The following is a 142,711-nucleotide window of genomic DNA, read 5'->3' on the forward strand; positions in this document are numbered from 1 at the left end:
ACACCAGTGCCCAGTCCAGAGAGACTGAGGTATGTGAACTCTCAGACAGATGATCCAAAATAGCTGTTTGTTTGGGCGCAGTGGCTCATGTCTGTAATCCCAGCACTTTGCGAGGCTGAGGCGAGAGGACTACTTGAGCCCAGAAGTTTCAAACCGGTCTGGGCAACATAGTGGGACCCCATCTCTACAAAAAAAATTTTATTAATTAGCTGGGTATGGTGATATCATATGTCTGTGATCTCAATTACTTCGGAGGATCAGGCAGGAGGACTACTTGAGCCTGGGAGGTAGAGGCTGCATTGAGCCATGATCACACCATTGCACTTCAGCCTGGAGGACTGAGTGAGCCCCTGTCTCAAAAAAATAAAATAGAAAAAAACAACAAAATAGCTGTTTTGAGGAAGCACAACAAAATTCAGGATGACACAGAGAAGGAATTTGGAATCCTATCAGATAAACAAATTAATTAAAATAATTAAAAAGAATCAAGCAGAAATTCTAGAACTGAAAATGCAATCGACATACTGAAGAGCACATCAGACTTTTAACAGCAGAATTAATCAAGCTGAAGAAAGTATTAGTGAGCTTGAAGATAGGTTATTTAAAATACATAGTCAGAAGAGACAAAAGAAAAAAGAATAAAAAAGAATAAAGCATGCCTACAAGATCTAGAAGATTGCCTCAAAAGGGCAAATTTAAGAGTTATTGGCCTTAAAGAGAAGATAGAAAGAGAGATAGGGGTAGAAAGTTTATTCAAAAGGATAATAACAGAGAACTGAAATCTAGAGAAAAATACCAATAATCAAGTACAAGAAGGCTATAGAACACCTTAATCAAAATAAGACTACCTCAAAACATTTAATAATCAAACTCCTAAAGGTCTAGGATAAAGATGGATCTTAAAAACAGCAAGGGAAAAGAAATAACATACAAAGGAGCTTCAATATTCCCGGCAGAGAAGTTTCTCATTGGAAACTTCACAGGCTAGGAGAAAGTGGCATGACATATTCACAGTGATGAAGAAAAAAACTTTTGTCCTGGAATAGTACATCCAGTGAAAATATCCTTCAAACATGAAGGAGAAATACTTTGCTAGACCAACAAAAGCTGAGGGACTTCATCACCAGACCTGTCTTAAAAGGAATGCTAAAAGGAGTTCTTCAATCTCAAATAAAAAGGAGGTTAATGAGCAGTAAGAAATCATCTGAAGGTACAAAACTCACTGTTAATAGTAAGTACACACCAGGCATGGTGTAATCTCAGCATTGTGGGAGGCCAAGAAAGGAGGATCACTTGAGCTCAGGAGTTTGAGACAAGCCTGGGAGACACGAGGAAACCCATTTCTACAAAAAATATCTCTACATAAAACACAAAATCCATCTTACTAAAAATACAAAACCCATCTCTAAAGAAATACAAAAATTAGCCAGGTGTGGTGGTCCGTGCTACTTGGGACACTGAGGTGGGAGGATTGCTTGTGCCTGGGAGGCAGAGGTTGTAGTGAGCCAAAATTGAGCCACTGCACTCCAGCCTGGGAGAGTGAGACCCTATCTCAAAAAAAAAAAAGAAGGGCAAGGACACAGTGAGACAAAATATCATCAATATCATCACACTGTAATTGTGGAGTGCAAACTACACAGCCGTTGAGTAGAAAGACCAAAAGACGAACCTATCAAAAATAAGATGTACAATGTTTCAAGACATAGACATTACGGTAAGATCTAAACAGAAAAAACAAAAAGTTAAAAAGGAGGGATAAAGCTAAAATGTAGAGTTTTTATTAAGTTTTATTTTTGCTTGTTTGTTCATTTGTTTATATAATCAGTGGTAAGTTATCATCAGTTTAAAATAACAGGTTATGAGATATTCCTTGCAAGCCTCATGATAATGTCAAATAAAAAAACCTACAACGGTTACACAAAAAATAAAAATCAAGACATTAAAACATACCACCAGAGAAATGCACCTTCACTAAAGAAAGATAGGAAGGAAGGAATAAAGGAATAGAAGACCACAAAGCAATCAGAAAACAACAAAACAGCAAGAGTAAATCCTTACTTATCAAGAGTAACATTGAATGCAAATGTACTAAACTCTCCATTCAAAAGACATACAGTGACTAACCGGATTAAAAAGCAAGACCCAATAATCTGTTGCCTACAAAAAGATACTTTAACTACAAAGATACATATAGACTGAAAATAAAGGGATGGAAAAAGATATTCCATGCCAATGCAAACAAAACAAGAGAAGGGCTAGCTATACTTATACATAATAAAATAGATTTCAAGACAAAAATCTATGAAGAGAGACAAAAAAGCTCATTAAGTAATGATAAAGAGGTCAATTAAGCAAGAAGATATAACAATTGTAAATATATATGCACCCAACAGTGGAGCAATTAGATATTTAAAGCAAATATTATTAGAGCTAAAAAGAGAGACAGACCCCAATACAATAATAGCTGGAGACTTCAACAGCCCACTTTCAGCATTAGATGAGCATGTGGACGGAAAATAAAGTAAGAAACATTGGACTTAGTCTGCAGTATAGACCAAATGGAGCTAATATTAACAGGTACTTACAGAACAATTTTTCCAGCTGCAGAATACACATTTGTTTTCTTAGCACATGGATCATTCTTAAGAATGGAACTGGCTGGGCGCGGTGGCTCACGCTTGTAATCCCAGCACTTTGGGAGGCCGAGGCTGGCGGATCACGAGGTCAGGAGATCGAGACCATGGTGAAACCCCATCTCTACTAAAAATACAAAATATTAGCCTGGCATGGTGGTGGGCGCCTGTAGTCCCAGCTACTCGGAGAGGCTGAGGCAGGAGAATGGCATGAACCCCGGAGGTGGAGCTTGCAGTGAGCCGAGATTGTGCCACCGCACTCCAGCCTGGGCGACAGAGAGAGACTCCGTCTCAAAAAAAAAAAGAATGGACCGTGTGTTAGGCCACAAAACAAGTCTTAAAAGATTTTTTAAAAATGGGAATAATATCAAGCACCTTCTCTGACCATAATAGAATAAAATAGGGATCAATAACAAGAGGAGTTTTGGAACCCATACAAACACATGGAAATTCAAAAATATGCTCTTGAATGACCAATGGGTCAATGAAGAAATAAAGAAGGAAATTAAAACCTTTTTTGAAATAAATCACAATGGAAACACAACATACCAAAAAGCACACTAGAAGCAGTACTAAGGAAATATATAGTTATAAGTGTCTACATCAAAGAAGTAGAAAAACTTCAAACAGCCTAACGATACATCTTTAATAACTAGAAAAGTAAGAGAAAATCAAACCCAAAATTACTAGAAAAAAGAAATAATAAAGCTCAGATATAAATAAAATTGAAACAAAAAATACAAAAGTTCAATGAAATTAAAAGTTGCTTTTTGAAAAGATAAACAAAATCAACAAACCATTAGCTAGACTAAGTAAAAAGAGAAAAGAGTCAAATAAATAAAATCAAAGATGAAAAAGGAGACATTAAAACTAATACTGCAGAAATTAAAAGGATCATTAGAGGCTACTATGAGCAGCTATATGCCAATAAATTGGAAAATCTAGAAGAAATGGATAAATTCCTAGACACATAAAGCCTACCAAGATTGAATCATGAGGAAATCCAAAATCTGAACAAATCAGCCACAAGTAATGAGATCAAAGCTGTAATAAAAAGTCTCCCAGCAAAGAAATGCCCAAGACCCAATGGCTTCACTGCTGAATTTTAGCAATCATTTAAAGGAAAACTAATATCAATCTGATTCAAGCTATTTCAAAAAGTAGAGGAGGAGGGAATACTTCCAAACTAAATCTACAAGGACAGTGTTACACTAAAATCAAAACAAGACAAAGATACATCAACAGCAAAAAAATGTATAGGCCAATATCCCTGATGAACATTGACGCAAAAATCCTCAACAAAATACTAGCAAATTGAACTCAACAACATATTAATAAAAATCATTTATCATGACCAAGTGGGATTTATCCCAGGGATATAAGGATGTTGATACACAAATCAACCTATGTGATACATCATATCAGCAGAATAAAGAACAAAAACCATCTGATCGTTTTAATTGTTACTGAAAAGTCATTTGATTGAATTCAATATCTGTTCATGATATAAATTCCCAAAAAGCTGGATATAGCAGGAACATACCTCAACACAATAAAAGCCATATACAACTGACCCACAGCTAGTCTTCTCCCAAGTGAGGAACAACCAAAAGGCTTTCCTCTAAGATCTGGAACGAAACAAAGATGCCCACTTTCACCACTGTTATTCAGCATGGTACTGGAAGCACTAGCTAGAGAAATTTAACAAATGAAATAAAGGGCATCTGGATTGAAAAGGAAGAAGTAAAGTTATCCTTGTTTGCAGATAACATGATTTTATTTTTGGAAAAACCTAAAGACTCCATAAAAACTATTAGAATTGATAAACAAATTTAGTAAAGTTGCAGGATACGAAATCGACATACAAAAATCAGTAGCATTTCTATTTGACAGCAATGAATAATCTGAAAAAGAAATCAAGAAAGTAATCCCTTTAACAATAGCTACAAATAAGACAAAAAGAAAACTAGGAATGGCTGGGTGCGGTGGCTGACGCCTGTAATCCCAGCACTTTGGGAGGCCTAGGCGGGCAGATCACGAGGTCAGGGGATGGAGACCATTGTGGCTAACATGGTGAAACCCCATCTGTACTAAAAATACAAAAAAGTAGCCAGATGTGGTGGCGGGCACCTGTAGTCCCAGCTGCTTGGGAGGCTGAGGCAGGAGAATGGCATGAACCCCAGAGGTGGAGCTTGCAGTGAGCTGAGATGGTGCCACTGCACTCCAGCCTGAGTGACAGAGCAAGACTCCATCTCAAAAACAAAACAAAACAAAACAACAACAAAAACCTAGGAATAAACTTAAGCAAAGAAGTGGAACATCTCCACAATGTAAACTATAAAACATTGATGCAAAACATTGAAGAGGACACACTAAAATGGAAAGATTGTCTATGTTCATGGAATAGAAGAATCAATATTATTAAAATGTCCATACTACCCAGAACACTCTACAGATTCAGTGTAATCTCTATCAATATACCAACGATTTTTTTTACAGAAATAGAAAAAATAATTCTAAACTTTATATGGAAACACAAAAGACCCAGAATAGCCAAAGCTATCCTAAGCAAAAAGAACAAAAATAAAAGACTGACATTACCTTACTTCAAATTATACTGCAGAACTGTAGTAACCAAACCAGCAAGACACTGGCATAAAAATAGACACATAGACCAATGGAACAGAAGATAAAACTCAGAAATAAATCCATATATCTACAGTGAACTCATTTTTGACAAAGATGCCAAAAGCATACATTGGGGAAAGGACAGCCTCTTCAATAAATGGCATTGGGAAAACAAAATATTCATATGAAGAAGAATGAAACTAGATCCCTATCTATCACCATGGAAAAATCAAATCAAAATGGATCAAAGGCTTAATTCTAAGGTCTCAAACTCTAAATCTACTAAAAGAAAATATTTGGTAAACTATCTGGTACATTGGTATAGGCAAAGATTTCTTGAGTAATACCCCACAACCACAGGCAACAAAAGCAAGAATGGACAAATGGGATCACATCAAGTTAAAAAGATTCTGCACAACAAAAGTAACAACCAACAAAGTGAAGAGACAACCCACAGAAGGGAAGAAAATATTTGCGAACTACCCATCTGACAAGGGCTTAATGACCAGAACATATAAAGAGTTCAAACAACTCAATAGGAATAAATGTAATAATCTGATTTTAAAATATGCAAAGGATCAGAAGAGACATTTTCTAAAGAAGAAACACAAATGGCAAACAGGAATATGAAAAGATGCTTAATTAACATCATTGATCATCAGAAAAATAAAAGTCAAAACTACAGTGAGATACCATCTCACTCCAGTTGAGATGACTTTTATCCAGAAGACAGGCAATAATGAATGCTGATGAGAATGCGTAGAAAAGGGATCCCTTGTACTCCTTTGGTTGGAATGTAAATTGGAACAACCACTATGGAGAATAGTTTGGAGTTTCCTCAGAAAAACTAATAATAGAGCTACCATAGGATCCAGCAATCCCTCTGCTCTGTATATACCCAAAGAGAGGAAATGAGTGTATCAAAGAGCTATCTGCACTCCTATGTTTTTGCAGCACTATTCACAATAGCCAAGATTTGGAAATAATCTAAGTGTCCATCAACAGACAAATGGACAAAGAAAATGTAGTGCATATACACAGTGGAGTAATATTCAGCCATAAAATATGAGATCCTGTCATTTGCAATGCCACAGATAGAACTGGGAGACATTATGTAAAGTGAAATAAGCCAGGCACACAAAGATAAAATTTGCATGTTCTCACTTATTTGTGGGAGATAAAAATGAAAACAACGGAAATCATGGAAATAGTATAATGATGGCTATCAGAGGCTGGGAAGGGTGGTAGGGTAGAGAGGTCAGGGTGGGGTCGAGGGAAGGAAATGGGGATGGGTAATGGGTACAAAAATATAGTTATATAGAATGAATAAGATCTAGTGTTTGATAGCACAACAAAGTACCTGTAGTCACCAATAATTTATTGTACATTTGAAAATAACTAGAAGAGTATAACTGGATTGTCTGTGACACAAAGAAAGGGTAAATGCTTAGGTGATGGATACTCTATTTACCCTGATGTGATTATTATGCACTGTATGCCTATATCAAAATATCTCACATACCCCATAAATATATACACCTAGTATGTACCCACAAAAAATAATAAAAAAAAAGAACAGAGAAAACATTCCTCTTTGCTGTGACAATTGAAGATTTACGGAGCACACAAATTGTCTTCTAAATTAATTTTCTCTTTCTGTCAATGGAGTCATCATTTTTCAATAGATATTCTTCCTTTTCTTTTCCTTTATCACTGTTGTGACCTTCATTCAAGCATCTACTTTCCTGTCTTCTGTCTCAGCTCCCACTTTGCCAGTCTTCAAGTGGGTCACTCCTTGGCCTGAGTTGCTCCCGAGTCATCTCACTATTTTGCAGTGCATCCAGGATCATGAGCCAACTCATTTCTATTGAAAACCTCACTTTTTCCACTTTCAAATTTCTTGCACTCTATATGCCATGTATAATACCAGATGATGTAAAATTACGCTAGTAAAATAGATTACATTTTCTTATAAACCACTTTAGCCCATCTCTTTAATATATAAAACCTACCAGTTCTCTTAGCAGAGTTCACAACTGGTGTTTATTCTATCGTTTTCCTCTCTTATTTCTATCCAAGCCCATTCCATCTGCTTGACAAGATGGAAAATCTTTCTGTTTTCCATTATTTCCTGTGAACAATATCACATGTCATTTTACCTAGCCAGCACAAAGTTTTACTCCTAGTTCAGTACATTTTTATTCAATTTCTTTGGCAAGCTAGGAAGAACTGTGACATTCTTCTTACTGAAAAATACAAAAGCCTAAGGTGTAAAGGTTACTCTGTATCTCATCTTTATTAACTATTGTAATCTCATGTTCCAACAGAGCAAATGTAGATATAGACTGTGATCTCCGCTTAGCCTAAACTGAGAACAGCTTTATGGATTCGGCAATTCTCCCAGGCATATATTTGCATGCTTGATTTACATTTGGAAAAGGAAGAAGACAGAAGAAAGGGAACATTTTATATCTGAAGGCCCGATAGGGCTCTGAGAGATGAGAATGTAGGAAATGCAGAGGATAATATGGTATTGACTTCCTGGAAGGGGTGAATGAATAGTTCCGAGTCCTGTGAATTCAGGAGCTAGACATATTTTTTCTGATTTCTGGATGGAATCCAGCATGTGCACAGCAAGGAATATTGAAGGAAAGACAGTGCCATGATGGTGCCACATTGCTGTGTAGCACTGGGGGCACCAGGAGCTGTCCTGGATGAGGTAATACTTTTTTTTTTTTTTTTTTGAGACAGCATCTTGCTCTGTCCCCAGGCTGGCATGCAGTGGCATGATCTCGGCTCACTGCAAGCTCCGCCTCCCAAGCTCGAGTGATTCTCCAGCCTCAGCCTCCTGAGTCGCTGGGATTACAGGTATGCACCACCATGCCCGGCTAATTTTTTAATTTTTAGTAGAGACGGGGTTTCACCATGTTGGCCAGGATGGCCTCGATCTTCTGACCTCGTGATCCACCCCTCTCGGCCTCCAAAAGTGCTGGGATTACAGGCGTGAGCCACCACATCCGGCCGGTAATATTCTTCATGATCAGTGGACTTAGACCCCTTATGTCCCATGAACCATGGCAAAAAACCAGACGTATTCATACCAGCACAACCAGCTGTCTCTTCACCGGTAAAGTCATTCTCTGGAAAGTGCCAGAATTTCTTGGGTGGTGGGAGAAACTCTTCCAATCCTAAGGTTTTCTAGAAGCAGGGAGCAGAAAGAAGTCTGTAACTTTGTGGGCATATATTAATGTGCCTTCATTCCAGTCACAAACTGAGGCTTGATGACATTGGAGTTTCATGAATAAAGAAGGAAAAAGATAGTGTTTCATCCATTACCTGGAAAGAAATAACTAGAAAGAGAAATCATGTCAATCTGCAAATATTTACGACAGGGAACATAATTTTAAAAACCTCCTTTCTTTGTTTTCAGTGACACATGAAGCCAGAAACACGTGGTACATCCAGTATTCTCAGTGTGGAATTAGATTTGGTTTTCCAGATCCAATAATTTTAGTAGTTCTAAAACTTTACAAATTTCTTTTGTAACTTTCATAAGTTGACATCTTTATTTATGGGCCAAATTTGATTTGTTGTATGGAAAATTATAGATGTAATTTGGGATCTGTCTATGCATATATTAAGCAAGGCATAAGCAACCTTTTTGACTGTAGCATAAATACCTCAACACATCTGACCTTAGGAGAGTTTCTTTGCAGTCTTATGGCTTGAGAAACAGCAGGAAACCTTAACAATCTATTGGTCAAACTGTTTTGCTAAATCTTAACAGAATAAGTATTCCAAGAACAGAACTACTAGAATTTTCTTTCTTATAGGTGATGAGGTCACTGAAAGGCCACTTCAAATTTCACTTCTTCTTACCCTGTGGCTCTCTTATGCATGACTTTCGATAGGTTCCACTCAGAGGTCTTTGGTTCTTACCCAGATACTCTGGTTGTAAGGAAGGACTCAAGAATCTATCTCCTCATCAAGCATGTAACTTGGCACCTTTGCTTAATGAGGCCTTCCAGAAGCAAAGTACAGTAAGGCCCTGGCAGCACGGTTAGTGTGGCTTCACCACAAGTGACTCATCTTGTTTGGTCTCATTCCAAGTATTCCTGGGATGAAGGTTTGGGTGTCCTATAGCAAACCATTATGTGAGATTACCTAGATCATTCACATTACTGTGGTGTGGAAATTAAACACGGTACTCAAGTACCGTGAGTTTTGGTGAGTAAAACAAAAAACACTCAGCAGCCAGTGCATACTGGGGGTTAACTTTCAGTCAGTGGAGCCCTTAAGCCATTTCAACAAAGCACCAAAAAAGAAAAAAGAAAGAAAGAAAATCACTGGGCAGTTTGAGCGACTATATGGAGAAAAGTTCTGTTCAACCTTGCCCTTGCATTGTGGATACGAAATAACTACATAACTAATTCTTTTTAGAACTTTTCCAATGGTACTTGTGCCTTATATACATGCTAAATTTGCTAAATTCACACAAAAGCCCTATAAGACCGATAAAAATTTCTTTTCAATAAATGTTTCAGTCGTTAGCCCAAAACATTCTCTTCAGAATTATAGATAGCATTCTTATAATTCTTAGTTTGGTTGATAACAATGTAAAATTTTTGAATTATAAAATTTGAATTGAATAGAAACTCACAGAAACAATACATTAATCCTTTGTCTTGGAATTTCTGTGAAACCCTATAAAAATATGTGGACTCTCTTAGGGTCACCAAATGGCTAAAATGATTTTTAAAAATGACTTTTAAGCCAATGTTTATGTTATCCAAAGCTCGGGAAAGACAATACTAACAAATTCTAGTGGAAAAAAAGAATGTATTACTGAAAGAGAAGTGTTTGAATTGGGCTTTTTAAGTCACAAGGAAGATAGGCCAGCTCAAAGTAGTTTAATTTAAGTGAGAGAACGAGGTCTCACAGGAATCCAGATCAAACTGAACACCAAACCTACAGAACTGAATCAGCCCTTCTCTCAAAACTGACTCATCTCTCAAGATGTCTCTTTCAAGGGCTATGTTTTTCTAATTTTTGCTTTGTTTTGTTTTGTTTTAAGACACGCTCTTGATCTTTTGCTCAGGCTGGAATACAGTTGGGATCACAGCTCACTGCAGCCTCAACTTCCCAGGCTCAGGTGATCCTTCTACTTTAGCCTCCTGAGTAGCTGGGACTACAGGCCCTGGCTACCATGCCCAGCTAATTTTTTGGTATTTTTAGTAGAGATTGGGTTTTGCCATGTTGCCCAGGCTGGTCTCCACCTCCTGGGCTCAAATGGTCTGCCTGCTTTGGCCTCCCAAAGGTTTGGGATTACAGGTGTGAGCCACTGTGTCTGGTCTTGGATGTTTCCCCTTAATCTGCTTTTTTTCTAGTACTCTGTCTATCCCAACTGGCTGCTTCTGCTTATTCATTCATTATTCACAGAGCCCAGATGGCTGCACCTATCCTGATTTTTTCATGGCTTCAGCCTCAAACTTTCCTTTCATGAAAGGAAAACAGTTCATCGGACATAGCCCTTTGAATCTCTTAGAACTGATTCCTAAGAGGGAGAATCTGATTGGCTAGGCCACAGGAGTCACAGATTGCTGTCTTATCTGTGGATGAGCCATTTGGTGGGTCATTGTTTTCTCCACATCCAGTCAGCTGTGGCCAGGAAATGGGATGGATCACCTTTCACACAACATGGTTGTTTAGACAGAAGTGGCTACAAGCACAGTCACCTTAAATTTCTTACTATTACCAAGAATGTCGTAGAAATGATTTTCTTAACAAAGGCTTTTCTGCATTTTGAGAAAGAAGGTAATCACATCTCACCCTTTAAATGCTTGATGCATGCTGGATAACAGTCAATACTGAGAAACAATTTGAAATGTAGGATCCAGGGTTTTTACATCCTGGAATTTAATAAGTTCCATCTTATTAAACTAGCCCTGTGTCTCCCTCATAAAACTATCTGTGTTGCTCTGGGATGCTCAATTTTTTCTTAATTTTTATTATCATCACTGAAGCCCTAGAACCTTGGCAGCATGTGTTACTGGTACAGGGACACTGGTTACCAGAGGGCCCCAGTTGTTGGTTAAATAGTGCTGTCTGCTTGGTGACTTGGGTATTAGTGAAGCATGGCCAGAAGTGGACAAGCATTTTGGAAAATGTAAATAGCCCCATTAAAATGCTGACTTGAATGGATTACCAAAACCAGGTTTTGTAGATCAAATTCTTCTTTTGCTTGCTCCTGATGTTACATGTTGAGGCTATTTTCAAGATATAGATGTTGCTGAGACCTAATTCTTTTTCTCCCCTACTTTCAGAAGTATGAAGAACAATTTAAATTTTCTGCCAACACTTCAGACAGGTTTTTGTTTTTGTTTTTGTTTTTGAGACAGAGTCTCACTCTGTCACCCAGGGTGGAGTGCAGTGGCATGATTTCGGCTCACTGCAACCTCTGCCTCCCAGGTTCAAGCAAATCTTGTGCCTCAGCCTCCCGAGTAGTTAGGATTACAGGTGTGCACCACCATGCCTAGATAATTTTTATTTGTATTTTTAGTGGAGATGGGGTTTCACCATGTTGGTCAGGCTGGTCTCGAACTCCTGACCTCAGGTGATCTGCCCACCTCGGCCTCCCAAAGTGCTGGGATTACAGGCATAAGCCACCGCACCTAGCCCAAACAGGTTTGAATTTTTAGCCCATTATGGGTTTTGGAACTCAAATGCTGGGGATTTATAACCATAAAGGGATATGGACTTTGAAACCTGGGATCCCTTCAAAAGAATTAAAGGCAAAAAAGAGTTTGCACCAGGGATTTATAATAAGAATTCTAGCAAGTATTTAACTCTGATGAGCTCGTTACTGGTTGCATTATGATGTAGTATTCCTATTGTAAATAGATTTAATTATAAACTATAGACCTATGGACAATCAGCCCTATTGAATAATTTTTTTGGGTCAAGTCTCCAAGACTACCAATATTATTAAGAAAACAGTTGGGTTTTCTCGGAGCTTGCAGTGAGCTGAGATCGCGCCACTGCACTCCAGCCTGGGCTACAGAGCGAGACTCAGACTCAAAAAAAAAAAAAAAAAAAGAAAACAATTGGATTTTCTTGCTTCTCTTTTGTTTTCTGCACAAGGTTGATAGACAGTTTTTATCATGTGGGAGAAGACAGAGAGGTAGGAAACACTGAAATGTCATTTGTGGAAGATATAAGTCAAGTGCTTAGCATCGTTCTCCAGGATTCTAAACAAGATTCACCTCTTCTAAAAGCACTTATTTATTCATGCTCTCATTCAAGCTTTCATTTACTTATCAAGTATTTATTGCATGTCTAATATGTGCTGGACACTGTGCTAGATGCTGGAATTACCTCTCATCTCCAGGCTGTGTAACATTTAGGAATTGTTCCACACAATTTAGTACCTGAGTGAATATAAGGCAGTATATAGTTATGTGTCTTGTTTGCTAGCCTTGTGCCTCTAACTGGAGGCAGTATATAGTTACGTTTGTTTGCTAGCCTTGTACCTCTAACTAGAGGCAGTATATAGTTATGTTTCTTGTTTGCTAGCCTTGTACCTCTAACTGGATTATTTGTTTCCATGAGCAGGGGCTATGGTAATTTGTATTCCAGCACAAGCTGGGTGTAGATCTAATAAATAAGAAATGTTCTAGTCCTGGTTATGTTCCAATATTTCCTTTGCTATCCTGCTGTCAAGATTAAAACTTTGGGAGTGATAAGGTTTAAACATTGCTGAAAACAAAGTCTGACTATAGCTACTTAGAGTGGTAGAACTCTACTTTCCCTTCTTTCTCATTATGCTGCTTTCTTCTTTCTAGAAAAAAAAATTCTCTTTTCCTTGTCTTGAAGTTTGAAATGAGTATGTTATTTAAGTAAAAATAATATAGTCATATCTAGAATCTGACTCTATAAATTATGTTAAATTTTGTCTTTAGAAGAATTTATTCTAGTATCGGAAAGATGATGGTAACTTTTTGTGCCGTACTTTAGATAATGGAATTTGGGAAATTCTTTGCACATAATATTCATCCCAATCATCTATAATCTTTCATGGAGATTTTCTTTCTCTTCATTATAAGCAGACATCTCTGAGGAAGTCATGCTGAGTACAGGGAAGGTGTGAGGGGGCATGGATAAGGGGCCAACTGCAAGAAAAAGTCCTGAGGCCAATTGTTAAAACTACAATCACAACAGATATATCCAGGTTATAATTTCAGCCACTGTTGAAATTACTTATTCATTAAATACATATGGAGTATCTATTATGTCCTAAGCACTGTTCTGAGGATATAGTAGTGGTCAAGATGGGAAAAAGTTCCTTTCCTCATGAAGCTTACCTTCTAGAAGATGAAATTATGAAGCCTTTCAGAATATGAGACATATTTTGACGACTATTCCAAAACCGGCTTTAATCTTTAAAAACTGCAGTCATCCTCCTATGGGCATTTAATGTCTGATCTGTTTTTAAAAATTACGTGTGTGATTTTTATGCACATCTCACATCTATTATTTTATTTACTAGGCACTATATATACTCCTTTAAGAAATGTAGCTTTAGTGTGATCCAAAGAATATCCAATCTAGTATCATCTAATGATTATACTAGAATTTTCTTCAAAGCTATTTGTGTTGGTTTTTAACTTCTAGTCACATACTTAACTAACACTTGGGAAGTGGGAGTTGGGGGGAGGAAAATAAGTTTCTTTAAAATTAGATGCCTATTTCTTTTAGATATATCTTTATTTTTTATTTTTTAGATCTTGGGTTTAGACGTATTTGCATGCCTGAAATAAATGAAATGAACTCAGAATCTATAGATGGAAATAGTGTCAGTGCTACTGGTACCCAATGTTCTCTGTAATCTAGATTTTTAAAAATTTACCTTTGCATCATTGGGTGATGCTGGGTTTTCTGTTCAGTTCACTGTCTCCAGTGACCTTCTGTGGAATCTGTTCCTCCAAAGCTTTTGTGATGGGAACACACAGCATGCTGTGTTCCATGTCATGTCAGTTATTACTCTCTTTGACTTTACTTGTGTTCTCAAGTCAATATGTTCCAGATTAATGAGGCATTTGTTCTTAATCAAGAAACTATTTAAGAATACACTTTTAATTTTAATGACTTGTTTATGATTAATTGTTTCGACATGCCCTTCTTATTCTTGAGGATACTTCAAAGCTGCTGCCTTTTCCCTGAACAATTCCCCAATGTCTGAGTACTGGTAGTTGCTATGACCCAGTATCCCCAAGACTGATCAAACTGGTATCGATTTTTTTGAGAAAATCATTCGTAAGTCCCCTTAACCTAAAAATCACTTTGAATAATAATAATATAAAGGCAGCTGTTAAGTGAAAATTGAAAGGTTACACATTATATATTTTTAATGTTTCCCTTAACTATATATCTAATGTGGTCATATTGTTTTATGAGGAACACTCCTAGAAATAATTTCTGAAGTAAACTCATTTCCCAACTGATCCGTATGCCATTAACTGATTTAATTAAAATTTACTCTGTTGATTTATGTTTCGTTTCTTATTTAAATAACCAGCAAGTTTGTGTCTGTGTGAGTGCTTTATTTGAAGCTAAAAAATTAAGGGATTCATGGCCTCTTAATAATAAGAGCCAACATTATCGAGTGCCCATTATCTGTCAGGTTTTGTTCCAATTCCTTTAAATCCATCAACTCATTTACTATTCTCAGCTACCACTTGTGGGGGCCCCGTTTTCATATTATTTTACAGACCTAGAAACCGAGGCACAGAGATGCTAAGTAATTCACTCATGGTCCCATAGATAGTAAGTGGCAGACTGGAGATTAGAAACCCAGCAGTCTGGCTCCACAAGCCAAAGTCAAAAGTCTACAAAGAGAGTGTAGAAAGCTCAGGAGAGAAATGGAAACTAGGATTGATAGAAGTCACTTTGGAGTGTCTTCTATGTCCCTATGATGGCTATGAGCATCTGAAATGATACTACTGGCCCAGTCATGTTGGGCTTGCTTAAGTAACTCACCTCTTTTTGGGTTTCAGAACATATTTGCTCCATTTTAAAAGAATAAATATGGCTCACGTAGCTTTTAAAATGAAGATTCAATATAATTCTGTTCTTGACTCCACTCAGATTTCATGTTTTAGAATCATTTAAGTTTCATTATTGCTCCTAGTGTAAACTCTAATGGGAATGATGGGTTTAAACCTTCCTGCCACTGAAGACAACATCCTAGAAATGGAAAATTAGCCAGTCAGATTCATTGACAAGAAATTAATGTGTGATTTTTTTCTTTTCATAAGTTCATTTTTCTTTCATAAGTTACTTTCTACATGTTTCTGACAAGCGCACTGAACTTTTTGAGGCTTAACCTTGCATTTGATAAGTTTAGATGGTAGGAATTTTATTCATAAGAACCCATTGGCTTATATATAACAGAATCCAATTCAAACTAATTTGAGCAAAGTGGAAGATTTAGAAGACTCAAAGGTAGAAATGTAGCTGGACTTGAGATACCATTAGGAACACAGACTCCAGCACCATTAGGAATCTACATGGCTCCCACTTCTTCTGTTACTTGCACACACACGCACATACATACACATACACACACACTGACTTTTTTTTCTTTCTCTTATTTTTCCCCCTTTTCTGTTCTACATGACTGGAAATTCAGTTACTGATAGTTGACCTTTTAGTTTTGTACATCACAGTTCAGAGACCCAAAGTATGCTTGTCACTTCTAGATGCAATATTCCCAAAGATGAATTCCAGTTTTTTTCATTTGAATCAGGTGCCCAGCCTGGACTTATATGCTTTAGCTAGGAAATGAAGTCTGGGGAAGGGATTGTGATGAGGTCATCTTAGGTCTAATGTCTACTGCTGAGCCAATTAACTGTGGTCATAGGACACCTTCTGTGATAACTGCACAAATGGAGTGAGGAACACAGGCACTTCCCAGATGAAGGTCCTGGACAGATAACTCCATATATGTCTGCTATAGTTAACTCCTTTCTAAGCAGAATAACACGTCCTTTTCTCTCTTTGATCATAATAAATAGGACAGTGATAAGTCTACTGTTTTGTATCTTAAAAAGATGAAAATTTACAAGGAAAAGAAAGCTACTGAACACATTTTATGTACATCGAATTACAATGAATACAATCTGATAGGTATAAAAGAGAATAATATTTAGCCCCAAACCTATTGAACATATGTAGATTCTTTTATAACACATATTTGTCCATATTTTGTATGTAAATGGATGTATGTGTCGCTATTAATTGATTAAAATTGAGCTTGGGGGTACATGATTGATAAAAGTGATAGAGAATAAAGGGAGCACAACTAAATTCTGGGTGATTGCCAGTGTAACTAAATAATACGTAAGAAAGACTTGGGGCCGGGGAAAATAATATTAGATAAGACATAATTTGGTATTAATTGGATATAGTGAATTAGTAGATAAGAAGTGAAATCAAACAGAGGCTTTTATGAAAGTTGAAAACCAGTATGAATATGTAGCTTGAGTCTTGGGAGAACCACGCTACGCTAGATATATATATATATATATATATTTTTTTTTTTCTGAGACAGGGTCTCTGTCACTCAGGCTGGAGTGCAGTGATGTAGTCACAGCTCACTGCACCTCGACCTTCCACAGACTCCAGCGATCCTCCCGCCTCAGCCTCCCGAGTAGCTGGGACTACAGGTGTGTGGGCATGGGCATGCCACCATGCCCAGCTAATTTCATAAAATATTTGTGTAGAGATGGGGTTTTGCCATGTTGCTCAGGCTGGTCCAACTTCTTAGCTTAAGCGATCCTCCCATCTCAGCTTCCCAAAGTGGCTCCCCTCCCCACACCCCGCTCCCTGGAAGACCCATTCTTTCCTCTACTCTGCCTTGCCAGGCTCTCTTCCTAGCCGACTTCTGTTTGGGTTCTACCAATTGAAGCCTGACTTACTGGACAAGAAATTGGAGAGCAGGAGGAGAGGGAGATCAGAGTCTTTCTTGCCCCCTCACTGCTTCAGTGCCACCTGTCTGGAGATAGCTGTGTCCCTCTCTGACCACAGGTCCTGTGAGGAGGCTCTGCCCAAGGTCCAGCTTTCAGCAAAGTTCTTTCTTCCCCTTACCCCTTCAGCTCTAGAGGGGTAATGACTTCCCTCTGTTGCTAGTCTCTGGTGCCTAACCTGCCCTTTTTTGTTTCCTTAATCCTGCCAAATCTTCTATCCATGGTTCTGTCATTAAAGTCTATTCATTTGAAATCTGGAGGGTAAATTATTTTTGCTGCTGGAATCCTGATAATTTACAAGTGAGAAAATTGAAATATATATATAAATATATATAATATATATTTATTTTATTTATAAAAATATAAATACATAACATATTTACTTTATAAAAATCTAAATATATATTTATTTTATTTATAAAAATATAAATACATAACATATATTTATTTTATTTATAAAAATATAAATATATAACATGTATTTAATTTATAAAAATATAAATATATAACATATATTTAATTTATAAAAATATAAATATATAACGTATATTTAATTTATAAAAATATAAATATATAACGTATATTTAATTTATAAAAATATAAATATATATAACATATATTTAATTTATAAAAATATAAATATATATAACATATTTAATTTATAAAAATATAAATATATAACATATATTTAATTTATGAAAATATAAATATATAACATATATTTAATTTATGAAAATATAAATATATAACATATATTTAATTTATGAAAATATAAATATATAACATATATTTAATTTATGAAAATATAAATATATAACATATATTTAATTTATGAAAATATAAATATATAACATATATTTAATTTATGAAAATATAAATATATATAACATATATTTAATTTATAAAAATATAAATATATAACATATATTTTATTTATAAAAATATAAATATATATAACATATATTTATTTTATTTATGAAAATATAAATATATAACATATATTTATTTTATTTATAAAAATATAAATATATATAACATATATTTATTTTATTTATAAAAATATAAATATATATAACATATATTTATTTTATTTATAAAAATATAAATATATATAACATATATTTATTTTATTTATAAAAATATAAATATATATAACATATATTTATTTTATTTATAAAAATATAAATATATAACATATTTATTTTATTTATAAAAATATAAATATATAATATGTATGTATTTTATTTATAAAAATATAAATATATAATATGTATTTATTTTATTTATAAACATATGAATATATATGTATTTATTTTATTTATAAAAATATAAATATATATGATATAATGATAAAAGTATAATTATTATATATTTTATGTATAAAATATATAAAAATATATTTGTATTTCTCCAAGTTCCCTCGCTTGAAAATTTTCAGGGTTCCAGCAGCGACATTAATTTACCCCCAAGATAGCAAATGAATAGACTTTAATGTGCTGTATGAACATGTTTTTGGTCAGTGATGGCCCGCTTATATGACAGTAGTCGCATAAGTTAAAATGCAGCTGAAAAATTCCTGTTGTCTAGTGACACCTTGATAATCCTGACTCTGTGTAGACCTAGGCTAATGTGTATGTTTGTGTCTTAGTTTTTAACAAAAACGTTTAAAAAATAAAGAAAAAAATTAAAAATAGAAAATGGCTCCTAGAATAAGGATATAAAGAAAGTATTTTTGTACAGCTGCACAATGTGTTTATGTTTTAAGCTAAGTGTTCCTACAAAATAGCCAAAAAGTTAAAAACAAAGCTTATAAATAAAAAGATTACAGTAAGCGAAGATTAATTTATTGTTGAAGAAAGAATTAAAAAAATAAATTGAGTGTAGCTTGGTGTACAGTGTTGATAAAGTCTACAGTAGTATAGACTAACATCCTCGGCCTTCACATTCAGTCACTACTCACTCACTGAATCACCCAAAGTAACTTCTCATTCTGTAAGCTCCATTCATGGTAGATGCCCTTTACAGGCGTGCAATTTTTTTTTGTCTTTTAATACCACATTTTTACTGTAGCTCTTCTAGGCTTAGATACACAGATTCTTACCATCGTGTTACAATTGCCTACAGTATTCCATACAGTAACATGCTCTACGGGTCTGTAGCCTGGAAGCAATAAACTATACCATATAGCCCAGGGGTGTAGCAGGCTATACCATTTATGTTTGTGTAAGTATACTGTATGATGTCCACACAATGATGAAGTTGCCTTAGGATGCATTTCTCAGAATGTGTCTCTGTTAAGCAAGGCATGCATCTGTATGGAGAGAGACTTCTTCCAGTATGCAATTCTGGAAGCTGGTAAGTCCAAAATCTATAGGATCGGGGCAGGCCAGCAGGCTGAAAATTCTTAGGCAGGAGCTGATGTTGCAATCTTCAGGCAGAATTTCTTCCTCAGGGAAACTTATTTTTGCCCTTAAGCCTTTCAACTGATTGAATGAGGTTCATCTACATTGTTGAGGATAATGTCCTTTACCTAAAGTCAACTGATTATAGATTTTTTAAAAGGTTAGTCCATGATTATAGATATTAAACTCACCTACGAAATATCTCTATGGCCGTACCTAGATTCGTGTTTGAGTAACTAGTTGCTACAGGCTAGCCAGACACATTAAATTAACCATCACACCACATAGTAAGGAGAACTATTGCTTAAAGAAACCGAGAGGAAAAGTAGGCTCTTTGAGGAGCAAGAGGCAGATGTAGACTGGGAAGGAACCAGACTGGGGTGATGAGAAAGAGATATCCTGTATAGCCAACGTTATAATACATAAAATGCAGAATGATTCTTTGCTAAATAACTATCTGTCCAGATATAATGTGGGTAGGACAAAACTTCATACTTTTCCCAATGTGGCTTTGTGGCATTCAAGGCTGTGGTCAGTGCTTTGCTGGGAGGAAAGCTAACAGGAAAGCTCCCTTCCTGCAAGTTCCCTGGTGGCAGGAGGAGTGACGGGGACTGTAGGCACCCTGCCGTTGAAGCTGTATTGTACCCTACTCTCAAAAGGCTTATAATTTTGCAAAGGTGACCCGTCACAGTTCACAAAAGATGAGAGAACAAGGTTATGGTGTGTGCACTCCATTTCTGTTCAGTACCTTTTGTTTCCTCTCTGGAGTTTTTCATGGGTCCAGCATCATCTGGCATCCCTCCAAGGCTGTGGTTTTATTTTTTTAGTCGTTCTTGTCATAGGGGTTATATGTTGTAATTTGGACTTTGGTATGCAGTTCATAGTACAGCATGTGTTGTAAATACAGTCAACAAGCCTTTATTGAACAGAAAGTACTTTGAGCGTTGTGCGAAGAGCCCTGAACTAAGTATTTCGGTTGGGAAAGATCATTGATTAATAGCATAGCTCTAATCTTTATGGGCTACAGATTGTCCTCCCTGTCAGCACCATGTTGGGTGGCAGGAGGTTGTGGACCAAAGCCTAGGAGAGTTTCAGACTAAACTTAAGCCAAAGCTTTAGACCCACATGAGTCTAAAATCCCAGGTGGGTACCACAGATGACGGCCCTGGGAACACAGATCGAGCCACAGGAATCAGGAAACAAACAAACAAAAAGCAGTTATAATTAGCAAGGCACAGAAGCAAGGTAAGGAAGTGGGTTTAAGGACCAGGAAATAGGAAAGAGTGAGAAGAACTCTGTAGTCTCAGAGCTGGTGATTCTGACAGAGTCTGAAACCAATGTTAGCACGACTATTTTTAGGTTTAGTAGAAAATAAGTGTCCCTGACTGGCTCAGGGATTGAGGGGCAGAGAATAGATTGTATCCTCAAGTTTCCTTTACAACTCTCTTGGCCCCCATTAGGTTTTAAATGGAAGCCACATTTTCATCAGAATATTTTAGATAAGCTTTCTTTGGAACTCATCTCAACTGTGACCCTGGCTGATAATCTGCCCTACACCTTAGAGCATTTTCTTTCTGAAATAGCAGATGTTTCTGAAGTAGTTTATACCATCACTCACAGACTGAGAATAATTGAGATAATGGATGTCAAACACTAAGCAGTGTGCCTGCCACGTAGTAAGCATTCAATAAATGCTAGTGATGATTATCATAGGATTATCATTTCTTTTTCACTGCTTGCTCCCACAGAGTGTCAATCATGTGAGAGTCAATTGCTTGTGACTCACATATACTCCCTAATTATTTAAAAAATGCAGGTGAAATTACATTTCATTCCAACACCAGATTCCAGGCATGCTATAGCTAATCTCTTCTCTTTGGCCTAAGCATGCACTATACATGATTCTAATTTCTCTACCTAGTTTCAGATCCAAGAAAGCATTTGTTTCTTCATTTTCAAACTTTTTAAAAGGGCAAGTGCATGGTGTATCTCTGTATTACTTATTATCAATTTTAAGCTTGGAGAGGTAAAAATTTCCATTCCTGCAGAGTTGATGGGGGCCTGTCAAGTTTCAATTCCCAGATTCTACTTGGCACCATCATCAGACATTTTTCCCCCAACCAGTATCCGAGCACCAAGACAAAGTTCATTTGTCTGAATTCTTGGGATTTCTCTTGGTTTCCTTAAAAAAAAAAAAAAAAAAAATAGTTACTGTGTTAAAAATTGGACAATCTTCAGGAACAGCTGTTATTTTAGTGGTCATAGTATATGTCCTCATCAGTCTCTGCTGTTTCACACCTTATTTTCTCCAGAATACTTAGATAAATTCCATCTGGCCTGAGGGCTTTATTGCACTTTGCTTTCTTTGATTGCAGCAATATTTTCTTCACTGGAAGCTCTAATCTCTGTCATCCTTGTGAAAAACATTCTCAGAAATTAGAATTTCCCCATCACTTCCTAGAGTTAAGTGCTGCCAAAGAACCAAACAAAAACCCTCTCTGGGCTTCGGATCCCCTAACCTTATCATTCCTTCCTGACCTCCTATACTAGCTTCCAGCAGTTTACATGCTAGTGAGTCTATTATCTGGCCAAGCTGGACTTCTACTTTAGAAGTCTGTCTTTTGTGGTCAGGCGCGTGCTCACGCCTGTAATCCCAGCACTTTGGGAGGCCGAGGGAGGCGGATCACGAGGTCAGGAGTTTGAGACCAGCCTGACCAACATGGTGAAACCCCGTCTCTACTAAAAATACAAAAAGTAGCCGGTCGTAGTGGCGCGTTCCTGTGATCCCAGCAGGAGAATCGGTTGAACCCGGGAGGCACAGTTGTAGTGAGCCAGTATGGCGACTCCTTCTAAAGAAGTCTGCTTTTTATTCATAAATGCCTTAAGGTTCTCTCTCCTCCTTCTAAAAATGGCTCTGTTCAGAGTTTGTTTGTTCATTTGGACTATTTGTTTTGAGATATTCAGTTCTCCTTTTTCCTGGCTGTCTACTTTTAATAAGTAACCAGTTAATTTCTGGGATTGATATTTTGGGCGAGAAAAACTAGAGGATATTGAAGTTCCTTTTGGCCTTAGGAGTCTGTGATTCTGTAACTGTGTTCAGTTTATATCCTTTTATTACTTCTTTCCAAATAGTCTCTGTTAAGTGAGAATAGCACCACTGGTATATTTTGCATCATAATGCTGGATCATCTCTGGATTTGGATGTTGGACCTGCCACTTATTAGTGGCATGCCGCTGGCGGAGTTGTTTAATTTCAGTTTCCTTGTTCGTAGAATGGAAATGAAGAAGTTATCTATTCCTTGATGTTATGAAAATTAACATATATTATACACTGAATTATAAAACAAAATAGGCTTAGAAGGTGCCTGGCACATTATAAGTGTATAATAACTGTTAGTATTGTATTATTACCCTTCGCACAGTAGACTTCAGGTTAGTCACAATATCAAATGCCACCTATCACAGAGCTGATGTCTTCAAAGAGGGTAGCACAATGTCATGGAGAGATAGGAAAGGCACTTTATACAAATGTTAATAGGAGATTAGATGTATCTCACAATATTACCAAACATAAGCCATGATCTAAGGAATTGTGGGAGAAGCTTTTAGATTTAGAAAACATGAGAGCAAAAATAATGCATGGGAAGGCCATTAATAGGCAGCAAATTTTTCTGAGACAGCTCACCTCATACAACGTCTTAATAATTTCATCATTAAAATCCTCAGTGAAAATGTATAGACTTAAATAATTATTTGGATAATGTGAGAACAGTTCTGTCCTCCTGGGGTATATCACCTTACTGAGTAATTTTTTCTAATAAGACAAATAGAACAATTTGGCACCAAATCAAGAATTTTGTCCCTTGGAGGCCTGGAAGCTCATGGAAAGAAGTCATACATATCCACCTGTGTCTATTTTTGCCTACTCTCCCTTGGCATGGGATCTGTGGTTACATGGAGCCATGTGTCCTGAATCTTGAAGTTGGTCTTATTCCAGCATGGGTAGAGTGAAAGAATAGGGTGTTGAGAGTTTTTAGCTGCCCCAAATGGATTAATCTGAATCTTAAAACTTATTCCCTGGAGGGACAATCATTATGGGGACAATCCGTGGATTCTGATTTCATAAAATGTACATAGTCAAATATACATAATTAAGTTATATAATATAATATAAAAATATAGTTAATTATGTATATTTGACTGTCTATATCATCAAAAATATAAAATCGAGGCTATCAGTCTGGACTACAGGTCTAGGCTAATCCTAAAATTGGCTTGGATGTGTGACTAGGTTCTTAGCATACTGTGAGCTTTCTTAGGAAATCAGATTGGAAGTGACCTGAACTGAGCTGGGGCTGTCTAATCTTGCCCCAAAGCTGAGCTAATAAATTCTCTTCCCTGTGGTTGGGACTACGAGGCCAATAAGTTTTGGGGCACTTTCTCTACCTCTTTCCAAATAGAGCTTCTTTATCTGATATGAAGACCCATAATTTGCTCAGAGAGTGAATTAGAATATATCCATTTGCAAATGAAATGTAACTTAAACAACTGCTTTTTAAAGTTGCCATCTATATAAGGCATAAAGTTTCTCTGCCTTGAGTTCGTTTTTCTTTCTTCAGTTAATAGAAGGTTTAAATGCTAAGGATGACTATATTAGTCAGCTCATGCTGCTATAACAAAATACATAGACTGTTTGGCTTAAACAACAGACATTAATTTCTCATAGTTCTGGAGGCTATGAAGTGCTAGGTCAAGGTGCCAACAGATTTGGTTCTTAATGAGAGCCCTCTTCCTGGTTTGCAGAAGGCTGTCTTCTTGTTGCATTTTTACATGGCAGAGAGAGGAAACTGATGTCTCCTTCTCTTCTTATAAGGGCATTACTCCCATCATAGTAGCTCTGCCCTCACCTCCTAATGCCATCAAATTGAGAGTTAGGGTTTCAACATATGAATTTTGGAGGGATACAAGCATTCAGTTCATAACAGTGACCATGAATGTTTAATATTTGTCTGTGTTAGAAACTTTGAAATCTTTTCCAATACCAACTTTGAGGCTTCTATGTTGGGAATGAAAGGATGTTTGCTTTCTCAGCTGCTTTGCGGGCATATGACCAGTATTAATATTTTAATTTAATATTGTCTTTGGGGTTGCATTGATGTCTAAACAAAACTTTCTCTTTGCAGTGTTTAGAAACGACACCACCTGGTATTTAGGCTATAGGGTGAACACAGATGTCTAAATATAGTTGCTGAAACAGTCCAGACCTATCAGAGTTACTGGGTGGATAATTGAAGTTATTTTGGCTTGGGGTTCTTTTCATCATCTTGCTCCGCTCAGTTCTGGGGTAGTGCTCTCATCTGCATGGTTGAAGGTGGGAAGGATTGTCTTTGGCCAACCATGTGTCTAGCTAGAACTCTATTACTGGAAAAGCAAGAGCTCCTTTGGGGGAAATCAAGCTACCAAGATGTGTATTTGTTTTTTTCCTGTAATGAGAAGTGGCAATTACATCTGCCATTATTTCAGAAGGACAGATGGACTTTGCTAGTAAAGCAGCTGGGATGTCCTAGCTGACCCTCTAATGGAATTAAAGATGACTTTGTAAGGAACTCTTTGTACCAGTTGGTACCCAAACTGTCTTGTGAAGAAATGGAGAAAAAAAGAAGTTTTATGTACAGGTATCTGGAAATGGTGGTAGGAAACAAAGAGGTTGGGGAGGCATTGGTTTCTTCCAGCTGGCCTGAGTTACTCCCATTGAGAACAATTGAGAGCAGGGGTTAGGAGCAGAAGCTGAAGGAGCTATGTCAACGAACAATTAAACTGGTAGTGATGAGAACAATGGAGATGAAAATAATAATATCCATATCATTTGTTGAGTGCTTACTAACTTCTGGCACTCTGCTCAGCCACTGGTATAACAATACAGTATTCCATTTAATTCTAACAATAATTTTATGAGGACAGAATTATCATTTCCATTTTATTAAAGAAGGGAAAAAGTAAAAATTCAAGTTCAGAAAGGTTTTCTAGATTGCTAAAAATCAAAAAGATGCTAAGTAGCAGGGACAAATTTGAAATCTGGACCTAATTTTAGAGCCAAATTCGAAAACACCAAGTTATGTCTGACCCACCAATAAAAAAGTGCTGCTTGAAAGCTGGAGGAAGGTTGTTTTCTTGCTATGCTTTTCAATACCTTTCCTTCTCCACCTCCCTTCCCTTCCTCCCACTCCTTATCTCTTCCACCCCCTGTAGGAGGACTAGTGTCCTCAGCCTTGGAGCTCTAGAGCTGACCACAGAGGATAGTGGTACTCAGGGTGGACTATTCTCAGAGAGGGACCCAGACCAGGGACTTGGTGAGGGGTTCTTTGAGGAAGAGGCCAGGGACAAAGAGGCCAGGGCTTATTTCTGAGCACACATGAGGTTTCCTCTTTAGACTTCCTGGAAGTACAGAAGACCTTAAGAAGGGCCCAATTCCTGGAATATTTGGGTGCTAAGGTTGATGTGATTTCATTGACCTTCCCATGCTGATGTGGCCCAGAACCATCTAGTTACACTGGTAACTGCTATAGACTATGCATTTGCCAAACTTTTCCCAAGTGCTTCTAGATCTGTAAGACGTAGGGATGGGATGAGATGGTGCCTAAAATTCATTTTAGCACGAACAAACCTATGAACCCATAAGTTTTTTTCAAATTCCAGCTGGAACTCAAATCGAGAGAGGAGGAGCAAATTGCAAATTCTTCTTCTTCTTTTTTCTTTTCTTTTTTTGAGATGGAGTTTTGATCTTGTTGCCAGTCTGGAGTGTAATGGTCCGGTCTTGGCTCACTGCAACCTCCACCTCCCAGGTTCAAGTGATTCTCCTGCCTCAGCCTCTCTAGTAGCTGGGATTACAGGTGCCCACCACCACACCCAGCTAATTTTTGTACTTTTTCTAGAGAGACGAGGTTTCACCCTGTCAGTCAGGCTGGTCTTGAACTCCTGACCTCAGGCAATCCACCCGCCTTGGACTCCCAAAGTGCTGGGATTACAGGCGTGAGCCCAGCCGGAGCAAATTCTTTTCTGCTGATTATGATTCTCTGAAGAAGACATCAAGGCCAATATGACGGAGGGGAGGGAAGAGCAAAAGGAGATTTGGCTCAGGGCTAAGCAATCACCTAGAAAGTTAGCATTTTGAGATACAACTTGACTAGAATGTTTTGCTTCTATTTATTTATCTAGAAAATCTTAACATGACCAAGGAAATCATGATTGTCACTGTTTTTCCTGGGCACCCTCCCTCCCCTGGCCTGGAGTCCCTAATTATGTGTAATTGGCTCAGGCTTCTGGGCCTCATAACTTCTTAAAGATGCATAAGAGGAAGTCATTCTTTTTCCTCAGTGATGAGTATAGTGAGAATCCCCTTAAGTGATAAATAGAAGAAGGAATTAATTTACATAATCCTCTTTCTATCTGTCCCTCTATCCATCCTTCCATCCATTTATTCAATAGTAGTTCATTTAGCAACTCCCATGTATCAAATACAGTATGCATACTGGAATTAGCATGTCCAGAAAAAGACATTTTCTGCCCTTGGGAATTTCAAAAAATTCAACGGAAGTGCTATGGCTTGAATATTTGTGTTTTCTTAAAATTCACTCATATGTTGAAATCCTAATACCCAAGGTGATGGTACTAGGAGGTAGGGCCTTTGGGATGTGATTAAGTCATGAGGGTGGAGTCTTCATGAATGGAACTAGTGCCTTTATAAAAGAGCCATGAGAGAGACCCCTTGGCCCTTCCACCATGTGAGTATACAGAGAGAAGATACGATCCATGGATCAGGAAACCAGCCTTCCCTAGACATGGAATCTGCTGGCACCTTGATTTTGAACTTCCCAGACTCCAGAACTGTGAGAAATAAATTTCTGTTGTTTATAAGCTACACAATTTATGGTATTTTGTTACAGCAGCCTAAACAGAACAAGACAGTAAGTGGCAAAGAGATAGCAATGTGTTAACTGCTTTGATTGAAATTGAGTGGTAAACCAAGTTGTATGCATCACAGAACAGGAGTAAAAAGACAAGCCTAAGTTGGGTCTTTGCTTTCTTCCTTTTTTTTTAGAGTCAGAGTCTTACTCTGTTGCCCAGGTTGGAGTGCAGTAATACCGTCATGGCTGACTTACACCTCAAACTTCTGAGCTCAAGTGATCCTCCTGCCTCAGCTTCCCAAGTAGCTGGAACTACAACTGCAAGCCACTATGCTCAGGTGTTTTTTTTTTATTTTTTTATTTTTATTTATTTATTTGTTTTTGAGACGGAGTTTTGTTCTGTTACCCAGGCTGGAGTGCAGTGGCGTGATCTCGGCTCACTGCAAGCTCCGCCTCCCCGGTTCATGCCATTCTCCTGCCTCAGCCTCCTGAGTAGCTGGGACTACAGGCGCCCGCCACCATGCCCAGCTAATGTTTTTGTATTTTTAGTAGAGTCGGGGTGGTTTTTATTTTTTTAGAGACAGGATCTTGCTATGTTTATCAGGCTGGTCTCAAACTCCAAGCCTCAAGTGATCTTCCTGAGTCAATGCCATTATAGGCATGAGCTACTATGTCTGGCTCCAGGTCTTAAAGTGTGAGTATGATTTCCTGGAGGATTAAGAGGAAAGGCATTCGTGGAAGCAGATATATAGGATGGTATGGGGAAAGGTTTGCATGACACACTTAGGCAATAGGAAGCAGTTTTACATGATTCAGCACACAAGATATTAATGAGGATAAAGAAAAAGATGGGTTGATTTTACAGACACGTTGGTGTAATATGCTAAGAAATCTGATATTATCATGAGGATAAAAGAATTGCTGAAACAGTTCAGGTGGAAGAAAACTTATTCCTCAAGAGAATGGTGAAAAATAAGGTGTTCTTAAATTGGCAATCCATTTGTGACCCCTAGTGCCAATGGTGACTTCTAACATTTATTCCCATTTCACAGTGTCTTGCTGTGCATTGATTCTCATCCTTAAGTTCTCATCATCCCCAGTATCACCTGGGAACAGTTAAAAACCTTAATGACCCAACTCTACTCCATTCCAGTGAATTCAAAATTTCTAGAACTGAGACCTAGACATCAAAAATATCTTAAAGCTTCCAGGTTATACCAAGTACAGCCAAAGTTGAGAAATGCTAACCTAGTGGTGTGCTGGCAAGAAGAGGGTGAGACCACTCTAGTGTATACCCTGCTAAGTCTCAGCTCTCCTATGCCATCCTTTAGGATATACACTGAATCCCTTTTCTGTCAGGTTTCAGTCTATATTTCTAAAGAAGGACTTCCTTGAGAATGGTATGGGAGTTCACTTCCTCAAATAGATCAGAATTTATTGTTGGAGGCAGAAAAATTAGCTAAGCATTACAATACTGTAAGATAGTTACTCTGGTGTTAGTCTTTGCACAGATTGCTGTGGAAGAGACACTTACATTCAGAGAGGCAAGGGGAGGTGAAGTGTGTAGGAAGAGAAGCACTGAGGCAGAGTACAGGGTCCCAGGGATGAAGGATAAGAGGATTATTTTAGGTGGTGGGATAGGAATGTGTAAGGCACAAAGGCATCAAAGAACATGGCAAAGACTCAGAGTTCTCCCGGCGCTTCGTTCATGGTATTTGCAGTATAGTCCCCACATTGTTGTGTACAGTTCATTGTATACAGATTTAGTACTACTCTATCCTATGAGGACTTTGACGGTACATATGCCCAGAACACAGCATGGTCCTTGTTATAAAATAGCCTCTCATAAATTAACGTGTTTTGCAGGGGGGAATGAAAGAAAGATTTAATAGAGAATTCAGTCAGACAGAAGGTTGGAAATAACTAACTTGAATATCATGAAGTGACTTAAAGATTAAAAAAAAAGGAACATAAATATTCATGGAGAAAAGATGAATTGAAACCAGAAGTTTCTCATGAATGTCATACCAGCTTAAATGTCTGAGTAGTGTCCAAATGAAATGCAGTGACTTCCTTTTAGTCAACATTCTAATCAATATGATCAGGTCTCTCAAATTGTATCCCATACTTTGAAGTCACTTTGATTCATAGGGAATTTCCATTCTTCCTTACAGCTGTTGAGAGGGGAGTTCTAACAAGAGGAAGTAGCTCTGTGCACCTTCCTCACTTCCTTCCTGGCTGTGTCATTCCTGAGTCTGGGTCACCAGCTGCATCCAGGAGTCCCAGAGGGTATCGTGAATGTTACTCACAGTGTAAATGGATCTAGAACACAACTTACTTACAGCCGTATCTTCTAGTTTTGATCTGTGTTAGAAGTGATCACAAAGTCATTTAAACTTAAATGACACTGTCAAAACTGACACGAGTGAAAAGTATTTATTATAAACATGTTCATTGTATATCTTAATTTCAAGGCTCTTCCCGTTTTCTGTGCTTAAGTATTCTCTAATGAGAATCTTTACAAAAATTATTAAGGTGGGAAGCAAGTGGTATTATTCTCATTTGGATAGATAAATGGTGACAAAGATGCTTTCTTAAAAAGTTTTTAAACAAATATTGAGTCACAGGTAGGACTTGTTTAAACAAATGAAAGCATTTCCAATAAGTACACATTGAAAAAAATGGACACATATGCCATTTGTTTTTTTTAGAAGAGGACATTTTGGGGTTGCATGAAATAACAGCTTCATGTAATCATCTCAGGGAGTTTTCCTAAGCATGCTAATTGGATTGGGTTAGTATTTGGTCAATGGCTCTTCCATACTTTTAAAGTTTGCCATCATTACTTCAAGAAAGTGAGTCTTATCACTGTTATTAAATACTTATTTGGAGCTCTGTAGCTATTTATTTCACTTCTTGTTTGAGCTTTAACACTATGAAGATCTCAGCTATTTTCCATTCATTATTCATATGAGGTTCATTGGATACATTCATCCGTTTCTTTATTTTCTCTGCATCTGATATGGTTTGGTTGTGTCCCCACCCAAATCTCATCTTAAATTCCCACGTGTTGTGGTGGGTCGGGGGGACCTGGTGGGAGGTAACTGAATCATGGGGGTAGGTCTTTCCCGTGCTGTTCTCATGATAGTAAATAAGTCTCACGAGATCTGATGGTTTTATAAGAGGAAGTTTCCCTGCCAAAGCATTTTTTTTTTTTTTGCCTGTGCCATCCATATGAGACATGCCTATCACCTTCCGCCATGATTGTGAGGCTTCCCTAGCCAAGTGAAACTGTAAGTCCACTAAACCTCTTTCTTTTGTAAATTGCCCAGTCTCAGATATGTCTTTATCAGCAGCAAAACGGACTAATACAGCATCCTCTACCATTTTCAGCAAACTCCTCTTAATTCTGTAGTACTTTATATCTCTGATTTAAATTGTGTTTGCTGTTCTTGAATTCCTGTTTGAGCAAAACAAATAAACAAACATAAATGGTGTAGAATTAGTTGAAGAAATTGCCTTAAGGTAAGGCTCCAAATCTGACTATTTTAAAATATCTTAGATTTATCTATTTTAGATATGCCAATCTCAGGGCAGAGGTAGGTGAGGAAAGAGCTTATATGACTGCCCCTTCTCTGAGATTCAAAAAACGAGAAAATAAATTCTGTTGTTTAATTCTAAGACAAGTGGAAAAGATCAAAGACTTTATTACAGTTTTTTTTATTTTTATTGAGCAGATTCACTTGGAACTTTGGCTTGCATGTGGAATGTTTACCTTTTAATAAGTGATCTGTTTAAATGTGGATCAGAGAACAAGGGTTTCTGTTTTACAGTTCAACTTTTGACCTTGGGGGATGAATGGGTGGAGGCTGAGAGGAAAAGTCCACTGTGTTTCTGCTGAACTTTTTACCCTTAAGAAAAAAATGAGCAAGTTTAAAGTTCACACAGTGCACAAGAGGTCTCCGTTGGGGATTTCTGGTATTATTAACTTCCTGACCTCAGATAATTAAAAAGGAAGAGCAGAGCCACCTCAGACTGTGACTCAACTTTGAACTTTTAACCTCCCAAGGAAAGTATTTAAATTGTAAATGGTAGACCCTGGAAGCTTTCTTATTGCTATTAACTTCCTTCATCCTTGGTCACAAAGTTATAATCTAGGCCAAAAGCATAGCCTGATCTTTCCTTTTTATTTACTTAACCTCTTTTAACAGAAAGGACTGAGAACACTGTTTACCTAGAAATGACAGGTATTCTGGTGAAAGAAGTTAAGCTTAAAGGGTCATTGAATTTTGGAGCTAGAAGCAACCATAGATTATCTGTCCAGTTCCCTCAGTGTGGAAAGAGAATACTGAGAACCAATTGGTTGAGTGACTTCCTTAAGGTCAGATAGTTAACAGGAGAACAAAAGAGCGTCTCTAATTCATTAGCTGTATTTGTTTCAGTAGAAGAAGGATTAAAGCATGATTGGGGTTAAGGAATATTTCCCTATATTGCGTAAGGGTCTAGAGGATCTGTGGCTTCTTTTTTTGTTTTTTACATTAAAATTCATGAAGTAAAAAAAATCACTAGATAGGGATCAGGAGATCTGGGTCCTAAGTGGCCCCTTCACCCTTATTTATCGTGGAACCTTAGGAACTCCTGTAACTTTTCCAAGCTGTGATTTGCTTTGTTGTAAAATGAAATACAGTTGGGAGGAGGTAATAAGCATCTGAGACCCCTTTCTGTTATAATGTGTTTTGGTTCAATGGTATTCTTGCCTTAAGAATTCTGACTGCAATTTATGTTTAAACCTGAGCAGATATACAATTATAGGCAACATCTGTTTTTTTTTTTTTCTTTTCTTTTTTTAAATACAAGATAAGGCTAGATGGCTGTGGTTTTAGGGTAATTGGTTATGTCATGCTGAGCTTGACATCGATGGTAAGGTTCTCCTTATGTTAAAACAAAAATCCCAAAGGAAGCTGGGAATATAATGTAAGGAGGAGTGAGGGACAGCAAAAGGAAGAACAAAAGAAGCCAGACAAAGAAGAAGGAAGAAGAAGGGATGATCAGGAGAAAAGGCATCAGAAAGGAGGGTGACGGGGATGGTGGCCCCCTCAGTTGGATAGGGACTCAGTCAAAGCTTGTCATACTGACAAAGCCAATGAGGACATTGTGAATCTGCCAGAGTCACATGCTGTTAATACCAAGGCTTGGATAGGCAGCTCCCACTGGCACAACACAACAGTGGTACAACACACAGCACGCAGGACAGCCAGGGATCGGTGCGGCCCACTCTTCCCTCCTGCTATTTGCTAACACCTTTATTGCCTCCAGTTAGTTACTCACACCACTCTCATTCCCATCTGTCGAGGAGCGTTCCCTTCCAACATTCTGTCCTCCTTCTCATGTACGAGAAAAAGACCCTCTCAGTGTGACTGCAAACTGCATAATGACACTGAGCTCTGAAATCAGGCAAGTTTGGAGTAGGGTTAGCAGTGATTTTCTTGTTTCCTAGTCCTAAGGAGTAAGCAGGTTGGAACTACAGGATGCTACTCGGGACCCTTCTGCAGACACAGCTAGAGAGAAGGACAACGAGATGGCTGTCTGGCTGGAGGCCTGTTTGCACTGCCCTGGAGGCAGGACATCCCATTCATGGTCACTGCCTGTTGAAAGTGCCAAACAGCTGTATTCAGCTCCCATCACATCACAGATGTGAACCCACCCATGTCCTCAACCACTCTCAGTGGCTTTCAACTACTTTGCTTCTGCTTTACAGTCTCCTCTGCCTGCTTTCCTTGTCTGAGAGTCAGTCAAGACAAGGGATTACTATTTGAGCAAGGGACTGCACTGATATGAATGTCTGATTAGGCAACCGAAGTTGCAGACCAGTGGGCTGTAAATAACTGGCAATTGGGGTTTTTGGTGGACAAAATTACCTAGTTATTTTCTCTGCCCTCTAAGTTCTATTCATTCACTAAATTCCTCCCACATTTTCTACTCTTGAGTACATTCTTTCCGGTGTAGATGTACAAAAATGTTAACCTCCAGAGCCCCTGAAGAGGGAGGTCAGAGGTCATCAAGCAGAGCGTGACTGTCAGCATGAAACAAGTCATACTGCCCCAATGCCACTTACCTGAATCAACATCTACAAAGGAAATGAAGCGCTGAGTTTTGTCTGCCAGTGAGCCCTGCAATGAAAAACATCACAATGCAAATATGTTGCACTTATGAAATTAAAAAAAATCATAAGGTTTATGTTGCTCTTCTCAGTGATGAACTAAAACAAATTCCAGGTGGCTCAATTCAGGGCAATGATGATGAATCTATTTTTTTTTTATTTACTTATTTTTCTTTTTAAAAATAATTTGTACCTCAAGGCAATGAAAGAACAGAAAGTTAAGCACAACTCAGAGAGCCAGTGCCAAATAATTCAGTATGTGAATTGTCTGCAGTGAGGACTTTCATTAAGTCAGGGCCAATAATCCCCCATGAAGGTGGGAGGATCAGAGTGCTGGGAAGGGACAGCCTAGTACCTCTCCCTGTTTCTGAGCTGGCCCAGCCCAGCCCAAGATAAGTGGAGGAGCAGTGTGCAGTAAGTAGCCTTTGCTGACTCTAACTAACTATACCCCCAAACTGGGATAAGGCCATAACCCCAACTCCACTGTGAAGCCAAGACCTCGCCTCCAGAAGCAGCCAACGCTGATGAATTCTCTGCAGTTGCCTGTTTTCCCTGGCAATATTACCTCTTTTGGCATGAACATTTGAATTGATGGTAAAACTGAAAAAAAAATTAGCAAAAACTACACCAGCAAAAAGCCCGTTTTCTCTGTTTCCATCTTCTGTATATTTATAAAGTAGATCTCTCTATATTTGTCTGGTATTGTTCCTTTGGTTTGATGCACCCAGCTGGCAAGAATAAGTCATCTTTGGGGCTTAAATTTAGTAGAGTATCCCTGCAAATGCCAGGAGCTCCAGAGCTCTTAATGGAGCTTTGGTAGCCAAAACAGCAATAATTGTACAGCAGGTACAATGGAAGTGGGAGGCCAGTTGTGCAAGGAGCTGTAGTCTTCTCCCTTCCTTGTCCCCAGCAGTCCTGAAAGTGAACTAGTGTCTCAGTGAGGTGTTATTTGAGGTTACAACTTGTCACACCTAATGGAAATGACACTAACAACCAGGCAGATGCCAGTTGGAAATTTGTTGGTATCTAGGGATGGCAATTGTTGGCTCATTTATTCATGCAATCGGTCATTCAGATAACACGTATCATGCCCATCAAAAAGATGTGCCAGTCTCTGGACACAGGAAACGCTTGGTGATCCCTGAGATATAAAAAGATGAGTTAGGAATTATTGCTGCTAAATACCTGTTTATCCAGTACTGCTAGGCAGAGGGCGTGCCCTTAAAAAGCTCTAATAATTTGTGAAACATTGCTTCATACTCTGAAGCTTTCATCTGAAAACCAGACTTGATTCTCCTTTGGGAGTCCAAAGAGACCGGCCCACCTTATTCCTAAGGGGAAAACTTGTATACCCTATAAATTTATAGTAGCTGTATGTATGGGCCTCCCTTTTATTTCCCCTTGACCACATCAAGTTGAAGGAAGTGCAGCTGGGCCCAAATTTTACTAACTTGTGTATGAATGTCTACCAAATGCAAGATATCATATAGAATAAAAGATAAACACAGTCTTCCTTGACCTAAAGAGAGAAAAACCTTTTCATCTATAATTGTAATATCAGGGTAATTCTGGTAAGGACTATAGGAGAAAACAGACAGTTTATGGTAAATTATAAGACTCTGAGAAAGAAAGTTTATTCATGTACAAAAAAGATAGATATAAACCTACACTGAAAATTACATAGATTAAAAAAAACACACGTGCATTATAAATGCTGAAATCCAGCTGAAACAAGAATATTAAAAATTGAGCAAGGGAAATGGATTAAGCTAATGTGGTGAATAATAATTCATTAGGCTCTTGGAAATGGTAGTGTTTGTATTTTTTTTTTTTCATTAAAGATTCCAGGAAGCCAAAGACTTCTGGGTAATGTTCAGATCATTGGGAATTGATCTGACATTTAATGGCAAAAAGTTGAATGTCTAATGCCAGAACAAGGTCAATGGGTCAAGAGACCTCCATTACCTAACCTAGCTGACCTCTCATATCAGAGTATCGATCAGGGTCGTGAGGCAGGATTGGGCAGAGAGTTCTATACCCCTCTTTTACTGTTCTTAAAAAATCGGGTCTAGACAGCTTATTATAGCCTGCTATGATCTGTATTTCTGTCTGATCTCAGTGAAAGGGTCTTGCTCTGTCTCTTGTCTTCCTACTTTTATTTGGCTGCACTCCTTAGACAAAAGTCTTCTTTAGCATTCTGTATCAAGAGTTTAGTCATTGCAGGTCTAAACATACTCCAGGCTTTCCTCCTAGGTTTTGCCTTCAAACTTCACTGATCTTCAAACTTCAGTGATGCTACCAGAATGGTAGTCAGTTTTGATGTTTCTGAGCCATGGCTCTGAATGGTCAAATGAAATTTTCTGTCTATATTGCTAAATCTGCCTTTATTTTAGAGACCCATTATTAACAAAGGGGTGCCAGCTTAACTAGGACATATGTTCTATTCTTACTTATGAATATTGTCTGTTTGCACTCTGTCTGAGGGCTGATTGCCTTCTCAGTTTCCCTGTTAGTCATTGTCTTTTATTTGATTATGGAAATGTTGGGCACTGGCTTCATAGGCCTAAACTAAACCCTTCTTAGATTTAGCATTGAAGGACTCCTTCAATTTGGTTTCTAACACTATGCAACTACATAATGATTTTAGCCTTTCCAAATGGTGTGTGTGTGTATAATATATATTTAATATATTTCTATATATAATATATAGCTCTATATAAAAACAAAAATTATATTTAATATCTATTTCTTTTTTCTTTTTTTTTTTGAGATGGAGTCAATTTCTGTCACCAGGCTGGAGTGCAGTGGCACAATCTTGGCTCACTGCAACCTCTGCCTCCCGGGTTCAAGTGATTCTCTTGCCTCAGCCTCCCAAGTAGCTGGGATTACAGGCGCCCATGATCACATACAGCTAATTTTTGTATTTTTAGTAGAGACAGGGTTTTACCATTTTGGCCAAGATGGTCTTGATCCCCTGACCTCGTGATCCTCCCACCTCGGCATCCCAAAGTGCTGGGATTACAGGCGTGAGCCACCGTGCCTGGCCTATTTAATATATATTTCTATATCTATTATATATATCTACATCACAGATATATAATGTATGAAATTTCTATATCATCAACATAAAACATATTAAATTATAGATATATTAAATGTATTCTGATATATTATAGATATATATTATGAAGAAATATATATTATGTTTATACATAAGAAATGTATATTTAATATATTTTAATATATATAGAAATATAATTTATATAATATATAAATATATATCTAAATATATAATAATTAGATATACTTAATATCTATTTCTAGGTACATTATAGATATATAATATCAAGAAATATATATTAAATATATATAATATATTTCTGATATATTTATATAATATATATAGTATATATTTCTTATCCTACCTCTGTGAAATAGAAATATATAATAGGTCATAGGAGTACCCTAATATTTCATTAGGCTTTTATAATGCATTCCCATTGGAAATGACTAATGTAAGCTCTTGGAATAGTTTGTTCTGCAAAGAACCTAGGACAACTGATTATTGGACCTATATTTTATCTCTATGTTCTTACTAAGACGATAACAATGCTTAGAGGGTGTGGTAGTGATCTGTGCCCTACTTCTTCCACAGTAAGGCAGAATCACAGCTGGGACACAGCTGCCTAGCCACAGACTGTTTTCCTGCTCCCTCCGCAGTTAGGTGTGGCCATGAGACTAAACAAGCTCCAGTGAAATGTGAGCAAAAGTGATGGCCGTCATTCACACCTTGCTTTGAAAGTTCACATGCTCTCTCCTATAGCTCTTTTTTCCTTCCCATGGACTGAAATAGTGATGACAAGAGAGACCTGAGAAGCCACGTATTGAAGATGGCAGCACTAGCCTCATTCAAGGTTGGGTTCCTGAGTAGAGCAGAGCCTCCCCCAAATCCCAACTCCCCAGCATCCCAAAACACACACACACACACACACACACACACACACACACTGACCTGAACCTCCAGCTTAGACTGTTACTTTAGAGACAAATCCGCTTCTATTTTATCTGAGCCATTACATTTTGGGGAATATTTACTTTAGTAGTTTAGCCTACCTAGTTAATATAAATGGCTACTTGATTTTACTAGAAAAAACTGCAAGAACATTCAAGCCTGGGTTGGTGATGAGACTGAAAATTAGCCTTGTTCATCAGATATTTGAAGGGGAGAGGAATTGTTAGAATGGGAAAATAATTAAAGAGGAGTAGGTCAAGGGTGGTGAAAACAGTATGGAGACAGGATCTACTACAGAGATGTTCACACTTCTTATACATAGAAGTGAAATGAAAGCATTAAAAAATAGAACCAGACATTTGCACCCACCTTTTTTTCAAATGTAGAGACTTTATGGAGTATTCTGAACTGATAGGATATCGCCAGGTAATGAATTCTACATTCTTTGTGTTTGATTCAAGGTAAAGAACAGTTTTGTTCATTGTAGTGAATCAAACACTAAATTAATAAGAGTTCAAAGACAAGCACTGGAGAACAGTTACCCTCTACACATATTGCAGAAAGTAACCTCCTTATTTTCTTAAGCCTTTTCCAATCAAATTGTGTGTTTTCTCTTTAATGCTTGTCACTTAGATCTCTATCTCAGTAGGTCATCTCAAAAGTCTTGCATCCTAGAATCCAGAGAAATATAGAGATAAGCATCACCAACATTTATTGATGAAACAACTACTTAATAACCTCCAGAGGTGCTCACACATACACAGCACATGAAAATAGTCCAGATAGAAAGTTTAAAGGGATTTCACAGTAGAAACCATGGAGGCAGTGTATGCAGTAACCCATAGTCATTGCTGCCCTCATAGTATCTGATCTGAACCTGGCATAGCTTCAGAAAAAGCCAGGTGTTCAGGCTAAAATGAGAATGAGAAAAAAGGAGAAAGTTGCTTTCTTCTTATGTGAAAAATAGGGCATGAACATTTTATAGTTTGGTAGTAGAACCAGTTGTACGAGTTCTGCACTCGCCCATAGGGCTTAGCCTGAAAGGAGAAAAATATTTGTATTCAAAAATTACTTAAGACTTATGGGAAGATGTATAAATTTGGTGTATAGAATAAAGAACTGAGATTACAGTTGTATATCTGATTTGTTGGGACCATGTTTGAAACTTGAACTACTATATTTTAAAAGTTTGTTTTTCGAGTGACAATTTCCAGTTCTGTTTTTGGCATGAGGAAGTGATACAAGAAAGCTTCCTACTTTTGCACTTCTTTGTGTGTTCCCTTATTATTAAGTTTTGCTATTAAGTATTCATTTACAGTGTTCTGCCAGATTATTTATTTTAGATGTCGAGACAAGATGATTTGTTTATTGGATCCAGGTATTCTGCTATTCTTGGTTTGAAGAGGAAGTAGCTTTAAGTAAGATTAATATGTGTGCCCCTCTAGGTGAGTATGTGTGTGAGAGAGACAGATCCACAGCTAGAGGCAGAGAATGGGACACAGAAAAAGAAGACAAAGAAACCATGGTGTCTCAGGTAATAAAATTATTTGCAAAGTTATTGAATAATGATATTGCATTTGCACATTGTACATTCCTTTTTGTTCAAGTTTCAGTATCTCTCAACAGTCTAGGTGCTGTATGGCTGCTATTGCAGACAGAACTGGGGGAAACAGAGCAAGAGACAGATGAGGAAAAAAGAAATCATATGTATGTTTGCATGTAGAGTTCATCTCCTTTATTCCTCTCTCCTAGTTCAATTAGTTGGAAGGATTCTGGTACTGTTTCTTTCATTTAACAACTTACCTGCTTTGACAAAGACAAATCAACTTAGACTTTTTGTGGCCCTTAGGGAAATATTCTATATCTAGTGGTGAAATGGATTGATTTGATTAAAGCCACTGTGCAATCTCTGCTGAAGAAAGAAAATTATATTTTCCTTCACTGAAGATTGAAGAAGAGAAAACATCTGAATAAATATTTTATGTTATATTTGATTTTAAAGAATGCATATGGAGAGGGTATAGAGATTGCCTTTAAACTTCAAGTTTGGAAATAAATACGTATACATATACGTACATGTTACATATTCATAGTGGGAAATATGAGTAAAGTTAAAATGACTTAATAACTGAGTGCTTTTATCAACAAATTAAAGTTTTCATTACACTTAATCAAATTTTTGTGAACTGCAGCAAAGTGTTTTTTTCTCACCCCTACCCTCCCTCCCTCTCTGTCCCTCCCTCCCTTCCTTCATTTCTTCCTTTCTTTTCCTTCCTTCTTTTGAGGAGCTAAAATGTTTTTTTTTCTTAGCATTTTGTCTTGAAAGTCTGGCTATGTAGTGACAGCTGGCTTAAAAAGATACCCTCACATCCTCTTCCACAAGAACCTCTCTGATATTTCAAGTCAATCCTGTGCAGAAGTTTTGAAGTTCTAAAACAATCACAAAGTTTTATTGTTTCTCAAGATTCTCCAGGACTATGAGAACTTAAGTATTCAAGAAAGGCATTTGAAAGGAACAAGAAGTACAAGTATTAGCTTTGTTCCATTCAAGTTAGGGTAGCTGCATTGCTACTATTTTTTTCCCAGTAAAACCTGCTTCTCTACGTTTTTTCCTACCCCCTAGTCCCCAGCATTCTGAACTGCAAACGTGTGTGACCATCCTATCCACAAGCAGTGCAGATTTTTGTTAAGAAAACAGAGGAACATGTCATTGACTTCTTATTAACGAAAAGAAGCCGTTGTCAAAATAAGAGACAATCTGAGAAAGAAGGGGAAATTCAGCCTGTTGCCACACCACTCAAGGCACAGCTGTATTTGGCATAAAAATTAAAGGGAAATGAGCTGAAAATGAAGACTTGTTACATTCTCTTTTGTAGTCAATTCTTCTTTCGGCCTCTCCCAGGAAGGAGAATGTGTTTTTTCCAAATAGGGAGCAGCAGGGGTTATCTTTTTTTGGACAAGCTGAAATCTGTCTCCTTGTCAAAGGAGACAGATCAGGTCAGAGGACTCTGCCTCCCAGGAACCGAGTGCAGAAGCTTAGATTCTGGTTCATGACAAGAACAAAGGGTTCTTGAGGAGGAAGCAAAATGCCGTCTCACTTGCTGGGCCACAAATTGCAGCCCTGATTTAAAAATTATACATATGGCTTTTTTCAGCCATGCCAAAATCCTTTTCTCATTTTAGTGTCACTACTGGTTAGTTTGTTTGTTATGTGTGACATCTTCTTTTTCCCTCTAAGAACCATGAAACTATGCAAAGAATAGAAAGATCACAATATGGTCTTATGGATGTCACTGCTTGAAAAGCAAAAATGCTAGTGAATTAACCATGGTTAGCTGGGATTAAGAAGAGTAAACAGTCTGAAGCAGAATGAATGTGATTGCAAGTGTTTTCAAAGGCCTTTCCTCTCCCAACTTTTTTTTTTTTTTTTTTTTTTTTTTTTGAGAAGGAGTCTCGGTTTTGTCACCCGGGCTGGAGTGCAATGGCGTGATCTCAGCTCACTGCAACCTGTGCCTCCCGGATTCAAGTGATTCTCCTGCCTCAGCCTCCCGAGTAGCTGGGATTACAGGCACCTGCCACCAGGCCTGGCTAATTTTTTTGTATTTTTAGTAGAGACAGGGTTTCACCATGTTGGCCAGGCTGGTCTCGAACTCCTGATCTCAGGTAATCAGCCCACCTCGGCCTCCAAAAGTGCTCGGATTACAGGCATAAGCCACCGCGCCTGGCCAACATTTTATTTTAAAAAAATTCAAACCTACGGAAATTGCAAGTATAGTAAAATAGGCAGTCATACGCCCTTTGTGTAGCTCTATGCTGATAGGATAGCCACTATCCACATGTGGTTACCGGCCACTTGAAAAGTGGCTAGTCCAAATTGAAATGTGCTATTCTCCATGTCTTTCTAAAATACAACTAATTCCTAATGTTTTCTGAAAAGTGAACATTTTATATGCTTCTAAACCAAGCATACAAAAATTGAATAAATATAAACCACATAAAATGATATCTAAAAAATATACATATATAAAACATATGCATTTGCATATAAAGACTAGACTCAGAGATATGGATCTGTGTGTAAAAGTTTAAAGGTTTAAAAGCCAACAGTCAGTGACTTTGAGCCTTTACGGTTATGGATCTGTGGGTGTAGTCCTTATATGCAAATATGTGCTTTGTATATGTATCCATATATAAATCTTTGGTGCAGGTCTGATTATTTTCTTGGGATAATTCCTAAGGAGTAAAATTACTAGGTCAAAAGGAATTAACAGTTCTCAAATACTTGATTCACATTGCTAAATAACTCTCCAGTAAAACTGTATCAAACCAAAGTCTCACATGATATTTGAGAGGGACAAGTTCATTTGCCAACACGTCATTATGCTTAAAAACATCTTTCTCAATTTGTAAAGAAAGCTGCATCTGGTTTTATTTTGCAAGTGAGTATCAACTGTTTCGTTTTCTTTTTCATGTGCCTTTTTGTCTTTTCATTCTTCTATTTGTGAATTGGCTGTCCTCATTCTTTGCCCACTTTTCTCTGAGGAAAGTCATATTTTTTCTTACTGATTTGTTTTTTTATTATTATTAAATATTTTATTTTATTATACAGTAATGCTTCTAAACAGGTTTTCTTTTTACTTTTGATTTTGTGTATTTATTTATTTTTTGAGACAAGGTCTTGCTTCATCACCCAAACTGGAGTGCAGTGGGGCCATCCCGGCACACTGCAACCTTCACCTCCTGGGTTCAAGTGATTCTCGTATCTCAGCCTCCCACGAAGCTGGAACTACAGGCAACTGCCACCACGCTCGGCTAAGTTTTGTATTTTTTTAGTAGGGTTTCACCATGTTAGCCAGGCTGGTCTCTAACTCCTGGTGTCATCCGCCTGCCTCGGCCTCCCAAAGTGCTGGGATTACAGGCTTGAGCTACCGTGCCCAGCCCGATTTTGTGCATTTATTATATAGAAATTTTCACAAACTGTGTAGTAAATCTATCAGCCTTATTCTGCTTGGTAGTGGTTCTCAAATGTAATGTGCATCAGAATTTTTTGGTGTGCTCATTAAGACAGATTCTCAGGACCTACCCTCAGGGTATAATAATCCTGGGTCAATATCCTTTAATAATCAGAGTACCAATCCTTTGGTGTGGCCCTGGCAACTGTTTACTAGCAAGTACCTAGTTACTTCTAGATGAAATAGTTAACAAACCACACGTGAAAACACTGTTTTGGATCAATACTTAAAAAGAGCTTCTCATAGTAATATCACATAAATAGCTATCTATATTTTCATGTATTAAATTCTCCCCTATGTAATGTAAAAAATTCAGTTTGTCAAATTAAAATAATTTGTAAAAATTTTTTTACTGGAGTTGTATTTAATCTATAAAACAATTAGAGAAGACTTCACATGTGTGCAATATTGTGGCTTCCTGTACTAAAACATTATATATTTAGACTTCTATTTATTTATAGATTCTTATGTTGGTTTTCTTTAGACTTTGTCAGTTGTCTTTATGTAGGACGTACGTATTTCCCAAGCTTATTTTGGTACTATATATTTTTTAAATTTCTATTATAAATCATAAATGGAATATTTCCCTATACTCTGTAAATGACAATCGCTAGTGTATTTGAAGGCTAGCTATGTCTTAATCAGGTAGAACTCAGACAACTCTATTCAACTCTTCTAGTCTCAGAGTTTCTAAGTTGGTTCTCAGCATCTGCTGAAAGACAGTCACGTATCATCTGTACATAACCTTAAATTATTTCCTCCTTTCCAAAGTTGTATTTTTCTTTTCTTGCCTTATTGGCAAAAACTTCCATAGTAACAAAATACATGATATTAGCAGGCATATTTATCTTGTTTCTTGTTTTAATTTTACTGCCTAAAACATTTTAACATTTAACAATCATAGTTAATTATGATTCTAGCTATTGATTTAAGATAAATAGTCTGCACGTTAAGGAAGAATCCTACTTCTCGGTTTTTACAAGTTTTACTAGATAAAAATGTTAAATCATTTTTAACAATAAGCCTTACCTTGTCATGACATTTTCTTCACTTATTATTTTGGAATTTATCAAAGTGGTCATATGGTTTTCCTTCTCTAATCCACTGATGTGATAAAAAATTCTAGTGACCAATTTCAAAATTGCTTTTAAAAAATGAAATCAAAAGTCTTGCTATGGTTTGTTATTTATTAATACAGTAGTCCACCCACTTGTCAGGATATATTGTGAATAATTTTTAAATACTATTTAAATCATTTATCTTTTCCAATTGTTTACTATTTTTAAAAAATAGCTCAGACTCAAAGTCACCATTTGCTGTTCTGATTTGCTTTTTGAGTGGAAGAGAAAGGAATGGTGCTACAGCCAGATTCTAGGAGTCCTGGATAATCTTATGTGAGTCAAGTGAAAGTTCTCAGTCACATGTAGAAAAACAGTTGAGATATTCCCTGGGTTATAATTTTCTAGTATTGTATCATAAATTAAATAAGTCTAGGGGCTGGGTGCAGTGGCTCATGCCTGTAATCCCAGCACTTTGAGAGGCCGAGGTGGGAAGATCACCTGAGGTCAGGAGTTCGAGACCAGCCTGGCCAACATGGTGAAACCTCATCTCTACTAAAAAATTTGCCGGGTATGGTGGTGCATGCCTGTAATCCCAGCTACTCAGGAGGCTGAGGCAGGAGAATCACTTGAACCCAGGAAGCAGAGGTTGCAGTGAGCCAAGATCATGCCATTGCACTCCAGCCTGGGCAACAAGAGCAAAACTCTGTCTCAAAAAAATAATAAAAATAAATAAATAAATAAATAAATAAATAAATAAATCTAGGGTTTTCTTTTGTGGACTTTATCAGGTTTTAGGATCATAGTTACATATATATATAGTTCTGAAATACATGTTAAATTATAGCTTTCACCATAGTATATACAGGTGATATGCAGATACTTATGAGATGGATAAAGATGGTCCTGACTACTTTAATGTGGTACCATTTTGATACTTTAGCAGTGAGAAATATCTGTAAGTAAAAAGAGTTTCAATAGTAGTCTGGGAGTCTGCTTTTTCAGTTTGTAAAGTTTGTATTTAGTCTTTTTTTTAAACTGCGTTTTATATTAGACCCTCAACTTACCAATTCCCCCGAATTGCATGGCTCAAATACAGCTTTTCCGTTTTTATATAAAATGCCATTTTCCTGGATGCCAAAATGCAGAAAAAAAATTTTTCTTTTTGAAGTTATAGTTGGTTTTTGGATGCCTTTACAATAGCAGTCTGGATTCCATCCCAATGTTGTAGTTTTTAAACATTGTCAAGATTGTCACTTTCAAATCAAAATTTATCATTGCTTTTTCTCTATCCATTTGTGAAACAAGTTTCATATGAAAAATTATAAGTAAATAAACAAATATTTTTTCCTGATAATTCAGGACTTTATTATACTGTTAAATTTTTCCAAAGCAGGATAAAATTTAGTTTAAACCTGCAAAAGAAAGATCTTTTAATGGTGAGCAGAGGTGGATCCCTTCCTGGTTGCCCCAAAGGAAGACACTCCCTACTTTGCTATGGTCTCCTCATCTTACTCTGATCCGTAGCTTCCTATAGACGTCTCTGTCCAGCTGGTTTCCTTCTCTTCACCGGGGGTGAAAGAGGGAGAGCGAAAGGCTTGTTCCCATACTGTTTCCATTTGGAAGCAGTCCTGGGATGTAGAAGATATCAGATTTCACTGCCAGCCAATGAGAAAGGAAAGGGAAAACATGCCAATTTTGTCAGAGTTTTCAAGACTTTTCCAACTCACTTTAAGATAGGAATTCACAAAGATGTATTTCTTGCTTTTAAGAATATTATAAAGCTACAGGAGGTGACAAGTCTCACTGCAGAACTCCTACAGGAAGATTAGCCTTAGGGATATAGAAAAAAGAATGTTTACTGATATGGTTTGGCTCTGTGTCCCCACCAAATCTCGTCTTGAATTGTAATCACCATAATTCCCACATGTTGAGGGTGGGACGTGGTGGGAGGTGATTGGATCATGGGGGTGATTTTCCTCATGCTGTTCTCATGATGGTGAGTAAATTCTCACGAGATCTGATGGCTTTATAAGGGATGTTTTTGCTTCACTCATTTACTATTCTCTCTCCTGCCGCCATGTGAAGAAGGTCCTTGCCGCCTGCTTCCCTTTCTTCCATGATTGTTAAATTTCCTGAGCCCTCCCCAGCAATGCTAAACTGTGAGTCAATTAAAACTCTTTTCTTTATAAATTACCCAGTCTCAGGTATTTCTTTATGTCAGTGTGAAAATGAGCTAACACAGTTACTAACTTTGAAAGAGTGAATGAGCCTTTTGAATATTATTCACTTTGGTGTGCTGCAGGAAAATATAGGAGGTTGACCCATGAAGACTTAGAGAGGTTCAAGATGTAGATGTGAACTGGAGCAGCCCTAACATATTTGCAGTAGTTGATACTGTAGGATTGTTTGAGGTCTTTCAAGGAATATCAGGCTGGGCATGCTGGTTCATGCCTGTAACTCCAATGCTTTGGTAGGCTGAGGCAGGAGGACCCCTTGAGGCCAGGAGTTAGAGACCAGCCTGGGCAACAAAGCGAGACCTTATCTGTACAAAAAAATAAAAATTAGCTGAGTGCGGTGATGCACGCCTGTAGTTCTAGCTTCTTGGGCACCTGAGGGAAAATGATCACTTGAGCCCAGGAGATGGAGAGGCTGCAGTGAACCTATAACTGTGCCACTGCACTCCAGCCTGGGCAACACAAGAGTTAAATCCTGTTGAAAAAAAAAAAAGGAAATTAAGAGATGAGAGGCAGTAAAGAATCCTGTGGTCCTATGAAATCTGTAGCCAGGCTTCTGGAAAAATATGGTGCATGGAATCCTGTGGACAAGAGCATTTAAAAAATTGTGGTAAGTGCAGAATAAAGCTTTGGTCAGTAGCAACTATCAGTTTCCTAGGGCTGCCTTAATGAAGCATCATAAACTGCCTAAAATCAAAGAAACTGATCACATCACAATTCTGGAGGCTAGAAGTCTGAAATCAAGGCATCGACAGGGCCACAGTCTCTCTTATGTTTGTAAGAGATTCTTCCTCGCCCCCTTTTTAACCTCTGGTGGTTTCCTGGCAATCTTCGGTGTTCCTTGGCTTGCACCTGCCTAATTCCAATCTCTGCCTTCGTTGTCACAGTGTGTCCTCTCTGTATATGTTTTCAGTTGGCCATCTTCTTAGAAGGAAGCCAGTAATATTGGATCAGGGGCTAACTCTGCTCCAATATGACCTCATTTCATCACTAATTACATCTGCCACAACTCTGTATCCAAATAAGGTCACATTCTGAGATACTGAAAGTTAGGATTTCAACTTGTCTTTTTTGAGAGGGACTCAATTCAACTCATTACAATATCAAATGTTATACAAAGTATGATGGACACAGAGAAAAGGTCATTATATTTTGCATTTAGGAAATGATTGGTGAGTTTTGGAAGAGCTGAGATCAAGGTAAAAGCCAAGTTCACAGCAGTTGATTAGTGGTGTGAAGTGGAGAAGTGGACAGTTAGAAGGCAGAGGGAAATAACTGAGGGTGGCACAAGAGTGAGAATATAAGACTTTCTGCGAATCAATAGGTGGTCATCAGTACATAACGAAAGGGTCTCGAGTCAACAAGGATGCCAATCTAATAAAGCAATATTGGAGTAAATGCCCTTATCACGCAAAATGACATTTTAGTCAATAGACTGCATATATGATGACGGTTCCATAAGACTATAATACCATATTTTTACTGTATCTTTTCTATGTTGAGCTGCATAAATACTTTCCACTGTGTTACAATCATCTACATACAGTAACATGCTGTACAGGTATGTAGTTTAGAAGCAGTAGGCTATACCATCTAGGTTTGTGTAAGTACACCGTGATATTGATGTTCACATGACGAAATTGCCTACTGATGCATTTATCAGGACATATTCCCATCGTTAAGCAATACATGATTGTAGTTATTAAAATCCTGCTAAATCAGGATATATTTCCTATTAATATAAATTTATAAGCAATTTTAATCAATATTAAACAATAATACAGATATAGGTTTATTAGAGTCAATATATATGTAAATATAAAATTTTTCGATGCTTTGCACTGTTTCCCAAGGTTCATAATATTATACAATTACTAAGGCTAGCAAGGTTCTCATAAGACAAAAGGCATTTACAGTTTATAATTTATTTGTTTTTCTTTCAGAATCTAGAAAACAATTTTATTTGATTTTTCTGTGATTAAGTCAAATGCTGTTTTATTAAAATTTAATTCCCCCCCCAAAACTTTCTAAAATCTGCAGATCTCTGAAAAGTTAATAATTTCTCCTCCAAGCATACCTCCTGTATTTAAGTATTTATGAGCATGTGATAAATGTGTACTCTAAAACACATATAGAATGTGTTTTCTTATGTATTAATGAATATTTGGATTAGTTAAGCAGATGCTAGAATTGCACATTACTTCAGCGTTGTTTGATTCAGAATAGCATCTGGTTTCAGTGATAACATGAATCATGAAAACTACTTATAAATGTGCTCTTGTGTTCTTCTCATAATCTCCCATGGAAAGTAAACAGGAACTGTTAAAAATGTACCTAGCACTTCTCAGGGGCTCCTGTTCTGGCTTGGTCCAACTCTGGTCATGCAGGCATTTTTCCGTTTAAGGACAATGAAGTCCTATCTGTGCAGGCCATAGTGTTACTCATGCTCCGGGAGGCCACAGAGCCGGGAAGAGGAGCCCTGAGCCCTGAGCAGGTTCAATGTCGCCCCCGTCAGGAGCACCGCTGCAATGGAAAGCTTCAGTTACCATCAAAGGGATGCAGTCAGGCCAGAGAGAGAACTGCTATTTTCAAATACGAATGAACAAAACTACAAAAATGACAGAGAAGTCATTGTTCTCTGTCTAAATGTGAGCCCCAAACAAATCCTCCCTGATTTAATGTGAAGTTTCTGGCGTGACCCCGACACTCTCCCTGATGTGCCTTCTACACGTCTGTGAGGCAGCACTGTCTGTAACAGTGTGTGTCAGGTGCAGGGACTTTTCCAGCTGTCTCATGACTGTTAGGCAACATTGCCTTTTCCTGGGACTTTTAGCTGGGCTGGCTATGGTCTTTTTAGATTTAGCTTTGGGAAGCTGCCCCCTGCTGGACTTCCGTTGGTGGGAATGGCCTGGACTTAGGAAGGGGCACTGCTGTAGTTGGCCCTGAATGGACCCTGGACCTTGGAGCCTCCCGGATGACACAGTTGCTTACCCTCGTGTTATCAATCTGAAAAACCTCATCAAGTGATACATTTCCAATCTCCTGACTGTCCTGTGACCTACTTGATGGTATTAAGCAAAGCTCAGGTCAGAAGGATTGTCATAAAATTGCTGACTGGACTCTTTCTCAGGAAAAGTTTAGCACGTCCTGGCAACTTTTAGGCTCACACCACTAACTCTGGGAGGTCAAGGGTTTTATGTAGAATGGTAACCTTCTTAAAATTGAGGTTTTAATAAACAGAGCTACACATAGCAGACTCATCCCTGGTCTTACAGAGAGGATGTCAAATGGCTGAACCATGTGTTTTCTCAAAGTCAGTGACAGCAGGGATGAGGAAGGGGTCGATGACGTAAGACAGAGCTGGGACAAAGGCCAAGTCAATACCAAATGAGTTGTCATTCTCCCGACGCTTTTCATACACACCCAAGTGTTTCACTCGGGAGATACCAGAGCAAAAGGAAGATAAATGTTACATGTAGTTCGTTCTGATATAACTGTCACTAGCACATGGTGCACACGCTCCATGAGAACACTTCTGTTTCATTAATCATGCTCTTTTGAAAATGTGACTAAATGTAAGTGATGTCAATTTCCAGTGCTGCTTTTGCTTTATAAATAGGCTTTGAGGATTTAGCCATATTTGGTAGATGCTAATATTTCTGTGTTGGCCGTGAGAAAGATTATTATAGTATGCAATGTAGTAAAATATTTGTCTTATGTAAAGAGCGAAATACTCAATCATTTTTATTTACATTCCTGTGCAACTCGGGTCAGTCTGCCCTAAGGAGTTTTATTTTCTAAAGAATAAGCCTATGAAATGACTTCATCATAGATTCAAGTAACAGCGTGAAACAAACACAGCCTTGGAATTTTTTGCTGTGTAGTCCCCTTAATTTTCTAGAATAAGACAAAAGACTGTTGTTGTAAATAATTTTGAATAAAACTCTGATTTGTTATTTAATTTTAAAGACCTCCCAGAGTTTGAGATAATCAAAACCAACTTATTTTGTGCTCAGATTAAGAGCAAAATAACAAAACTAATCTACTAGTGATAGACTTTTAAATGCAAATTTAAAATAAGATACATATATCTTTCAAAGACTGATTTTCTTCTTGTCATAAAAGACAAATTACTGAAATGCTTTTAGGGATTTATATTTGTATATTGCATTTATAACAATGATAAATCTCAATTAACAATAGAAGGTTAAATTATATCTTAAATGTAGGAAAATATAAGAAAGGTAAGGACATTTTTATTTTTTATTTTTTTTAAGGAACAAATAGGGCAGAAATTAGACTGGCCAGTAGGGGGCTTCTTTTAGGTTTCTTTCCTTTTCCCATAAATTAAAAGCTAACCTAAAAATATAGTTTTTAGTTTTATAACAAGGAATAAAGAGAAAAACAATGGCTGCTAAATTTTCATCGCTTCCACTAGTTTAAATAAGACATGTTTTACTTCTGTTTAGTTAATTCCTCTCTCCTACTTACTTCCCTGCCTACCACTATTTTTTCTCAAGACCTATAAAGTGATCCCTGCAGTCTGGATTTGCCAGTGCTGCCTCTGCCTCCATCCTCAACCAAAGTTCTATCTTTGCAAACCTTCCAGAGAGGATTTTAACGATGAACTCCTCCACCGCATAGAAATGAAAAGTAAATTAAAAGCAAAGAAGCATATTCTATTTTGATGATTTAAATGGTAGTTATAAAAATCTAGTTGCACTCTGAACCTCCTTTTGAGAGGGACTTTCTGAAATCATAGGCTTGAGTGTAGTAGTATAATAGGCAGTGAATGGTCATGTAATATGACATTTTAAAAGAGTGCTGTGTTTTCCCAAGAATTTGAGAGTTTGTGAAAGACCTCCAGCACTAGTAAGCAGATTCTGACTCATTTTGTAATATAGCTCCAAATCATCTTTCCATCCTTTCTTACATGCATGAGAAGTGAATGCAAGACCCATAATTTTTACTTCCTTTTTGTGCTCATTTTATAAAGGTGGGCTCCAAACCTTAATGACAGAGCACAGCAGTTCACCAGAGAGTGAATTAAAGGCAAAATTGTGATAGTCTGTGTTACCTAAGTGAAATCTCAAGAGAAATTGAAACTGACACCATGTAACTTTTTAAAATAAGAATTAGGTCCTGACAGAAAAAAAGTGATATATCTATAACAATTTTTGAAGTTCCAAGTAAACAAAAAGTCAGGAATTCCAAGTTGAATATGTAAGACAAAAAATTACGTTAGAATTTTGTTTTAACATTGATATGGTTTGCCTGTGTCCCCATTCAAATCTCAACTTGAATTGTATCTCCCAGAATTCCCACATGTTGTAGGAGGAACCCAGGAGAAGGTAACTGAATCATGGGGGCTGTTCTTTCCCATGCTATCCATGATAGTGAATAAGTCTCACGAGATCTGATGGGTTTATCAGGGGTTTCCACTTTTGCTTCTTCCTCATTTTCTCTTGCAGCTGCCATGTAAGAAGTGCATTTCACCTCCTGCCATGATTCTGAGGCCTCCCCAGCCACATGGAGTTGTAAGTTCAATTAAACCTCCTTTTCCTCCCAGTCTTGGGTATGTCTTTATCAGCAGTGTGAAAATGGACTAATACAGTAAGTTGGTACTGAGAGTGAGGTACTGCTGAAAAGATACCCAAAAATGTGGAAGCAACTTTGGAACTGTTAACAGGCAGACGTTGGAACAGTTTGGAGGGCTCAGAAGAAGACAGGAAAATGTGGGAAAGTTTGGAACTTCCTAGAGACTTGTTGAATGGCTTTGACCAAAAGCTTGATAGAGATATGGACAATAAGGTCCAGGCTGAGGCTGTCTCAGAGGAGGAGATGAGGAAGTTGTTGGGAACTGAAGCAAAGGTGTGACTCTTGTTATGTTTTAGCAAAGAGACTGGTGGCATTTTGCCCCTTCCCTAGGGATTTGTGGAACTTTAAACTCAAGAGCAATGATTTAGGGTATCTGATGGAAGAAATCTCTAAGCAGCAAAGCATTCAAGAGGTGACTTGGGTACTGTTAAAGGGATTCAGTTTTATAAGGGAAGTAGAGCATAAATGTTTGGAAAATTTTTAGCCTGACAATGTGATAGAAAAGAAAAACCCACTTTCTTGGGAGAAATTCAATCTAGCTGCAGAAATAGCCAGGAGCTAAAGTAGCCAGTGCATAAGTAAGCCAGTGCATAAGTAGCCAGGAGCCTAATGTTAATCCCCAAGATAATGAGGAAAATGTCTCCAGGTCATGTCAGAGACCTTCATGGCAGCCCCTCTCATCACAGGCCCAGAGGCCCAGGAGGAAAAAGTGATTTTTGTGGGCCAGGCCTGGCCTAGGGTGCCCATGAGGTGTGCAACCTAGGGACTTGGTGTCCTGTTTTCCTGCTGCTCCAGCCATGGTTGAAAAGGGACCGATGTAAAGCTTGGGCTGTGGCTTCAGAGGGTGGAAACACCAAGCCTTGGCAGCTTCCGTGTGGTGTTGAGCCTGCGCGTGCACAGAAGTTAAGAATTGAGGTTTAGGAACCCTCACCTAGATTTCAGAAGGTGTATGGAGATGCCTGGATGCCCAGGCAAAAGTTTGCTGTAGGAGTGGAGCCCTCATGGAGAACCTCTGCTAGAGCAGCACAGAAGGGAAATGTGGGGTCGGAGCCCCCACACCAAGTCCCTACGAGGGCACAGCCCAGTGGAGCTGTGGGTAAAGGACCACCATCCTTCAGACCCCAGAATGGTAGATCTACTGATGGCTTGCACCATGTGCCTGGAAGAGCAACAAACTCTCAACACCAGCCCATGAAAGCAGCTGGGAGGGGGTGCTGTACCATGCAAAGACACAGGAGCAGAGCTGCCCAACACCATGGGAATCCACCCCTTGCATCAGCATGACCTAGATATGAGATCAGGAGTCAAAAAAAGTCATTTTTAAGCTTTAAAATTTGACTACCCTGCTGGATTTTGGACTAGCAGGGGCCCTGTAACCCCTTTGTTCTGGCCAATTTCTCTCACTTGGAATTGCTGTATTTACCCAATACCTGTACCCTCATTGTATCTAGGAAGTAACTAGCTTGCTTTTGATTTTACAGGCTCATAGGTGGAAGGGATTTGCTTGTCTCAGATGAGACTTTGGACTGTGGACTTCTGGGTTAATGCTGAAATGAGTTAAGACTTTGGGGGACTGTTGGGAAGGCATGATTGGTTTTGAGATGTGAGGACATGAGATTTGGAGGGGCCAGGGGCAGAATGATATGGTCTGGCTGTGTCCCCACCCAAATCTCAACTTGAATTATATCTCCCAGAATTCCCACATGTTGTGGGAGGGACCCAGGGGGAGGTAATTGAATCATGGGGGCTGGTCTTTCCTGTGCTATTCTTGTGATAGCGAGTAAGTTTCACGAGATCTGACAGGTTTATCAGAGGTTTCCACTTTTGCTTCCTCCACATTTTCTCTTGCCACCACTGTGTAAGAGGTGCCTTTCACCTTCCACCATGATTCTGAGGCCTTCCCAGCCATGTGGAACTGTAAGTCCAATTAAACCTCTTTTTCTTCCCAGTCTCTGGTATGTCCTTATCAGCAGTGTGAAAACAGACTGACACAAATATAGAAAAAATGAAACTTTGATTGTTGGAATAATACAAACAGTGCAGCACAGACTGGCTTAGGGTCATGTTTCCCGAACTTGAACAAATGGCAGTGGGATATGGGTTATTGAAACCACAGTATGAGCCTACAGCTTATTCCTCTTGTCCCAGTTTACATGTGGACTGGGAATAAAAGAAGATTAGAAATTCCAAATGCCTTTATGCTATCTTAACAGGGTCACGTTATGACATAGAATATAAAATGATTTTTGTTATGGTCTGACATTTATGTCCAAATATGTTGAAATCCTCACCCCCAAGGTGATTGTATTAGAAGGTGGGGCCTTTGGGAAATGATTAGGTCTCAGGGGAGGAACCCTCACAAATGGGATTAGAGTTCTTCCAGAAGATGCCAGAGAGAGACTTCTTACCTCATCCACCGTGTGAGTGCATAGCAAGATGTCATTGATGAGCCAGAAAGTGGGCCTACACTAGACAACAAATCTGTCAGTGCCTTGATCTTGGATTTCCCAGCCTTCAGAACTATAAGAAATAAATTTCTGTTGCTTATAAGCTACCCCATTTAAGACATTTTGTTATAGCAGCCCATACAGACTAAGACAACTTTTAAAAGATGAGCCTTCAAGACATTTTGAATATGTAAAGGTCTGCTATAGCTTGACTCCTCTAGGGATATTAGTTAAATAAATGCTTCAACAGAGATTTCTCGTCTTGGCAGAGTGGTTGATTGATGTGACCTCTGATAAGTCAGTTAATTTTTCATACATTAGTCAAATTGGTCATAGCTTTTAACTCAATTGAGGAATTATTAGAAAATTAGAATTATAGAGTTGAATACTGTATTACTTTAAATGATTTGTAAAGTATAAAGGTATAAACATCACTGTAAGTGTGTTCATTCAAAGTTTTAGAATCTACCTCAGAGGAAAAGAAGAGAGGAGTTGGAGGCAGAAATATCATGACCTACTGCAATAACATAACTGTGATTTATATGTGCTTACATAGCTTTGTCCTTTACCATACCTTAGTTCTCAGGGTTATCCTTCAAAACAGGGAAGAAATGCATTTTTATTACTGGGTGATTTAACCAGTGGCCAAGATTATGACTTATAACCTTGAATTTGAAGACTGTCTATGGGCATAATTTGAAGATGAAATTTAATAGGGTTCCTCTAGAGTCCTAAAAGAAGAAGTCAATAAGGGAAGAGTTCTTTTATCTAGTAGTGGTTTATAAAACAGTTCCTGGATGACATCACAGTGCAATGTACTTGGTTCAGATTACTCCTCACTATCTATCAGTACAACTACACCAAACAAAAGATGCCCTTCGATATTATAATGGGTCTCTGATGGGCATTAAAGGAAATGGGTAAAAATAAAACCCCCAATATTCTTTCTTTTTAAAAATACTATATTACTCCCCTTTTCTCCCCATTCATGTTTCTTTTGCTCTTACTTGAATGAGAATGAGAAGTGAAAATGAATGTACGTAATCAGGCATTCATCAAACATAGTTATCTGTTGTATTTTCCTTGCTTGGTTATTATATTTTGAAAAACTTTGACAGAAAAATGTTAAGAGAAAAATGCATGAAAGGTAGATCAGTCAGTTGTAAGGTACTCACTTTAAATTAAAATATATCTGATCTTTTTTCAAGTGCGGGCCTTTCATATCTAATTACACAAAGACTTACTGGCAGAGAAGAGGTAGTTGATTTTCTTTCTCATATATTCCCTCCTCACTTACAGTATATTTTCCAGTATTTTGTGTTGGATGCCTCTTTTAAAAAACCTATACTCAAACAATTATAAGCTGCAAAGCAACTTTAAGATTATTGTAAGGTGATTATACTAATGGATCTAATTTTCCATGCCTCATGCCTTTCTATTTCATGCCCTTTGGTAGTGACCTCCCCATTCTTATTCTAAGTTGGCTACGTGATGAGAACAATGGGATTTTAGTGGAACTGATGTGAGCAGAAGCCTGAAATGTGTTTCTGCATTTCTGCTTTCTTTTGTAGACTCCTGCCCCTGCCATGAGAACACACCCTTTCCAGTTTGCTGGAGAAGTATAAGAGAAGTCCAGTGAAAGGGAGCTGAGTTTCCCCAATGATGCCATCAAGCTGAACTAACTACAGTTAACCAGCCAGCTGATAGCAGATGCATGAGTGAGCCCAGCTGAGAGCAGGTGAGCATGGCCCAGAGCAGCAGAGCTGCTGAGCCAGTCCCTGAGTTGAAACAAAATAATAAGTGGTTGTCTTCAGCCATTAAGCTTAATTTGTTGTACAGCAATAGTGTATTGATACAGGATCATTTGTTCCAGAATTCCCATATTAGAGATGAGAATACTGAGGCTGGGGATCTACATTTTCCCCAACTTAACAGAGCTACCAAACTCCCCAAATTTTAGAGTTGACAACTCTACTTATAAGTTATATAAAAGTCAGAGCACCTAATTATTGACAAACTTCTCAGTCCTTACCAGCTAGTTCCAGATGATAATGTGTAAACAATATTTCCTGGAATTATTTTGATTAGTATTACACTTAAAGATTTTGTCAAGCCTAAGCATTACAGAAATTGTCATTCATGTGAAGTTATTCTCTTGTGCAATAGAAAAGCTTCATTTAGTGTGCTGAGTTTGTAGTTGCATTTGATGCTTAATGGGGTTAGCCCTGTGAAGCATACTGCAAGTGTCCTCTAGAGACTGGACTGGTTTCCAATTGATTTCAAGTTGCAGTTCAAATTGTTGTCTTTCACAAATAGCAACTACATCGTGTCAATTGATGACCTCGCAAAAACTACTGTAAATAAAATCTTAAACTTTGAAACTACAGTAAAGGTTACTCTGTAATATATGTGAGACCAGCAATCATGAATTAGGAGGGTTTCCTTTCAATTATGAGTCAAGCTTCAGGATCCAAAATATAGAGCTTTTTACTGAGTTATAGCTTATGGAATTGTATTTGGATTGAGAAGTGCAGAGATTCAGAATGATTTTCTCTTCTAATAGTTTGCTGTTTAATGGGAATTTTTTTTGTTAAGCATAAATCTCATTTTCTTTAAAATACTTTAATATCCTAGTATAGTAGATTTTTAACAGTCTAAAAGTTTTAAGCTTTTTTTATTTTGGTCTTGGAGATAGACAATAATTAACACTCCTTAAATGCATTTTTCTTTCTTCTGATGATGACTTTCCTTTGAGGACCTGGTTCAAAACATACAGCACTGGAACTGATTCACTCTGATTTTCATTTATTTATTAAGTGTGCCAGTTTTGCGCCAGTTTTGCAGTGTCATCAATTGGCTACAGTAAATCTATATGTGCTCTGAAGAAAGTTGATTTCTTTAGTCTTCCTCTCCCAGACTGTTATTTTTTTCTGTGTGATAAGCTTTAAAAGACTTAAAAGGGATAAAATGTAAAGAAATAGTTTTGAGCAGAAAAGATATGCCTAATGGTTTAAAGACCTATGTTCTTCTGTTACCCAAATTCAAAACAACCAATATGGCTATCGTTGTGATTATTATAGTATTCTTAGGCATAAGCTATTGAGTCTTTCCATGAGACAGCGATTCATCTTAACATAGTCTAAATCTAATAACAATCTTCAAGTCTTTATTTCAGATCACTTTGCCCTCCTGCTTAGATATCTTTCTTCTCAAATGTTGATATTCATTAGGAAGAAGAGACCAAAGACACAGAGTTCTTTAATAAGAAATTGATAAACTTCCTTTAGATATAACTCACCTTACACAAAGGGTGGATTTCTGTAAACTAAGGTAGAAATTAGATTTTGTGTGCATGAATGGAGAAATCTGTAAACACATTCTGGGGACATATTAATGTCTAGATTCTAGAGCAACTCCTTTTAAAAATAAATATCTCTTACAAAATTTTATACTTAAAAATTAGAAAAATTGAATCTACATTTTATTATTGCTAAAACCATTTACTCCAACATTTTAATTGTCTTTTTTCTCATTATTCTTGAACCTATTAAAAGAGGAAGAAGCAAACATGTTGGAACAACATAAAAAATAAAGAAAAACAAAAACAAAAATCCTGAAGAAACAAAATGTCTAGTGTCTTAATTATATGCTGCTATGTAATAAATTACCCCAAACTAAATGACTTAAAACAGCATACTTAGTATCTCACAGTTTCTGTGGGCTGGTAATGTAGGTCAAACTTAATTGGATTTTCTGCTTAGGATCTTCCACAGGCTACAATCATAGTGACATCTGGGGCTGAGGTCTAATTTCAAGGATCAACTGTGGAAAGATCCACTTCCAAGCTCACTCACTTGGTTGTTGGCATAATTCAATTCCTTGCAGGCTCTTGGTCAGAGGGCCTCAGTTTCCTGCTGACTGTAGGCCAGAGGCTAATCTCAGTTTCTTGCCACCTGGCCACTTCACATAGCAGCCTGCTTATCAAAAACAGCAAGAGAGAGAGAATCTGCAAGCTAGAGGAAAGTCAGTCTTTTGCAACTTAAGGACTGAAATGACATCCCATCACTTTTGTTATATTCAGTTCATTAGAAACAAGTCATTAAGTCCATGGCATACTCAAGGGAAAGATATCACACAAGGATATGAGATTATATAGGAGGCAGGGATCAATGGGGCCTGTCTTAGGAGTCCATGTATCATAGTTAGAGTGGTCCGTTGTTATTATTTTAATATTGTCTCCCTTTTATGGAAATATTTAAAAATATTTTGCTTATCTATCACATTTAATTATATATACTATACCATTACAGCCAAATGTGAATATTGTAAGGTACGTATGTAAAAAAATTACAAAAAATTTGCATGACATGGTTAAGCATCCTCTCTAGAGTACGCTAGCAGGATTGGTGTCCAGCTGTGTTGGGAGCTGTTTTCAGGTTTTGCCCTACCTGTGCTTTGCTGTCATCTATGAAAATAAAAAGTGGGTTATATCTTTCTGCTGTTCTCAAGTGTGGATCAAATATGATACAGAAAGCAATAAAACTGAGAAAGAGATGCAAGGCTCAGCATGATTTGTACTTGCAACTTTGGAGAAACAAATTTTTTAAGCTCATTGATTGTATATAGCATTGAAATAGCTAGAGTTGTAGAAAGAGTTAATATTCTTTGCATGACATCTACATGTGAAGAATTTCAGACATTGAGAATTCTCTGTACTTAACAATATAGGCTCTGGTAACATAAGGAGCAGGTCATTTCAACACACACTGGCACAGAAGAGCAGATCTGGAACTATGAAAGAGAGGAATCTAGACCCATCAGGTAAGAAACATTTCTTTCCACCTTTTCTCAAGATTTTCATGGACTCCCTAGTATGAGGCTAAGGTAGACATTAAAATGTCAAATTCAGTGCGGATTAAAATCCAGTTCTTCTTTCCCTTCAGGCTCATAGGAGGTTACACTTGTCAACTCTCTGTAGTTTACAAGATTATATGACTTCCTGGCCAATGGATAATGAACAGAAGTGACATGTGTTACCATCTAGACCAAAGTATAGAATAATGGGTCTGAGCCCTCCATATACTTTCTTCTTCCTGCTGTGGTGACCAGTGATTTTTCAAATAGTAGAATCTATGTCTACCTGAGTTCTTAAGTGACTATATAAGGAAAAGCCCCTGCCACTGACCAGTGATGGACATGTGGCATGTCTAAAGTGGTAACTCTTTTTTATGTTAAGGACTTTTATCTTAGTTTCCTATTGTTACTATAACAAATTACCATGAACTAAGTGGCTTAAAACAAAGCAAATTTATTATCTTATAGTTGTGGGATTGAGAAGTTCTAAAATCAAGATGTTATCAAAGTTGTATAGTGCTACTAGATGCTCTTGGGGAGAATCTATTTCCTTGCTTTTTGCAACTTCTACAGGATACCTATATTCCTTGGCTTGTGGCCCCTTCCTTCATCTTCAAAGCTAACAGCATAACATCTTCAAATCTGTGTTTTCCTCTCCTTGTCTCCCTAATTGCTGCTTCTAATTTCACATTTTCTTCTCTCGCTCTGACCTTCTTGCCTCCATCTTATGAGGACCCGTGTGATTACTTGGACCCACCCAAATAATCCAGCGTAGTTCCCCATTCCAACATCCTTAACTTAATCTGCAAAGAAAGTCCCTCTTGCTAAATAAGATAACATAGTTACAGGTTCTTGAGATTAGGATATGGACACCATTGGAGAATACATTAGGCCATTCTGCATTGCTATAAAGGAATACTTGAGACTTGGTAATTTATAAAGAAAAGGGGTTTATTTGGTTCATGGTTCTGTAAGTTGTGCAAGCATGGCCCCTGCATCTGTTTGTCTTCTGGTGAGGCCTCAGGAAGCTTACAGTCATGGTTGAAGGCAAAGAGGGAGCCAGCACATCACCTGAACTCATAGAGTGAGAACTCATTCACTACCGTGAAGACAACACCAAGCCATTCTTGAGGTATCAGCTCCCATGACCTGAACGTCTCCCACTGGGCCCACCTGCAACATTGGGGGTCAAACTTCAACATGAAATTTGGAGGGGACAAACATCCACATCATATCAGATATCATTATTTAACCTACCATATCGTTGGAATTAGGGGTTTATGTGTTACTGCAACATAGTTTAATGTATGCTGAGGAATATGGAAGCCATAGGAAGTTAATACTAAAATCTCACTGGACATTAACTATAGAAGTATGCCCAAGGTAACTATTTAGTAGACATAATCAGCCTCAACTTTTCTTTGTCTTCATGAGGTTGCAAATTATAGAACTTGCTTATGAAAGTTATATACAAAATGCACAAAACTGAGAATTGTCTGTCACTCTCTGGTTTCTGGTATCTAGGATTTCCAAGCAAGATAAACACCAAATGACACCAAAATATCATCTATTCCTATTTGGGTATTTATATATCACACATTACGTGTGATGAAGTTACAACATAACTTAGGATATTAGGTATAAGATCTGAAACAAGTGAAAATATCTTTCGGAAGTATATTTAATGACAGCAATAATCACATTTTGTTTACCAGATTGTTTTCTATCTGGACAAAAAAACTTAATCTATTGATAATACCTTATGTGGCATTACATGGCATAATTACATAATGTAATTACACATGTTCAGCTGTATTATTTTATGTTCTACTAGGTGGACTGTCATGGATGTTTTCATTTAAAAAAGCAATTATTTTTGTGTATATGTCTATATAAGACATAAGCAGATCAAGACAGATGATTAGGATATATGCAGCAAGACTACAATAAAATTTTGTGAGTTTGAGTATTATCTCACATATGAGAAGAAGCTAATGGGTATGGAGCTTGTGCTAATATTTTATCATTTCAACTCTAGAAGACCATGTACTCAACCACTGATTTATTCAGGAATCCATCTATTTATCCTTTCAACATTCCTTCACTATCGACTAGGATGATATTGTAGTTCATCAATAAGAATATATAGGTTTTGGAGAGAGATTGACACCTAAATTTCAAACTCAGCTTCACCACTTACTAACTGTATTGAGCTAGGTAAACACAGCCTCTCTGCCCCTTCATCAGATATAAGCATGATAATAATGTTTACAGTTAAGGATTATTGTGAAAATTAGAGAGAATGTACATCAAACACTTGGTGTGCTGTAACCATTCAACAGATGATAATGGAAACTCTGGTTGTTATTTGCCAGAAATCAGGATGCGAAGATGGAAAACACATAACTCCGCCCTCTAAATAACCGAAGTGGAAGCAAATGACTACAGTGTAGAATAGAGTTACCAATAAGCTACAGATCAGAGAGAAGAAAACGATTTAGTTTTTGGGAGAGTCATTAAAGGTCTGCATGATAGATGACTTTTGAGATGGCTTAGAAGGAGTGAATTAGGTGTCTAAAATAGGAGACATTTTAACTAGGAGCAATATGTGTAGTTATAGGACATACGAAAGGAGAGAGAGAATAAAAGAAATCTGAAGTAATTTGGTTTATCTAGAGCACAAGACTTTTCAAAACTCACTTTTCAGGTTTCTCAAAGAACTTAACACAGATCTACCATCTACCTGGCAATCCGATTTCTGGTATATACCCAAAGGAATATAACTCGTTCTAACAGAAAGACACATGCACCCTTATGTTCATGCCAGCACTATTCACAATTGCAAAGACGTGGGATTAACCTAGATGCCCATCAATAGTGGATTATGAAGAAAATGTGGTACATAAACACAATGGAATACTATGCAGCCACAAAAGAAAATGAAATAATGTCCTTTGCTGCAACGTGGATGAAGCTGGAGGCCATTATCCTAAGCAAATTAATGCAGAACAGCAGACCACATACCCCATGTTCTCACTTATAAGTGGGAACTAAACATCGAGCACACATGGATACAAAGATGAGAACAACAGACACTAGGGCTTACTTGAGGGTGGGAGGGTGGGAGGATGGTGAGGGTAAAAAAACTACCTATCAGGTACTATGCTAACTACCTGGGTGATGAAATCATTTGTATACCAAACTCCAATGACACACATTATACCCATGTAACAAACCTGCACATGTACCCCCTGAGCCTAAAATAAAAGAGGAGAAAAAAAAAACTCTTCCCTTCCTCATCATTCTGTTCTTTCAAGAGTCCAGTGTGGCATCAGTGGGCCTAAGAATCAGAAAAGTCATCCACTCATTCTCTAATGCCTCTGCTGTACTGAATATATATATCCTAAATACATAACATCTACCACTTTTGTAACCTTTTTTGTTTGCTTTTCCTCTCTACTAGGTTGTAAATTTCACAAGTTTAGTGACCATCATTTATTCATCATTATATCTCTGCCATTTACAATAACAGATATTAAGTAATTATAATAAGGATTTCTCGAATGAATGAATAAATCGTGTGGCCATGGTAGAAGACTAGAAGAAGTCTGAGTGAATTAGCTAAGCAAAAGACTTTATTTTGTTCTTATGTTAGTAACAGAGAGACATATTCAAGGAGAAGATTAACTGAGGAACACAATTTGCAGTATCATAACTGTCCAAGACATGAGCTCAGGGAGAGTGGTGGGGATTGAGGGGAAGAGACAGATTCCAGACATATTTATGACTTAGAATGAACAAACCTTGGGAATTGTTTGGTAATGAGCATAATTTAAATTGCTGCTGGATGACAATATTTAGAGGAACATTCCGTTTTGAACATGTGGAGTTTGAAGTTCCTGTGGAGTACCTATCAAGGAATAGCTGCAAATATTTTATAGGAAGACTGAATGAAGAGTAGCTAGTGTTAGAGAGAAATTTAGGGACATAGGTGAGATTAAAACTGGGAGGATGGTTGAGATAACTAAAGGAAAGTATATGCAGACTGAGAAAAGCAATGAATCAAGGAAAGAATTATGAAGAACATCAACATTCAAAAGGTGACAGGAGAAAAATGAACTAGAAGGACAGATTAAGAAAGAAAAATCAGAAAGAGGAAAACTTGGAGGATTTTGTGTAATTGAAGCTAAGTGAGTTCCAGGAAGACAAGTATCACTAAACAAAAATAAAAATAAACTTATATGAATTTTGAACCACATTTATTGAAAGGAGCAGCTAAGAGGCTTGTGGTAGCCTTAGTTGCCACATTTTTTGTAGTTGTTAAGGAGAAGCCGGTTTAAAATGAGTTCACTGGCTGGGTGCGGTGGCTCATGCCTGTAATCTCAGTACTTTAGGAGGCCAAGGTATGTGGATCACCTGAAGTTGGGAGTTCGAGACCAGCCCGACCAACATGGAGAAACCCTGTCTCTACTGAAAATACAAAATTAGCTGGGCATGGTGGTGCATGCCTGTAATTCCAGCTACTCTGGAGGCTGAGGCAGGAGAATCGCTTGAACTGGGGAGGCAGAGGTTGCAGTGAGCCAAGATCGCGCCACTGGACTCCAGCCTGGGCAACAAGAGTGAAACTCCATCTCAAAAAAAAAAAAAAAAAAGAAAGAAAAGAAAAAAAAAGAGTTCATAGACAGTTGTTCAGAAAGGGAGTGAATACAGAATATTCTTTCTAGAATATTCTGACCTGAAAGATGAAGATAGGACAGTTATCAGAAGGTCAGGCAGGGTAAATGGGGATCACTTAAGTATGTGAGAGCCCCAACCATAATTATGGCCTGAGAGAGAAAGACACTGGAGAATAAGTGATTGAAAATACCAAACTAATATAGGATTATTAATGGAGCAAGGTTTATGAGGCAATTAGGCAAGATAAGTGGAGAGAATGGTGACAAAGCTCTGTACTTCTCCATATGCTTGAAGGAATAGAAAAGATAATTGTACGATCAACAGTGGTTATCAAGTGGTCATAATATGGTAGCTCTGTCTGTAATTGTTTAGGGCATGTATTTGGAGGCATGGCTCACTTTTTCAGCAAATATTTATTGAAGTTGTTGCTAGCACTGAGACGGGTTCTTTCACATTTACAGACTCATTCAATCTGAGGATAGGTATTTTTTTTATTATACTTTAAGTTCTGGGGCACATGTGCAGAACATGTAGGTTTGTTACATAGGTATACATGAGCCACAGTGGTTCGCTGCATCCCAACCCGTCATCTACATTACGTATTTCTCCTAATGCTACCCCTCCCCTAGGCCCGCACGCCCTGACAGGCCCCCGGTGTGTGATATTCCCCTCCCTGTGTCCATGTGTTCTCATTGTTCAAATCCCACTTATGAGTGAGAACATGCAGTGTTTGGCTTTCTGTTCCTGTGTTAGTTTGCTGAGGATGATGGTTTCCGGTTTCATCCATGTCTCTGCAAAGGACATGAACTCATCCTTTTCTATGGCTGCATGGTATTCCATGGTATATATGTGCCACATTTTCTTTATCCAGTGTATCATTGATTGGCATTTTGGTTGGTTCCAAGTCTTTGCTATTGTGAATAGTGCTGCAATAAACATACGTGTGCATATGTCTTTATAGTAGAATGATTTATAATCCTTTGGGTAAATACAGTTTGCTGGGTCAAATTGTATTTCTGGCTCTAGGTCCTTGAGGAATTGCCATACTGTCTTCCACAATGGTTGAACTAATTTATGCTTCCACCAACAGTATAAAAACATTCCTATTTCTCCACATCCTCTCCAGCATCTGTTGTTTCCTGACTTTTTAATGATTGCCATTCTAACTGGTGTGAGATGGTATCTCATTGTGGTTTTGATTTGCATTTCTTTAATGACCAGTGAAAATGAGCTTGTTTTCATATGTTTGCTGGCTGCACAAATGTCTTCTTTTGAGAAGTGTCTGTTCATATCCTTCACCCACTTTTTGATGGTTTTTTTTCCTTGTAAATTTGTATAAGTTCTTTGTAGATTCTGGATATTAGCCCTTTTTCAGATGCATAGATTGCAAAAAATTTCTCTCATTCTGTAGGTTGCCTGTTCACTCTGATGATAGTTCCTTTTGCTGTGCAGAAGCTCTTTAGTTTAATTAGATCCCATTTGTCAATTTTGGCTTTTGTTGCCATTGCTTTTGGTGTTTTAGTTATGAAGGCTTTGCCCATGCCTTATTTTATCCCAAAGAGAGGTTTAACTGTGAGTCAGGAAGGCCAATGTGGGCATAAACTTTGGGAGGAACACACCTCAGAATTTATTCAAATTAATTAATCTCGGGGTGCTTCTTGTCCTGTGGGTAGGCTGGCCCATAATTCAACCTTAGGAAATGACATATCCATGGTAATTTGTGCATTTGTAGGTGTTGTGGTGGTGGAGGGTTATGTGGAATGTTTATGTTTGTAGCCATAGGTCACAATAATTGCCTCTGCATTCCATATTTGATCTATCAGCTTTGGAAGGCTGAGGTGTCAGTTTTATCAGCCTAGTACTAGAAATCCGATTCATACTGGCAAGGTCTATTATAAAACATAGATATCTATAATGAATGATGTATGTACCACAAAGATGAAGGCCAAGCCTTCTCATTGTTGTATCATAATTCTTCCCAAGGGGTCACAGTCATCTTCATGTCAGATTTAGTTCAAGCATGAAATTTGAAAGTTCCAGTTTATACAGAAAATTTTGTAATGATCATGTTGTAACAGTAAGAAACATTAATAAGTTTTATCATTCTATCCTTTTGAAAGGAATTAGATACAGCCATTAGATAAGTATTCTATTTCCTAAATAGTTTTGGGTAACACAAGTTCTTCTGATTCCAACTCTTACTTTTTCAGTGATCTATGTAGACAAAGAGTTGACTTTAGTTTACTGAGCTTTATTGTGCCATATTTATTTATGTAATGTCTAGTCTATAGGCTTGTTTTAATACCAACTAAAGAATGCCAGGTTTCTCTTGACCTTCTGCTCTTTCTGCATTTTTCCTTTGTTCCACTTCTTTTTTGTCTTCAGCAGGCATCATTATCTATTTGCTCTCTTTAATTCCGCTGGTCCCCTGCCTTTTCTTGAGAACTAAATGCTCAACCATTGTCTGGGAAGAAAAATTTTTCTCTCCCTATTTAAGTTCAGTGGTTGGGACCCCCAGATCAACCTGACGAAAGACAGACTAGCAAGAGAAAACAAAATCAGAAAGCTGATTCATATGCATGTAGGAGCACACAAAAGAAATGGCTCACTAAATGGCTAAAGGTAGAGGTTTATGTACCTCATTTAAAAAGAGAAGGAAGAGAAAAGACTTCTATGAGAAGAAAACATGAATTTCTTTAGGAAAGACAAATGGATTTTGGAGGAACATATGGGAAATACAGTTTATGATAATGTGTATGCAAGTGTGTAATGGTAGTTCATTTTCACACTGCTATAAAGAAATGTCCTAGACTAGGTAATTTATACAGGAAACAATTTTAATTGACTCACAGTTCCACATGTCTGGGGAGGCCTTAGAAAACTTAAAATCATGGTGGGAGGCAAAGGGGAAGCAAGAACCTTCTTCAATTCTTCACATGGTGGCAGGAGAGAGAATGAAGAAGGAACTTCAAACACTTATGAAATCATCAGATCTTGTGAGAACTCACTCATTATTATGAGAATAGCATATCTCATGCCCCCATGATCCAGTCACCCATGATCGAATCACCTCCCTTCCTTGTTTAAAAGAGGAGCAGAGCATAAAAGATTGAAACATTTGCAGTCTGATGATATGACAAAAAAGAAAAACTCATTTTCTGGGGAGAAAATCAAGCCAGCTACAGAAATTTGCATAAATAACAAAGGGCCAAATGTGAATTGCCAAGGCAATGGGGAAAATGTCTCTTGGGCATGTCAGAAGATTTCATGGCAGCCCCTCCCATCACAGGCCCAGAGGCCTAGGAAGAATAAATGGTTTCCTGGGCAAGGCCCAGGGCGTTGCTTCTTTGTGCAGTCTTAGAACTTGGTGCTCTGTGTCCTAGCCCTGGCTAAAAGGGACCAACATAGAGCTCAGGTCATTGCTTCAGAGGGTGCAAGCCCCAAGCCTTGGTGGCTTCCATACAGAGTTGGGCCTGGGGGTGCACAGAAGTCAACTCTGCATGGAAGCCACCATTTGGAGGTTTGGGAACCCCCACCTGTATTTTTCAGAGGATGCATGGAAACGTCTGGATGTCCAGGCAGAGGTAGGTGTGCTGCAGGGGTGGAGCCCTTGTGGAGAACATCTGCTAGGGCAGTGCAGAAGGGAAATGTGGGATGGCAGCTCCCACACAGAGTCCCCATGGGGGCACTGCCTAGTGGAACTGTGAGAAATGAGCCACCATCCTCCAGACCCCAGAATGGTAGATCCACTGACAGCTTGCATCATGCACCTGGAGAAGCTGCAGACACTCAGTGTCAGCCTGTACTAGCAGCTGGGAGGGGGGCTGTAACCTGTAAAGCCACAGGGACAGAGTTGCCCAAGATCATGGGAGCCCACCTCTTGCATCAGCATGACTTGGATGTGAGACATGGAGTCAAAGGAGATCATTTGAGAGCTTTAAGCTTTAATTACTGTGCTGCTGTATTTTGGAGTTGCATGGGGCCTGTAGCCCTTTCATTTTGGCCAATTTCTCCCATTTGGAATGGGTATATTTACCCAATGCCTTTACTCCCATTGTATCTAGGAAGCAACTAACTTGCTTTGATTTTACAGTCTCATAGGTGGAAGAGACTTGCCTTTTCTCAGATGAGACTTTTAACTTGGACTTTTGGGTTAATGCTGGAATGAATTAAGACTTTGGGGTACTGTTGGGAAGGCATAATTTGTTTTGAAATGTGAAAGAAACATGAGATTTGGGAAGGGTCAGGAGCGGAATGATATGGTTAGGCTTTGGGTCCCCACTCAAATCTCATCTTGAATTATAATTCCCAAAATCTCTAAGTGTCAAGGGAGAGACCAGGTGTAGGTAATTGAATCATGAGTGTGGTTTCTTTCATGCTGTTCTTGTGATACCGAGTGAGTTCTCTCCTTATCTGATGGTTTTATAAGGGACTTTTCCTCCTTTGCTCAGCACTTCTTCCTGCTGCCTTATGAAGAAGGTGCCTTCCTCCCCCTTTGCCTTCCACCATGATTGTAAGTTTCCTGAGGCCTCACCAGCCATGATAAACTGTGATTCAATTAAACCTCTTTCCTTTACAAATTACCCAATCTTGGGTATTTCCTTATAGTAATGTGAGACCAAACTAACACATAGACCCTTGGTCTTGGACTTCACAGCCTCCCGAAATGGGAGGAAATAAATTTTTGCTCTTACTCAGTCTCAGATATTCTATTATAGCAGCACAAAACAAAGACATTCTATTACAAGGAGAACAGATTATTATTAAATTTATGCAAATAACTATATTTACAGAAAAATAAAAATACTCAAAAGTATCCTGCAAGTTCTGACAGGATTAGGTAGAGAGAAAAAGATAAATGCTTTATTTTTGTTGACAAAGTTTAATCTACTAAATTGAAAAAATAAATTTAAATTCAGGAGGTACATGTGAAGGTTTGTTACATAGATATATTGTGTAGTGGTGGGGTTTGGGCTTCTAGTGTACCCAGAACCTGAATAATGAATATTGTACCCAATAGGTAATTTTCCATTTCTCACGCCTTCTCCCAACATCCTCACTTTTGGAGTTCCTAGTGTCTATTATTTCCTTCTGTGCATTCATGTGTACCCATTGTTTAGTTCCCACTGATACGTGAGAATGTACAATATTTGATTTTCTGTTTCTGAGTTATTTCACTTAGGATAATGGCCTACATCTCCATCCATGTTGCTGCAAAAGACATGATTTCAATCTTTTATATGGCTGCATACTCTTTCATAGTGTATATATAACATATTTTCTTTATTCAATCATCCACTTAGGATAGACACTTAGGTTGATTCTGTGACTTTGCTATTGTGAATATAATCTACTAAATTGTTTTGATTTCTAGATAGCTGGAGAGAAAAGGAAAGGGATTCCTTATATCCAGAAAATAGAATACTAAACAGCTAGCAATATTTTGAGCAAGAGTCATAAGCAAAATCATAATCATTTTTCATCAGTTCATTCAATTTCATGTAATTCTTGTTTTGCTTGATCTTGGGTTAGTGGTTTTATGACCTATCAGCATCTCCATAAGTTTTAATTTTTTTTTTTACTTAGGTCAGTGGTATAATCTTAAAGTTATTTAAGTGATGTCATCAGAAGCCTGTACCCCACAGTATCTGTCACAGTCCTTTCTAAGGTTCTCTGAGGCAGTCTCTTTTGTTAAAGACACAACACTTTATGGCTTATACCTGATTTTTTTTTAAATTGTTTCTTTACATCTAAGGAAGAAGATTTCTAACTAAGGTAGAAATCAAAAGATTTCTATGTTCTAGGGCTTCTGGATTTAGAGCTATGTGCCAATTGTTGGAAACAGGCTTTGGGATGAGTCCCTCCTTATGAATACATAGTTCCATGTTAGTCCTAGCAGACTTCAGAGGGAAGGCTTCTAAAATAACTCCCATCAGGCCCTGTATTAGTCCTTTTTTTATGCTGCTGATAAAGACATACCCAAGACTGGGAAGAAAAAGAGGATTAAATGGACTTACAGTTCCACATGGTTGGGGAGGCCTCAGAATCATGGCGGGAGGTGAAAGGTACTTCTTACATGGTGGTGGCAAGAGAAAATGAGGAAGAAGCAAAAGCAGAAACCCCTGATAAACCCATCAGATCTTGTGAGACTTATTCGCTATCACGAGAATGGCATGGGAAAAACTGGTCCCCATGATTCAATTACCTCCCTCTGGGTCCCTCCCAAAACATATGGGAATTCTGGGATATTCAATTCAAGTTGAGATTTGAGTGGGGACCAAACCATATCAGGCCCTGAATATCAGCCTCCAAATCAGCCAACTTCTGACTATTTACAGGAAGGCCTAGAAAAGGGTCTGGCCATTTGTTATATTGGTTAGGAGAATTTTTTTCAGGGGGCCATCTGGCTTGTGGCACAACTACAGAATAACTGTCAGTGGAAGGGTTTATGGTCTGTGTGGATTTCAATTTTTGTTGTAAATGTGATTTCTGCTGTTTAACTTTGCCAAGGGATCCTTTTAGGCTCGCCATGATTTCTTTTCTTCTTCTTTTAATTTGATTTTTCCATAAACAAACAGGTCATTTGTTTAGGTGGGGAGCTCTCTAAAAATCCTCTTAAATATAAAAGCTTTTTCAGATCAAAGGATCTGTCATCTGACCATTCATGATTTAGGATCTCCAAAGGTATACCTGTTCCAAAATGTGACTCAAAAGTATTAAGACTTTTTGTGGCTTAACAATGGACACAAGAGGCATTCCCAGAAAGGGTGCAGAAGATACAGCCCCTGTAATCTAAGGTCATTTCTCAAGCCACTTCTATAAACACTTCTTCTAAGTCTCTGTCTCTCTCTGATGAAGCTGCTGAAAATTAGCAATGGTGGATAGAATGCCAGCAACAAATGGAAGGCCCGGGCTACCTAGTTTTTTATCCAGCTAACTACAAATTCTTGGGATTCCAATCTGATGTTTGGCCATCTCTTAGCACAGACTTGGCAACCTATACTCCTGGCAGGCAGAAAACCAGAGAGAGAGAACTCTCTTACTAAATCCAAGCCAAGCTTTCAAGACACAAAACAAGACAAACGGCACAATGACTATCCTTGTGAGCAAAAGGATCTATAACAAGAGTAAGCAAACTAAAAGTCACAATACCCAAATAACTATTTCCCATAAGTGTTTTCTCCAGCTAATCTAAATATTGTAAAGAAAAGACAATGATATGGTAGTGCTGGGAAGGGAAGACCATGGTCCCTTTAAATGATGCTGAAGGGGAGAGGGAAGTGCGGTGTGGTCCCTGGCGAGGGCTCTACTCCCATGGACCTGGATGAGGACAGGCACTCCTGCTTTTGTGCCCAAATGTTGCATTTTGCGAGACCACCCTGGCCTGCCATTACCCCCATCCTGAGCCTATAAAAACCTGAGACCCTAGTGGGCAGACACACAGGCTGCCGTGTGTGGAGAGGAGCACATCAGCGGAAGAAGACACAAGCAGCTGCACAGGGCACGACGTTGAGGGGAGCACCTGGAGGAGGAGCACCTGGCGGAGGAGCAGGCTGGTGGAGGAGCACCTGGCTGGGGAGCACGCTGGCAGAGGAACACCTGGCGGGGGAGCACGCTGGTGGAGGAGCACCTGGTGGGGGAGCATGCTGGTGGAGGAGCACCTGGTGGGGGAGCACGCTGGTGGGGGAGCAGGCTGGGGGGGGAGCAGGCTGGCGGGGGAGCACCTGACGGGGGAGCACACTGGCAGGGGAGCACGCTGGCGGAGGAGCATCTGGCGGGGGAGCACCTAGCGGGGGAGCATGCTGGCAGAAGAGCACCTGGTGGAGGAGCACCTGGTGGGGGAGCACCTGGTGGAGGAGCAGGCTGGTGGAGGAGCACCTGGTGGGGGAGCACCTGGTGGAGGAGCAGGCTGGTGGAGGAGCACGTGGTGGGGGAGCAGCCTGGTGGAGGAGCACCTGGTGGGGGAGCACCTGGTGGGGGAGCAGGCTGGTGGAGGAGCACCTGGTGCGGGAGCAGCCTGGTAGAGGAGTACCTGGTGGGGGAGCAGCCTGGTGGAGGAGCACCTGGTGGAGGAGCAGGCTGGTGGAGGAGCACCTGGCGAAGGAGCATCTGGTGGAGGAGCACACCAACAGATGTCGGCAAGGCATGGGCCAACCAGATGAGGCGGAGTTTGGCCAGGGCAGTGGGAGGAGAGCCCAGGCTGCTGAGCGGCCCAACCCCAGCGGGAGACTATGTCCCTTCTGGCTGCCCCATCAGCTGAATGCTGCTTCCACTCAGTAAAACTTTACACTCATTCTCCGAGCCCACGTGTGGTCCAATTCTTCCACTACACCAAGGCAAGAACTCAGGAAACAGAAAGCCCTCTGTCCTTGTGACGAGGTAGAGGGTCTAATTGAGCTGGTTAACATAAGCCACCCGTAGACGGATAGACGGCCAACCTTTAAGCACCCTCTGACACACGCCCACTGGGGCTTCAGGAGCTGTAAACATCCACCCCTAGACACTGCCATGGAGTCAGAGCCCCACAGCCTGCCCGTCTGTAAGCTCCCCTAGAGGTTTGAGCAGTAGGGCAGGAAGAAGCAAGCCACAACCCCATCACACGTCCTGTGAGGGGGACAAGGGAATTTTTCCTGTTTCAACAAAGACAAGTTCTTACTGCACGCACTCAACTGGACACTGAGCAGAGATCAGCAAGGAAATTTACCTTTGCTGGCTTGGTCAAGAGATCCTGAGATCTCAGCTGCAGCCTTCAGAGTGACTGGGGAGTCCCAACCATGCCATCTTCATTGCCAAAGTGTTGCGGAGGGAAGACTATTCTTATACTCACTTTGGTTCCTGGCTTGGAGGCCGGCAGATTAAACTGACGAAAGACAGATTAGCAGGAGAAATAAAAACTAAAGTTTATATATGCATACGGGAGCACACAAAAGAAGTAGCCTCACTAAATAGCTAAACTTAGGGGCTTGTAGGCCTAATTTAAAAGAAAAAGTGAAGGGGAGAGAAAAGGCTTCGATGAGAAGAACATACATGTTTAGGAAAGACACACAGATTCTTAGAGGAACGAGTGGGAGAAATTGTGGTGTTATTTATGCAGGTGCAAGCGGTCTTTTTTTAACCTTTTCATAGCGTCAAACTCCTTCAGAGGGGTATTCGTGGTAGTTGAATTCTTTTGAAAGTTTCTACTTCTAGGTAGATAAGGAGAATTCAGAAAAAGACTTCACAGTTGTATATCCTGGATCTCTCCACCACAGTCCTATTACTGCTATTACCCATTTTCTCTTCCAGGTTTGCTATATACATAATACATTTGTATACATAATATAAGACATAACTCCTGAAAGTCTCATAACCAATGACAGTGATGCTTTATGTATTCAATATAGCATATATTATGTATATTTTAAGCCATGGGGTAGTTGAACTAATTAGGTGTTCTAGTTATATTTATTTCTTTTTAACGCATTACATGCCGTAGGGAATGTGTGAAAGAAATCAGAAACCATGGCTTGCATTTCAGTTTCTCATGAAGCTGTGCAATCTCGAGTCTGCTCTTTGAAAGTTGTTTTTGTATTTGTTGGTGAAATGAGAAGAATAACAATCTTCTTGCAGGGTTGATGAGATATAAGGAGATAAAAAAGATGAAAGAGATTGGCAGACTGCTTGGCACATAGTAGGCATCCAGTACATTTCAGTTGAATCTAAATCTACTTGAATCCAACTTCCCACGATGGCAACAAACTAACCTGCCTATATTTTCTCTGGTTTCCATTCGATCCTTGTCTTACTTGTAACATAGTTTAATCGTAGCAGGGATGCACTAATGTATGCTACTTTTTTTTTCACCAAACATTTCATATATCATTATTGTACATTAGCACCATTTTATCCCTTTTAAGGTCACTATGCCATGCTGTCACTAAAAATCAGTCAAGTGGAAACACACAGTCATTTACAAGCGCTAGATAGTAGTTTGGCAAGGTGGAAGCTTATACTTTTAGGTCATAAATTAATAGCTAAGTTAATCTTCCTTTTTTAATTAAGAAAAGTCAACCAAGCATAAATGTTGATTAAACAGATGATGGTACCAAAAGCAGCATACAGGTAATATATGTTACACAAATGACTCAGCCTGTATCTCTCCACGAAGAGCAAAGAAGAAATCAAGGTGATCATCTAAAATATATAGGCATAAAATTTAATAAACAATTTTTTACCTCAACCACATCTGTGAATTTTTTGCATGAATTATCTGTTTAATTCCTTCAACTATCTGCTTAGCTCTTGGAAGTTTTATCTAAACCCTGTTACTGTCAGTCATTAAAAATGATAGTTTTTCTCTTCACTATTTTATACATGTGAATATTGAGACAATAAATGTCAAAGTGACGACTAAGCTGCTTATAGGAGATACTGAGAATAAAGGCAAAATATGAAAACAAAATTTCAAACTGCTCATATTATTTTGGTTGGGAATTTTACTGTTGCTCTTGATCAGTATTTCTTAGTCTTGGACAAAACCTTAGGGAACCAGCATCCTAAATTATTTCTATAGGGTGTAAATTCATCTGCTCTTCCTCAAAATAAGTTATTTATTTTTAGAGAAAAATCAGTGTGTATTTGCAGCTTTATCAGGCTTAAAGGCGGGTTAAATTCAGTGACAAAGGTGTTGTTTCTCATTTATATTCTCTATCTATTTGAATTCATGTATCTGTGAACCTTGGGAAATCTTTGCTTTTTTTTCTCCCACCTTCCTTCTGGTCTTACAGTCAGAGAGGAAAGGGATATAATGTTTATTGTCGAAGTGCTAAACATAAATTGAATCATTTAATGGGCTCAGACCTAAAGAAAAAAAATAGACTTCCCAAAAGAAAGGAGTCATATTGTTTTTCTCCAAGAACAAAATGGCTTGTACTCTATTCACTGGGTATTCTACTCCATTTGGTAAGTGCTCTTTTCCTCTTGCTTTCAGTTTATGTTCAAACATCTACATGCATTTATCAGATTGCCTTTAGAGACTGCCTGTGAGGACAGGCATTTGCATTCACTTTGAACGACCATGGCATCTTGGTATAGCAAACATTCACACTGCTACGAAAAGCGGCAGTCTATACTTAAAGTATACAAGTGTCACTTGAAATCTAAGCTCCTAAATAAGAGGGAGGACATCTGGCCTTACTCCTTGTGCTCCTTATACTCCCACAGTCTGAAAACTTGCAGAAAGTTTCCTTAGCAAGTAACCAAACAACTAGGAAGTATAATAAAATGTACTCACTAACGGTGGATACTCACTAATGTACCCACCATTGATTAAAAAAAAAATAAACTTAGAGTACTGTAGTTTAGTTTAAAATTATCAATTGTGTAATGCAAAGTTGGAAGAGTTTCGCAAAGTATGAGTAAGGGTTAAGTGAAGAATATTTTCAGAGGACTTTTGCAGAGTTTCGAAAATTATACAGTGGTTTAAAGGATATATAATTCGGACTTATTCTTTACTTGAAAATGGAATGAACTTGGCTCCCCTCAAGCCAGCCCCAATCAGATCATATAAATGAAGGCTTTTACTGTAAATTCAGTTTTCCGTCAAGGATACTACTTTCCCAGATACTTATGTGACTTTCTTCTTTATTTTCCTTTCGAGTTCCCACTCAAATAACACCTAGATATAATAGAATCCTCGCCGTCCAGGAGCACAGTTTCATTTTCACCCTCCCTTGTTATTATTTTCTCCTTAGATCTTACTACCTATATGACATATTGTGTATTTATTTGTTTGTCTCTGGTCTTCCTCTAGAATGCAAATGTTATGAAAGCAGGAAATCTACTGATTTTGTTCATTCTTTTTTCCAGTGCCTACAATGGTTCCTGGTATGTAGAAAGTATACAATAAGTATTGGCGGAGTGAAGGAACAAATGGGATTTGCTTGATTCTGCTGCAAAAGACCAAGGAAAAGACATAAATGAATAAATAACTAGTAGAATGTTAACGCAATCAGAAAAAGGACCATTTCTTTTCATTTGGATGTCTCAAATCTGTTTGTTGTTGTTGTTGTTTTTCTGGCTGGGCTTGAAATATAGGCATGCAGCCAGGATGCTGCATGCTGACTAATGAGATAGAGATACCCATTTAGCCCAGCAATATTCATACATTCTATATGCATTCATTTTTCTCTAGTGACATTTTAATATATTTTGGTGAAGATATTCCCAAGATAATGAAGATATGTTGAGTGAGCATTAAAAAAGATGAGTCTTTTTTTCCATTATCAAAGACAAATACAGGTGTGTAATGTATGCAGAGAATTAGAAGTAGGGAAAAAAATGAGGGAATCCAAAATAATGAAAAGAAATTAAAGCTCTCCAATAATTGAAAGAAAGGCCAAACCGAAAACATAAATCTCCAGACTCTGCAAGGATTTATACTGATGTGGGGTGCGTGGACCAATGGCTTTCATGATGTGATTCATTTTGAAAAAAGTGTCATTTCCATTGCCCAGTAGAGTTCGTGGTTTAGTGAAACTTTCATCTTCAGTCTAATCACATGGGCCAAATTCTGGCCCTATATATTCTGATGTGAGGAATGAAATATTTCTAGTTTATCTGTGAGATTCCAAGCATAATATCCAGGAGGGTTAGTCAGATCACCGCTAAGGTAAGATTTTGTTATATTTGTGTTAGTCCTTATTCTAGGCACTGAAATTTCCTTGTAACATTACTTGAAAAAGCATAAGAACTATTTAATAAAAAAACACTTTGGCTCTGCCCAAGTGACCAAGAAAGGCATCAACTCACGTATAACACAGTCTTGATGGTCAGACCAAAAGGTACGTGATTGTCAGTTATTTTCAGCAGAGACTCATAGAACAACAAAGCAGAGAATAATCTGAACAGGGATTGGACTTTAAAGAACAAGTATCATTGATCAATTTAAAAAAATGGTCATGGGCTGGGCACGGTGGCTCACACCTATAATCCCAGCACTTTGGGAGGCCGAGGTGAGAGGATTGCTTGAGTCCAGGAGAGACCAGCCTGGGCAATATAGTGAGACCCTGTCTGTACAAAATTTTTTAAAATTAGCTGAGCATGGTGGCAGATGCCTATAGTTCCAGCTAATTGGGAGAATGAGGTAGGAGAATCACTTGAGCTTGGGTGGTGGAGGTTGCACTGAGCTGAGATCACTCCACTGCATGCCAGCCTGGGAGACAGAGCAAGACCTTGTCTCAAAAAAAAATCATGATTCAGTAAATTGAAATAGAACATGTCTTCTAATACTAGGTATATAGTAACAATCAGAGCAAGTAGTTTACAGTTTCTACTCAAGGGTATTGATGATTAAAATGAGTCCAGCTATTTTATTGGAGGATGTGGAATCTAGATAGCAAGTTAAGCAGTAGTAGCTAATGCAACAAATACACAGTGTAGGTCATTCTACATTTGTAGTCTGCTATATGTTGGGTTCTATGTATTATACAGTAAAATTTTACTTCAGTCTTTTTCCAAAATTCAGGGATTGAGCTGTTTAATTCAGTAACTAATGAGTTGATGTCCAATTCCCCTGAGTAAGTGAATATTCATAGAAGTAGAGGTGAAAAAATGGAGGCCACAGAATAGGTGTAAAGTAGATACACAGATCTGCATTGTGGCGGTTCTTGTTGAGCTGATGTTTAGATCAGCAGTGAGACTGCTTGGTACCATTCCAGAAGACAACAGCCACTTAACTGATCTTCTGTTGAAAAACTATCTACTTGATCATCTGGAGGAAGAGACTAAAAGCTGCGAAGCTGAGTCAGCAGGCCTTTCAAAACTCAGCAGGTGAAGTTGTCATACTCAAGAGGAATGTATTTTTTAAGTTTAACAAGATGGATATAAATCATAATATCACTCTCTTGAGAGATCATCTACATGTGTGTCTGCCTATAAGTCTCTCAATTATTGTTTTAGATTTAACCAGGCTTTGTTTGTTTGTTTATTCATAGGAAGTGATACATATACAAATTGACATAGGAAAATGCCACTTGTATAATGTTCTAGCCAGTATTTTCATCTGCTGTTGTCTGAATTCCCCCAAAGTGGTTAACTTCAAAATGCAAACTTAAAGCATGAAAAAAATAAACAGTAATCTGAAATAAAATACACATTTGAAAAGCTTATTCTTTTACCCTATCAGATGGTAAAATGTTTGCTCAGATATGTAGAATAAGTTTTCTAATATGATATTTAATCAGTGTACTATATTATTTTGGGTTAAATTAATATAATTATACTATTTATTTGGAATGAGATACACAGAATTCAGAATTCAGAATAGAAGATCAAATATAATTAAGTCCTAGTGAACTCCCTACATAATTTTCTCTAACAGTGGCACATGGAAAGAAAAACCAAAGCAATACAATGCTTGTTTTCCTGAAACACCATCTGTTATTTTGTTTGAATTAAGCTCAGTGCTCTAAAGGTTATGGATACTGTGCAGTAATTAGTACCATTATAGGGAATGTTTTTACTTCTATGTATTGGATTTCCCCAGTTTTACAATGATATAATTCCAAATTGGTCCTTCATCAGAGGTGTAACTAAATTTCTTTCTTATTCTAAAATATAGGCAACACATATTGTGTTATGAATTTGCTTGTTCTGGAATGCAAATAAAATAGAAGCTTGTTTTATATATTTTCTAGATAATTGCTGTTTTCTGTATACCACATATATAGAGACTTCGAAAAAAGTGGTTATCAAATTGTTATTAAATATCTATAAATTCTATTAATTTCTCTAGCTGAGAGAAATTTTTTCTTCTTAATTATAAGAGATTTAGATTCCCTTCCCCAAAGAGAGGTCAACAAATTTCAAGTATTTTTATATACTGTATAAATATAAATGAATCTTTGTAACATCATTTCCTTCCCTGTAGAGCAAAGCTAAAGTACTCTTTTGGAACAGTTGTGCAGAAATATTTAATTGCATGGCATGTGGTTATGGATATTTTATATAGAGGCTATATCTATCTCTTAACTTACAATTAAAATGACAAATTTAAGATTCATATGTCTCAAGTATTGTTCTTATAATATTGAAAACATTACACTTGAAATAATAAAAAAAAGAAACTAAATGGTGTTTATATTAGACCAAAGCAAGTCAGAATTAGGGCTTTTATCCTGACTATGAATTCCAAAAAAGTAGAGAGTATTTGCAAATTCATAAGACTCTGTAGGGTAGAGCAGTGATCTGGCCATGAACTTCATCAGAGTCAGTGCTATGTCATTGGGCTCTCTGGTCAGTGTCAGAGATTGCCACCTGGTCAATTCATCTGTTGGCAATAATGATAATAACAGTAAGTGTATACACAGTGTGTACTGAGTACTTTACGTAAATTAACTCATTTAATTGTGACAACAAACTCCTTATGGTGGTTACCATTATTATGTCCATTTCACAGGTGAGGAAATTGAAGAAAGATACTCAGTGGTCCTGAGGAACTCAGTGGCATATCCAAACGCAGGCAAGATAAGGCCTTAAGATGAGTCTGTGCTACTAGGTCCTACCGAGAAAAGGCAGTCAGCAGTTGAGATTTGCCTTGTGATTGTCTTAAAGAGCAAACTTCATAAAGAAAGACCAATGCACAGGTAAAGGCTTGGGCTCTATAATAATAATAGCAAGCCCTCAGATGGAACTTGCTATCTGTCAGGCAGTTTACATATAGCAATTTATTTAATCTTCATAACACCCCTAAGAGATAAATATTCTTTCTATTTCATTTTACTGTTATGGAGATTGACACATAAAGAGATTGAGTAACTTGCCTATGAATGCTGTAATGACAAAGGCAGGCTTTGAACTCAGGCAGTCTCATGCTAGAGTCCATATTCTTTGCCATTATGGGATATTGTGTCATATTTGGGGAACTTAAGATCTTAAGTAATTTATTAAGGTTTAGGAGAAAGAAGAGCAAATATAGAAAATGCCTTTTAAAATTAAAATTCAAAAAATGAGAAAAATATATAAAAAAGTATTAATGACAGTAATAAATGAACATGCTATAATTGAGTCTATGTTTGTGCCCCTGTTTTAGTTAGTACTTGTTATGGGTTAGATCGTGGCCACACTTCTCCACTAATTTATATGTTGAAGTCCTGTCCTTTTTTGCTTTAGATTATGACCTCATTTGGAGAAAAGGGCTTTACAGAGGTAATGATGCTAAAGTGAGGTCATGTGGGTGGGCCCTAATCCACTGACTGGTGTGCTTAGAAAAACCAGGAAATTTGGTCCCGGGCAGGTATAGAAGGAAGGCAATGTGAAGAGACATAGGTAGAAGAAGGCCGTCTATAAGCCAAAGACGGTGGCCTGGAGCAGATCTTTCCCCCATAGCCCTCAGAAGGAACCAACCTTACTGATGTTATTTCAGACTTCCAGCCTCCAGAACTGGAAGACAACACATTTCTGTCCTTTAAGCCACCCGGTTTATGGTACTTTACTGTGGCAACCCTAGCAAACGAATACAGCATTCTTGGATGAAAATTAGCAAAAAATAATTTCAAACAGCTTAGCCAAAAATTCTGATTGAATGGAAGGATACTGGGACCTCGTAGATTTTTAAAAGTTTGAATAACCAACCTTTAGTATACAGAGACTGGAGAACATCAGGATCTCAGGCCACAGCCTTAAGTCTCTCTCATTCTCTCGCTGTCTCACAGGCTCTCTCATTCTTCTCTTTCTCTTGCAGATGGTCTGATGTGGTTTGGCTCTCTGTCCCCACTCAAACCTCATGTTGAATTGTAATCCCTGGTGTTGGGGGAGGGACTTGGTGAGAGGTGATTGGATCATAGGGGCAGATTTTCCCGTTGCTTTTCTTGTGATAGTGAGTGCTCATGAGATCTTGTTGTTTAACGGTGTGCAGCACTTCTGCCTTAGCTCTCTCTCTCTTGTTGCCATGTGAAGATGTGCTTGCTTCCCCTTCACCTTCTGCTATGATTGCAAATTTCCTGAGGCCTCCCCATCCATGCTTCCTATACAGCATGTGGAACTGTGAGTCAATTAAACCTCTTTTCTTTGTAAACTATCCAGTCTCAGGTAGTTCTTTATAGCAATGTGAGAATGGACTAATACACAATCTTTCTTCACTTTTTTTACTGATGACTACTTCAAAGGATACAGGTCCTCACACACTATCTAGCACTTCCAAGCAAGTTTAAACCTCAATTCTAAACTCATAGGAGGCAGAGTTTGATAGGCTTGACTTAGATCAAGGTCTATCCCTATTCTAGCAAGCTATGGCCAGAGAAATAGGGCCATATAAGACAAACATGAATCTAGGAACAGGACCAATATTATGACTTTTATGGGCCCTAGGCACTTTTGTCTTCATAGGTCCTAACCTCATACCCACACACAAAAAGAACCTAAAAATTATGTTTTATCATTACATTAATATAACAGTATGTTACTATATAGTAAAATATTTTCTTTAACATGAAAGATTTTCTTTTTATGTAAAAGAAATTAAGACATTTTCGTGAGCCTCTTAAGTATTGTGGACCCTAGGCACTGGGCCATCTGTGCTTAATGTGGCTTTTTTGGTGAAGTGGGCTTTTTAAAGAAAGAGGGGATTTATATGGGTAGTGATGTGTTCCTATTTACTTACACTTTTGTAAAGCCTTTTCCTCCCACTCTCTTTCTATGAAACATTTGTAACTTGTCTTGTTGATGATGATACAAGTAATACCAATGCCAGAGAGGACTTTTTCCTTTTCTGTTCCTCCATCTCAATGCCTTTCATATTTATAACTTAGAGTTGTTGACTTCCACCTCCTGATTACCATATGGTGTCAAGGGTATAGAATTCCTTAAATATTTACTAGGGAAAAGGCTTGGGGTAACCTATTTAAGCTCCTGGACTATTTTTACTATACTGGAGTATTTTTTCAAATCTTTCTACAATACACAGTGTTATATTTTACCACCTAGATCCATGATAACTTGTCACTGAAGCATATATTACATTAGTCTATTTTCATAAGTAAAATAAATCAAGTAGCCTGCTATCTTCACTGGGAAATACATATATCTTGCTTTTAAGATGATATTTAATTGTAGGTCAAATTGAACAATGGTAAGGTTATTTTCTGTCCTACGGACGTGTAAGGGACTTCTAACACATATTCAGCTTCCCTATTATGTGCCATTTTTGAGTCCTTTTATCTGTGCTAACAATAATGATATAAAGGAAATAAAGGCAGGATGACAAGTCTGCAATTATTTACTGAGTTTCAAGTCGAATAAGTTGGACCGGTGAGTAGACTGAGTATGAGCAATACACCTAAGTGACTGTTTTATGGAACTTTCAATGGGATTGCCATCACATGACTTGAAATACCAAGTGAAGCCCATCTTTGGGGGAACAATCACAGTTTTTACAGAGTTGTGGGTTACAGAAGTAGCAACAGTTTTATAAGAAATTCGTTGGCTTATTTTGAGATATCAAATCAAACTAAGGCTCTCCAAAATGCCACTGCAGCCACATGCTGGAGCCTTTGCCACTGATAGTGGCTATTGGTTTCTTAGCGCCATTTGAAGCCGTGCACACAAATGTGTACTATATTCACCCTGAGAACTGCCATTTTTAAAAGCAAAGAATCACCTTCTATATCATTCAAATAGGTGTAATACAGAGCAGAATTATTACTGCTTAGGGCTCATTCAATCTGGAAACATGGTAGCTATGATGATTCATTTTATGTGTCAACTTGACTAGGCCACAGAGTGTGTAGATTTTAGGTCAGACATTATTCTGGGTGTGGCTGTGAAGGTGTTTTTGGATGAGACTGATGTTTGAATTGGTGGACTGAGTAAAGCAGATTGCTTTCCAAAATGTTGGTGTCCCCATCCCCAGTCAATTGAAGGCCTACATAGAACAAGGCCTGACCTTCCCAGGAGCAAGCGGGGACTCCTTATGTCTGATTGTTTTGAGCTGGGATATTGATCTTTCCATTCTTCAGACTTGAATTGAAACATTGGCTCCTGTTGGGTTTAGAGCCTGTAACATACAATATCGGCTTTCCCAGTCAGGACTTTGGATTCAGACTGGAACTTAACCTTGGATCTCCCGGGTCTTTACTTATCTGACTGCAGATCTTGGGACTCGCCAGCTTCCATAATCCCTGGGCCAATAAATGTATCTATCTATACAAACATCTTGTTGGTTCTGTTTTTCTGTAGATCCCTGACTCATATAATAGGTACACTTGAAGCAAAGCTTAGTCTAATTTTTTTCTTTGTAACACATCAAATATTTACCCTTCATAATTTGGCCCATAACACATTGTAGGCTCTTGAAAGGATTTATTACCTGGACAAAAGGTGAAATAGTAGAGTGAAAACTTCCATGATCAGGAAGCATTTCAGAACAGAAATCTTTGTTGCAGCTTGGCTATCCTATTTTGAAACTGGACTAGTTTAGATCTTCCAAACTAGTGAGCAGTAGCATACTTCTGTGTGGTAACTGGGCTACCATGAAAAGTTGAACATTAAATGACGGAGGAAGGCATGTGGGGAGGGTGGGGAAGAGACTGTGGATGTGCCCTGAGGGCCTCCACCAGAAGTGGTATCCTCCCTTGTCTGTTCTCTAGAAGTGGGCATGGTTCAGCCACCCAGGCACCTTGTGTGGCACTCCACCCCATAAAGATTAACTTGTTAAGCAATGTGACGCTGGCCCTGAAGCTGAATAAAAGGCAGGCTGATATTGCAGTGGCTCCTAAAGCATCATCCTCCGTGTACAAGGACAGCTCCTGGATCTTCCTGGGAGGGCTGTGTTACGAACAGACTGAAGGTGATGTCATCTTGTAGCCTTTCAATAAAGGGAGATATATTAACATTAATCTTGTACAGGACAGGAAGTCAGGAATGTGTCCAAAGGATTCTGTTTTACCTGTTATGAAGACCAGAGGAGTACCATTTTGGCCATTGACAATTTTAATGGAATCAAGATCAAGGGAAGAACTATTTGAGTTGATCAAGAATGAAATTACCAACTTCCTGCCTCCTCCCCTTGCCTGACCCAGAGGACTTGAATGATGCCACAAGAGAGCTCTAGGAGAAGGGTTGTGGGGCCCAGAGTCCCTCACCTAGTTCATCTGAAGGCTCCATTGATGAAGCACTCTCACAACAGCACAGCTTAGAAAAACAGGAAAAGAAAAACCAAAACAAAAAACACCAAAGAGAAGATCATCATTTGAGTTAAAGACGAGGAGGGACAGAGAAGTCATCATCCACTCTGCCTGCCAGAGACCAGATGAAAAAAGATAAGGACACACGAAGCTGCAATAAACACACCAAGGTGGAATTAGAGTCCAGATAGGGGCTGAAGCCCTAACCAAGTTGTCCTGTGTCCAGGACAGCAGCTGCAGACCACAGCTTCCTGCGGGCACAGTAGGACCTAGAGAAGGAGGTAAGAGGAAGGAGAGTCAGGGTTCTGAGCCCAGTGATTTGGTGGTGGCAGGATAAGAGGAGAAGAGACAGGATAGGGACACATTTCAGTTGATTTGAAAGCATAGCCACACAAATTCTCCAACCCCAGGGACCATAGGCTTCAGCCTGCTCAGATCCTCAGATTTTGAAACAAAGTGTGATATTTAAAATGCAATGGGATAGAACTTGTGATTTTGTAATTTCTGTACATAAACTATCTGGGACAGAATTTCCTTAAATTGAAATCTGTTTTTTTATGACTACTTAAGAATTTACAATAGTTGAAATTCCATTAAAGAGTTTATATGGTATCTTTTATAAACTCTGAAATTTTGATGCCTAAGATTTTTTTTTTTTTTTTTTTGAGATGGAGTCTCACTCTGTGGCTTAGGCCACAGTGGTGCAATCTTGGCTCAATACAACTCACTACAACCTCCGCCTCCTGGGTGCAAGAGATTCTTGTGCCTCAGCCTCCCTCAGTAGCTGGGATTACAGGCGTCTGCCACCATGCCCAGCTAAGTTTTGTATTTTTAGTAAAGATGGGGTTTCACCATGTTGGCCAGGCTGGGCTCGAACTCCTGGCCTCAGGTGATCTATCTGCCTTGGCCTCCCAAAGTGCTGGGATTACAGGTCTGAGCCATCGTGCCTGGCCTAAGATTTTAAGAGCAGTGACCTATAGTAGATCACATGTAGTCATTCCTCTCCCATAGTATTCTGCTTAAATATTACTATTTTCAATGTCACAGGGCGTGCAAAAGGTGGGAAGTACTGGACTAGATAATCTCTACAGTTTTTAATTTAGTTCTAAGCTTCTTAGGCCGTGAGGGGAGGATGTCAGCCAGCATAGTGGGAAAATACTGCTATCATATGGTTTAAGTAAGGACTGAAAAATATTTAGGCTCCTGCTCTTGTATTATTTTATAGATCGATAATAATACAAGATTTATTGTTTTTGTTTTTTTCCACTGTAACTTTAGCAAATGATAAAATCAAAGTCAAAGTATATTTCTGTGGAAAGTAGTATCAATTGAGATACATGACAAATCATGGCAGATTAAAAAGATAATATCTCTGGCTGGGTGTGGTGGCTCACTCCTGTAATCCCAGCACTTTGGGAGGCTGAGGCGGGTGGATCACTTGAGGCCAGGAGTTCGAGACCAGCTTGGCCAACCTGGTGAAACACTGTTTCTACTAAAAATACAAAAATTAGCTGGGTGTGGTGGCAGGCACCTGTAATCCCAGCTACTCAGGAGGTTGAGGCGGGAGAATTGCTTGAATCTGGGAGGTTGAGGTTGCAGTGAGGCGAGATCGTACCATTGCACTCCAGCCTGGGCAACAGAGCGAGACTCCATCTCAAAAATAAAAAATAAAAAGAGAGTATCTCTGATAACACATTCTTTCTATTCTTCTCTTTATATATCTTTAACTATATATAAAGATATATGTACATATATATAAAATATATATAAAATCTAAGAAAGCGTAATATTTTATTCTCTCTCACAGGGTGTTTTATGTGCCAGTGATCTTGGGATATGTAAAGTGATATAGAATAATTGGAAATGCAAAGTGTTTCCGGGATTCTGTTGGTATTTGATGTTTGATTGATGAGCGTTTCATTCCCATTTGCAATTTCACATTCTGCATATAGACAGAACTGCATATATGAGCTTGCAAGTGTTGCTACTTAGGATAGAAACCTTAAACTAACCTTTTGGAAATTGCCTGTTCATTTTAAATAAGAAGAAAACCACCAAATTATAATATCTTAAATGATTTGAATATATCGTGACTTTAGGCCAATCATTCTTTACACAGGAAATCTATTTGGCCTAAAAACTATTTTAAAAAATCTAATTTTGCTCTAGTCTATACAAAAGTTACTGGTGATATAAGCAATGAGAGTATTGCTAATCAGCATTTACTGATCAATGAAAGTAAAGTAGGCATTTACTATAGATTTTAAAGATCTTTTATTTTGAATTGTAGTTTGCTCAAAAATTAACCAAAAACAGAAAAAACTTTTTATTTTCTTAGTAGAACTTAACTGTTTTTACTTTCCCACATTTACTTTTAATCTATGCATATTTTGCATAGTTGCAGGGTCTTTATTTGCTTGTTCATTCACTCAAGAAATATTTTCTTAAGTTTCTACTCAGTACCGGGTACTATAATACAGTTGGTATTGCAAAATAAATATGCCTGACCACAGGTTATGGGCAGTGAAAAAGATGCACACATAAACCATTAACTTAGAATAATGTAAAGAGTGCTTTCAAATTTATAAAACGGAACACGGGACAGTCAATGGGGCAAATGAGGTGAAAAACAGACCAGACAGGGCTTCTGATAGGTCGTGGAACCTAGGGAAGATGCAAGTAGTTCCATGTGAGAAAGAGTACGGGGTATAGTGCATAACAATGAGAAACGAGGCTATTGAGAACAGGAGGGGTGTGAGAAAGTTCTTGCATGCTATACAAACTATTTGAGTATCTCTTACTTTGAAGGAGTCAATGATTTTAAAGAGAAAGTGACATGATCAGAAATAGATTTTTGAAAAGCACATGGTAGGAAGGTGGAGGATGAATTAGGCTGGGGAGGAACTGGAAGCAGATGAGGAGGGTGGCAATTGCAGTAGTTTAAGGAAGAGATTATGAGGGTCTGAACTAAGACAACCTGGTACAGGAGATAGAGAAGAACTCAGGATTTAAACAGATATTTAGGAGATAATTTTAGGGGGAAGGAGAAGATCTCCAAATTTCTGACTCAAGAATACAAATAAAGGAGCAGATTATATGTGATTTTGGGGTGGGTAGGGGAGAGGGAGAGGAGTGGTAGGAAGTGAGGGACGGGATGGTGGTGGCAGAAATGGTGGAGTTTATTTTGTCTTTTGTTGAAGTCACCCAAAATAACAATTTGACAGTGGCACAGTATTGAACGATTAAGAGATTATTGGTGACCAGAGTATTGGCAATTCACAAGAAGAATGAGAGAGAACAGATAGCATTGAGAAGTGAGCAAACAAAAACAGCAACTTCAAATATTGTCTTTTACTTATTTCATATAACAATATATACCTTTCCATAATTTTAACAGCTATATAATATGCCACATAATGAATATAACATAATTTAGCAAACATGTAGAATTATTTTTCTCTTAAAATTATTAGTAATATATGGAGCATGTTTCTATGTATATTTATTTTGATGCTGTTGTTTATTAGTTTCTTCAGACATTTTCTCAGGAACTGCACATCACTGGGTGAAAAAATATGAGTGTTTCCACTTTTTGTTTTTTTCTAAGCCATTTACCATCATTTATGCATATGATACTATGGAATATATTCAGTCTTAAGGAATTTGGTGAGTGAAATAAAATGACAGAATTCTGAACTGAAATTCATAGCCGTGGTGAATATGACTAAATATACAATTTATTTGGTCTGAGGCTAATCATTTTTCTCTAATGTCATACATTTGAAACAAAGATGGTTCTAGAGTTAGGCTCCCAGCAAAAGTCATTTCTTGATTTCATGACACTATTGCTTGGGTGGCACACTTAATATTACCAGTTATGTAGAATTCTAATAGAAGGAAGCAAAATACTCATTTAATCAAACCCTGGGAAAGTTAAATTTTATTCTTTCTTCTGTTAGGTGAAACTGAAATTGACTATAGCATTTGAAACTTCATCTGTGAAGTCCCTGGTGGTTTCCTAGATGACTTCACAGTTGAGTTGCCTCTGATTGGAAAAGCAGGCAGGTTTTACTTCTGATGCTTTTTATTTATGTGGGGGACTCCATTTGTTATCTAAAATGTGGGATATTAAAAAACTGCAGTTTCTAAATTGAAGATAAGGCCTAAGTTAAATAGCAGTATCTGTTGTCAAAGATGCTTACTTTATGAGAATACATAATTTTGGGTGAGTCCGTGACATAAAATTCAATAATTTGTGGCGAAATAATTAAGTTGGCTTGACAAGCCTAATGTTGATTTTACTGTCTTCCCTTTCCCCTAGTGTTTTTGTTTTTCAGTTTGTACAAGAGGAAGAAGACGCATGATATGTGTTTGGCTCATGTGCCTGAATATGGCTCCACAGGGAAGACTTGATACAGCTGAAGCTATTGCTTTTTAGAGACCTTTTATTTTGAGCAGCTGCCTTAACAGCCTTCGTCTTGTTACCTCACATGAGATATATCTCTGGAATAGGAAGAGAAAAAAGACATGACTGAGCAATAATTTTTGACTAAAACTTAAAATTACCAAAACCAGAGATAGATGTCCCTGAAGTTGCATTTTTATAGTATGTGAAAACACAATTTTCTTATCCTAGTTTTAAGGCATTCCTCTGGACCCAGAATTTTTGTTTAGTTTCATTCACATAATCAAACTCTTTTTTTTTTGCCATAGACTAATGCATTTTGGTGTAATGATCTGAGCCCTTATCCAGAAGGCATCTAGAAGGACTCATGTACAAAAATAGATTTCAGGGCTAAACATTCTAAAAGACAATTGAGTGCTTCCTTTTTTCTCCCGCCCCTAGATGTAAATGAATAGCCTCTGTTCACTAACTCTTAATGTGATATAAGGGATAAATTATGCTTGTTTATTTAATTGTGCTTAACCAGAGTACTAGGTTGGAGTCAAACCACAGATATATTTGTGAGATGTGACAAGATGTGGCTTTTAGCCTGTAATACCCAACTCATCTGGGAACATAACTGATGACAGTGTCAAACCTTTCAGGAATTCTGGAGGTGCCTTTGAGTTTAGAAATTCATAGGTTCTCTAGAAGCAAGAGTAGCATACTAAATTAACACATAACATTTCAAGCTACATTTACATAATTGCAGTGGTTATGATTAATACAAATTATATTAACTGCCTGTTTTACTCCTTATAGCTGATTGGCTGAATTACCAGTGGGTTTGGTATGTTCAACAAATGATCCAAATTACCTTTTCATTTCAGTTAAGAAACTAGTCAAAGCAAATACACTTTGATTTGTTGAGAGGCAGAGATTCTCCCTAAGTGACAATGTCCTTGGCCTTCTAAGCTAAAACCTAAATGGGACTATAATATATATTTTGATGCTTTATCTCACTTGAGTTTTTTATTCCTTAACTGAAGGGCAGCCTTGGACCATAAATACATAGAAGATAAAAATATATTGAGCTTAGGAGTTTGGTCTGCTCAGTGCATGAGAACTTTATATTTTCCCTTATAAACACAATTTTCAAAGAATAGCCTGTAATAGATGTGATAATGGAAACCAATACAGGGGAAATGTGGACTGCAACTCTGAAAACGTATCAAAATGCCCGATAGTTCAACACAAGGGCTAAGCAATATTTCAGGGATGTGGCCTGTCTTTGGTGGCTCAGTCACTCCAGTGAGATGAATTTGGAAAAGGACAGGCATACAGAATCCCCCTCTGACAGGGTTTGCCCTTGGGGTCTGCTTAAAGCCATGTTTGCTAGTAGAAATCTTGAGTAACCATATATGTTTTATAATGCTGTGTAATATTTAAATTCTGATAAGACAGACATCTTTAAATAACCTTGGACACAGATTGGGTTTGTACAGGGAACTGGACTGAAGAATACTCATAGGGCAGAAATAGATTTACATGTACTATTTTTATATTATAAGCAGTTACTTCTCAGGATTAGTATTCTAATTCATTTGATTTAATATGTAATAGGTAATATTAAAAATACAGATTTTATACTTTGAAACTCCTTAACTGAATATTTTCATAGGAATAAGCATAGTTTTTGTCTTTAGTAATTTTAGTTAGTGAGTAATGATCAGCAGACAACATGGTAATTATACTGAAATATTACGTGAGTGCCAATAACAAAGCTTTCTGATCAAATGCTAAGACATATGTTGTGTAAAGGGATCTCACATTTTTTATTGTGGCTTGCTTTCTACAATGTGTTTGACAAATTTCTGGCATATTTCATTATCTTCTTTTTGAATTTTTTTCAAGCAAGACTGTTCAGTACTATGTTAGCATTGATATAAAAAGAAGCAGACCATTGTTAACATTAAAATGTTACTGAGATTTCAAAGGTAGAGGACATTATCGTTTCTTATTTTTCTTTATGATACAGTGTTTGTAACATAGTGCTTCTAAAATAGAAAGCACTTTTTGGAAAATAAGTTTAGTGAATAGCCAAGTAATTTCTTACATACAACTTACAAAAGTAATACCATCTAGGCTAAGCTATTAAAAATATCAGTACCTCAGTAACTACTCATTATAATGACCAACCAGAGCTTATCCATTTTTGGTCATTCTCATCTAGATATACACTTCCAGGCTAAAGAGAGACTTCCTTCCTTTTTCAATTGGTTATGAATAGAAGTCATCAATTTTTTTTCTGACTTTCATCTTAATGGTTTGAAATAAAGAATCAGATGCATGGCTTTTCAATTTCTTTTACTACTTTATTTTATTACTTGATTATTTTAAGGTCAAAAGATTTCCATTTCCAAAATACATAATAGAAATGATAAAGCAGTAAAATTCGGACTTAAAATAATATGGGCATTTTTCTTACAAGTGTCAATGTGATTTACAAATTATTAAAGAGGCAGTAAAATTTGAACTTATGCAGCATAAACTTTACTTAAACTGTCAAATACATGGTTTTAAAGTTATTTTATTAATCTATCACTAATAATTATTTTTCTTATCAAAAGAGAAAGTGAAGTTTCCTAAGCCATCACTAGAATTGGAAACAGTAGATTTTATATATTAATTTGTTTTCATTGACCTAAACTCCACGTTTCTGCTGCGTTCATCTGAGGTCATGTCCATATAGTCAAATAGCTGAAGGAAAGGTGAGATTTTTAGTCAAATCAAACTCCAAACATCATTTTTATCTAAATTATCTGGAGAATTGAATAAAGATTTTTTTAAGGCTGTCTGTAGAATAAAATTACATCAATTTTTCATTTAGCTAGAGAGGTCCTGACCACAGTGTCTTCTGTTGAATTTCTCCTCAAGGTAAGATTCCAAAATACCTGCAAAATGTGAAACAGTGTTCCTCGTACGGGTAATGTAGCACCTTCACAAAAATTCTGTCATAATTCGTTTGAAAAATAATTCCTTCTCATGTCTAAAATAGTTTTTCATGAGAAAAACATTCTATAAGAAAAAAAACAATTGGCCTGATCTTAGAGGAAAATGCTATTAAAAATTGTGTTATGGAAACAGATAACATTTTCTTTACCTTTGTGAGTTTTTTCAACATAAATTTTGGTCAGAGAAATCATTTCAAAATAGAATACAGTCAGAAATAATCAGTACAGAAATGGTTTTCTTGAGAACTGTTAAGTGAAAAGGCACCAAGTGAAGCCCTCATCTATGTTTGCATAAAAAACTGTTTTCATCCCTAAGAAGCTTGTAGCATTTGGTGTTTCTAGAAAGCTACCGCAGAAGTGGTGCTGTAGGGGATAGTGATTTTTTTTTTTTTTGCCAACTGATGTTCCTTAATGGCAGCAGGCTTCTCAGAAAAAAATGGAAAATTAATAATTCTATAGCAAGTTTTACATATCATCACCCTATTCTCTAACACTTAGTGTTTAATGTACATAAAGAGTAGCCAATTGTGATATTAACAAACTTATTAACACCTGTTGACAAAGCTCTTTGAAGACAAATCTACACGCGAGCTTTTTCCTTAGCGAACAACAGGAATAGTTTCCTTAAAAGGATACAGCTATTTTGAAATTTCCTCAACCATTCCATCCCAGTGGGGGGATGCTTACATGGTAGGACTGTTTGGCCAAAGTGCTTGAAGCATTAGGACACAACAAAGATGGTTTTGAAACGTTTTCTTGCTCAAAATACGTTAGTTGTTAGGACACTGCTAGTGGTCATTTTACATTCCATGCCTGAAGTGTTTAAAACACTGTGGTACAGGTTTCTGATTCTGTGTTGGTCAATTTTCAAATCCATGTGTCAGTAGTAAGTGTGCTGATTAGTAGAGTGGGTAACTTCTGGGAACTCCCCTTTCTTTTATTGACAATTTCTTTGTAAAGCAAATGCTAATCCTACAGGCTATTAATAAAGACTGGAACTCCCTTGTTCATTAGACACGCAGTAGGAAAAGGGGTAACATAGCTGGAGAAATATATTTGCAATATGTTCTCTTCACACAGTTTGCATATAAATACTGCTTTCCCTATTTACTCAAATTAGCAATGTGTAATGGAGCACTCATAGCCTTTTTGTAGGTTCCTGTGACCTTTAATTGGCACTCATTTCAGACAATTGCCATTTTAGATATTGCTGTCGCCATCTTTTGCAATTAAGTTTCAAAGTTATCATCATGGCACTTTTAATATTTAGAAATTTCTTTTTTTTTCTTTAGCTTTCAGTTGAAGACTATTATTCACTCCGGTGGACTCATCATGTTGGGGACTTTCAATTGCTACTTTAAAAAGAATGCTTCACTGAAACACCTCTCATCCCATCAGGAACATAGAAAAACAAGCAGCAGGCCGGGCGCGGAGGCACAGGCCTATAATCTCAGCTACTTGGGAGGCTGAGGCAGAAGAATCGCTTGAACCCAGGAGGCGGAGGTTGCAGTGAGCCGAGATCGCGCCACTGCACTCCAGCCTGGGCGACAGAGAGAGACCGTGTCTCAAAAAAAAGTAAAAAAAAAAAAAAAAAAAAAGAGAAAAAGGAAAACAAAAGAAAACAGAACAACAAGCAGTTATTTATCTATCTTTTGGCTTAAGCCAAAAGAACCTCAAATGAAAGAAACAAACAGATGCCATTAGAAAATGCACTAAAGATATGATGAAAGCTTATCAGAGATAATAATAAAAAATCAAATGTAGCACATCCTACGTACCTGGCACTGTTATAAGAGCTGTGTCTGTATTAACACATTAAGTGTTTGCGGTAGGTACTGTTATTATCCCTATTTGCCGATGAGAGAAAGAAGGCAAGAGAGCTTAAGGAAGTTTTCCTAATTGCCCAGCTAGAAGGCAGGACAGGTACAATTTGGTGTTAGGTGATTAGGCTTCAGAATCATCCCTCAGTCATCATATTTAATCACAGCTTCATGCCATTAATGTCTTTGCTCCAAAGTCTTCATTTGATTGTTTTTTCCTAACTTGTTATTTTTTTGAGCAAACATACTTGTGAACTTTCGTATTTTTAATCCTTCTTTATTGAGGCTTCAAAATATTTTTAAAAAATAGTAGAATGTATTTGCTACAAAACTGAGCACTAACTTTTGAGAAGTTGTTCTAAGCTTTCATTTGTTTCTGGTCTGAATCATCAGTCACAAATTCTGAATAAGGCAGATCTTATATTATTGCCACGTTCAGGTCTCTAGAAATAACTATTACAGGACATGACCTATCATTCTTATGGATTTTATTGAATGATGAGCTCAGCTGCTTGTACAAATCATTTTATTTGCCTTCTCCTTTAATATGTTTATCAGCAAATTAGGAAGCAGTATTTCGTTTTGTGTTGTTACTCAAAATAAGAGGATTTTACATTTGTAAAATATGTTTTTATATCTTAGCCCATTATCTATTTAAAAGAAAACCAATAAAATTTTGACATTTATAACTATTTTCTAAATTGGAATTATTTTCAAAATCAATGAATGTGATGTTATCATTGGCTTAAGATGCTTTAGAAAAATGAAGTAAAGGAGACAGACTGAAGCTAGAATTTAGCAAACGGCAAAGGGAAAACAATGACCTCTTGATTGTTAGATCAAATGCAGTTGAATTTTCACCTATGTGTAATGGCCTTGTCCACAGTCAATGGCTAAATTGATCTATTTTTTGATGATTTGGGGTTTTTTTTATTAGTGTTAAAGATCAATTTTTGCCTTATTGCTCAGGTTGTCATGTAGTTTATTTGATTTTGTCATTGGAATATAAAGGATTGCTCACTTATCAATCAAGGATGTGTCCCAGGTAAAGATAGACAATAAGGATGCTAGATAATTTAGCTGAAGAAATGACTAATGTTGAGGAATATAACTTATTAGTATTTAAGCATCTCGGCTATTATGTTTACCACATTTTGTAGATAACAATGTGCATGCGATTTGTTAAATGCCTCTTGGTATATGATGATGCTCTAGAATCTATGCCAAGTCAGGCGAAGAGCCTTATAGCTTTTGGTTTATAATCTGGGACAGAAACAGCAAGCGTAATTTTAAAATGTAAGTTTAAATAATGAATATGTTTATATGTGGAAAGGTATAGTAATAACTGCACTTTGTGGTACCAAGGACCATTTGAGAATATCTAACAAAGAGAGTTGGAAGAGGTCACCCTGCCTTCTAGCTAGTCAGAGATAATTCATTGATGGAGTGTATTTTTGAGAGCAGTTAGAAAGAGAGGGAAATAACTGGTAGTTGGCTTTATTTGAGGTAAGAAAAGGCATTCTAGGAGTAGCCTATAACATGGGAAAATACAGATGTGGAATGCAATGCAGCACAGGAGGCAAAGTAAAATGTGGACCTGGAAATAGACATCAATGAAAAGAAGATAGAGCTAAAAATTGAAGACTTCCCTTAATTCTCTGAAAGAAAGCCACCTTTTAATAAAGCCAGAGAGCTGTGGAAATACTGTTTGTACCTGGGAAAAATGTATGGAATATGTTAGCTTTAAATTAACGTCTTATCCTGTAACACATTAGTCATGAAGTATATTCTAGAGCACCTGTGTTTGAAGTACTGGAAAACACTCGCTGAAATTTTATTTATACTTGGTGATAGGCAGATTATTCCCTAGAACATTGTCTAAATGCTGCTGAGAGATGTAATTCGACTAGTAAATTAATGGTTTCTGGTGATCTTAATGTTAACATAACATTTGGAGGCATTGCTCATCAGGGGTGCAATATTGTGTTTCACAAGATGCATGAGACAAAGGCGCTTAATGAGTTTTGGCTGAGCTGCACATATTGTGCACGATTCTGTTCAAACTGTTACAGGCTTTCTGCCAAGATACGTAGGAGAAATGGTCTAAAAGATTAGTAGAAGAAATGGTCCCATCCCCTGCTGTGCACCCTTGTGATTGGTTTGTCAACAGTTGGAGAAAATTTTGGAATAGGCAGTAAACAGTTAGTGTCAGTTCATAGAAGGGTGGTCCTCTGAATAAGATTTACGAACAGGAAAGTAATGACTAGGTATAGTATTTCCTTCTTTGTGTAATTGTGGTTTTAATAGGTAATGGCTACTCCTATTATTCATTATTCATGTTTATTCACATTTTAAACAAATCTTTCCTGTGACAAATTCCACTTGATATACTTCTAGAAAATGAGATGGCTAGATACATTGCAAGTTTAATATTCCATTTTTGTGATATGACAAAAATTTAAAATTATTCATATTTTCATTAAATTTTAAACATAAATAAATAACTATTAAAGGTGTTTCCCATTAATAGTCTGCCAATGAAATGTGGCAAAGGCTGTTATCCTGCATTGTCTACTGCTTAGAGGACATACATATATAAGCATTATTCTGCAGTTGAAGAATCATTGTACAATAGAAAGATAAGTTGTCTGTAAACCTTTAAACTTAAACAGCTGGAATAGTTTTATTAAAAAGTTTTTGCAAATTCTTCAGCATATTTTATTTGCTTTCATCATGACTCGTATATTATCTAAAAAATAGCTATCCCTACTTCATCCATGTATACATGTTTTCCATTCTAACAAAACTTCACATTTTTGTTATACCATTACAAAATACATTAGCTGACATTTATTGAATGTTTGCTGTATGCCAGGAACTATTCAAAGTGCTTTACATATATGAATTCATTTAAATCTTATAAAGATCCTGTAAGGTAATTACCATCACCAGCATCATTTTACAGAAGAGAAGACTAAGAAACTTGTCTAACTCTCACAGCTAGAATCTAGTGAAGTAAAGATTTATTTCCAGTAGTCTAACGACTGAGTCAGGCTGGCACACCACTATGTATACTAACATTTCCAGATTACTGGAAATAAATGTTTGTGGTAGGTAGAATTGAATTGTCAGATGTTTCAAAATGAGAGAATATTTTTAAGAGCATATATGTTCTACTTGGAAGAACATAGTAGTTGAACTAAGATTTGAAATAATTATTTGCATTCAGTACTATTTTTTCTCTTTTATCATTTAACCATTTTTTAGTAGACAGTTCAGTAACATTAAGTACATTCACATTGTTTGGCAAGCATCACCACTATCCATCCCCGAACTTTTTCATCATCTCATTTTGACCCATTAAGTTCCATTCTACTCTCTGTCTAACACTATTTTTCTATTCGGCTCTCTATCTCTATGAGTTTGTCAATACTATTATAAAGTGATTAAACAGTTTACATTCATTTCAAATTGGTTAATATTTTATGCTTACATTTTCAATTCTCGTTCAGAGTACAAAGGTAAAATTTAACTCAATTTCTGTCTGGATAGTCACAAATGTCCTATTAGAAAAGTCTGATTAATGAGACTTTACTAAGAATTCCAAAATGTTACCCTACTTCCAGTATTGCTGGTGGTGACTTGGATGTTGGTGATACCATTTGGGCACCTGATAACAAGAAAATTCTTCTCCTGTGGCTTGCCTTGACCTTCAGAAATATACTATTGAATCTGGTAACACTTGTAAACCTATTTCGAGATTCTTTTCAGTCCTCTTAGCCCTTTAGTTTACAAGCAAACACCATGATTATCAATCAAGAAGCAAACAATAGATGTCAGGGATTCTGACTGTCTCCCCCTGATATGTCCTAGACCACTTTTGTTTTTATTTTGCATTTTTGTTTTCAGGAATGATGAGTGCTGGCAAATAGAGAATAATGTTTATTTTGAACCAAATAAAGCAGTGAAGTTGGAAATTACTACCTCAAACAACCTAAGAAGGATGTCTTTATTTTATTTAAGAATATAGTAATAGTGGTGGTCACATTCATGTCCAGTGAGGAGAGCATCCTCATATAAATACATAGAGTCTTACTTGGATCCTCCACAAATTTATATGACATTGAAAGGAAAATTGTCTGATAAATTCAGATATCATTACCTCATCTGTCATCTTGGCTAAGCCAATGAACAAACACCAATGATGAAATGAGTCCAGGATGTGAATCAACAGACCAGGTATCTTCCAGGGACCATTTTTTGGGGCTTGAGATTTCCTAAGTAGTCCATTTAGGGGCCCTGGGAAGTTTGCCACATCCCATGTGAAAGCAACATGTTCTCTTGGGCCTGATGTAGTAACTGACACATAATCCATTCCAGATTTCTTTTCTGTGTAGGAAATTACAAGAGAAAAAAAAATGAAGTATGGTAATACTTTACGTAAGTATACTATAGAACATCCCTGACAATAATGTTTCCTAATGGGGAAAGAATAAATAATAAAATTATAGGCTTAACATAGCATAATCTCTACTAGCTCACTACTACCAAGAATGAAAGAGAAAATTGATTCATCAAGATTCCAGTGGAGTGTATAAGCTTGTGTGTGTGTGTGTGTGTGTTGGCAGAGCTTGGAGAGTTGGGATATACATATCAGAATTATTTGTGAGACATATTCAAACTATTCTTTGCTACTTCCCACTTCAGTTCTCTAGGAAACAATCTAGAATCTTTTGAGGGTAGAAATCTGTGTTATTTGTAAAAGTGCTTTTAGTGGTTGTGGTACTCCCCCAAAACATACTTTCACACATTCTTACATGCTAACACACACAGACACTGACACATCCTTTGAGAACCATCTAAAAAGGAGAGAAAAAGAAAGGCTAGTCAGTGGCAGGTCTAGCCTAGTTAGTTTGCTACACATTTGGGAAAATAGGGGCAAGTCGAACTAGGGATCCTAAGTATATTTGCACCAACAGTCTTAGTAATACTGAGAACTAGAGGAAGTTGTGGTAATTATGAAAAAGAGAGAACAAGCTGAAAACATGCACAGAGCCAGGCTAGGAAGCATCAGTGGGCCTGTGACTGGGACCATGAAGACATAACCTGTGGATTTAACAACACAAATGTAGATCTCATGAAAATAAGTAACAAATCAAGTTAACATTTTTTAAGACAAACATTGATTTATTTTGTTTTTAGAGACTTGCTATTAACAATTTATTTTTATAATTGTTCAATTAAAATAGATCTGTATGATTCATTAGACATATATGCCTAGGGTCACCAACTTATCATACTTTGCTCAGGAATTGCCCAGGTTCAGCATTGAAAATCCCATGTCTCTGGAATCCCTATAGTTTTGGGCAATCTGATGGTTGGTCACTTTAAGCTCAAGACACATTATTTATAACTGTAGCTTTAGATGTTATGATACACATATTAATTATGCTTTCCTGTTGTGTATTTTGTCTGTTTCCAGCTTCCAGAAAATAAGTAGTAAACAATATGGTAAACTTTCCTTTGAATTACAAAACTATAGTTTTCAAGCAGATATTTTTACTTTCAAAGGAAGGAGACAAAATGTTACTGAAAGTAGTTGTATTTAATGCTTAAAGTGATAGTTCCTAAATTGAATGCCTGGCTGGTGACCAGATGTTCTAGGAATGGATCTTAATTGATTATAATGTCTGGCTTCGAAATGCACATGCATGTGTTTGGAAAATCTGTCTTTTTGATGTATATATCTTCCTTACAGATAATTAACTCTGATGGAAAGGAAAAGAGAACAGGTGTTAGGGTCATTGTTCTTAGACAACTGAATGAAACCTGTTTCTTTTTTCTAATGGAAGTATTTTGCACCATCCATTGCACGTCAAGCATTTCTTTAGAACCTTATACATTTTAATACATTGGGTTTTAATTTTCATTCAACTTAAAACATGTTTTAATTTTATTTTTAACTTGCTCTTTGCATGGGATATTTAGAAGTATATTTTTTAATCTCCAAATATTTGTGGTTTTATAGATATCTGTTATTGATGTATAATTTAATTTTATTATAGTCAGAGAAAACACTTGGTATGATATCATTTCTTTTTAATTGGTTGAGGTTTATTTTATGGCACAACTGTTGTCTATCTTGCTGAATGTCCACTTGACAAGAATGTTTAATCGGCTGCTAGTTGGTTAAGTCAGATGATATTGTTATTGAAGTCTTGACACGTAATGATTTTCTGTACACTTGTTCATTCAATTACTGAAAAGGTTGTGTTGAAATTTTAATCAATAGATGTGGACTTGTGTATTTTTCCTTTTAGTTGTATCAATTTTTGCTTCTTGTTTTTTGGAACTCTTTTGCTAGGTACACATCTAGGATTTTTATGTCATCTTGGTTATCCTTTACTATTCTTAATTTTCTCTTCATTCCAAGTAATATTTCTGTTTTTGAAGGCTACTTTGATATTAATATAACCCCTCCAGCTTTCTTTGGAGGTGGGCTTGCATGATATATTTTCTACATCAGTTTTCTTTTAACCTTTCCATGTTTTTATATCTAGAGTTTGTGGTATACAGCATAGATTTGGCTCTTGTTTTATTATTTAATTTGACTATCTCTGTATTTTACTTAGCATTTTTAGACCATTTACCTTTAATGTAACCACTTTTATGAGGTCTGGTTAAAATCTGCCCAGCCTGCTAGTTGTTTTCTATTTGTTCCACCTGTTTTTTCTTCTTTTCTGCCTGCTTTTGAATTTTTATTATGATTCTGTTTAACATGACTATTGGTTATGATTTAGACCTCTTATTACACTGGTACAACCTTATCCATGATTCCACTTTCTGTGGTTTCAGTTACCTGTGGTCAACCATGATCTGGAAATATTAAATGGAAAATTCCAGACATAGATAATTAATTTTAAATTGTGCACCATTCTAGGTGGCGTGATGAAATCTCACATTGTCTAGCTCTTACTGACGAGTATGTAAATCATCCCTTTGTCCAGCATATTCACACTATATATCTACCCACCTGTTAGTCACTGAGTTGCTGTATCAGTTAGCAGATGGAAGAACACATAGTATATACAGGATTTGGTACTATCTGGAGTTTCAGATAGCTACAGGAGGTCTTGGTATGTATCTCCTGCTGATAATGGGGGACTATTGTAATTAAATTATTTTTAGTGCTTTTTTAGGGTATAACAATATGAATCTTTAAAAATATACCTTATTAATATTTTTGATTGTCAAATTATAATTGCATACATTTATGCAAATTGGTGTTTTGATATATGTATACATTCTGGCATAATTAAATTAAGCTAATTAACATATCCATCACAGCCGGGCGCTGTGGCTCACGCCTGTTATCCCAGCACTTTGGGATGCCAAGGAAGGCAGATCACGAGGTCAGGAGATCGAGACCATCCTGGCTAACACAGTGAAACCCTGTCTCTACTAAAAAATTAGCCAGGTATGGTGGTGGGCGCCTGTAGTCCCTGCTACTCGGGAGGCTCAGGCAGGAGAATGGCATGAACCTGGGAGGCGGAGCTTGCAGTGAGCCAAGATTGCACCACTGCACTCCAACCTGGGTGACAGAGTGAGACTCTGTCTCAAAAAAAAAAAAAAAAAAAATTCACCAACCTGTTTACCTATCAGTTTTTATAGTGAGACATTCAAAATTTACTCATAGTTATTTTGAAACATATAATACATTGTTATTGACTATAGTCACCTTACTGTGCAGTAGATCTCAAAACTTCTTTCTCTTCTCTGTCTGAAACTTTACATTCTTTGATCAACAGCAACTTCCCATTCCTACTGTCCCTTTATTACCCAGCCTCTGGTAGCCATCATTATATTCTCTACTTTTATGAGTTCTAATTTATTAGATTCCACATATAAGTGAGCTCATGTGCTATTTTTGTCTTTCTGTGCCTGGCTTATATTACTTAGCATAATGTCCTTCAGATTCGTTCATGTTGTCACAAATGACAGAATTCTCTCTTTTTAAAGGCTGAATAGTATTCTATTGTGTATGCATACCACATTTTTTTTTTAATCCATTTTTCCACTGATGGACATTCAGGTTGTTTTTATATCTTGGCCTTTGTGAATAATGCTTCAATGAACATGGGAGTGCAGATATCCTTTTGACCGATGGATTTCAGTGTTTTTGAATATATACTCAGAAGTAGGATTACTGGATTGTATAGTGGTTCTACTTTTAGTTTTTTAAAGAACTTCCGTAACATTTTCCATAATTGTTGTAGGGTTTTACATTTCCACCAACAATAGTTGAGTTCCCTTTTCTTCACATCCTCTCCAACACTTTTTATCTCTCATAATTTTTATAAAAGTCAACAGGTGTGAGGTGGTATCTCATAGTGGTTTTGATTTGTATTTCCCTAATAATGCTAAGCATTTTAAAAATGTACCTATTGGCCATTTGTATGTTTCCTTTTGAGAAATATCTGTTCAGGCCCTTTGCCCATTTTTTAATTGGGCTATTTGTTGTTGTTGCTTTGCTATTGAGTTGTTTGTGTTCCTTAGATATTTTGGATATTAACTTATTAGATGTATGGTTTGCAAATATTTATATTTCCTCCCATTCTGTGAGTTGTTTCTTTTGTTATGCAGGAACTTTTTAGCTTGATGCCATCCCACTTGTCTATTTTTGCTTTTGTTACCTGTCTTTTGGAGTCATATCTAAGAAGCCATTGCCCAAACCAATGTCATAGAGCTTTTCCCTATGTTTACTAGTAGTTTTACAGTTTCAGTTCTTAAATTTAAAAGTCTTTATTCTATTTTTAGTTGTTTTTTGCATATGGCATTATATTAGGTTCCAGTTTTACTCTTCTGCATATAGATATACAGTTTTCCAGCACCACTTATTGAGAAGATTGTTCTTTCTTCATTGCGTGTTCTGGGCACCTTTATTAAAAATCTGTTGATTGTAAATAAGTGTAATTATTTGTGGGCTTCTATCCTGTTCCATTGGTTGATGTGTCTGTTTTTATGCCAGTACCATGCTATTTCATTACAATTGCTTTATAATATATTTTAAAATCAGATAGTCTGATGTCTCCAGCTTTGTTCTTTTTGTTCAAGATTACTGTGACTCTTTAGGGTCTTTTGTGGTTCTATAAGAGTTTAAGGATTGTTTTTTTACATTACTGTGAAAAAAGACATTGGATTTTTTTTTAATGTGGGAGATTGGAGTTTTATTATTACTCAAATTAGTCTCCCCAAACATTCGGGGAGCAGAGTTTTTAAGGATAACTTGGTGGGTGGGGGGAAGCTGGTGAGCCAGGGTGCTGATTGGTCAGAGATGAAATCATAGGGAGTAGAAGCAGTCTTCTTGTGCTGAGTCAGTTCCTGGGTGGGGGCCACAAGATTAGATGAGTTAGTTTATTGATCTGGTTGGTGCAAGCTGATCTATCACATGCAGGGTCTGCAAAATAGCTCAAGCATTGATCTTAGGAACGGTATAGGGAGGGTCAGAATCTTGTAGATTCCAGCTGCATGACTCCTAAACCATAATTTCTAATATTGTCGCTAATGTTAGTCCTACAAAGGCAATCTAGTCCCCAGGCAAGAAGGAGGTGTGCTTTGGGAAAGTGTTGTTACTCTCTTTGTTTAAACTATAAACTAAGTTTCTGCCAAAGTTATTTCAGCCTATGTCCAGGAATGAACAAGACAGCTTGGAGATTAGAAGCAAGATAGAGTTGGTTAAGTTAACTCTGTTTCACTGTTTCAGTCATAATTTTGCAAAATTATGGTTTCAATCCCTCCCTTTGGATTTTATAACAATTTAATCTTAAGGTGTATGCTATGAAGATGGGGAAAGGCCATCAATCGCTCTGGCCACAAGGTGAGAAGAATGGAACCGCTTTGCAACTGTCTGAGCATACTCATGCAGGCATGGCTGGGCTTTCAAGCCTAGCAGGGTAAAAGCATTATTACTTCCATCTACAGTTTTAGTACAGTATTTAAGTGAACTGAATACTATAAGGTAAATAATGAGTCCTAGGATGAGGAGTACAATTCCCAATTTTAAAAGCAAAGATTTGAAAGCATTAGTTTGGAGACTTCTAGCCTACAAAGAATTTAGAATTTAGTCTAAATGGCAGGAAAAAACTTCAAGAACAGCTAACAACAGTGTACTATAGTTTTTCTTTTGAAGCATAATTTTTCTCTTTCCTGTCTCCATTTTTTTTTTTAAAAAAACAACAAATCATGATAGAACTGATTTACAGTTTACAAAATAAAACTTTAGTCTTACTGTACTTGGCCTGATTATTTGCATAAAGTGCAGCAAGAATAATTATTTTTCATGTAGGCTTTAATTGGCTTTGATGGAACTCTATCCTATGAAGCATCTTAGATCAGAATTTTTAAAAGCCAAGTCCAGCTATGGGTCTGTACCCTCAAATATCTTTGAGTTGAGCAAATTCCTCTTCTCTTGAGGTCCCGAGATAAATAGGGATTCCTGGGTCTGTTAAAAGTGACATTCTTTACTTACCACAGGTCAGAAACCTTGTACAGGGACTCTGTGCACAAAGTATGAGGCCAGATTCCCGAATGGGCTTTAATTGGCTCTATAAGTCAACTTTGATCTTTGATTCTTTAAAGGGAGCATGCCATTCCAGTCAAAGTCTTGGTAAAATGACCAATTTCTCCAATTGGGTCCTATTACAAAAGAAAACAGATTCTTATTGCACTTAACACAATTAACTATACTACCATAAATTGAGAATACTCAGACATAGTTCCCAAATTCTGGAGAAATCAGGTAGACAGAAACATATATGCTATACATTTTGTTCACAGGAGTATATTGTTTTACTCACTTGTTAAAAGTTGCCAATAGCTCTAAAGAAATAGGTTATCTTGACTCTGAAAACAAGAGGTTTAGCAGTGTTTAACACATTTGTTTTCTGTGAGAGTCCTAGAAGTTTTTTTTTTTTTCCTCTATTTGAATATCACAATTTTTTAAGTATCAGGACCTGCACTCAGAGTCCTATATATGATTATAAACTGCCTTTTGAAAAGGACCAAAGCAAGACAAAATGTTTGTGGATGACAAAATAATTAGGATAGCCACTATTAAAGCTACAACTGACTAGGAATTTTGGTTACTTCTGTGGCATACAACAATTTTACATGACAATGCTAATTATTAATAATGTACACTAAATCATATCAGAATTATAGAAGTTTCCCATAATTTTTGGAACACGTACTAATAACATATTTATACAAAATGCAGTCCAAAGAAAACCAAACACCATTAACTCTTCTATTTGAAAGTTTTTCCTCTACTCTTTTTTTTTTTTTTGAGACGGAGTCTTGCTCTGTCACCCACGCTGGAGTGCAGTGGTGCAATCTCGGCTCACTGCAAGCTCCACCTCCCGGGTTCACGTCATTCTCCTGCCTCAGCCTCCCGAGTAGCTGGGACTACAGCCACCACGCCCGGCTAATTTTTTGTATTTTTGGTAGAGATGGGGTTTCACCATGTTAGCCAGGATGGTCTCGATCTCTTGACCTCGTGATCCGCCCACCTCGGCCTCCCAGTTTTTCCTCTATTCTAATGTCACAATCTCCAGAGGTACTAATCACAATCCTGCATTTAAGAACACCTGTTAAATTTTATAGCTGGTTATAAAAACATCTTTTAAAGAGGACTAAAACAAGATAACAATTGTCTGTGGATGACAAAAACATTTTAGGATAGCCATCCTAATAGGTGTGGTGCTAATTCATTGTGGTTTTGATTTGAATTTCCCTGATGAATAGTAATGTTGAGCACCTTTTCACAAATTTGTCAGCTGTTTGTATATCTTCTTTGGAGAAATGTATCTGCATTTCCTTCACCCATTTTGTAATTAGTTTTTTTTGGTTTTCTTTTTCTTTGTTTTTGTATTTTGTTTTGCTGTTGAGTTGCATGAGATCCTTGTATATTTTGGATATTAACCCATTTCATAGGTTGCTATTTTCTGTTGCTTATAACAGAATACCTGAAACTGTGTGATCTATTAGGAAAATAAATTTATTTCTTAGGGTTATGGAGGCTGAGATGTCCAAGGTAGAGAGGTATAGCTGGTGAGAACGTCTTGCTGGTGGGGACTCTTCTGCAGAGTCCTGTGGCAGTGAAAGGCATCACATGGTAGTGAGGGGACAGGTCATACTTGCTTAGCTCTCTCCTTCTCTTATAAAATCACCAGTTCCATCCCCATAACCCATTAATCCATTAAACCACTAATCCATGAGTGGATTAATTCATTTATGAGCCCTCATAATCCTGTCAACTTTTAAAGGCCCCACTTTTCAATACTGCCATATTGTGGATTAAGCTTCTTGCTTATAAAATTTGGGAAACACATTAAAAGCATAGCAGTTGCCTTCTTGTTTTGTTGATTGTTTCCTTTGCTATGTAGAAGCTTTTTAGTTTTACATAACTCTCACTTATATATTATTGCTTTTGTTGCCTGAGATTTTAGTGTGATATCCAAGATATTATTGCCAAGATCAATGTCAGTGAGCTTTTTTTCTGTTTTCTTCCAGGAGTTTTATTGTTTCAGGTCTTACATTTAAGTCATTAACCCATTTTGAGTTGGTTCTCCTGTATGGTGTAAAACAAACACCCAATTATATTATTTTGCATATGGATATCTAGTTTTTCCAACACCATTTATTGAAGAAACTGTCCTTTCCTCATTGTATATCTTTGGATCCCTTGTTGAAAATTAATTGACCATATATGCATGGGTTTATATCTGGATTGTGTATTCTGTTCCATTGGTCTATGTCTCTTTTATGCCAGTATCACACTATTTTGATTACCAAAGGTTTGTAACATAATTTGAAATCAGGAAGTGTGATGTTTTCAGCTTTCTTGTACACTTGCTCAAGATTCATTTGGGTGTTAAGGGTCTTTTGTAGTTATATATTAATTTTAGGATTTTTTTCTATTTCTATGAAAAATAGCCTTGGAATTTGTGATAAGGATTACATTTAATCTGTAGATTGCTTTGGGTAGTATGGACATTTTAACAATATTAATTCTTCTAATCTGTGAACATGGAACATCTTTCCGTTTACTGTGTCCACTGTAATTTTTTATTATTTTATAGTTTTAGTATACAGATCATTCACCTTCTTAGTTAAATTTATATGTAAGCATTTTTTTCTTTTCGATGCATTTTATTTTCTATTTTTTAATTTTTTTATGGTCTTTTCTTACAACTGTACTTTATTTCTTTTTTTTATTATACTTCAAGTTTTAGGGTACATGTGCATGATGTGCAGGTTTGTTACATATGTATACATGTGCCATATTGGTGTGCTGCACTCATTAACTCTTCATTTAACATTAGGTATATATCCTAATGCTATCCCTCCTCTCTCCCCCCACCCCACAACTGGCCCCGGTGTGTGATGTTTCCCTTTCTGTGTCCATGTGTTCTCATTGTTCAATTCCCATCTATGAGTGAGAACATGTGGTGTTTGGTTTTTTGTCCTCGTGATAGTTTGCTGAGAATGATGGTTTCCAGCTTCATCCATGTCCCTACAAAGGACATGAACTCATCCTTTTTTATGGCTGCATAGTATTCCATGGTGTATATGTGCCATATTTTCTTAACCCAGTCTATCATTGTTGGACATCTGGGTTGGTTGCAAGTCTTTGCTATTGTGAATAGTGCCACAATAAACATACGTGTGCATGTGTCTTTATAACAGCATGTTTTATAATCTTTTGGGTATATACCCAGTAATGGGATGGCTGAGTCAAATGGTATTTCTAGTTCTAGATCCCTGAGGAATTGCCACACTGACTTCCACAACAGTTGAACTAGTTTACAGTCCCCCCAACAGTGTAAAAGCATTCTTATTTCTCCACATCCTCTCCAGCACCTGTTGTTTCCTGACTTTTTAATGATCGCCATTCTAACTGGTGTGAGATGGTATCTCACTGTGGTTTTGATTTGCATTTCCCTGATGGCCAGTGATGATGAGCATTTTTTCATGTGTCTTTTGGCTGCATAAATGTCTTCTTTTGAGAAGTGTCTGTTCACATCCTTCACCCACTTTTTGATGGTGGCGTTTTTTGATGGTAGTTTGTTTTTTCCTTGTAAATTTGTTTGAGTTCATTGTAGATTCTGGATATTAGCCCTTTGTCAGATGAGTAGATTGCAAAAATTTTCTCCCATTCTGTAGGTTGCCTGTTCACTCTGATGGTAGTTTCTATTGCTGTGCAGAAGCTCTTTAGCTTAATTAGATCTCATTTGTCAATTTTGGCTTTTGTTGCCATTGCTTGTGGTGTTTTAGTCATGAAGTCCTTGCCCATGTCTATATCATGAATGGTATTGCCTAGGTTTTCTTCTGGGGTTTTTATGGTTTTAGGTCTAACATGTAAGTCTTTAATCCATCTTGAAGTAATTTTTGTATAAGGTGTAAGGAAGGGATCCAGTTTCAGCTTTCTACATATGGCTAGCCAGTTTTCCCAGCACCATTTATTAAATAGGGTATCCTTTCCCCATTGCTTGTTTTTGTCAGGTTTGTCAAAGATCAGATAGTTGTAGATATGTGGCATTACTTCTGAGGGCTCTGTTCTGTTCCATTGGTCTATATCTCTGTTTTGGTACCAGTACCATGCTATTTTGGTTACTGTAGCCTTGTAGTATAGTTTGAAGTCAGGTAGCGTGATGCCTCCAGCTTTATTCTTTTGGCTTAGGATTGACTCGGCAATGCGGGCTCCTTTTTGGTTCCATATGAACTTTAGTTTTTTCCAATTCTGTGAAGTAAGTCATTGGTAGCTTGAAGGGGATGGCATTGAATCTATAAATTACCTTGGACAGTATGGCCATTTTAATGATATTGATTCTTCCTACTCATGAGCATGGAATGTTCTTCCATTTGTTTGTATCCTCTTTTATTTCATTGAGCAGTGGTTTGTAGTTCTCCTTGAAGAGGTCCTTCATGTCCTTTGTAAGTTGGATTCCTAGGTATTTTATTCTCTTTGAAGCAATTGTGAATGGGAGTTCACTCATGATTTGGCTCACTGTTTGTCTGTTATTGGTGTATAAGAATGCTTGTGATTTTTGCCCATTGATTTTGTATCCTGAGACTTTACTGAAGTTGCCTATCAGCTTAAGGAGATTTTGGACTGAGACGATGGGGTTTTCTAGATATACAATCATGTCATCTGCAAACAGGGACAATTTGACTTCCTCTTTTCCTAATTGAATACTCTGTATTTCCTTCTCCTGCCTGATTGCCCTGGCCAGAACTTCCAACACTATGTTGAATAGGAGTGGTGAGAGAGGGCATCCCTGTCTTGTGCCAGTTTTCAAAGGGAATGCTTCCAGTTTTTGCTCATTCAGTATGATATTGACTGTGGGTTTGTCATAGATAGCTCTTGTTATTTTGAGATATGTCCCATCAATACCTAATTTATTGAGAGTTTTTAGCATGAAGGGCAGTTGAATTTTGTCAAAGGCCTTTTCTGCGTCTATTGAGATAATCATGTGGTCTTTGTCATTGGTTCTGTTTATATGCTGGATTACGTTTATTGACTTGTGTATGTTGAACCAGCCTTGCATCCCAGGGATGAAGCCCACTTGATCATGGTGGATAAGGTTCTTGATGTGCTGCTGGATTCGGTTTGCCAGTATTTTACTGAGGATTTTTGCATCGATGTTCATCAGGGCTATTGGTGTAAAATTCCCTTTTTTTGTTGTGTCTCTGCCAGGCTTTGCTATCAGGATGATGCTGACCTCATAAAATGAGTTAGGGAGGATTCCCTCTTTTTCTTTGATTGGAATAGTTTCAGAAGGAATGGTACCAGCTCCTCCTTGTACCTCTGGTAGAATTTGGCTGTCAATCCATCTGGTCCTGGACTTTTTTTCGTTGGTAAGCTATTAATTATTGCCTCAGTTTCAGAGCCTGTTATTGGTCTATTCAGAGATTCAACTTCTTCCTGGTTTAGTTTTGGGAGGGTGTGTGTGTCCAGGAATTTATCCATTTCTTCTAGATTTTCTAGTTTATTTGCATAGAGGTGTTTGTAGTATTCTCTGATGGTAGTTTGTATTTCTGTGGGATCAGTGGTGATAGCCCATTTATCATTTTTTATTGTGTCTATTTGATTCTTCTCTCTTTTCTTCTTTATTAATCTTGCTAGCAGTCTCTCAATTTTGTTGATCTTTTGAAAAAACCAGCTCCTGGATTCATTGATTTTTTGAAGGGCTTTTTGTGTCTCTATTTCCTTCAGTTCTTCTCTGATCTTAGTTATTTATTGCCTTCTGCTAGCTTTTGAATGTGTTTGCTCTTGCTTCTCTAGTTCTTTCAATTGTGATGTTAGGGTGCCAATTTTTGATCTTTCGTGCTTTCTCTTGTGGTCATTTTGTGCTATAAATTTCCCTCTACACACTGCTTTGAATGTGTCCCAGAGATTCTGGTATGTGGTGTCTTTGTTCTTGTTGGTTTCAAAGAACATCTTTATTTCTGCCTTCATGTTGTTATGTACCCAGTAGTCACTCAGGAGCAGGTTGTTCAGTTTCCATGTAGTTGAGCAGTTTTGAGTGACTTTCTTAATCCTGAGTTCCAGTTTGATTGCACTGTGGTCTGAGAGACAGTTTGTTGTAATTTCTGTTCTTTTACATTTGCTGAGGAGAGCTTTACTTCCACCTATATGGTCAATTTTGGAATAGGTGGAGTGTGGTGCTCAAAAGTATGTATATTCTGTTTATTTGGGGTGGAGAGTTCTGTAGATGTCTATTAGGACCCTTGGTGCAGAGATGAGTTCAGTTCCTGGATATCCTTGTTAACTTTCTGTTTCCTTGATCTGTCTAATGTTGACAGTGGGGTGTTAAAGTCTCCCATTATTATTGTGTGGGAGTCTAAGTCTCTTTGTATGTCTCTAAGGACTTGCTTTATGAATCTAGGTGCTCCTGTATTGGGTACATACATATTTAGGATAGTTAGCTCGGCTTGTTGAATTGATCCCTTTACCATTATGTAATGGCCTTCTTTGTCTCTTTTGATCTTTGTTGGTTTAAAGTCTGTTTTATCAGAGACTAGGATTGCAACCTCTGCCTTTTTTTGTTTTCCATTTTCTTGGTAGATTTTCCTCCATCCCTTTATTTTGAGCCTATGTGTGTCTCTGCACATGAGATGGGTTTCCTGAATACAGCACACTGATGGGTCTTGACTGTTTATCCAATTTGCCAGTCTGTGTCTTTTAATTGGAGCATTTAGCCCATTTACAGTTAAGGCTAATATTGTTATGTGTGAATTTGATCCTGTCATGATGATGTTAGCTGGTTATTTTTCTGATTAGTTGATGCAGTTCCTTCCTAGCCTCGATGGTCTTTACAATTTGGCATGTTTTTGCAGTGGCTGGTACTGGTTGTTCCTTTCCATGTTTAGTGCTTCCTTCAGGAGCTCTTTTAGGCAGGTGGTGGTGACAAAATCTGTCAGCATTTGCTTGTCTGTAAAGGATTTTATTTCTCCTTCACTTATGAAGCTTAATTTGGCTGGATATGTAATTCTGGGTTGAAAGTTCTTTCCTTTAAGAATGTTGAATATTGGCCCCCACTCTCTTCTGGCTTGTAGAGTTTCTGCCCAGAGATCAGCTGTTAGTCTGATGGGCTTCCCTTTGTGGGTAACCTGACCTTTCTCTCTGGCTGCCCTTAACATTTTTTCCTTCATTTCAACTTTGGTGAATCTGACAATTATGTGTCTTGGAGTTACTCTTCTCAAGGAGTATCTTTGTGGCATTCTCTGTATTTCCTGAATTTGAATGCTGACTTGCATTGCTAGATTGGGGAAATTCTCCTGGATAATATCCTGCAGAGTGTTTTCCAACTTGGTTCCATTCTCCCCATCACTTTCAGGTACACTAATCAGATGTAGATTTGGTCTTTTCACATAGTCCCATATTTCTTGGAGGCTTTGTTTGTTTCTTTTTTTCTTTTTTCTCTAAACTTCTCTTCTCACTTGATTTCATTCATTTGATTTTCCATCACTGAGACCCTTTCTTCCAGTTGATCGAATTGGCTACTGAGCCTTGTGCATTTGTCACGTAGTTCTCGTGTCATGGTTTTCAGCTCCATCAGGTCCTTTAAAGACTTCTCTGCATTGCTTATTCTAGTTAGCCATTCATCTACTTTTTTTTCAAGGTTTTTAGCTTCTTTGCCATGGGTTCAAACTTCCTCCTCTAGCTCGGAGTGGTTTGGTCATCTGAAGCCTTCTTCTCTCAACTCGTCAGAGTCATTCTCCGTCCAGCTTTGTTCTGTTGCTGGTGAGGAGCTGCATTCCTTTGGAGGAGGAGAGGTGCTCTCATTTTTAGAGTTTCCAGTTTTTCTGTTCTGTTTTTTCCCCATCTTTGTCATTTTATCTACCTTTGGTCTTTGATGACGGTGATGTGCAGACAGGATTTTGGTGTGGATGTCCTTTCTGTTTGTTAGTTTTCCTTCTAACAGTCAGGACCCTCAGCTGCACATCTGTTGGAGTTTGCTGGAGGTCCACTCCAGACCCTGTTTGCCTGGGTATCAGCAGCGGAGGTTGCAGATCAGTGGATATTGGTGAACAGCAAATGTTGCTGCCTGATTGTTCCTCTGGAAGTTTTGTCTCAGAGGAGTACCCAGCTGTGTGAGTGTCAGTCTGCCCCTTCTGGGAGGTGCCTCCCAGTTAGGCTACTTCAGGGTCCAGGACCCACCTGAGGAGGCAGTCTGTCCATTCTCAGATCTCCAGCTGCATACTGGGAGAACCACTACTCTCTTCAAAGCTGTCAGACAGGGACATTTAAGTCTGCAGAGTTTTCTGCTGCCTTTTGTTTGGCTATGCCCTGCCCCCATTTTAAATGGGACTATATTCTTAATTTATTAAAGTGTAGTGTGTGTTTTTAGTGTATAGAAATTTAATTGAATTTTGTATGTGGATTTTGTATCCTACAACTTTATTGAACTTGTTTGTGAGTTCTAACAGCTTTATAATCAATAATCCATTAAAAAGATCATAACCATAACCAAGTTAGATTTATCTGAAGTGAAAGACATCTATGGTAAAAAGTTTAAAATATTAATGCAAGAAAGTAAATAGGACACAAGAAAAATGGAAAGATAGTCCATGTTCATGGATTGGATGAATTAGTATTGTTAGAGTATCCATATTACACAAAGCTATCTATAGACTTAATGCAATTTCTGTCAAAATACCAAGGATTTTCTTCACAGAAATAAAGCAATCCTAAAATGTATATGGAGCCACAAAAGACCCAGAATAGCCAAAGCTATGCTGAGCAAAAAGAATAAAACTGGAAGAATCACATAACCTGACTCCATGTTATACTACAGAGTTATAGTAACCAAAGCAGCATGCCACTAGCATAAAAAGAGACACATTGACTAATGTAACAGAATGGAGAACCCAGAAATAAATACATACATCTACCCTGAACTCTTTTTTGACAAATGTTCCAAGAGCATATTTTGGGAAAAGAAGTCTCTTCAATAAATAATACTGAGAAAACTGAATATCCGTAAGTGGAAGAATATACCTAGACCCCTATCTCTTGCCATATAGAAAAATCAAATCAAAATTAGTTAAACACTTAAATCTAAATCCACAAACTATGAAACGACTACAAGAAAACACTGGGGAAACTCTTCAAGACATTGGAATGGACAAAGACGTCTTGAGCAATACCACACAGGCATAGACAAGCATAGTAAAAATAGACAAATGCGATTATATCAAGCTAAAAAGCTTCTGCATAGCAAAGGAAATAATCAGCAAAGTGAAGAGAAAACCCATAGAGTTAGAGAAAATATTTGTAAACTACCCATCTGACAAGAGATTAATAACCAGAATCTATAAGGAGCTCAAACAACTGTATAGGAAAAAATTTAATAATCTGATTAAAAATGGGCAAGTAGTTTGAATAGACATTTCTCAAAAGAAGACATACAAATCGCAAACAGGTATATGAAAAGGTGCTCAAAATCACTGATCATAAGAGAAATGCAAATCAGAACTAAAATGCAATATCTTCTCACCCCACTTAAAATGACTTATATCCAGAAGATAGGCAATAACTAATGTTGACAGGAATGTGAAGAAAAAAGAACCATCATTCATTGTTGATGGAAATGTAAATTAGTACAACCATTATGGAGAACAGTATGAGGGTTCCTCAAAATAATAAAAATAGGGCTACCATGTGAACTAGCAATTCTGCTTATAGGTCTATACCCAAAATAAAGAAACAGTATATTAAGCTGATACCTACTTTCCCAGGTTTATTGCAGCACTATTTACAACAGCCAAGATTTGGAAGCAGCCTAAGTGTCCATCAACAGATAAAGAAAATGTGGTACATATACACAGTGGAATATTATTCAGCCATTAAAAGTGGCATCCAATAATTTGTGTTATTAAGTTATTATGTTATTATGGATGGAACTGGAGGTCATTATGTTAAATGAAATTAACCACGCACAGAAAGACAAACATTGCATGTTCTTACTTATTTCTGGGAGCTAAAAATTAAAACGATTGAACTCATGGAGTTAGAAACTAGAAAGATGGTTACCAGAGGCTGGGAAGGATAGTTGGAAGTGGGGATGCTATGGAAGAAGGTGGATGGTTAATGGGTACAAAAATAGTTAGAAGAATAAGTAAGAACTGGTATTTCCAGCACAACAGAAAGACTACAGCAAAATAATTTAATTGCTTATTTAAAAACAACTAAGTATATAATATGATTGTTTGAAACACAAAGGATAAATGCTTGAGGTGGTGGATATTCTATTTACCCTAATGTTATTGTTACACATTGCATACCTGTATCAAAATATCTAACATGACCCATAAATATATACACCTAACATGTACCCACAAAAATTAAAAAAGTAGAAAAATTAATTTAAAAAATCCCTTTCAGAACCGCTTTTGCTGCATCTCATTAGTTTTTTTATGTTGCATTTCCATTTTTGTTTTTTTCCAAGATATTTGTAATTTTACCATTTAATTTTGTAATAAAGGATCCATTTGTCCTTTATTTTCAGCTTATGTGTGTCCTTCAAGCTAAAAGGGAGTTTCTTAGAAGTGGTATGTAGTTAGATTATGTTTTGTTAAAGTCCATTCAGCCACTATAGGTATTTGATTCATGAACTTAATCCAGTCATATTTAAAGTAATAATTAATATGTAAAGACTTTCTTCCAGACGTTGTATTCTCAGTGATTGTGTTTTCTTTAAGCACTTTAAATATATATCATCTCACTCTCTCCTGGCCTGCAACGTTTCTGCTAAGAAATATGCTTATAGACTTATAGTAGTTGCCTTGTATATGAAGAATCACTTTTTTCTTATTGTTTTCAAAATTCTCTGTCTTTGACTTTTTACAGTGTGATTATAATGTGCCCCAATGGAGACCACCTTATATTAAACATATTTAAGACTCTTTAGTCTTTATGAATCTGAAAGCTCATTTCCCTATACAGATTTGAGAAACTTTGCATCATTATTTTTAACATAAAATAAGTTTTCTCTGCTTTTCTCCTTCTGTAGCCTTCATAATGCATATATTCATTTTCTCGATGGTGTCTCTTAAACCCTGTTTTCTTTCTTCACTCTTTCTGATGTTATTGTTCCTCTGATTGGATAATTTCAAATGATCTGTCTCTGAGTTTGCTTACTCTTTTTTTTTTTTTTTTTGCTTGATCAAGTCTTCTGTTGAAGCTCTCTATTGTATTTTTCACTTTGGACATTGGATTCTTCAGCTCCATAATTTCTATTTGATTCTTTTTTTATGATTACTATTTCTATTGAACTTATCATTTTGTTCATGTATTGTTTTCCTGACATTGTTTATTGTCTTTGTTCTTTTGTAGCTTGCTGAGCTTCACTGACAGTTACTTTGATTTCTTTTTCAGGCAATTTGTATATCTCCATTTCTTTGGAGCTAGTCATTCAAACTTCATTTTTTTTCCTTGGGTAGTGTTTCATTTCCTTGCTTCCTCTAGTTTCTTGAAGGCATGCATTACTGTCTTCACATTGGAAGAAGTAATAATCTCCTCCAGTCTTTACTTCTTTACTGAAGGGTTTCTGGAGTGAAAGATCTTTGCCAGGAGATGGATAAAGGATTCTGGGGTCTCTCAGAACTTCTGTGCAGATGCATCCACTTCTGCTCCACTTCTCTTATTCTTCTTGTGGGGGAAATTTTTGTGTCATGTACCTTCTCTCAATCTTGCAAAGTCAGGCCTGGTTCTGAGAGTCTCTCATTTATTTTCCCTAAGCCCATGCACTGAACTGTTCAAGGTTGTACACCATTTTCTAACCTACTACTTGAGCCAGCTACTAAGATCTGTACCTGCTATTATGATCATGTGCTATCACACATGTGGGAACATGCAGGTACCGTGAATGGGGATTTGTCACATGACATCTTCCAGAGGGGTACACAAGGATTGCTGGATGTATATGTTGGCTTGTTGGATAAGTTCATAGACTAATTGTTGTGTAGGGTTCATGAACAGACCTCTTGGTGGTGTCCTTATGTGGGTTAGCACGATCTGTGGCTAGCTATTGAAATTAGCATTTCATTTGCTATGATTTCATACCCCTTCTCTCTCCTTCTAACTCCCCCCAGGCAATTCAGCTGTTCCACTTCCCTCAGTGTTTTGGTGGATAGCATTCCCAAGGTTGGGGAAACTGGGCACATACTTCTCTCTCACTTTTCCATGTTGGAGAAATTGTGGGCTGAGGGTGCCTCTCTTATCACCAAGCTGTGCTACATTTGGAGAGAGGTTATGTGAGTAAAGTGAAGCTGTTCTTTTTACCCTTCTGATTGGGTTCACTCAGGTTTTATGCTCCACTGGAGTTCTGGAACTTTTCATTTGGACTTTGGGACTCTCACAGAAGTATTTTTATCTGGCTCGTTGCCAAAATTGGCTTTTCTTTGTGGGGCATGAGGGTTGGAACTTCTAATTCTTCCAGCTTCCTGATGTGACTGGCTACTAACTTTTGAAGTTGATTCTAATAATTTCATGTCACGGATGTCACTATGGCTTCATGTTATGTGGAAAATATTAACATACATTTTGTGCAAGTAACCTATTTATTATCAACTTCCTTGAAAAATACTTTGTTATACATTAAAAGTGAGAATTCTGAAGCTATTACTGTTGAATTTTTTTTGAAAAATAAGTGTTTACAAACAATAAATAAATAGCCATATTATTATAGCATACAAAGATAGCAAAACACCATAGCAAGAGTTTTCCTATGCTCTGTGGCAGCATTGCTCAGCCTCGAGTATATATGAATTTCACATACCTCTAATCTATCATTTTGCATATTTCCCATTAACCTTTCTTGCGAGGCCTTGATGGTTGAAACTATACATTGAGTTTGAATTTTGTTGGTTATATAGCTTTTAATTCCAAAATATGTATTTGATTTTTTGCAAAACTTCTTGTAGTTTTCTGTATTCTGCAGATATTTTCAAGCTTGTTTTTAATTTCCTTAAACGTTGAAAACATCTGTGTCTGATAAGCTTATATCAGTATTTTTATAGATTTATGTGGGTGTCTGTTGTTTCTGCAGGTTATGCTCATGGTAGTGGTGGTGGTGGGGTGTGTGCATGTGTGGGTGTACTTAGTTTAACTCTGTGTTGTTTATTGGCTTTGAAATTCTATTAATGAGGAGTTTGAGTCTCAAGGTAAAAATATATCCTCTAGAGAAGATGTGTATCTGTTTCTGACAGGTATATCAAGACACTACCACTCTGGAAAGCTAAAAACCAAATTCTCAATTTAAGTTTTTCTCATTATTTCTTTTTTAAAAAATTTATTTTGTTTTCTTCATCACCCATGTGATGTAAGTTTGAGACATAAGTGCCCAAGAGGTTGACTTGTGGCTTCAGATTTATAATCTCTGAGGACTGTTTCCTTTTTCTTTTCTCTGCTTATTCTGTTAACAAAAAAACACCTTATTTTCAGGTCCTTGGGGGTAGGGGTGATTACTTTTATTTCATCTTTATTTTGGTAGCATATTATTTTGGTATCCTTGCTTAATATTGGAGTGCCTTATTAAATTTCAGCATTTTGGGTAAGCCCAGACTTTAGCTTCTTTTCCTCTCACCCTATGAGACCACTAAAACCAACTGAGTTTATCACCAGCTGAGGGTTTATACCCTGGTTACTTCTATGGTTGCTCATTTTAAGTTAATATTTTCTTTTTGTAATTTTATTTTTACAGTGTGTGCCACCAGGCCAGGCTAATTTATTATTATTATTATTATTGTTATTATTATTATTATTATTATTTTAGAGATGGGGTCTTGCTATGTTGACCAGGCTGGTCTTGAACTTCTGGCCTCAGGTGATTCTCTCACCTTGGCCTCCCAAAGCACTAGGATTATAGGTGTAGACCACTACACATGGTCACATTTTAGCTTAATATTTAGTATCTTGTTATTCCTTTTGATACTTTTAAGATGTTTTTCATTTTTTATCTTGCCTCTAAAGTTTATATCAATTTTAAAAAACTGGTTTAAATAAACTACTGCATCATTACCTTATCATCTATGTATATTTTTGGAGTGCTTTCTGTTGGCAGGGAAGAGTACCAGGGATGGGACTTTAGGATAACCCTTCCCTCAAGGGCTTATAATATATTCTTGTAAAAGTGTAAATAATAAAGGTGGTTAGTTTTATTTAATTTCCAAATATGTGGTAGGTATAATAAGTGCTACTGGCATTCAAAGGAAGACTTATTCTCTAAAGGAAATAACATTTTAAGTAGGTCATATGGATGGACCTTAAAATGGCACTAGGTGGGTGGAGACATTTCAGGCAAAAGACGTGGGATAAAAATAAAGTGTAAAAGTAGAATGAAAGTGGGATGTTCTGGGAAATAATGAGCATGACACTTTGTCCCGTGCTTAACATGATACTCAACATATAGTTTGGCTTAATATTTCTTGACAGTGAATGAATGGCTAAATAAATGAAGTCTTATGTGGCTTGGAGAAACTAAAGCATATAAACAATTTCAGAGAACAGGTGAAATCAGCTTGTCAAATCCTGACTTCTGTCTTGAAATTAAGAGCATTAAGTGATTTAGGGTTCGAATTCTGGTAGCAAATTTCACCTCTGCTACTAACTAACTGTGTGGCAAATTGTGCAATCTTTCAATATTATTTTCCTCATGTGTTACATGGGGATAATTATAACAGTACTTAATGGAATTACTGTAAATGTAAAATGAGATACAGCATGTACAATTCTAAGCAAAATATTTGGCACATAGGGTATACTAAAATATTTTTAATTGCAAATACTTGGGAGTGCTTTTAAAATAGGGGATGATAAACATGTATAATTAAAAATATTAAATGTGAAAATCTCATTAACTTTTAAATAGATATTTACAACTATTTTTATTTTGTTACTAAAATTTTGAAGTATCTTTCATCATATTTTCAAGATTGGTCATTATATATTGAGGACATTCTATAAAGACAGGTATTTTCACGTTCATTCCTTAATCCAGGTTATTACTTAGAAATATATCTTATAACAGTAGATAGGCAAATATGTTTTTAAACAGCTTAGATTAATACACAGTTGAACAACTATACAAAAATAATTTTTTACTCCTTCACTTATATACAATTTACGTTTGAAACTTTTAATTAGTCTTCTGTTATGTCTGGTGATTTGGACTTTTTGACATCATTGCCAAATATTCAATCTATGGATTCATGTTCTTGACATATATCTAGTAATTGATCTATTCTTTATTATGTTCAATTTATTTGGATTTAGGAGGACGGACTTCTTCTTAATTAACCTTAACTCTTACTATAAGGTTCTATTGCAGATTGACCTGGGCAGTTTCTTCTATGACGCTGTTTACTTGGCATTTAAGAAAGCACTTCATCATTTAAGCTAATACATTGTCAAATGATAGATTGCTACAGAGGCCAGAATTTGGCTTTCATAGGTGAAAAAACAGATATTTGCAAAAATTAGAGAAATAATCATGAAAATTATTGAATATCTAGAAATGAACAACTCATTTCAATAGCATACAGAACTTTAATAGAAAATTACATATATTTCTTGGATCTTACATATAGTAATAAATTAGTAAAGAAGACATATTATCATGATGAAAGAAACATTGGTCACAGAGTTAGAGGTATTGTAGGAGAATTTCACAAGTTCAAGAACATCAGAAAAGGGGACTTAATGATGTAGTTGATAAAAGCTTCTAATATGGAGACTAGCATTTTTGTTCCCTTTTAAATTAGAGTTCATAGAAATTCAGCATTATTTGTTGAGCTGCTTCTACTTTTGCAGTTAATGAGAAAGTAGATATATTAAATACAGCCCTGGATTTCAACATTAGATGAGACAAATATGTAATGGCTGATAAAATGAAAAAAAAAAAACAAAACTATGTTGTTCAACCACCTTACTTCGTAAAAAAAAAAAAATATGTGTTATTTTAGTAACTCATAGAGATCAATCTTAGAGATGATAGGATTTTATGGCAGAGTTGGGGCTCAATTACAAGTTTTTTAATGTTTTAATTTACTGTTTTTTCTACAATAAACAATGAAAAATTGCTGTGCCTCATTTTCCCCTTCTTTAAAATGGACATCATTATCATGCCTTGTCCATGTTATCATAATTGTTATGAGGATTAACTAAATAACACTTGTAAAGCGAGTATTAAGAGCATACTAAGGACTCAATGTGCAAAGCTATCATCATAATCATTTTCATTTTTATTGTCACTGTCATCACCATCATTTTGAATCCTACGTTGTTGCCTTAGTTCATTTTCTACTGCTATAACAGAATAATTGAGACTGGGTAATTTCCAAACAATACAAGCTTATTTGGCTCATAGTTTGGAAGGATGAGAAGTCCAAAAGCATTGTTCCAACCTCCTGCAAGGGCCTTCATGCTACATTATTCTATGGCAGAGGGGTGGTAGAGTAAAAATGCGGAAAAGGGCACATGAGTGCTTGAGACAGAGAGAGAAAAAGGGGGCTGAACTCTTGCAATAACTCCCACACTCCCACAATAAAAGCATTAATCCACTTACCTCTCAAGGGTCCCTCTTCTTAGTACTGTAACAATGACAAATTTCTAACACGTTAACTTTAGAGGAACATATTCAAACCATAGCAGCTGTCTTATTCCATTCAGGCTTCTGTAACAGAATAGCATAGACTGGGTGGCTTATAAACAACAGAAATGTATTTCTTGTACTTCTGGAAGCTGGGAAGTCCAAGATCAAGATGCCAGCAGGTGCATAGATGGCCAACTTCTCACTGCTGTCACATGGCAGAAGTGAGGGAGCTCTCTGGGGTCTCTTTTATTAGGATATTAATCCCATTCATGAGGACTCTGTACTCATGACCTAATCACTGCTTAAAGGACCCACCTGCAAATACCATCACACTAATGATTACGTTTCAACATATGAATTCTGGGGGACACAACATTTTCAGTCTGTTGCATTTCTGGCATAGAATGTATTTAGACCTGTAGGAGTTTAGATAAAGAATGATAATGAAGAATGGACAAGTACATTATCAGTCACGTGGGTCCTGAACTACATACAGTACAGTGCAGTGATAAAACTAGGGATTCTAGAGGAAGACAGGTTGTCTATAAATCCTCTGCTACTTACTATCAGTATAACCATGGACAATTTAATCATAATTTTTAAAACTTCGACCTTCATCTGGGCACGGTGGCTCATGCCTGTAATCCTAGCACTTTGGGAGGCAAAGGCGGGCAGTTCACTTGAGGTCAGGAATTCAAGACCAGCCTGGCCAACATGGTGAAACCCCGTCTCTAATAAAAATACAAAAATTAGCTGAGTGTGGTGGCGGGCGCCTGTAATATTAGCTACTGGAGAGACTGAGGTGGGAGAATAGCTCGAACCCGGGAGGTAGAGGTTGCAGTGAGCCGCGATCGCTCCACAACACTCCAGCCTGGGTGACAGAGCTAGACTCGGTCTCAAGAAATAAATATATACATACATACATACATACATATAAATAAATAAAAACTTCAGCCTTCTCCCATTTAGAGTAACAAAATCTGTGCTCAGGTGTTTCAAGTACACAAGCTTGCATTTATTATAAAATACTCATTATATATTAACTTTTATATCACTACTAACCAAGTAAATTTATCAAATCTGCCAACTGGTCAATCAATTCAAGTCAGTGTAGTCTGAGGAAAAATTTGTTCAAACTAGTTTTTACTATTCACGTAAAGCTTAATTCTCAAATTTTAGTAACATCAAGGTTGTATTTTTCCAAGCCTACACTGAAATTTTAGGACGTCTTAATAACAAGTACAAATATTCATTTGATATTTACTTTCCATTTTACTTTCAAGCTACTTTTTCTTGTCTTCTATATGTGAATCTCTCAATAAAAGCATTAATAATGTTGAACAACACAATTTAATAAGAACGTTTTTGTTTCACAAGTTAGTGTGATAATTATTAAAATAATATTGAGGCCAGGTATGGTGGCTTATACCTGTAATCCCAGTGCTTTGGGAGGTCAAGGTGGGAGGATTGCTTGAGCCCAGAAGTTTGAGAGCAGCTTAGGCAACCTAGTGAAACCTTGTCACTAAAACAAAAAAGAAAAAAAATTAGCCAGGCATGGTGGCACATGCCTGTAGTTTCAGCTACTTGGGAGGCTGAGGCAGAATTGCTTGAGCCCAGGAATTTGAGGTTGTGGTGAACTATAATCATGCCACTGACCTCTAACCTGGGCAATACAGCAAGACTCTGTCTCTAAAAAACAAAAAATAAATAAAATAAAATATATAAAAATAATAATGCCCCAAAGTAACATAAGTGGTAATGATATAAATATTAATATTATACTAGATTTTCTCTATTGTGATTATTTAAAAATTGGAAAAGTTTGGTGACTGTTGTGATAGTCTAACAGAAGCAACAAGAACGCTATCTTATCGCTGGATATTACATTACCCAATGCCTGTAAAATGAATTATATATCACAAAAAGTAGATTTTTAACCTCCCAGTCTACAATGGGAAATTTTATATTGATAGATATTGACCCTTGATATGGTTTGGCTGTGCCCCCACCCAAATCTCATCTTGAACTATTCCCATAATTCCCACATATCATGGGAGCGACCTGGTGGAAAGTAATTAAATCATGGGGGCAGTTACTCTCATGCTGTTCTCATAAGACTGAGTGAATTCTCACACGATCTGATGGTTTTATAAGGGGCTTTTCCTTCCTTTACTCTTATTCTGTCTCCTGTCATCATGTGAAGAAGGACGCATCTGCTTTCTCTGCCACCATGATTATAAGTTTCCTGAGGCCTCCCCAGCCATGTAAAATGTGAGTCAATTAAAACTCTTTTCTTTATAAACTACCCAGTATTGGGTACATCTTTATTAGCAGCATAAGAACAAACCAGTTAAGTTATATATATTTTATATATATATATATAATTTAAGATTCTTGATATTACCAGAAATTAGATGGTGCATATGATAAAATATTGACATTAATACTAAAGAAAAATTAGAAGAAGCAAGGAACAAAGAACACAGGCTTATTTTTGTCTCTGTTCTTTGAAGAATAAGATCTAACAGACACAACTTTAACAGTGAGGCTATATTAAATATCTATTCTTACATAACAAATTACTCTAAAACAGCAGCTTAAAACAACCATGGTTTATTATTTTATAGATTTTGTGGGTCTTGAATCTGGAAATGGTTTAGCTAGCTGGTCTGGCTCAAGATCTGTCTTGTTTTTTTCAGTCAAGTTGTTAGCCAGGGTTGAGATTCACCCAAAAGCTCAACTGGGGAGGATCTTCTGAGTTCATTCACATAGTTATTGGCAGTCCTCAGTTCCTCACAGAGTGTTGGATTGAGGTCCTTGTTTTCTTTCTGCTTGTTGGCCAGAGCCCTCTTTCAGTTCCCTGTCATATTGGCCTCTCCATTGGGCAGTGCACAACATAGAAGCTTGCTTTCCCTAGGGTGAGTGATCTAAGAGAGAGAGAGGGGGCCCAAGGCAGAAGCTGCCAAGATTTTTAATCAAGACTAGGTGAAAATAAAACTTTTTTTTTTTTTTTTTCTGAGACAGAGTCTCACTCTGTCACCCAGGCTGGAGTGCAGTGGCGCCATCTGGGCTCACTGCAACCTCCACCTCCCGGGTTCATGCCGTTCTCCTGCCTCCGCCTTCTGAGTAGCTGGAACTACAGGTGCCTGCCACCATGCCCAGCTAATTGTTTTGTATTTTTAGTAGAGATGGAGTTCCACCGTGTTAGCCAGGATGGTCTCGATCTCCTGACTTCGTGATCCACCTGCCTCAGCCTCCCAAAGTGCTGGGATTACAGGCATGAGCCACCACGCCCTGCCGAAAATAAAACTTTTATAACCAACTAATCTTGATAATGACATGCCATTACTTAAGCCATATACCACTGGCCATAAAAACCAACCTTGCTACAAAGTGGGAGGGACTCTACAGAGGTATAAATAGCAGGAGGCAGGAATCAGTTGGAAATTGGCTACCACAGAAGGAAAGTGGTTTCCCTTAATTCCTAACAAAGAAAGTGTTGCTGCCCTACTTTATTTGTAAGGCTCTTAGGGCTACATTCCCTTCCCTTAGATGGTGATTTTGGTGATACTAGCTAGTAAACTCAATGAAGTTCTTATCTTCCTAATTACTTAGCATAAAACAAGAAGGTTTTGGTCTAAGCAGATATTTGCTTATTTTTTTCCATGGATTTCTAGAAAACTTAGCCTGTTTGGCCAGCCCTTCAAGTTCTGAATCTCTCTTATAAAGCAAATTGAAAGGAGACTTATTCAAAATATTTACATAAAGTATATAAAGTAGTAGAATTCTTTTGTGTCATTTCACCTCTAGAGTCCACCTTTACGGACCTGTTTATCTGCACCCAAGGCTGGGCTTCAAAATAATTATTTTGTAATTTAGGACTCCTTAGCTGTCTTTCATGAACAAAAAGTGAATTGGCTAAGACCAAGATTGTTTTCAATAGGCTTTTTAGAGGAGATCACAGTGGTTATCTTGGTGGCTAGTTGACTTGTTTAATAGGATTTGAAGACGTGGTGAAAATAATAAGTTTAACATATCAATTAGTGCCTTATTAAAGTAAATCACACTTGGGTAGCTGGAGGAAATTATTTTCATTTAAATTTTGTATATTTTTCACTCAGAACAGACGAATGAAAGAGTATTTAGCTTCCCTCCTGATTCAACCAGATTTTTTTTTTTTTTTTTTGTCATCCAGGCTTTAATGCTTGCTGTGTAATGGATTCTGCACATCTGGTGAATGGCAGACAAGCCACAACCTCAAGGTCTTTTTCCAGTAACTTCCATATCTCTTTTCATATCTATTTAGCCTGCATTTTTGTACTGAATATTAGGTGTTATGCAGATATTTCAAGCGAGTAATGATTGCTTTTTCTATATTCTTAAGTTGTAGATGACTTGAGAAGTGGCAAGGGACAGCATGGCCTTTTTCCGCGTGGGGCTTTTTTTTAGTTTAGTTAATCACACGTGGTGGATATTATTATTGTTCCCAATTGTCTGCTCCTTTCCCAAGAGGTGTACACCCACTCCTTTTGCCGTCTGACTACCAGTGCAATCCAGTAGAGACAATACACCTACAGTGCCATTGGTAAGCTTGGACATGTGACTTTATTAGGGGATGTACATGGACATAATATAAGCCATGTTTTAGCAGATAGAATTCTTCATCAGCCTAGCCTGGGTCCCACCATAAAAAGATACTTGGAGCAGAGCTGAGCAGAGTTAACAGCAACTCTCAGACCTGTGAGTCAAAAATGCATCTATTGTTGCAAACCAACCTAAGATTTTAGGGTGGTTTGTTTTCACAACCAAACCTATTAACACACTGAATAAACTGTGAAATTATCATTTCCTCTGATGGGCCATGTAGACACCTGTCATGGCTGCCATCCATAGAGTAGGTTATCTCTTTGAATGCTCTGTAAAGAAAGAACTGCTGTCGCCATCCATTATTTCACACATTTGAAGGTAATAAGCAAGAGAACTTTCAACTGTGAAGAATATCTGTAAATGAATATGTTTTCTATTTCTCTGTAAAAGATGTTCAATAGACTAGGTGTGGGTGAGCAACTTAAGTTCAAAATCAGAAATAAGTGTGGTACATGTTAGCCTATTGTAAGAGCCTGCTCTTAGAATGTTCTCATTAAAGTGACTATTTAGAAGAACCATGGGAATGTCATTCATTCACTCAATCATTTGCTTGTTCATTATTATTATTTCCATGAGAACTAGGAAGATATTAACAGAAAAAGGTGGATTCTTGGCTTTTAGAGTAAGAAATAAATTCTGAGGAGAGATAGAAAGATCCACTAACTCATCCTAACATCCAGGGCACTCTCAGTTTTATAGACTGATTCCAAAGTCAAATATTTAGCATTTCCCATAGATTGAGATAAACCTTAGAATAGTTAGCATATTTTATGCCCTTGTGAAGTATTGGGCAAGTACCAAGTAAGTAGTTTTCTCCATTCTTGGTTATGGTCATCATCTATGTCTTTTTCTCCATAGCTAAATCTAGTAAATGTGGTAAAACAGAGAATATTAGTATACCCATTTTAGTTAGTTAGTAGCGAGGACATAGTTTAGAAATCTATATCCTATTTCCCAGAAGGATCTGCAGGTTGGGTGGTGATGGTAACAAGAACATCCCAGGTTAGAAGTAGAGTGTCTTCTTAAGAGAATAAGTTCAAAGGGCAAATATCACGGACATGTGAGGAAAGAGTAGGAGTTTTCTGGGAATCATTTCAAACTGAGAAGATGGGATTAAGTTTTTAGAGAACTTAGCCTGTTTGGTCAAATTGATGTTTGAGAATGGCCCCCAAGTTTTTCCTTTTTTCCCCTTAAAATTTTGTTTAAGAATAACTTACATAAAATAAAATGCATGCATCTTAAGTGTACAATATAATGAGTTTTTAAAAAAATGTATAACTCATATATACCACCAAATTAAGACATAGAATACTTTCATCACTCCCCCAAAAGTACCCATATGTTACTTCCAGTCAATTCCTCCATTCCTGGGCCCAGGCAACAAATTATTTGCTTTTCACAATAAAATAGTTTAGCCTTTTTAAAAATTTCATATAAATGAATTTTTAATGAAATCTTTTGTGTTTTTCTTTTGCTCAGCATATTTTTGAGATTCATCTGTGATGTTACTGCATCAATAGTCTATATTTTTCTGCTACAGTGTTATATTCCATTGTATGTGTATACCACATTCTATTTTAACCTGAGGTTAGAAATTTTGTTGGTTTCCAGGTTTTGGAAACTGTGAGAATAAAGCTGCTTATGAACATTCAAGTAAAATCTTTGTGAACATACGTTTCCATTTCTGTTAAACAAATATGTAGGAGTGGAATCTCCAGATTATATAGTAGGTATGTATTTTAAACCTTTGAAAAAACTGTCAAACTCTTTTCCAAAGTAATTGTACTATTTTGTATTCCTATCAGCAGTGTATGAGAATTCCAGTTGCTCTGTTTCCTCTTCATCACTTGGTATTGTCTTTTTAAATTTAGTCATTCTTATGAGTCTGTGTAGTCTGACTTAACAATATAGCATCTTTTCATGTGCTTATTGGTCATTGGTGTATCTTCTTTTAGAAAGTGTCTGTTTAAACCTTTTGGACATTTTAAATTGTGTGTGTGTATGTGTGTGTGCTCATGTTCTTATTTTTAAGTTTAAGAGTTATTTATATTTTCTACAGATAGATGCTTTGCCAGATTATGGATTACCAAAACTGTGGCTTGTTCCTTCACTTCTTAACATTTTTTAGTGAAGAGTAGAAGTTTTTAATCTTAATAAGGTCCAATATATTCGCATATACCATTTGTTTATAGATCATGTTTTTTGTGTCCAGTCTAGAAAAGTTTGCCTTCTTCAAGCTTGCAAAGATTTATTTCTCATTTTTTTTTTGTTTGCTAGAAATGTCACAGTTAGCCTGATGAGCCACATTGAGCTTTATTTGTGTGTGGTGTCAAGTGAGGGTTGAATTTCAGCTGTTTCCACATAGTTATTCGGTTATTCCAGCATTAATTGTTGAAAAGACTTTCTTTCTCCCATTTAATTACCTTGTCATCTATATTGAAAATCTATTAACCATGTCTGTATGAGTCTATATTTGAGTTTGCTATTCTATTTTATTGATCCATATATCTTTTTAAAAAAACATTTAGCACTACCTTTTCTGATTTCTGTAAATTTAGTCATCTTTCATATTTGTTTTCCAAAATTGTTTGGCGATTTAATTTCCTTCTGTTTCCATAAAAACTTTTATTTACTTATTTATTTATTTATTTATTATACTTTAAGTTCTAGGGTACACGTGCACAACGTGCAGGTTAGTTACATATGTACACATGTGCCATGTTGCTGTGCTGCACCCATTAACTCGTCATTTACATTTGGTATTTCTCCTAATGCTATCCCTCCCCAATTCCCCCACCCCACGACAGGCCCCTGTGTGTGACGTTCCCCGCCCTGTGGCCAAGTGTTCTCATTGCTCAGTTCCCACCTATGAGTGAGAACATGCGGTGTTTGGTTTTCTGTCCTTGCGATAGTTTGCTCAGAATAATGGTTTCCAGCTTCATCCATGTCCCTACAAAGGACATGAACTCATCCTTTTTTATGGCTGCATAGTATTCCGTGGTGTATATGTGCCACATTTTCTTAATCCAGTCTATCCTTGCTGGACATTTGGGTTGGATCCAAGTCTTTACTATTGTGAATAGTGCCGCAATAAACATACAGGTGCATGTGTCTTTATAGTAGCATGATTTATAATCCTTTGGGTATATACCCAGTAATGGGATGGCTGGGTCAAATCGTATTTTTAGTTCTAGATACTTGAGGAATCACCACACTGCCTTCCACAATGGTTGAACTACTTTACAGTCCCCCAAACAGTGTAAAAGCATTCTTATTTCTCCACATCCTCTCCAGCACCTGTTGTTTCCTGACTTTTTAATGATGGCCACTCTAACTGGTGTGAGATGGTATCTCATTGTGGTTTTGATTTGCATTTCTCTGATGACCAGTGATGATAAGCATTTTTTCATGTGTCTGTTGGCTGCATAAATGTCTTCCTTTGAGAAGTGTCTGTTCATATCCTTTGCCCACTTTTTGATGGGGGTTGTTTGATTTTTTCTTGTTAACTTGTTTAAGTTCTTTTTAGATTCTGGATATTAGCCCTTTGTCAGATGAGTAGATTGCAAAAATTTTCCCCCATTCAGTAGGTTGCCTGTTCACTTTGATGGTAGTTTCTTTTGCTGTGAAAAAGCTCTTTAGTTTAATTAGATCCCATTTGTCTATTTTGGCTTTTGTTGCCATTGCTTTTGGTGTTTTAGTCATGAAGTCCTTGCCCATGTCTATGTCATGAATGGTATTGCCTAGGTTTTCTTCTAGGGTTTTTATGGTTTTAGGTCTAACATGTAAGTCTTTAATCCATCTTGAATTAATTTTTGCATAAGGTGTAAGGAAGGAATCCAGTTTCAGCTTTCTACATATGGCTAGCCAGTTTTCCCAGCACCATTTATTAAATAGGGAATCCTTTCCCTATTTCTTGTTTTTGTCAGGTTTTTCAAAGATCAGATGGCTGTAGATATGTGGTGTTATTTCTGAGGCCTCTGTCTTGTTCCTTTGGTCTATATCTCTGTTTTGGTAACAGCACCATGCTGATTTGGTTACTGTAGCCTTCTAGTATACTTTGAAGTCAGGTAGGGTGATGCCTCCAGCTTTGTTCTTTTTGCTTAGGATTGTCTTGGCTATATGGGCCCTTTTTTGGTTCCATATGAACTTTAAAGTAGTTTTTCTGATTCTGTGAAGAAAGTCATTGATAGCTTGATGGGGATGGCATTGAACCTATAAATTACCTTGGGCAGTATGGCCATTTTCACGATATTGAGTCTTCCTATCCATGAGCATGGAATGTTTTTCCATTTGTTTGTGTCCTCTTTTATTTCGTTGAGCAGTGGTTTGTAGTTCTCCTTGAAGAGGTCCTTCACATCCCTTGTAAGTTGGATTCCCAGGTATTTTATTCTCTTTGAAGCAATTGTGAAAGGTAGTTCACTCATGATTTGGCTCTCTGTTTGTCTGTTATTGGTGTATAGGAATGCTTGTGAGTTTTGCACGTTGATTTTGTATCCTGAGACTTTGCTGAAGTTGCTTATCAGCTTAAGGAGATTTTGGACTGAGATGATGGAGTTTTCTAAATATACAATCATGTCATTTTCAAACAGGGACAATTTGGCTTCCTCTTTTCCTAATTGAATTTCGTTTATTTCTTTCCTTTTCCTGATTGCCCTGGCCAGAATTTTCAACACTGTGCTGAATAGGAGTGGTGAGAGAGGGCATCCATGTCTTGTGCCAATTTTCAAAGGGAATGCTTCCAGTTTTTGCCCATTCAATATGATACTGGCTGTGGGTTTGTCATAAACAGCTCTTATTATTTTGAGATACATTCCATCAATACCTAGTTTATTGAGAGTTTTTAGCATGAAGTGCCATTGAATTTTGTTGAAGGCCTTTTCTGCATCTATCGAGATAATCTTGTGGTTTTTGCCATTGGTTCTGTTTATGTGATGCATTACGTTTATTGATTTGCATGTGTTGAACCAGCCTGGTGTCACAGGGATGATGTCAACATGATCTTGGTGGATAAGGTTTTTGATGTGCTGCTGGATTCAGTTTGCCAGTATTTTATTAAGAATTTTTGCATCGATGTTCATCAGGAATATTAGTCTAAAATTCCTTTTTTTAGTTGTGTCTCTGCCAGGCTTTGGTATCAGGATGATGCTGGCCTCATAAAATGAGTTAGGGAGGATTTCCTTTTTTTCTATTGGTTGGAATAGTTTCAGAAGGGATGGTACCAGCTCCTCTTTGTACCTCTGGTAGAATTTGGTTGTGAATCTGTCTGGTCCTAGACTTTTTTTGGTTGGTAGGCTATTAATTATTGCCTCAATTTCAGAGCCTGTTATTGGTTTATTCAGTGATTCAACTTCTTCCTGGTTTAGCCTTGGGAGGGTGTATGTGTCCAGGAATTTATCCATTTCTTCTAGATTTTCTAGTTTATTTGTGTAGAGGTGTTTATACTATTCTCTGATGGTAGTTTGTATTTCTGTGGGATCAGTGGTGATATCCCCTTTATCATTTTTATTGTGTCTACTTGATTCTTCTCTCTTTTCTTCTTTATTAGTCTCACTAGTGGTCTATCAATTTTGTTGGTCTTTTCAAAAAACCAGCTCCTGGATTCATTGATTTTTTGAAGGGTTTTTTGTGTCTCTGTCTCTTTCAGTTCTGCTCTGATCTTACTTATTTCTTGCTTTCTGCTAGCTTTTGAATGTGTTTGCTCTTGCTTCTCTAGTTCTTTCAATTGTGATGTTAGGGTGTCAATTTTAGATCTTTCCTGCTTTCTCTTGTGGGCATTTAGTGCTATAAATTTCCCTCTACACACTGCTTTGAATGTGTCCCAGAGATTCTGGTATGTTGTGTCTTTGTTCTCATTGGTTTCAAAGAACATCTTTATTTCTGCCTTCATTTCATTATGTACCCAGTAGTCATTCAGGAGCAGGTTGTTCAGTTTCCATGTAGTTGAGCAGTTTTGAGTGACTTTCTTAATCCTGAGTTCTAGTGTTGATTGCACTGTGGTCTGAGAGACAGTTTGTTATAATTTCTGTTCTTTTACATTTGCTGAGGAGTGCTTTACTTCCAACAATTTGGTCAATTTTGGAATAAGTGCGATGTGTTGCTGTGAAGAATGTATATTCTGTTGATTTGGGGTGGAGAGTTCTGTAGATGTCTATTAGGTCTGCTTGGTGCAGGGCTGAGTTCAAGTCTTGGATATCCTTGTTAACCTTCTGTCTTGTTGATCTGTCTAATATTGACAGTGGGGTGTTAAAATGTTCCATTATTATTGTGTGGGAGTCTAAGTCTGTTTCTAGTCTCTCAGAACTTGCTTTATGAATCTGGGTGCTCCTGTATTGGGTGCATATATATTTAGGATAGTTAGCTCTTCTTGTTGAATTGATCCGTTTATCATTACATAATGGCCTTCTTTGTCTCTTTTGATCTTTGTTGGTTTAAAGTCTGTTTTGTCAGAGACTAGGATTGCAATCTCTGATTTATTTATTTTTTTTTTTTTGCTTTCCATTTGCTTGGTAGATCTCCCTCCATCCCTTTATTTTGAGCCTATGTCTGTCTCTGCATGTGAAATGGGTCTCCTGAATACAGCACACTGATGGGTCTTGACTCTTTATCCATTTTGCCAGTCTGCATATTTTAATTGGAGCATTTAGCCCATTTACATTTAAGATTAATATTGTTATGTGTGAATTTGATCCGTCATTATGATTTTAGCTGGTTATTTTGCCTGTTCATTGATGCGGTTTCTTCCTAGCATCAATGGTCTTTACAATTTGTCATGTTTTTGCAGTGGCTGGTACCGCTTGTTCCTTTCCATGTTTAGTGCTTCCTTCAGGAACTCTTGTAAGGCAGGCCTGCTGGTGACAAAACCTGTCAGCATTTGCTTGTCTGTAAAGGATTTTATTTCTCCTTCACTTTTGAAGCTTAGTTTGACAGGATATGAAATTCTGGGTTGAAAATTATTTGCTTTAAGAATGTTGAATATTGGCCCCCACTCTCTTCTGGCTTGTAGGGTTTCTGCTGATAGATCAGCTGTTAGTCTGATGGGCTTCCCTTTGTGGGTAATCCAATCTTTCTCTGTGGTTGCCCTTAGAATTTTTTCCTTCATCTCAACCTTGGTGAATCTGACAATTATGTGTCTTGGGGTTGCTCTTCTAAAGGAGTATCTTTGTGGTGTTCTCTGCATTTTCTGAATTTGAATGTTGGCCTGCCTTGCTAGATTGGGGAAGTTCTCCTGGACAATATCCTGAAGAGTGTTTTCCAGCTTGTTTCCATTCTCCCTGTCACTTTCAGGTCCACCAATCAAACCTAGATTTTGTCTTTTCACATAGGCCCATATTTCTTGGAGGCTTTGTTCATTTCTTTTTACTCTTTTTTCTCTAAACTTCTCTTCTTGCTTCATTTCATTCATTTGATCTTCAATCACTGATACCTTTTCTTCCACTTGATCAAATAGGCTACTGAAGCTTGGGCATGCATCCCATAGTTCTCCTGCCATGGTTTTCAGCTCCATCTGGTCATTTAAGGTCTTCTCTACACTGTTTATTCTAGTTAGCCATTTGTCTAATCTTTTTTCAAGGTTTATAGCTTCCTTGTGATGGGTTCGAACATCCTCCTTTATCTTGGAGAAGTTTGTTATTACTGACTTTCTGAAACCTACTTCTGCCAACTCGTCAAAGTCATTCTCCATCCTGCTTTGTTCTATTGCTGGTGAGGAGTTGCTGGTGAGGAGCTGCAATCCTTTGGAGGAGAAGGGGTGCTGGTTTTTAGAATTTTCAGCTTTTCTGCTCTGGTTTCTCTTCATCTTTGTGGTTTTATCTACCTTTGGTCTTTGATGATGGTGACCTACAGATGGGGTTTTGGTGTGGATGTCCTTTTTTTGATGTTGATGCTATTCCTTTCTGTTTGTTAGTTTTCCTTCTAACAGTCAGGTCCCTCAGCTGCAAGTCTGTTGGAGTTTGCTGGAGGTCCACTCCAAACCCTGTTTTCCTGGGTATCACCAGTGGAGGCTGCAGAACAGCAAATATTGCAGAAGAGAAAATATTACTGCCTGATCCTTCCTCTGGAAGCTTCATCTCAGAGGGGCATCCGGCTGTGTAAGGTGTCAGTCAGCCCCTACTGGGAGGTATCTCCAAGTTAGGCTACACGGGGGTCAGGGACCCACTTGAGGAGGCAGTCTTTCCGTTCTCAGAGCTCAAACACCATGCTGGGAGAACCACTGCTCTCTTCAGAGCTGTCAGACAGGGATGTTTAAGTCTGCAGAAGTTTCTGCTGCCTTTTGTTCAGCTATGCCCTGTCCCCAGAGGTGGAGTCTACAGAGGCAAGTGGGCCTAGTTGAGCTGCAGTGGATTCCACCCAGTTCGAACTTCCTGGCCGCTTTGTTTACCTACTCAAGCCTCAGCAATGGTGGATGCCTCTCTCCCAGCCAAGCTTGCTGCTTCGCAGTTCAATCTCAGACTAGCAATGAGCAAGGCTCCATGGGTGTGGGACCCACGGAGCCAGGCACAGGATATAATCTCCTGATGTGCCCTTTGCTAAGACTGTTGGAAAAGCACAGTGTTAAGGTGGCAGTGTCCCAATTTTCCCGGTACAACCTGTCACAGCTTCCCTTGGCTAGGAAAGGGAAATCCCCTGAACCCTTGCACTTCCCAGGTGAGGTGATGACCCATCCTGCTTTGGCTCACCCTCTGTGGGCTGCACCCACTTTTTGACCAGTCCCAGTGAGATGAACCAGGTACCTCAGTTGGAAATGCAGAAATCACCCGTCTTCTGCATCAATCATGCTGGGAGCTACAGATTGGAGCTGTTCCTATTCAGCCATCTTGGAACAGACTCCATAAAAACTTTTAAATCAGTGTGTCAATATCTACGATTAGCCTTCTGGGATTTTTAACCATGATTTGTTGAGTACTGTATTAGTTTATTCTCATGTTGCTATAAAGAACTTCCTGAGACTGGGTAATTTATAAAGAGGCTTAATTGACTCACATTTCTGCATGGCCAGGGAGGCCTCAGGAAACTTACAATCATGGTGGAAGAGGAAGCAAACATGTCTTTCTTCACATGGTGGCAGGAATGAGAAGTGCAGAACAAAAGGGGGAAAAGCCCCTTCTAAAACCATCGGATCTCATTGTGCCATTGCACTCCAGCCTGGGCAACAAAGCGAGACTCAGTCTCAAAAAAACAAAAACAAAAACAAAACAACCCATTGCATCTCATGAGAACTCATCCACTATCAGGAAAACAACATGAGGGTAACCACCCCCATGATTCAATTAACTCCCAACGGGTCCCTCAGACCATGACACCTGGGGATTATGGGAAATACAGTTCAAGGTGAGATTTGAATGGAGACACAGCCAAACCATATCAAGTACGTAGATCAGTTTAGAAAGAACTGACAATTTCACAATCTTAGGTCTTCTATTCAATCAACATAGTTTATATCTCCCTTTATTTTGGGCTTCTTTTTAAAATTTTTCTGAGCAAGGTTTTATAATTTTCAGCATATAGTGTATGAGGCATTGCTGACAATCTCAAGGGAGTTATACTTTTTATTGTTCTGGGAGTCTGGGATGGAGATTTTTCTCTTAAGTATTTCATGCTTTTGGATACTGTACTGGTTTAAATGTTTTATTTAAAATGTTCCGATTGTTCATTACTAGCATATGGAAAGAACAGTTGACATAGATATTGACATTGTACCTTTGTATCCTAAAGCCTTGTAAAATTCATTTATTAGCTTTTTAGGTGATTCTTCAGGACTTTCTGCATGGAAGATTATGTTACCTGTAAATAGACATATTTACTGGTCAATATAATAACGTAAGACATATAGCCACAACATAACACTGAACCAAAATGGTGAGAGGAGAGGTTCTTGCTTTGTTCTAGTCTCATGGGGAAAATGTTCCATTTTTCCCTCTGAATATGATGTCTTCTGTAAGTTTTTCAAAGATTCCCTTTATTGGGTTGCATACATTCCTGGCTATTCCTAGTTTGCTGAGTTTTTTTTTTTTTAAATTTATGTGTGGTACTGAATTTTGTCACATGCTTTTCTTTCTGGATCCAGATTATCAGATGCTTTCTCTATGTATTTTTTTAAATATTATATTTTTGACATTTGAATATCTAATCAACCTTATACTCTTGATAAATTATGCTGGATTTGATTTGCTTATATTTTAAGATTTTGAGAGACCCGAATTTTGTTTGTGGAAAGATTTTAAGTTATAAACTTTATTTGTATAATTCACACAAGTATATTCAATTTTATTATTTATTTTTGTGTCAGTTTTGGTAATTTGTGTCTTTTAAATAATGTTATCAGTTCATCTATGTTGTCAAATTTATTGGTAGAAGATTGTTCATAATATTTCCATGTATTCAATTAATATTCCTTTACAATTTCCTTTTAATATTAGTAGGTTCCACTCTAATATTCCTTTTTTAATTTATAGAATATTGTAATTTATACCCTCCTTCTATTTTTCTCAACTGGCCTAGCTAGAAATTTAATTGATCAATATAATTGGTCTTTTCAAAGATTTAGCTTTTTGCTTTCATTGATTTTCTCCATTGTGGGTCATTTTCTGTGTTATTGATTTTCACTCTTGGTTTTATTCATCTTTCTTTCTAACTCTTTTGAGTTTAATTTTCTCTTCTTTACTAGCAACTTATGACAGAAGCTCTGAGCATAAATATTAGACCTTTGTTTTTATATATAAGCATTTGAAATTATAGATTTATAATGTATAGATTGAACTGCTTTAGCTGCAATTTTAGTTTTGATAAGTTATGCTCTCATTTTTTTAGTTCAAAATATTTTCTAAATTTCTGTGGGAACTCTTCTTTGATCTGTGGCACATTTAGAAGTATTTTATTTAATTTCCTTATATTGGGGGACTTTCCAGATATCTTTTTGTTAATATTCGTAGGTTCTGCTCTGATATTTCTTTTGTAATTTATAAAATATTGTAATTTATGTCCCCTTTCTATTTTTTCTCGATTGGCCTAGCTAGAAGTTCAATTGATTGATATAATTGGTCTTTTCAAAGGTCTAGCTTTTTGCTTTCATTCATTTTCTCAATTGTTGGTCATTTATGATGACTTAAATTTGTTGTAGTCAAAAACCATATTTGCATTATTTTAATTTTTTAGAATTTGTTGAACAATAATATAAATATACTTCATGCTACTGAATTGTACACTCAAAAATGGTTAAGATGGTTAAATTTATGTGTTTACCACAGTAAAAGTGTTTGCTACTATGAATTATAATAAAATTTGTAACTGTCTATTAAAATATTGTTGAGACTTCCTTTATGTCTCAGGTCCACCAGGTCTATGGCAACTTTTTCATTGTCAATGTATATTCCGTTGCTGTTGGCTAGTGTGTTTGATAACTATTGATTAGGCCCAGTTAGTTGAGACTGTTGTTCAAATCTTCTGTATCCTAACTGATCCTCTGTTTAATTGTTCTGCAGATTAGAGAGAAATTTTGAAATCTCTAACAATAATCGTAGACTTTTTGGTTTCTCCTTTCAAGTCCATTAATTTTTGCTAAACTTTGTTGAAGCTTTGTTCTGGAGTACATATCCATTTAGATTTGCTTTGTCTTGTTCATGATTGACCCCTTTATCATCATGAAATGTCCCTCTTTTTCCAAATAATAATAGTTCTTGTTCTGAAGTCTACTTTGCCTGATAATAATATAGCTAATCCAACTCCCTAATACTTATTAATTGTATTATATATATTTTTGCATTCTTTTTTTTTTTCATGTATTTATTATACTTTATGTTTTAGGGTACATGTGCACAATGTGCAGGTTTGTTACATATGTATACATGTGCCATGTTGATTTCCTGCATTCTTTATTTAAATCTATCTATGCCTTTATATTAATATTTGAAGTGTGCTTTTTGCTGTGTATTCTTTTTTAAGAAAATCCAATCCACCCACTTATCTTGAATCTAACCATCAATCTGATTGGGATAAATCAATGATCTTGCTATTCTTTCTAATTTTTTCAGGTTTTGTTTGTTTCTTTCTTCTTCTTGATATCTTCTTGGTTGAGCATTTTTGAATACCATTTTATCACCACACAACTTGTTATCTACACCACTTTATTATTTTAGTGACTGCTTTGTGTGTAGGGCTTATGAATGCATATTTGATTTATCACAGTCTGTCTTCAAATCTTACTATATCATTTCTGTGCCTCATGACAATGTACTTCCATTCCTCCTTCCTGTTACATATGCCACTTTTATACATTTACAACCTCTATCTATTACAAACCCTAGCATATTGTTTTTATTTAAAAATTATCTTTTTGGGGGGAAGTACCTTGTATTACATTGATGGTACATGACAAGGTAGGGCTCTCTAAGCTGCTTCTTTTCTTCAGGGAGTCTGGGATAGAAATCGTGTTGGATGTGGGAGCTTTTTAGTGTGTTGGGAAATTGAATTGGGTCAAGGACTCCCCAGCAGCTGAAAACCTTTTTATTCTTCTCTTGTTATTGCTGGAACTAGTGGCCCAGGGCTCTTCTCTTTGGTGCCCATGTTGACTATAAGGTTTGCCACTCTTGCTGTAATCAAATTTATTATTATACCAGGAAATGAGCTGGATAAAGTGGTCCTTGAGAACAATGCCAGCCCCAGCATCAAAAGAGAAATAGTAGGCACCACTGTTAACGTCAAAGGAGACAACCTGGTTCTCAGTGTAGCCCAGGATGCTCCTTACAGGTCATCTGATACCTGCTATACTATTTTCTTGATGCCATCATAATTGGCAGCTTTCTCCAGATGGTAGGCTAGGTCCCTAACCAACACAGTTGGGACACGGACACAGAAAGCCAAGTTGGAGAACTTCCCATTCAGCTGGCATAACTTTGCTCACAATCCTGGCAGATTCAGGAGATGCAGAGATGATGTCCTGGGCAGCCCCACACTGTCATGCCAGTTCCTCAAATGGACCATTAACAGTCTTCTGGTATCAGTGATCATAAGAACTTTGCTCCCTTCATGATGCCAAAGTTATCCTGGATGACTTGTCAGAGGGCAAAGGCAATTGGTGATACTTGAGGCATTGCTGACAATCTTGAGGGAGCTGTCATACTTCTCATGTGCCTCTCCAGAGCTGAGGATGAGGATAAATGTTGAGGTGCTTCCAGCAGACCTCCCGGTTTTCAGTGAAGCTGGAGTCCTAGTCTTGGCGCTGAATTTGCAGACAGCATTGTTTCAACTTAAGGCTTGATGAGAAAAGACAGAAGCTGCTCTCCACAGCCTACTAGATAAATAAAAAAAAATTACTAGGAAGTGGTAATAGTTTACTTGAAATAGATCAGTAGGAATTCATAGTGTTATTCAAATATTAATTGTTTTTTCCTAGCAAGAAGTTTACTAGTGTGTTATGGCTTAATTTTTGTTCATGAAAAAGAATTGGTCTAGGTTTGCTTTCAGGATAAGAGACAGGTCTCTTTGTCCTCGCTAAAGCAGTACTTGACACTAATGTTTTTCTCTCGAAAATGCCCATAACTTTTTCCCACTTTCTTTACATTAGTGATTTGGACCTGGATTCCAGAGTACGTGGTCATTTGTCTGAAGATTACGTTCTACTATTAATTTCATTTTAATATATGAAGGTGATGCTTTTTTAAAAACAGAGGATCTTATACTCTGGTATGTTACAGAAAGAGGCTTCACACCTTTAGAAGCCCACGAAATATTTCACATACAGAAACAAACTTTGTAATGATAAGGTGATGACCTGTCCTTATATTATATAATAATACAAAAATTGTAGTGGATTTTGCCAGCATATTTGTTCATCATATATGGGAACTCATGAATGATGATGTCACTTTCCTTCATTCTATGACAGAGGTTTTGCTTACTATATTCAGAAGACAGTCACTATCAGAGAGGCTGTTGGCATAGTCTTTGGTAGACCTGGCTCCACTACATACTGGTTCTTTGGCATTGGTAAGGTATTGAATCTCTTTAAACATCAGTTCTCTTTTCTGTAACATTGGAGTAACCATAGTATTTAGCTCATACAGTTATTGTGAGTTTCTTGAGATAATGTGTGTAAACCACTCAGCATAGCATCTGTAACATTTTGACTCAATAAATGTCGAGGTTTCTTCTAATTAACTTTTATGTTCTGTGAAAGAAATACATGATATCAAGCCACAATTACCATCTGTATTCTATGGATACTTCAGGAAGCATGGAGAGAATGCAAAGAGATAAACAGTTAATGATTTTCTAATGTAATGGAATATACTAACTCTGATAAAGACAGAGTGCATATGATTTCTTGAGGAGTTTTCTGTTGTAAATCAGGACTGATGGTACAATGCAATAGAAAAGCCACTGGGTTTCATATCAGGAGACTTTGCTTTATCTTGGCTGTATTACTTCCCACCACCTAACTTTTGCAAAAACACCTATTATCCTCTTTGGTCATATATGGAAGATAAACCTCTTCTAGGGTCCCTTGACAGCAGTGGGAAAGTTTCTGATGCATTGTCTGGGAGGGTCACTGGCAATCATGAATAGATGAGGTTATACTCCTGAAGCAACTGGACTTCACCTGCTGTGGACTGAATCATGTTCCTCCAAAATTCGTATGTTGAAGTCTTTACCCCAGTACTTCAGAATGTGACTGTATGTGGAGATAACAATCTTAAAGAGGTCATTAATGTCAAACAAGGTCATTAGCGGTGGACCCTAATCCAATATGACTGGTGTTCTAATAAGAAGAGGAGATTAGGACACAGACATACCCAGAAGACCAGGTGAAGACACCAGAAGACTGCCGTCTACAAGCCAAGGAGAGGGGCCTTCAGAAGAAGCCAGCCCTGCTGACAGTTTGAGCGTAAATTTCTAGGCTCTAGAACTGTGAGAAATAAACTTCTGTCGTTGAAGCCATCCAGTCTACAGTAATTCATTATAGCAGTGCTAAAAAACTAATATACCACCTGTCCCGTTTGCTCCAGGTCTCCTTGTCAGCATGACTTCTCTAAGAAACTGGGGACTCTACTATGTGGATAGTGTTCATGAACTTCTGAGTCCCTTTCATACTTCCCTTACACAAAAAGAGTTAAATGTATCATCTTTGTCTGCAAAATGAAAAATTGCTGGACTGAACTCACATTTGAAAGACTCCGTTTTCCTGTAAGTGCTGAGGTCTGACAATATGTCACATATTAAAGTGTGCCAAGCTGGGGCAGTGGAGCTAGCTTGTGGCTTTTCCCTGCACCATGTGAGCTAAGTTTCCTGTACATAGAAAGATTCTTCTGAAGCAACAGCACAAAAGAAAGAGACAGGTACTTCTTTTTAGTTTCCAGAGGTTATGTAAATATTAGATCTTGCTGTCTTGTCTACAAGAAAAGTGAGTGTGCCCTCAAGACAAATGTACTGAAGGAGTGCTTGTTTGTAGAAGCCAAAAGGATCATCCAGATATTCTGAATGTTACAAAAGCTGGTGAACACCTTGTGTTCTGAATGTTAAATTGCCAATTGGTTCTTTTGCTGTCAAAGGCAGCAGGCTCTTTTCAAAGTGGGATGACTGTAACAGCATTTAAAATCAACACCTAGTATTTGTTTACTGTTGCTGCTGTAACAAATTACCACAAATTTGGCAGCTTAAAACAATACCCATTCATTATCCTACAGTCCATGAATCAGAGTTCAAGTACAGCATGGCTCAGCTAGGTCCTCTCAGATCAGCACTTTATAAAGGCTGAAATCAAGGTGTAAGTAAGGCTGAGTGCTTCTTACCTAGAGGGTCTGGGGAAGAATCTGCTTCCAAACTCACTGGTCGTTTTCAGAATCCAGTTTTATATTAGAGTCTGTATTTCCTTCACACATGGCCCCCTTAATTTTTAAGCCCAAAATAGGAAGTCTAATCCTTCTTATGCTTTGAACCTTACTTCTCCTTCTGCTATCAGCCAGAGAAAAACCTCTGATTCTAAGTGCTCATGTGGTTAGATTAGGTCCACCTGGATAATCTTTCTTATTTTAAAGTCAGCTGATGAGTTACTTTAATTATATCTTCAAAGTCCCCTTTGCCATGCAATTTAAAATATTCCTGGGAGTAACTAAGGACAAAGATTACAGGGGCCCGAATTCTGCCTACCACACATCCTCAGGTGACATTCTTTTAGTTTACTTAAATGAATTTTTGTTTCATTTCTAATAGTTATGAACATATAATAGCATTAAAATAGTTACATTGTGACTTGCATAGATGCACCAGTCTTTGCATTTTTATTTTTTTATGATAAAGTCTTCATTTTTCCTCTGTAAGCTACGTACCCGGGCCCATTTCAGTCTTCTCAATACTAACAGGCAACTTCCACAGTTGACTCTGGGCTTCTTGTGTAACAAGTTTGTTACTTTCTCGTTGGTCATGAAGCAGGGCTCCTTAAAGATCTTCAGGTATGGACACAGGTAGAGACAATTTATTTATCCTAGTTAGAAAATCCACCTTTATGTCAGTGATCCTCAAACTTTAGGGTACATGAAAATCACCTGGAGAGGTTGTTTAAACTTCAGACTGCTGGGCTGCACTTCTGAATTTCTAATTCAGTATCTATGAGATAGATCCTTAATAATTTGCATTATTAACAACTTCCTAGTGGTATTGTTACTACTGATCTAGGGCTCACATTTTGGAAATGCTATTTTAGCTTATTTTATTTCTATTTCTCTACTTATGAAAAAGCACAAATTTGCTGCTTCGTATTTTGGGGGCTACCTGCAACATATGTGTGGCTGTAATTATTTTACACTTACCCTATCAAATAATGTTCGCGCAATAGAAGAAACCTGAGGAAAAAAAATGTGACATGGAAAGAAGGGAGCTTCTTATTAATGATATTTAGGGCATTTCCTTGTAGGTACCAGGCAAAGATGAGTTTGTTTTTAATCCCTTATTTTTTTGTTTTAACGAAATAATGACCTATGAAAATTAAGCCTAAGACAATATAAGGAAGGGTAAGAAAGCAGATCTAAAGAAGAAAGCAAGTTGTTAACATGCGAATGTTTTCACTGGGAGTAATGTTTCCAAAAACATTTTTTGAATTTGATTTATTAGGTTGAATCAAAATTAATTGCGGTTTTTGCCATTCCTTTCAATGGCAAAAACAACAATTACGTTTGCATCAACCTAATATATCTCATTCTTCGTATAGTAAACCAGATATTCTAAAGATATTTTTGCTAAAACTTTCCTTCAGAGCATGGTAAAGTACTTTTGCCCATGGTATAATTGCCCACACTGGATAATTTCCATTCTGAAATGTTGGTTATTTCCTTCTCATGCCGGAGGATTTACCAAAAGATTCTTCACAGTGCAGGTAGGGAATTTTCAGCAAATTAGGATATTATTTCTTGCAGATGACATTTATTTGTTTCATATTACAATATTTTTATGAATGGTAATGATCACTAATTCTAATGAAGATGACACTGATGAAGTGCTTGACATATTTCAAAATAGTAAAGGTGAAGACTGGAATCTGTAAATGGAAACATTTAAAAATCATTCTCTGTCCAATTTGTTGAAGTTGAAAAGACAAATAATATGGCAAGACTGTATATAAGATGCACTAGGTGTGGGTTTTGGTGGTTGGGGGGCATAGAAACCAAATGGAAAACTCAGGGATAGAAGGAAAGAACTCTGATCAAAGACAACGGAAAAGGTGACAGTATTGAAGAGGGTTACTTTGCCTTTTCCCAGTGTTATAGTGGCTTTCCAAGTCTCTTCTCTGATCTGTTTTCCTCAATATGGCTCCAACTCAGCTGCTAGCTTCTCAGAACCCAGTCGGGAAAAGTACAAAAATATAAACCTCAACACATCTGAGATTCTTCAGTGTCCT

General features: G+C 37.2%; 1 long non-coding RNA gene across 1 annotated transcript; it reads left to right on the forward strand.

The window, feature by feature from the left end:
* Nucleotides 1-7,892: 7,892 nt before the first annotated feature.
* Nucleotides 7,893-78,681, forward strand: LOC129482842 (uncharacterized). The gene is made up of 4 exons (XR_008657829.2): nt 7,893-7,980; nt 55,686-55,852; nt 58,843-58,935; nt 75,493-78,681. It is a non-coding gene; the product is annotated as an uncharacterized lncRNA (long non-coding RNA).
* The last annotated feature ends 64,030 nt before the right edge of the window (nt 78,682-142,711 follow it).

This window comes from Symphalangus syndactylus, chromosome 5, assembly GCF_028878055.3.
Source record: "Symphalangus syndactylus isolate Jambi chromosome 5, NHGRI_mSymSyn1-v2.1_pri, whole genome shotgun sequence".
In the NCBI taxonomy this organism is placed as follows: domain Eukaryota; kingdom Metazoa; phylum Chordata; class Mammalia; order Primates; family Hylobatidae; genus Symphalangus; species Symphalangus syndactylus.